This window comes from Pungitius pungitius, chromosome 21 (assembly GCF_949316345.1).
Source record: "Pungitius pungitius chromosome 21, fPunPun2.1, whole genome shotgun sequence".
Taxonomy (NCBI): Eukaryota; Metazoa; Chordata; class Actinopteri; order Perciformes; family Gasterosteidae; genus Pungitius; species Pungitius pungitius.
The window spans coordinates 7032659-7176837 of NC_084920.1; the positions used below are offsets into that span (position 1 = coordinate 7032659).

The 144179-nt window shown below is 42.9% G+C and overlaps 6 protein-coding genes across 12 annotated transcripts; 1 reads left to right on the forward strand and 5 right to left on the reverse strand.

The window, feature by feature from the left end:
• The first annotated feature begins 840 nt into the window (after positions 1-840).
• On the forward strand, positions 841-18826 carry glud1b (glutamate dehydrogenase 1b). The gene is made up of 13 exons (XM_037463497.2): positions 841-1385; positions 3891-3971; positions 4217-4272; positions 4682-4745; positions 5440-5534; positions 6677-6856; positions 8910-9047; positions 9178-9315; positions 9408-9488; positions 10844-10967; positions 15293-15384; positions 16213-16275; positions 17981-18826. The coding sequence occupies exons 1-13, from the start codon at positions 989-991 to the stop codon at positions 18098-18100; spliced, it is 1629 nt and encodes a 542-aa protein (XP_037319394.1). The 5' UTR covers positions 841-988; the 3' UTR covers positions 18101-18826.
• Positions 18827-53764: 34938 nt separating this feature from the next.
• On the reverse strand, positions 53765-62334 carry sncgb (synuclein, gamma b (breast cancer-specific protein 1)). 2 transcript variants are annotated; one of them, XM_037463895.2, is made up of 6 exons: positions 61833-62334; positions 58228-58269; positions 57633-57760; positions 57096-57113; positions 56240-56281; positions 53765-55819 (listed from the first exon to the last, which is right to left on the reverse strand). In XM_037463895.2, exons 1-6 carry the CDS (start codon positions 62284-62286, stop codon positions 55811-55813), a joined length of 693 nt encoding a protein of 230 aa, XP_037319792.2. In that variant the 5' UTR covers positions 62287-62334; the 3' UTR covers positions 53765-55810. The 2 variants fall into 2 exon arrangements, with proteins under 2 accessions (XP_037319792.2, XP_037319793.2); XM_037463896.2 differs by lacking the exon at positions 57096-57113 and having other exon boundaries at positions 61833-62328.
• Positions 62335-64227: 1893 nt separating this feature from the next.
• Positions 64228-74965, reverse strand: ldb3b (LIM domain binding 3b). The gene is made up of 9 exons (XM_037464434.2): positions 74635-74965; positions 72128-72279; positions 71790-71862; positions 69028-69050; positions 67374-67571; positions 66388-66411; positions 65140-65306; positions 64944-64980; positions 64228-64839 (listed from the first exon to the last, which is right to left on the reverse strand). The coding sequence occupies exons 1-9, from the start codon at positions 74728-74730 to the stop codon at positions 64743-64745; spliced, it is 867 nt and encodes a 288-aa protein (XP_037320331.2). The 5' UTR covers positions 74731-74965; the 3' UTR covers positions 64228-64742.
• Positions 74966-81446: 6481 nt separating this feature from the next.
• LOC119212440 (uncharacterized) lies at positions 81447-87730 on the reverse strand. 3 transcript variants are annotated; one of them, XM_062560257.1, is made up of 10 exons: positions 87439-87616; positions 87194-87318; positions 86775-87081; positions 86615-86694; positions 86296-86348; positions 85295-85331; positions 85152-85219; positions 84935-85024; positions 83310-84832; positions 81456-83219 (listed from the first exon to the last, which is right to left on the reverse strand). In XM_062560257.1, the coding sequence occupies exons 1-9, from the start codon at positions 87587-87589 to the stop codon at positions 84562-84564; spliced, it is 1182 nt and encodes a 393-aa protein (XP_062416241.1). In that variant the 5' UTR covers positions 87590-87616; the 3' UTR covers positions 81456-83219; positions 83310-84561. The 3 variants fall into 3 exon arrangements, with proteins under 3 accessions (XP_062416242.1, XP_037318715.1, XP_062416241.1); XM_037462818.2 differs by lacking the exon at positions 86615-86694 and having other exon boundaries at positions 81451-83219; positions 86998-87081; positions 87439-87717; XM_062560258.1 differs by lacking the exons at positions 86615-86694; positions 86775-87081 and having other exon boundaries at positions 81447-83219; positions 87439-87730.
• A 5097-nt stretch (positions 87731-92827) lies between these two features.
• LOC119213193 (melanopsin-A-like) lies at positions 92828-118052 on the reverse strand. 3 transcript variants are annotated; one of them, XM_037464324.2, is made up of 11 exons: positions 114765-118052; positions 110435-110571; positions 110178-110311; positions 106421-106624; positions 104517-104688; positions 103989-104150; positions 103464-103571; positions 102990-103137; positions 101749-101853; positions 93740-93811; positions 92828-93093 (listed from the first exon to the last, which is right to left on the reverse strand). In XM_037464324.2, exons 1-11 carry the CDS (start codon positions 115017-115019, stop codon positions 92959-92961), a joined length of 1632 nt encoding a protein of 543 aa, XP_037320221.2. In that variant the 5' UTR covers positions 115020-118052; the 3' UTR covers positions 92828-92958. The 3 variants fall into 3 exon arrangements, with proteins under 3 accessions (XP_037320221.2, XP_037320224.2, XP_037320222.2); XM_037464327.2 differs by having other exon boundaries at positions 113144-118051; XM_037464325.2 differs by lacking the exon at positions 93740-93811.
• Positions 118053-131504: 13452 nt separating this feature from the next.
• Positions 131505-143989, reverse strand: LOC119220968 (uncharacterized). 2 transcript variants are annotated; one of them, XM_062560233.1, is made up of 7 exons: positions 134704-143989; positions 133988-134335; positions 133718-133916; positions 133227-133450; positions 132804-132951; positions 132592-132701; positions 131505-132262 (listed from the first exon to the last, which is right to left on the reverse strand). In XM_062560233.1, exons 2-7 carry the CDS (start codon positions 134243-134245, stop codon positions 131954-131956), a joined length of 1248 nt encoding a protein of 415 aa, XP_062416217.1. In that variant the 5' UTR covers positions 134246-134335; positions 134704-143989; the 3' UTR covers positions 131505-131953. The 2 variants fall into 2 exon arrangements, with proteins under 2 accessions (XP_062416217.1, XP_062416218.1); XM_062560234.1 differs by having other exon boundaries at positions 133988-134760.
• Positions 143990-144179: the final 190 nt, after the last annotated feature.

Consider the following 144179-nt stretch of genomic DNA (forward strand, 5'->3'; position numbering starts at 1 on the left):
ATGAATTGCTATGAAACTATTAAATATTCATGTCCCGCTTAAAGATAAATTGTAATAACTTTGATGAATTAATTTTATCCAGGTCCACCATGTGGTCGAAATTTCAGTTTGTCCAATACTTTCGATTCTTACCAAACATGCCAAAAGAAACCCATCAACTTCAGCTGTACTTTGTGTATAAATAGTATTAGTAAATGTTTGCACATCGAAAATATATAAACATATATTTGTACGTCGGCAGGTTGATATTATGGTGGCTTTCAGGTGGTTGTTTGGTCTGAAATGAACACTACCGTATTGTCTCTCAAATTACTAGAATAAAACGTATTGTTTGTTCAAAGGGTAGAAAGAAAATCAATGCTTTTGGAAATTAACAATACTGTAACTGAACAGTTCATGTTCATTGTAAATACATTGTGTATTAGGATTTTTCTTAATTATTAATTTTTGTGAACAAATATATTTGCTTTCTTGGTGTTAAATACCACTTTTACGTCTGTATGCTAAATTCATGTACAACCAAGTTTGACATCGAAAATATAAAACATCATTAATCAACACATTTATATTTCATTCAACTGTTTTAATTTAACTGTGAACTATGTTTCCATGAAAACCATCCAGCACAACCATCCACAACCCATCCTTTAGTACATTAAATTATATGTAAAAAGAAAAAAAACCTTCCTGATTTCAAACTCGGGAACGCGCGCTGTCAATTAACTCCCGGGGACGCGCGCCACTGTTGGTCCTCCTCTTCCGCCCGCGGGAAGCCCCCCCCCCGTCCTCCCCTTCCCCCTCACCCTCCTCCGTGGCTCCTGCTGCCTTTTAAGTGAAACACAGTTTGCCATTCCCCACTCGGCCAGAGGACGGAACACGGTGAGGACTGTGTCGCTCATTATACCGTCGCCGTCACCACCAGTGCCCTTGTGGTTTAGTTTGCCTCTTCATTAGTTCATTTGGAGGGTTATCTACGTTAGTTTCAGTCATGTATCGGTATTTTGGGGAGCTGCTGAGCCGCTCCGCGGGCAGTGCCCTGGCCTCGAATTGCGTTGACTCCGCTCTCCCGGTGTCCTCGTCCCTGATGCGGGTCCGTCGCTACGCAGACGCAGCGGAGAAGCCGGACGATCCCAACTTCTTCCGGATGGTCGAGGGCTTCTTCGACCGCGGCGCCAGCATCGTTGAGGACAAGCTGATTGAGGACCTGCGGACCAGGGAGACCCCCGAGCAGAAGAGGAGCCGTGTGCGTGGCATCCTTCGCATCATCAAGCCCTGCAATCACGTGCTGAGCGTGTCTTTCCCCATCAAGAGGGACAACGGAGAGTGGGAGGTGGTGGAGGGGTACCGCGCCCAGCACAGCCAGCACAGAACACCCTGCAAAGGCGGTAAGAATTTAGCCCAAACGCCCCCCCCCCGGGTTAGCTAGCGTTAGCTTTAGCCAGCTACTTAGCCGTTAGCCCTTCAACTACAAGGAAGCCGCTGTCATCAGCAGCTATTGATCCCGATAACCGTATACACACTGCTTTACTGCTTTATCCGTGGCTCACTATGCACTCAGCCACACCCGTGTTTCTTAAACGACCACAAGTTAATAGTTGTAAACCTTCTGTTTACTGTAGTCCGCCTGTTGCGCACTTCTCATACTTTTTGTGCAGTTTACACCTTCCACCTACTTACACCGTGTGTGTGTGTGTGTTGGCATGACCGAAACACACCCACTATGTTCCTCACTCATTCAATGACACATTCTAAAGCTCATTGTTAAGTGTGTGTCTTAACCTTGGGCAGAGGAGGGTATGCAGCATGACTGTTGCATCATGGTTCAAAGCTGAGGCATTATGGGTTACTGCTGCTGTGCACTCTGGGAGTTTTGAGGGATATGAGATGTATAGGAGGTCAGAAGGCCTGAGGACTTGGCAGGGGGCAGTTTTGTTTCCAGGCGCTCCTATTTGTTAGCTGTGTGCCAGGGAGGAGGAGGCCCTCTCTGGAGAGACCAGTTACAGACATGCTTGAATGGTGTGCTGCCGATATTACCTTGGTATTCACCCCCTGTGACGCCCTTCCATTGTACCTGCTCATATTTCTGTTGAAGACCGAGCATGTAAACTTCTTAAGAGTGTCTATTATGGAACATCTAAGATGCTTTTAACTTTTAGATTCTTCCATCAAACCACTTAGCTGGCTGTACAGGCTGCAGATTTAAACCATTATCAAAGAACGACAAAATGGTGTTCCTCTAGTATTTGTATATACCTTTCTCTGTTTCATCTAATCCAGATCGAAGTCACAGGGTCTCATAACACACCAATGTTAATTCTTTATCCATTTTTTTAAAACTGTGGACTGTTACCATTATTTGTTGTATTGGCCCAGCAAACAAGTCTGATTGGCCAACCTTCTAGATTACACTGCTCAACTGGGAGTAAGATCAGTTATTTTTAATTTTTTTCTATGAGTTTAATCATTAATGTAGCGCATAGACCCCTGCCTGTGTTCAAATCAAAGTGCAAAGGCTGATACGTGTGTGTTTGTGTGCACGCGCTTGTGCAACTCCCTTTCGGAGCGACAGCTGCATTTGACCGAACCCTGTCTACAGAATGAACGTCATAACTCTGGGATATCATGCAGCGCTGGGAGAGACATATACATATTGTCATATTTGATTGAAGTTTGTTTTTTTTCTGCTAAGTTGTCACTCCTTTCTGCTCTCCGTGCAGAAGTTGGTGTCACTTAGTGTCAATCTTTTGTACAGTGTACACTTAAAGTGACAAAAATAGTAGATGAAATGCCTCTAGCTAAGCTAATGGTATGAATAATATTCTGCAAGAGGTTAATACTTTTGCAAGGAAACATCAGGCAAAAAGTGCTAACGACTTTAAATAGTAAAAGCACACGCCCCAAATGTTTTAAAAGGTTCTATATACATGGCTGGTTATTTTAGGCCCAAGAGCCTCTGAAGCAGTTTGCTCTGTGTCCCTTCAGGCCTGTCCGTTGAAGTTTAACTACCCAGCCTGCTGCAGGAACTTCAGAATTTCAGTGGAGGTTTCTGTCTATTTCCAAAAAATCTGTCCGCCATTACAGAGGAATGTGTTTACCGACATGTTTAGTTGCTCTGCTGAGCAGTTGGCTGGGTGGATACATGAATGGTTGGATGGGGGATGGGTATATATGTAGTTTAGACTTTTCTTTCTTATAATTTGATCGGAGCGGTCCACAGTCTTGTATTGGGCCCGAGGTAGCTCAGCTGATCCTCAGATGAAAGGGAAGGGGGGGCTACAGCAGCCCTATTAAAGATTTGTTATTGATTCTTTTGCCCCCCCCCTCTCAGAACTCTTTGTTACCCCTCAGCTTTGTACGGTTTGCCCTTGGCTTTCTCTGCAGAAGCAAACTGGATGAGCTATATTGGGTACTGCAGGACAAACTTGCACACACGCACTATGCCAATAAGATGAAGTAGTGGTACTTGGGCGCCCTGGCTGTATGGTCTCATGTAACGCCGCAGAGAGGCTGGCCCACACTTGTTGCCACGACTACAGTAGTAAACACCTCACAACAGGAGGAGTCACAAAGGGGAGCTGGGATTGGTTCTTGAGGTTTCCACCCGCTCAATGCTGCTACCATGACTGCCAGGCACAATCTGTGATCTCTGACCCGGTCATGTGATCTTGCGTTTGTAGAAAACACGCTGCAATTACTGGTCCAGAATAGTAGTCTCTGCTATTTATTTACCATTTCGGTTGTTGAGCTGCATTTGTGATGATGCCCACATGTTGCAATCGAAACACTGTATACAAGGCACTGTAAAATACCTTTTTTTTTAAATGCATCCATATCACATATAGTGTATTTAGCTGTGACAGTGTTAACTTCCCTCTGTGTGATTCCTTTAGGTATCCGTTACAGTATGGATGTGTCCGTGGACGAGGTCAAAGCCTTGGCCTCTCTGATGACCTACAAGTGTGCTGTTGTTGGTAAGTACTGGTCTTCCACAAAGGCTCCTGCTGGTTTTCCCCAGGTCTTCATAAACATACTTTTTGTCTGGCTATTTACCAAACTTTCAAATGTAATGTTTCAAAGCTTAAACTTTGACAATGTTCTTTCATTGTGAATCAAAACATAAATCAAAAATATTGTATTCAAACATTTACAAATTAAAGCGTGTGTGTGTGTGTGTGTGTGTGTGCGCTCTTTTTTTAAAGTGCTTATTATCTTCCAGATGTGCCATTTGGGGGAGCTAAAGCTGGAGTCAAGATCAACACCAAGAATTACTCTGTAAGCTTTATGTCAATCCCAATCCCCCACCTCACAAGTAGAGATAGTCACACGTTTCACTGTGTGGTATAGGAAAAGCAACAAAGCATGGGTGATGATTTAATCACACTGGAATGTATTGATCAAATATTTTCATTTTCAACTTTTCTATAATTGAAGATAAATACTTAGGTTGAGATTGGAGAGAGAACAGAACATGAAATGTCTGTTTATTGTTTCTTTGTATTTAATTTGACTTTCAAGGCTGCAGAAACTATTGCCAGTTTTTTAAAATATCTAATGGAAACTAGTGGTTTATGTGGACGAGACCCTGTTTGGATTGCTGTTAGTAATTTTTCTTTTCTTTGTTCTCTTCCCTGAATGTCTCAAACTGTAACTAATGTTTTCTTTACTTAACCGTATGTTGCAGGATAATGAGCTGGAAAAGATTACCAGGAGATTCACCATCGAGCTGGCCAAGAAGGGGTTTATTGGTAAGTTACCTTGTTTGTTTAAATGGATAACTTAAGTTATTCCAAATGTACATCTGTAGTACTGTAAGTATACGTTTTGACTCCGCTTGACATTCTGTTCGGGGTGGAGTTGGTTATTTGACTCTGTTGGCAGCGGCTTCGGGGGGGGGGGGATGTTTCCACCCAGAGAAGAAAACATTTCCTGTCATCCAGCGCTGTTTATTCAGGAAGGGGTAGCTTAGGGTGCGCTTGTGTAAACTGGAAAGGTAGTCAATAATTATGGTAAAAAGAAGTTCAACTTGAACCTGCTATTTACAAATGGGGAGATGGCAATAATAAGCATAATGCAATATGATATATTCTGATGGTCTTAAGTTATTCAGCCATAACCTGCTTAACCAGTGTATGTTTAACGGTGCCTTCATGAATGTTAATCTTTATTCTGTTCAGTCACACTAAGAGGAATAACCACATCTGTTTCATGCTTTGCACACATCACTGGCCTGCTATGTCAGAATGAGTGCAACATGGTCGAACTGCCTCAATTGAGAAAGCCCTCCTTCTCTCAGTAATCTCATCTCTCTGCATGCTTCAAAATGTTTAATACGTACATTAGGTCTGCGTATGTATACAATGTGCATTTTTTTTTGTTCTTGCTTTGTGACTGCCGTGCTTGGTAAACACTCCCTCTCCCCCCCCCGTTTGCCTTCACCAGGACCTGGCATCGACGTCCCAGCTCCAGACATGAGCACAGGAGAAAGGGAAATGTCCTGGATCGCAGACACGTACGCCAACACCATTGCGCACACTGTGAGTTCTTAGGCCTACACAACAAATCTGTAGGACTTGCCTAATTTTGAAATGGGCCAAAGCAAAGAGTGAGTCACAGAGTGAGTCACATGGAAAGCACGAGCAGTGGTTTCCTGCCTCTCCCTTTCCAGAAGACCACTAAGACGGTCTTCCTCTTTTAAGAAAAGCTTTGCAAACTAAGGTCTCTGTTAATCAGTCAATAGCTCTCCTATCAAAACCTGTCAAACAGGAAAAAGTAGAGAAAAGCCAGCTAGTGTTTAAGGTAGATTTGATCAATAGATTAAATGAAAATGACTAATTATTACATGTAGCATCCATTTTGTTTTTGTCACAAAACTAAATGGCAGTCGTAACCTCCCAGAGCCGAAGGAGACGTCTACGAATGTCTTGTATCGTTCCTGTGTCGAGTGTTCTTCTGCAATTTTGGTGAATCACAATCAAAAACTGGGATCGCCACAAACACTCCGCACACTCTATATACCTGCATTATTTAAAATGTAAACTACTGCAAACCTTGTAATCCGTCCTAGTCAATACCCAACCCAAAGCTTCCTACCACAAACACACCTGAACTGCATTTTGTGTCTACTAGTCCTTTCTAAAGAACTACTAGACACCATGACACAAGTCATGTGCCCTCTGTTCGACACATCTGGAATGGCTTTGTAGTGGGAGACATTTCTGCTCTAGGTGTCTGAGGGCAGAGAATTATGGGTAGAGAGTAGTGGTGACTTGGTCTGCAAGACAATGTGGCACTTCACCACTTAGGATGCTAGTCTCTTAACATTTTGTTTCCACAATTTTGCTGTAAAAAAAGCCACAATTATGCTGGCTTAGCTTTTTTTTACACTCGCGTGTAACACAACTGTGCATGTGTGTGGCCTCAACAACAGTCCCTTTTTTCTGTTTGGTTAGAGTAGAAAGACTTGTGTTGAGAAAAAAAAATCTCCTGTTAACCTGTGATTTAGCTGACGCTTTTATCCAAAGCGACTTGCAATAAGTGCATTTCAACCATTGGGATACAAACCCAGAAGAACAAGAAATGCAATTTCATCAAATAAACCAATCTACAACTTGCTATAGATAAGAGCCATTATCCTCCTCGTCAACAACGTGGTCTGATGTTCTGTGTGCGTTGGCAGGACATCAACGCCCACGCATGTGTGACAGGAAAGCCCATCAGCCAGGGAGGAATCCACGGACGAATCTCAGCCACCGGACGGGGAGTTTTCCACGGCATCGAGAACTTCATCAACGAGGCGTCCTACATGAGCATGTTGGGCCTGACCCCCGGCTTCCAGGACAAGACCTTTGTCATCCAGGTACGTGCACACGTGCACGTTTGATTTGAAGAAGACACCTTTTCACGACTGGAGAGCAGAGAACCTAAATGTGCTGCAGATTTTGCAGCACAGATACTCAAAGGATTTAAGTTTTCATTTGAAATGGTGACTAAGGGTTAGAGCTTCAATCAGATTCATGCCATCTGCTTTAGCCCGGCCCTGATCTTCTGTTACCGAACGGACGGGCGGCAGTGAACTAAAGATTAGGTTCATGCCTTGAGATAAAACCAGATGCAGAAAATGTGTTGTCGCATGCCAAAATTGAGTGCGGTGCCAATGAACTGCACAGGAAATGCTGGGATATACACTCACCGGCCACTTTATTAGTTACCCCATGCTAGTAACGGGTTGGACCCCCTTTTGCCTTCAGAACTGCCTCAATTCTTCGTGGCATAGATTCAACAAGGTGCTGGAAGCATTCCTCAGGGAGTTTGGTCCATATTGACATGATGGCATCACACAGTTGCCGCAGATTTGTCGGCTGCACATCCATGATGCGAATCTCCCGTTCCACCACATCCCAAAGATGCTCTATTGGATTGAGATCTGGTGATTGTGGAGGCCATTTGAGTACAGCGAACTCATTGTCATGTTCAAGAAACCAGTCTGAGATGATTCCAGCTTTATGACATGGCGCTTTATCCTGCTGAAAGTAGCCATCAGAAGTTGGGTACATTGTGGTCATAAAGGGATGGACATGGTCAGCAACAATACTCAGGTAGGCTGTGGCGTTGCAACGATGCTCAATTGGTACCAAGGGGCCCAAAGAGTGCCAAGAAAATATTCCCCACACCATGACACCACCACCACCAGCCTGAACCGTTGATACAAGGCAGGATGGATCCATGCTTTCATGTTGTAGACGCCAAATTCTGACCCTACCATCCGAATGTCGCAGCAGAAATCGAGACTCATCAGACCAGGCAACGTTTTTCCAATCTTCTATTGTCCAATTTCGATGAGCTTGTGCAAATTGTAGCCTCAGTTTCCTGTTCTTAGCTGAAAGGAGTGGCACCCGGTGTGGTCTTCTGCTGCTGTAGCCCATCTGCCTCAAAGTTCGACGTACTGTGCGTTCAGAGATGCTCTTATGCCCACCTTGGTTGTAACGGGTGGTTATTTGAGTCACTGTTGCCCTTCTATCAGCTCGAACCAGTCTGGCCATTCTCCTCTGACCTCTGGCATCAACAAGGCATTTCCGCCCACAGAACTGCCGCTCACTGGATGTTTTTTCTTTTTTGGACCATTCTCTGTAAACCCTAGAGATGGTTGTGCGTGAAAATCCCAGTAGATTAGCAGTTTCTGAAATACTCAGACCAGCCCTTCTGGCACCAACAATCATGCCACGTTCAAAGTCACTCAAATCACCTTTCTTCCCCATACTGATGCTCGGTTTGAACTGCAGGAGATTGTCTTGACAATGTCTACATGCCTAAATGCACTGAGTTGCAGCCATGTGATTGGCTGCTTAGAAATTAAGTGTTAACGAGCAGTTGGACAGGTGTACCTAATAAAGTGGCCGGTGAGTGTATATATATATACTAAATTAACAAATATGTATGAATACAGGACTTGGCATACTGGACATTCAACTACCTGCATTGCATCTTTTCAGATTATGTGAGGCAGACTGTTAAAATGGTTAGCGATTGTACAAAAAATAAAAAATGCGGTACTGCTAAGAATAGGCTTTTGAGCTCACATATTATGTTATATATATATATAAAATCCTTAATCCTACAGGGAAATGTTAAATTTAGTGGTGGAAGTAACTGTGATTAATGGTTTTTATTAATGATACGTCATAGGTTGTATACAGGCAACAGAATAACTAGTTCCAGGCGGCATACCTTCTCTTCATCAGGGCCCATTTCCTGTTAATCAAGCTGTAGAGGTTATAACCTAACCGACCACATGGTGGCCCCAGTGTTAGGAATTGAATCATAGTTAATCATGTTTACTGCTGATAATGGCTTTTTTCTTTTTTTTAAGTTGTGAAAATGTTATTATTTCATTATTTTTTGTAACTTCACAGGGCTTTGGTAATGTGGGTCTCCATTCCATGAGGTACCTGCACAGGTTTGGGGCAAAGTGTGTAGGGATCGGTGAGATTGATGGAGCCATTTACAACGCAGAGGGCATCGACCCCAAACAGCTGGAGGACTACAAACTGGTAGGAGTTTGTAGTCTTTTTCTTTTTTTTAAATCCCAAACTGTTCTTTTAAAAAAAAAAAAAACAGAATTCGCTGTAACCTTTTTTTTTTTTCTTTCTTCAAACGTATGTGTTTCTTCCCTTTCTGTAGCAACACGGCACCATTGTGGGCTTCCCAGGAGCCAAACCCTACGAAGGGAACATCCTGGAGGCAGACTGCCACATCCTCATCCCCGCTGCCGGAGAAAAGCAGCTCACGCGTGTCAACGCCCCCAGGATCAAGGCCAAGGTAAAAACTCACTTTGATTTAAACCCAGGTGCTTTAAGTTGTTACTTTACTCCACATGAAGTGTGACGCATGTTATTATCTATTTTTTTCAGATCATTGCTGAAGGTGCCAATGGACCCACCACTCCAGATGCTGACAAGATCTTCTTGGAGAACAACGTCATGGTTATTCCTGTGAGCGCAAGCAAAGCATGCACACAGGAACGCAAACTACAACATTAGAAACACATTCTAATATAGATAGAACGAGCAATAAACTCGTTTCTGAAATGTCAAAACAAACTAGAGATTTGAATTTAAAAAATCTTTAGAACATTTTTACGAAACTGCACTCGGCTTTAAAGTAACGACTTCATCCAATTCTGAGTGGAAATTTCTACATGACTACTATCGACATTCAATTCAATTCAATTCATTTTATTTTGTATAGCCCAAAATCGCAAATTACAAATTTGCCTCAGAGGGCTTTACAGTCTGTACACATGCAACATCCTCTGTCCCGAAACCCTCACATCGGCACAGGAAAAACTCCCCAAAATATGAAAAAACCCTTCAATGGGGAAAAAAAGGGAAGAAACCTTAGGGAGAACGTCAGAGGAGGGATCCCTCTCCCGGGATGGACAGACTGCAATGGATGTCATGTGTACAGAATCAACAATGTAAAAGATGTACAATACATTCAATTTCTCTAACAGAAATGATACAAGTAATTGCAAGTAGCAGAACAGGTGTACGGCAGGAACACTGCAGGGACAACCACCATCAGAAAGAACCACCATCCACAGAGGCTTCTGTGGGGGGGGGGAGCAGAAATATGTTGGTTAATGATGACAGTAATATGAATCATATTTAAAGTAATGATGATGGCAGCAGCAGGTGTCAGCAGAGCCATGCCAGGAGTCAGAACCGGGGTCGGCACGAAACTATGATCCACGAAGACCTGCTAGGCGAGAAAGCACAAAAAACTCCCGGAAAGAAGCTTAATTAGTGATGTACATTAATAAAACATGGATGATTGTGGAAGGAGAGAGTGAGAGACAGAGGCTCGGTGTGTCCTAAGAAGTCCCCCGGCAGTCTAAGCCTAGAGCAGCTTAACTAAGGGCTGGTCCAGGCTAACCTGAGCCAGCCCTAACTATAAGCAATATCAAAGAGGAACGTTTTAAGCTTTATCTTAAATGAACTGACCGAGTCTGCCCCCCGGACTGAAAGTGGAAGCTGGTTCCACAAAAGAGGAGCTTGATAACTGAAGGCTCTGGCCCCCATCCTACTTTTTAAAACTCTAGGACATCAATTGATTATTCTGAATACAAAGTAATGTCCACTGTTATCCTGCCTTTATTATGTAAGCAACATATTTATTATGTTTTATAATACAGAATATATATTTGTATTTGATTACTGATCAAACCTTTGTTTATTTATCATTTTTCAAATGAAATCTTAAAACAAACAATACAAGAGAAATTGTAAGAAAATATTTCAACACAGGAGTGAAGATCATTGGATGACTTTGATGTTTCGTCCTGCAGGACATGTACCTGAACGCCGGCGGTGTGACAGTGTCTTATTTTGAGTGGCTGAAGAATCTCAACCATGTCAGCTACGGACGACTGACATTCAAATATGAGAGGGACTCAAACTACCACCTTCTCAGTGAGTACAATACAACTTCCTCTAACAATCACACTCTCTTGTCATTCTAGAGACACAATTCCAAATATATAAACACCAGAAAGAGGAAATTACAAACGTATTACAAATATGTAATTGAACACCCCAGTTACCTATTCATGAAGTTAAATTGTATTCAAATGGTTAAACTACCACCTGCTCAGTGAGTACAATACAACTTCCTCTAACAATCACACTCCCATGAACGTGTTTTTCTGGTGCTTTTCGGGACCAATATACCAGAAAGAGAAAATTGCATATTACAAATATGTAATTAATTTAACATCCCAGTTACCTATTCATGGAACTAAATGATAGGATAAAGCATTAATTGTAAGTTGGTGGTAATCATCCATTTTTAGAATTTGTATGTGTCCTCTGGCTGAGTGTCCTCTTACTCCGTATCCTCTGGCTGATCAGGACAGAGCTCTCCATTAATTTGTAATGCTGCAATCCCTTCGACTGCGTGTAAGCACTCGCACTTCTGAGCGCATTCTTCTGAAGTCTTCTTCAAACCTGACTATGAGGTCTCCGCCAGATACCAGAAAGATGAATGTTTTGTTTTCATCCGCCTTTCTAGTGTCTCACTGTACTGTAAATTTCCGTGCAGAGTTCTTGAGTCTGTTCCTTTTCAGTTCTGAATACTTTGCCTTTTACTTTCAGCCATTTGGCGCCATTGTCGCTGCAGAAAACCAAGCTTGTTCTTGCATGTTTTCTAGTTTCATGATAATAGAGCCGCTCTTTATTGCCATACAATTCAGTTTTTCTAAACCTCTTTTGGGGTTTAGTGTTTTAACGTTGGCACGATATTCAAATCTATGAGCAGGCATCTATATTTGAGAGAAAAATGGAAACTTTATTAGGGCTTGAGCCTCCTTCTTCTTCTTCTTCTTCGGGGGATGAAAAAAGTGCTCTCTAGCGCCCCCCATAAGCGATTCCTATGGGGACATTTTTTCCCACTTTAACCGTTCGACTTGATCCTTTGCACACAGGTGCTCTTGGATGTGCTCTACAAAAAAGTCAATTATGATATGCAAATGCGCCTGGCGTTTTTTTCCACCATTTTGAACTCCTCCCAGACGCTTGGTCCGATTCTTACAAAATCTTCGGCAAAATGATCATTGGCTCAATGCCATCAAAAGTTATGGACCAATGAAGTTTGTAAGTTGATCCTGACAACCGTGGGGTCAAAATTTATTAAAATCAAGAGTTTTCATAAAACTACCTGAGCGTGATCTTGCGTCCAGTTTGGACAATATTTGACGAAATGTGAAATGTTATAACTCCAAGGAACATTGATATTTCTGGCTAGAAATGTTTATTCATGATGCTTGTGTAGGCCTACAAGTATTGCCATGCAGTGATTTACAAAAAAGTATAGCGCCACCTATTGGCTTAGGTCAATGCAATTTTTCTACAGAAAGATGTCCATCTCCTAGCCCTTTAATCTGATCCACTTCAAATCTGTGAATATAAGCCTTAAAACTGTGACAGGTCACAGTGAATATTGGGAGTTTTTGACAAACTATGTTGCCGTGACGACACCATATTCGCATAAAAGTTCAAGCACATCTTCTGAGCCTTGGCAAACTCAAACTCTTGAAAAGCTCTGAGGGTCCTGGGTGATGACCTTTACAGAGCTGATGTGGATTTTTGGATCAAATGTGAACAATTGCCTCCATAGCGCCCCCTGGAAGTTTTTGATGAAGCAGCGCCGGCACCCTGTTTGACCTACAAGTATGGTGATTTTTTAACAAATGTATTACAGGGAGACTTAAAGTCTCTCAGGATTATGCTCTAAAACAAACAGGAAGTCAGTTATAATTTTTTTAGTGTGAATATTCCCTGTATTTTTGCAAGAGAGCGACCAATCCTATTTGAGTGACGTTTTGATTTCAACATCTTATCTAAACAGATGGCTCTTCTCTTCTGCTAAGCTGTTGCCCTCTCACGACGGAGACACAGGTTCAATTCCTGGCACAGAGATACTATTTATTTTTTTCTTCTCTTTTTTTACGCGTGTCTGGCTGATATAACAGAGGGATTCAGTTTACTCTCCTTGGTGAGGTTATTGACTTTAATGTTTACACTTTACAGCAGGGGTGTCAAAATCATTTCAGGAATGAATGAATAATGCTAATAGCTGCAAAAAATAGTCCCCACAGATCGCATTCTCTGACGGAATGGAGACATTTCATTTACTTTTTGCAGGTCTTTTGCGCTCGTCAATAGCCTAGTGTTGGTGGATTCAGTTTATGAAACCACAGACTCAGGTTTGAATACCAGCCCCAAGAGTGATTTATTTAGTCTCTTTTTGAATGCGTGTCCGGCTGACCGCTGCCCCCCTGACAAGCAAGGAGAGGCGAAGGCCCGTTCATCGCTGCTTGCAGCTTTAATTAAAATTAAAATAGTACTGCTAAATGCCACAACGTGTTAGACTTGATTTGATGTCATACATTCTGTTTCTTTTGCATTGCGATGCTCTGGATTTCTCAGTGGGATGAGGGAAACTCTGGCTCTGCAGCTGCTTCTTAGAGGGACAAGTTGAAAACTTTTAATTCTTCTTTCTCTGCAGCACATGTGGTTACTGAAAGGAGTGTTTTATACTAACTAAACCTAAATTCTTTTTTTCAATCCTTTCCTGGTTGGATGTTTTTCTCCATTGTTTAGACACATTTTCTTAAAGCATGCCTCATACTCCCAAAACTCTACACACAAATAAAAAAAAACACACACACACACAATGGGCAAAACCCCTCAATACTGCAAAATTAAACTTTACATTCAAAATAATGTAATTTCTTCTCAAAATGGTATTTTGTTTTCAAATGACAAACACAAACCATCAAATGAATAGACTTTTATAAGAACCAGTTCAACACTGATGTGCTCAATGTAAAACACTGATGAATGGAAAACAATTCTCCATTCATCATAATGACTTTGACCTTTTTTTTGTTCAGTGTTACACTTACAACACATGTATGTACTGTCTGTAGTAAAATATTTTAGAATATTGTTTTTGTACTCTGAACACACAAATACATGATAACAAATATATTTTATTTTCCCCACGAAAACAATGCACACAGCGTACTTCCCAACCAACACAACGTTGCACATACAGTGGTCTACATACAAAACAGAAGAATTTACTGTATACAGTTACAGTAAAAATCTATGCTGCATCCTGTCTTCTGTTCCACAGAACCTCATCCACATCACAAGCAATGTTTTCCCTGGCCAAGCAGAGGGGGAAATATCGCTCAGCATGTCGAATCCAGCCATGAAAAGCATCAACTGCTTTATCTCCACATGCATCTTCCATAGCTTGGAGAAGGGTTATATGCGTTTGTGGATTTCGGTCAAACACTTTCCATCTCCAGGCAGAAAAGAATTCCTCCATAGCTTTGGTCAACCAAAGTGGCTCAGATCTCATCAGAGTTTACGGTCCTTGGCCATCCTTGTCCTCCTCCTCTTACTCTCACTCCTCTGGCTCTGTTTCTAATGTTGTCGTCCATTGCTCCAAAACAGAAGAGCTCACCTGTTGCCCTTTTATGCAAAAGCTCTGATTCCTAATTGTAACACTGTGTGACAGGTGTTTTCCCATGTGACGAGTCAGTGTGCATAGTAGGGCAATTGACTTTAGAATTTTGAATGACAGTGTTTTTCTTGTGAAAACAACATTTTCTTCATAAAAATTGTGCAGAGAATTGTGTGTAGTGTTTTGAAAAAAGTGTGTTTTAGAACTGCAATTTGAGTGTAAAGCAAGAATTGTGCTTGTAGTATAGCAGAATTGGTTCAGGGAGTTGGTGCATGAGTTACATGAGTTGTTGTGGTCATTGTGTGTCAAGTACCAGTATTTGTGTGTAAACAATCGAGAAAAAATTGCTGACAGAATGCTCATGTCTTGTTAGATGAAAGATTTTATTTTTTATTTACAATATTTCAAGATAAGACAAACTCAAAAGGATGATTTCTTACTGGATCTGCGGCGTCAGTGATGTTCAGTGTAAATTCAGGCTGTGGGTTGATGTGAAGTCTCTGTCCAAGAAAGATCTTGTCGGCAACTTCTTTCCATCTTTATTTATACTCTCTTTGTTCACATAGCGCCAATCAGACAGCAGAATATTTTGTGTTTGTGTGGGGAAAAATCCGATGGGTGTGTCCTCACCAGAGCTTAATGTTCCGATGTTTTTGTTACTTCTCTCAAGAATGCAGATGCAAATATCTTTACATTTTGTTTACATGCCTTGTCCCTACAATTCAGAAGTAGAAACTTAATATCTTCTTTTTTCTTTTTCTAGTGTCTGTGCAGGAAAGTTTAGAGAGGAAGTTTGGTAAGCAGGGTGGGCCCATACCTGTCGTACCAACCGCTGACTTCCAGGCCAGAGTTGCTGTAAGTAACATTAGCTATCGCACTAAAATTAAATTATGATTCTTCTTGCTGAATAGTTTGGCAGTTTGACTTGAAAGATATTATGCTTGCGCTCTGAAACTGAGGAAAAGTTCTCATCCACTCCGGTCAGAGAGAGAGAGAGAGATATATATATATATATATATATATATATATATATATAAATTCCTGAAGGGAATAACTAACTCTCTGTATCGACACCGTAAGTTTATTCAAACCCATCTTGCTTTCACATTTAATCAGCTTTATGTAGCGTACTGCTTAATATTTTGTGGAAATAAAAACTTTACGCCTTTAGCTCCACTTGATACCTCCGTATTATGTCACCATGCGCTGCTTTTTTTTTTTTTTTTTTACCCTTAAAGCTACGTTACACTGGAAATGCTGAACACGTTTAGAGATCTGTCTGGATGAACGGAGACCATAGAACACTTTTATCCAGCATGAGAGGACATTCCTACACTCAAAGGCTGTAGGAGTGTCTCAAACATTCTTTCATGATCACCACTGATGCAGTGGCTCCTGCCCACCTGGAATACACACGCCTAACATAAGAATGATGCAACAAAGGGCTTGCACAACTTTTGTACATACACTGAATAATATTTCCGTCAGATGCCAATGCGCCATCAAAAACAATCACAAATACCCTCAGCTACTTTCATTACCAGAGGCACGTTGTGTAAACTATTTATTTAATCAACTCAGAGAATTGAATTTACAAAACACAAAGTTCTTAATGTTAAATGCAACTCTGCCAATATTTGCTATTCATCATTATGTTATTAATTATATAAACATTGTTTGCAGGGTGCCTCTGAGAAGGATATTGTTCACTCTGGTTTGGCCTACACCATGGAGAGGTCTGCCCGGGTAAGTGATCGTACATGTTGGTAGTGAGCAACAACCATATTATCTAATACAACACACTCCGAAGAAACACAGCTTACACTTGTGTTCGCATGTTGCAATAGGTCTGACTTTTGATTTGAAATGATTTTTTACTTTTCTAAAATTTGGGGTATATAAAAAAAAAAAAAACTGACAAATGTCATTTAAATGCCAAAAAAGGAATGTAGATCATTCACACAAAGGCAACAGCCATCCCTGCCGGAACTAAACGTGGGCCAGCGCTAGTCGGCAACTGCTGCTGCAGTCCTATTGCTTTAAACTCTACTTGGGGGTATTGCACAAAAGTAGAATAAAGAAATCTGGGCTAAGTGATAAAGCGCCGCTTGACTTAGTGTGGCCATCGCGGCTTAATCGGTTGCACGTTTGCAGAGTCGCGCTGAGAAGGAGGAGCTAAGTCGATCCAGGAGCACATATCTCTGATAAGTGCATGTCTACGGCTTTCTTAAGTAGACCACGGTATCGATCACAGATTTACTGATGCAGAAATGGAGAATACGCCGCGCGCAGCATATTTCTCACCCGCTGAGCAGCAACTTAAATGGTTAACCCTAACCCACTAATGAAATGTATGAGGAAGTGAAGCATATCATACGCAAAAATAATATGGCAGCTGTAACTAAACAAAGAGAAAAAACAATCGCGGACCGACTGAATGCGGAAGGATTTAGAAATATCTCCTTACTAGGACTCTGTTTTAATTGCTTTAATATGGTTGTTTCAAAACTGAGCAGAGGGAATTAAACCTCCTCGGGAAATGTATCCAAAAAACAAAGCCTAATTTTAAACCCTCATCCACAATGCGAGGATAGGTTTTACAATCATATACACAAATCTCTATGCTGTGTCTAATTCTAAATATTCTTTCTACAATTAATGTTCATACAGAACAAACATGACTGGACAGCAAAGATCCTGGCAACAAGTCACTATAAAATAGAAAACCATTTTGCAGGCTGGTAAGTGCCTTAACAGAGGATGTTGCATGTGTACGGACGGTGGAAATCCTTTGGTGTAACACATTCTTCTTTAGCCAGGGAAGGTAATGAAGATGTGTGCCAAGGACTTCAGGGCCAAGCACACACTTCGGACGGTACGGCAAATAGTTTCGGCATCTTCCACGGCATATAAAACATGCCGCTTGCAACAAAGCGCAGTGCCACACAGACCATCTGTGGGATAGTGAGAGCTGGCTTCAGACCCAGCAGTCTGCACAAATAACTGATTCCATCTCCAGAAACTCTATACCTCTCATGAAGGTACTCGTCGGGACCTAAAGAGTCTGATCTATCCCGGAACACCCTATCGCATCTTAAAGCGCGTCTTAATATGAGCGCTTCTTCATCCAACACGTCGTTCAGAAGTGGACATCATGGTGCAGGAAGAAACACCGGTGAATGGGACTTTATAAATCGCCCTCATCACAATTTAGTCAGTTTACAAATGTTCACTGCGCAGTTTCGCCCACCAGCCCCCCCCCGCCCCGTCAGTCGGTCAGCCTGGATCGAAATTGAAATGGAAATTCCTCCAGGATAACCTGGATAGCCCAACTTAATCCCATATTCAGGTTTTGTGCAATAGCCCTCTTGTGCTGCTCCCTCCAATGTGTAGACTGGCGTTATTAGAATTGTTCTTTGCGAACATTAAATAAGGTGTTTTCTTTTTCTAGCAAATCATGCGCACCGCAACTAAGTACAACCTGGGCTTGGACCTTCGGACGGCCGCTTACGTCAACGCAATCGAAAAGGTCTTCAAGGTCTACAACGAGGCGGGGCTTACCTTCACATAAATGGCAATGGTGACCCACGGTTCGTCTCCCTCCTGCTATTGATCACTCTTTTCTGCCTCTAAACAACCTTCAGAACATATCACTATTTACCACTGCCCTTTTGGCTTGCTCACACACTGCAAAACATCACCTAGTATTTCTCCTGTGATGCTTCTGTTAAACCAAATCTGCATTTCTGTTTAAAATGTTGCCCTGTTTTACCTGAGGTTATATGGAGAGTAACATCAAATCTCTCCCGCAGCCCATAATCGTTCATGATATTGTTGTATGGCAGCCATGTTCAGAGCGCCCATTTTGTGATCGCTGAACACAGGTGCAACCCTGCTGCTGCGATTTCTTTCAGTTCAATAGCACTAAAGGTGCCTTATTTCAAATTTAACATAGATTAAAAGGGATTTAGGTTTGATTTCTTGTGAATAAAAGGTAAAGTTCTCATTGAGTTAATCATCCAACTCTTCAGTAGCAGTGTGTAGTAATGATGTTGCCACGGTTAAAGAGGATCATACTTTTCCTGCTTTCCCCTTTGCTCAAAATACTAAAAGCTGCTTCTCCCCAAACTCTTCCGCTGGCCATGAAGGAGGAGCAGGGAGTTGTCATGTGCGCCCGTCCTGTGGTAGACCTGTTCTCCGTCTCGTTCGTCCAGTTTTTCAACATTGAAATTATTTTGGAGGAAATTACTTTGTTCATTTTTTTTGAAAAACCAATAAAATGTTCAGAAAACCTGCAGTGGTGCGTCATTTGTTGTGTATAGAATCACTTTTTGTGAAATTTTTCATTTAGTTTGACTTTTCCCACATTTTCTATGTGCTGTTTATTTTGCCATTTTGCCACACTATTACCACTTTTCTCAACATACAGTTGTGTTATGAGCTATGTACTACACCATTAGACTTTTTTGCCGTTTTATGACTTCTTCCCCTTTTTCGACAAGATTTTCCCATGCAAACGCAAATCAGTTGTAAAGTCTCTTGTGACTCAAAGTTGCATTTTCCGTTTATTTCTTGCAAGGAAAAAGGTCTGCAACAGCTATACATCGACAGGCAGTAGCAAGGTTCTTCTTAGTGTTTGAGAGCAACACAGCTATATTTATACATCAACAGGGTTAACACCTTGGTTTTGTTATGCTAAATAGTTTGAGACAGGCAAGGAAGGAAACTCAAGGTGCTTACAACAGATGTTTGATTAGATTTAGGACTATGGCCGATGAAATTCACACCACCTTCCTCTGTGCAGCGGTGTTATGCAAAGACGAATGGGATCAAAGAAGAGGGGTGCTCTGAAATTCTTCTGCTCAGATGGTTCCCACATAACTCGTTTCTTGGAACTTCTGCAGAATTAAAGTTATGATTGGCTTTAGACATTAATCTAATAAAACATTATGGCATCATATTTTGCCATTACAATGCTCTATGACATTTAAAAAGTCGTTTGACAATGTAGCTAACTTAAAGAAATGCAATACTATGAATTAAATACTTTACTGACCTTTTTTACTTTTTTTGGCACACAATACCCCAGGAATCGGGAATAAAAAGATATTGCTATAGGTTACTAAATAAGGGTTTTGGTTAGCTTAAAAATAAGGAATCGTTTAAAAGTAAAAAAATAAAGTGCACCAGCAAACAGAACGTGACAAGTGCATGTGAAGGGAATGACTGGGATGTCAGTCGGTCAGTGAGGAACCCGCCCTCTGTTGATGAGCCCGACTACAGACGGGAAGAAACTTAGTGTGGTGGGAGGTCTTGGTCCTAATGGACCTCAGCCGGATGGAAGGGGCCTAAACAGAACTGCAGGGGGTCCAGGAGTGGGTCTGTGAGGGTTTTCAAGTGGGACAGGACTAACCGTCCAAAGAAATTCATGACTGCAGAGATCGGGACGACAGGCCTGTTTTTATTAAGTCCTGTGATACTAGGACATTGTGGAACATTTTAAAACCCTTTTTCTAAATTCAATTATTTAACTTTTTAAGACTGATTTTCAAACAATTTCAGGCCAAAGTCCCCCAAACTGATGGCGAGATGGAGCAGGGACCCCTACTATATAAATTGTATAAAAATGTGTTTATATTATACTGGGCCTAGTGCCGTGTATAGCTACCCTGTTATCGTGCATTCAATACTAAGCTATTCAAATAATACAGGTTCATATATCCAGATCATATATCCAACATTTTATAGGGTGGCTGCGCTGCTGCCATTTATAAACATGCATTTTGCATACAACACAAAGCTAATAACAGCTTATTAAAATAATTCACAGATTTAGGTTTTTATTTTAACATACATATACAGTAGAAGTTGTCAAAACTGCTGTCATAACTGAACCACACATTCAAAATGGAATAGATTTCAGCCTTGTGCCTTTCAAACACTGCTGATTGCAATTTCAGCTGAAAGTCTAAAGAGGTCTTGTTTTAGACTTGTTAGTGAACACACACACACACACACACACACACACACACATATATATATATATATATATATATAGGTAGAGCTCAGAAAGACTAATTTTGGAAATGGAACAAGGAAGACAGGTTCGTGGAGGGAGAAGGTCACAAGTCCAGAGGACTGCCAGGGATGGATAAGGCACTCCAGGAGGTTCTTCCCCAGGTGCATGGCAAGAGAGAACATTAGATGTGATGTTGATGAAAACCTGTGGCCTGATGCTAGAGAGAGGCAGGATTAGCCCTTCAATTATGTGTTTCTAATTACAGTATGTACTTTTAGTTTCTACCTTTTTTTCTCATTACTTTAATTCCGTAAATTACCATTACCATTGAAGCAAACTGTTTATTTTCATTTTTTTATTTACCTTAAAGAATTGTTATGTTCTAAAAATATGTGAAAGAATGTCACTCTTTTCTTTGAAGAAAATATTACTTTGAAGTCACTGAAACTGTAAAGATGAAAAGTTTATATTTTCTGTATTGGTGTTTGATGCTAATGTTTTTACTCTCAGTGTTTTTCTGAGTGACAGTGTGTGTTATCTGAGTGAGGGTTGTGCATAGTGTTTGGCTGCACTGAGCCTGTTTTGAGCCATGTATTAAGAGTTGTGTTGCTTGGAATGAGTTTTGCAGGTGATGTGAACTGTTTAACTGAGGTGACTGTTGGTAGTGCACATGTGACTCCAGTTGTGCCCACTGTCGTTTAGCATGAGAAAAAAACTAATGAGTGTATGTCTGTAGAATGCCTAAATAATATTATAACAGAAAGCATTAGGGCAGCTTCTGTAGAGTCTATCCCAAAAAGTAAAGAAAAATCAAAAAAATGGTGCCATGGTGGAGCAGTATGTGTAAAGAGGTGGTTAGAAATAGAAACGGGATTTAGCTTAATGAAAAGAACGCATAACTATCAACATATGATACAGTATAAAAAGGCGCAGGCAGTAGTGAAAAAGACAATAAGGCAGGCAAAAATGACATACTGGAGGAAGTTTTGTGATACAGTTGGAAAGACAACCCCAGTAGAAGTGTGGGGGATGATTAGAAAGATGGGAGGGAACAGAAGAGAGTGGAGTTATCCTGTGCTAAAAGCTGGAGAAGAGGTTGCGGTGACTGATATACAGAAAGCCGAGACTTTGGCAAATACATTTGTAAAGATACACAGCAAAAACAATCTGTCTCAGGAAGAAAAACGAACTAGAAAGGAAACGAGAAGTAAAAATAGGGAGGCATTGAGGAAGAAGGAGAATATAGAGGATGAGGTCAATGTACCGTTTTCAATGGGGGAGTTAAAAAGAGCAGTTGCCAAAGCTGGAATGTCTGCCCCGGGTAATGATGAAATATGGAATATTATGGTAAAGCAATTAAGTGGAGAGGGCCTAAATAAGTTACTAACATTATACAATAAGGTGTGGGAGAAAGGTAGTATACCAACAAGGTGGAAGGAGGCTGTGATTGTCCCATTTAGGAAGCCAGGGAAAAACGCAAGTGACCCAGCAAATTATAGACAAGTTTGAAAGATACAAACGCACGTCAAATTGTCTCGCTGTGTACTCCGTTGAACTGTACGCAATTGTAATTGCATTAGAGTGGGTTGCACAACACAAACCTGGCAAAGTTCTTGTTTGCAGTGACTGCCCTTGCTAGTCTGAAGTTGGGTATGTCCAATACTCAACAAGATATGTTGCTTAAAATAATGGACATGTATTCAAAAGCAGTAGGGCGAGGATCTGAAATTACCGGCCCATATAGCTGTCCGAGGAAACAAAAAGGTGGATTAACTAACCAAAAAAGCACTAAAGGAAAACCAAGTACAAATAGATATTAAACTGTCTAAAGCAGAAGGAAAGGGTATCGTCAGAAAAAATATCAGCAGAGTATGGCAACAACAATGGGACCAAGAGACGAGGGGGAGACACTTGCAATTGCATGCAATTCAGAACCGATTGAGCGGGGTAATATTCAGGCAACAAGAAGGATGCAAGCCGCCGTTAAACACCACAAAAGAAGAAGAAGAAGCTGATGGCGGCGATACACACGTCGACAGGGTCGGTTGGTGTGCCTGGGAGTGGAGGCGTGGACCGGGAGATGGCAGAGGGAGGTGACGGAGTAGGAAGCGAGTCGGGCGAGATGGAATTAGGTGGCGGGAAAGATAGGCCATGGCCCTTTCTCAATATGCGTTCTTGTGTGGACTTTTGTTCTCGTGGACTCGTGAAACGTCATCAGTCGCAGCCCGAGTACTGTTCCAATTCTAAAGTCCGCATCTGGCCGAGAACGGTCATAATACCCGGATGTGACTCGCCCCGCCCATTTTACCGGGCATGCATCGGAGCAGGCTCGTCTGTTCTTGTGAGAGCCAAATATCCCAGAATGCATTTCACCTCAGCAACAGGCAACAACGACAGGGGAAAATAAACACAACTTTATAAACAAGTTTATAAATACTACTTTATTTAAGTAACGTAATGTAATTTTATGACTGAAGTTAGTTGTTGAAGCAACTTTTCTGCGGTCGGTTTGTCAACATTCAGCCTTCGTAACAGTTTGCTCCGTGGATGGAGATGTGAGGTGTAGTTCACGGACCGTCAGACCCTCCAGCACCGGGCAGTCAGCTCATCTCTGCCCGCAGAGAGCAGCCTGTTTTCGGCGAGTCTTCTGTTAAATGCTCCGCCGGTTTTCATGTCTCCGTAGCGGTTATACATGAGATATAACTGTATTGTACTATAATGAGTCATCATAAGTTTTAATGTTGTTCACCGGTAACGTGTTTGAGGACAGAGTTTAGATTCATAACTTCATGGTTAAATGTAACTTTAACGTATTGTCTGTATCCGCAGAGTGCAGCTTGTTTATTGTCCATCATTGTGCATTAAAACTAACGATGTTTTTATTAAAGGATACGAGGAGACCGTCATCGAGACTCTAAACCGGCAGCAGAACTTCAGCTTCAAAGAAACTCTGAAGCTCTGAATTATAATAATAATGAATAAAAAAATTCCACATATGAATTATTGTATAGTTCTCTGTAAGATCTTTGATGTGTGGTCAGCAGCTTGCTGTACGAGGACCACTACACTGATTTTGGTATAATAGTTTATTTTTTGTTACTGTATCCAACCTCCTCCTCCTAAAATAATGAAGCTAATTATTTTATGACTGATTATATATATATATGGTGCTCAATATTATACATACCATTTCTAATTTTAAATGAAAATGAGACAAAAGCTTGTTAATAGTAAAATATTTAAGTCAAAAACTAAATTAAAACGTATTAGCAAGACCAGCTGACGTGGTGACGTCATCAAGTCAGCTGCTGTTCCAATTGCGGAAATGACCGTTCTCCCGAACCTGCGAGTCAGGACTCCCGAGTCTGTCTCCCGAGTCTATTCTCGCGGGAACGCAAGTCCGTTCTCGCCGTCTCGGGTATTGAGAAAGGGCCCCTTTCTCAATATGCGTTCTTGTGTGGACTTTCGTTCTCGTGGACTCGTGAAACGTCATCAATCGCAGCCCGAGTACTGTTCCAATTCTAAAGTCCGCCGCATCTGGCCGCGAACGGTCATAATACCCGGATGTGACTCGCCCCGCCCATTTTACCGGGCATTCATCGGAGCAGGCTCGTCTGTTCTTGTGAGAGCCAAATATCCCAGAATGCATTTCACCTCAGCAACAGGCAACAACGACGGAGGAAAATAAACACAACTTTATGTCGAAGTTTTTAAATACTACTTTATCTAAGTAATGTAATTTTATGACTGAAGTTAGTTGTTAAAGCAACTTTTGTTGTTACAGTCTGCTCCGTGGATGGAGATGTGAGGTGTAGTTAACGGACCGTCAGACCCTCCAGCACCGGGCGGTCAGTTCATCTCAGCCCACAGAAAGCAGCCGGTTTTCGGCGAGTCTTCTGTGAAATGCTCCGCTGGTTTACACGTCTCCGTAGCGGTTATACAGGAGATTTAACTGTACTATAACGAGTCTTCATAAGTTTTAATGTGGTGTCAGAGACTGATGTTTGTTAACATATAGGAGTATATGCCCTCCATTGTGTCAATCTATTGTACTTACTTTTCTATACATCATATGCAATGTTGTGTGTTAGCGGCAGCCAATAGGATGCCCCTGAATGGACATGTGACCTAGGAGAGGTCAAGTGAGCCTGCGTTCAATAAAGACGACTCAGTTCAAGTCAACCAGCCATGATGCGCCACTTTGTGTTATTTGTATATTAATAATATTCGGCCTAGCATTGGGTATGGACGTCGGGACCGTTGAGCGAATCACCTCTGTTAACAATGTTGTTCACCGGTAACGTGTTTGAGGACAGAGTTTAGATTCATAACTTCATGTTTAAATGTAACTTTAACGTTTTGTCTGTATCCGCAGAGTGCAGCTTGTTTATTGTCCATCAATGTGCATTAAAACTAACGATGTTTTAATTAAAGGACATGAGGAGACCGTCATCGAGACTCTAAATCGGCAGCAGAACTTCAGCTTCAAAGAAACTCATATTATTATATAAATTATTATATATATTTTATCAATGTATTCACTTTTCTCATAATGTTACCTTGGTAATCGCTGGCACCGCAGACGGGTTTCTAGCATACAAACATTGCATTGATTCTTACTGTGAAAATCTACGTACTTCCGGTTTAGCTGCTACGCTTCGTATTTTCGTTTTATGGAAAAACACACAAAACGGATAAACGGAGTGAAAAGTTGTCAGTTGGTCTCCTTTTTTGGTTCTAAACGAAAAACGAGAAAACGGCCACCGACTTCCGTCTTACCGTTTTGGATTAGAAACGAAAGACGAGAAACGAGTGTTTTGGTTTTCTGGTTTTTACGGTAAAAGGGACGATCAAAAGGTACACGGACCAAAGTTGTCAGTTGGTCTCCTTTTTTGGTTCTAAACGAAGAACGAGAAAACGACTGCTCACATGCTTCCGTTTTCTTGTTTTGGATTAGAAACGAAAAACGAGGAACGAGTGTTTTGGTTTTCTGTTTTTTACGGTAAAAGGGACGATCAAAAGCTACACGGACCCTGGAACATGCTTCTGCGTCTGGGTCTGCCTCTGTGTCTTGTGTCGACGGCGACTTGCGTTCCCGCGAGAATAGACTCGGGAGATGGACTCGGGAGTCCTGACTCATGGGATAAAAAACTCATTTAATAAACTGGAAGTCTCTTTACAAGATGAATTTGAAAAAAAGGGCAGATCAAACCCTTTCTGGGGTAACTGTCATTTCTGCAAATGGAACAGCAGTTGACTTGATGACGTCACCACGTCAGCTGGTCTTCCTAATACAATATAGTTCTTGACTGTTAAGTTTTTTACTATTACCAAGCTTTTGTTTCATTAGTGCGAAAAATTTAGATATTCTTCGGGTATTAGGGGATAAAAAGTGCTCTCTAGCGCCCCCATAAGTGATCCCTATGGGGACATTTTTTCCCACTTTTACTGATTGATGCTCTTGGATGTGTGTTACAAAAAAGTCAATAATGTTAAGCAAATGCGCCTGTCGTTTTTTTCCGCAATTTTGAATTTTGTGAAGAACACGTTTTTGCGAACTCCCTGACACTTGGTCCGATTCTTACGAAATCTTCGGCAAAATGATCATTGGCTCAATGCCATCAAAAGTTATTGAAAGAATGTTGATATCTAATTTTTTATTTAAGTTATCGACCAATGTAATTTGTAAGGGGTGTGGCCTAGAAAGGAAAGACCTATAACTTCAAAAGTATAAGGCCTGACCTCACCAAATATTTAGGACATGTTCACATTGAGTCCTAGAACATCCCCAAATATTTTCAGAATATTTGAACATTAGGGGGAGCTATAGTGATTCTCTGTATTTTTGCTTGTTTTTTGCACTTTCCTTCAGTTTTTTGCATTTACAAACGAACAAACTCCTCCAAGAGTTTAAATCCGATCGATTTCAAAATAAGGCAACTTGATCCTGACAACCGTGGGGTCAAAAGTTATTATAATCAGGAGTTTTCATAAAACTACCTGGGCGTGATCTTGCGTCAAGTTTGGACAATATTTGATGATTTTTTTCAAAATGTAAAATGTTATAACTCCAAGGAATATTGATATTTCTGGCTAAAATGTTTATTCATGATGCTTGTGTAGGCCTATAAGTATTCCCATCCAGTGATTTTCAAAAAAGTATAGCGCCACCTATTGGCTTAGGTCAATGCAAAATTTCAGCATTTTGATGTGTCACGGATCGGGTGCTGGTGCAGGCGGAAGCAGGCAGGCAGGGAACCCGACAACCCCCGGCCGCCCAGGGGACTCCAAGGGTCGGCGGCACGGGGTCGGGTCCCTCCGGCCGGGATGACCGCCGGACCTCAGGGTCTCGGGGGGCCGACCGCTACGGCGGCCGGGCCTCAGGGTCTCGGGGGCCCTGCCGGGTCGGCGACCGGGCCTCAGGGTCTCGGGGGGCCTGCCGGGTCGGCGACCGGGCCTCAGGGTCTCGGGGGGCTCAGGTTGGATTGTCTCCATTCAGTCAGGGCAGAGAATGCGATCTGTGGAGACTATTTTTTGCAGTCATTTAGCTATTCGTTCTTAAATGTAATTGTTTAATTCTTATCCATTTCTGTATTCTGTATAAACTATATATAAAACACTAAGAGCCTTAGTAAGATATTAGTGAACCTCTAAAGCACATGTGTCAAACTCAAATACGAAGCATAGCTGCTAAACCGAAAGTACTTCGATTTTCACAGTAAGAATGGACGCAACCGTCTGCAATGACAGCGGTTACCAGGGTAACATGAGGAGGACCGTTCATTAACGAATTTAAATAAATTATCTCTCCCTCCAGGAAATACACGAGACCACGAATCGTACTGATGAATTTATTCCACTTGTCACGTTGGCATCCACCGTCAAACTGAAAACACATGTCGACCAGCTTTTAGCCGTATTCTGACCCTGACAGAATGACGCGACCAAAAAAGGACTCAGGACTCAGCAGATTTTCAGCAGATTCTCAGCAGATTCAGCAGAAGGACTCAGCAGATTCTTGGAGCGATCTGGGCCCCGACTACTTGGACGTGAGGAGTCCATTTTAGCAGTGGAAAACAAACTATGTTTTCGGGCCCAGAAGCTACCAAAGGGCGTGCCTCGAGCTACGGGACATCCTCAACCCGAGGAAAAGGAGCCCGGGGGGGAGGAGACCACGAACCCCCCCAGTCCCGGCTCCTGACCCGGCCCCAAGACGCCCGTCCCAGCCCGAGTGGGCCCCAAGAAGCCCGTCCCAGCCCGAGTGGGCCCCAAGACACCAGTCTTCTCCTGTCCCAAGACCCCCGTCTCCAGCCCCCCGACGCCTGTCTCTGCCTGTCCTGTCTCCAGCCACGTCCCCACGACCCCTGATCGTGCCCCCTCCCTCCCGTCCCTTGGTCCTCTCTGGGGGCCGTCTGGAATCCGGCCCTTGAGGGGGGGGTGGGGTCAGAGGTTGGGCCAGCTCCCAACGCCATGCAGCCAGAGCCGCACAGCCCGGCGCCCCCCGCCACGACGCCGCCGCCGCAGACCCCCCGAGACGCTGAGGCCCGGGCGCCGCCCTGGCAGACCCCCCGAGACCCTGAGGCTCGGACTTTCAGTCGGCTCAGGCCCTAATAATTCCTTGAATAACAATAGGTTCCTCTATGAAAAATTAGAGATTAGAGATTGACACCAAGGTGCACTACAGAAAAATGGGGGAACCGCCACCACCGGGATCGCCCAGTCACTCTTGCCAGTGGCACCAGCAGCTCCTGTTCATCAAAACAAAAAGAAAAGCGACCATTAACAATTCAATATCGGCCAGCAGGCCCACACACACTCACTAACACAAACATAAAGGAAAAGAATGATTAAATCACAACACAGAAAAACAGCCCAGAAAGAACAGCAGTCCTGCAATATTTAGAGGCCTGGTTCTCACTGTACATTCTGCTATTTTAGACTAATTTAACTGCTAGTGTGTCCTATATTTGTTTATCAAAAAGCATGTGGTAGATGTTCACTGATTAGGGTGTCAAAGTGCTCGTTGTTTTGCATTTGAATGAGTTTCGGCTGAGGGCAATCAACCTGTTGTTTCCTAACGACGGGGGAGTCGTCAGCCGTAGCCAACTTCCATTAACGACGGAGTATTTAACTGGAGATTTAGTGAAGCGTTAGCAAAGACTCTGATAATCAAAAGCTCTTCCATAGTGCTCAGTTGTCTTGTGTTAGGATATTCCTTATCCACCCGAGTTGGTTGATAGAAGAATCCACTACAGGAAATTAGTTAAAAGGTTTAACATTTATTTAGAAGAGAAAAAGTTGTACATGAGCAATTCTCCGCAGATATATCTGGAGACAATGAAATACGCATCGCAAGCAAATCCCTTCCAAAGTCCGCCTGCCTTCTGACACTGACCTGTTTTAATCCCTCTGGTGCCCTTGAACGTTGGTTCAACTCAGTTCATCCTTCTGTAACAAACGCCTTCCCCGAACAATGAGTGTCTGGTACTCTCTCCTGCAGCCTTCGGCCTTGCCCTGAAAATGGGTTCAAACTGGCTCTCCCTTCGGTCGCAGGTGTGTTATCTCAGATACAATTTTATCTTCATTTTTCCTGTGCTCTCTTTTCCACCATTCACATTGTCTGCCTTATAAGGACCGATCCGGTCACGCCATCTGTCCTACAAGCGGACATCTATTCTACAAGCTAAAAAGTAAATACAAGAAGACACACACAGAGAACCCCACATCCCACAATTTCCCCCTTTTGATCTCTTACAGAGATCACCCTAACTAATGGAGTAAGTCTGCCGGGTCGACCTCCTCCTCTAAGTCCTCTCCGCCCTTCAATACTGATGGAGGAGGGCCTCCCCCCGGACCTTTAAACCTCTTACCTTACGCCACGCCCTGTCTTTTCGTGTCTGACTTTGAGAAGGGACCCCCAAGTGTTGGTTCTGTCGCTTACTGTGGCTCGCTCCCTTTCCACCAGATTTCACAAACAACTCACAGAAAGATATACCCCAAAACAACCCAAGCTATATAGTATCAACACTGTAATAACACTCAAACAAACAAGGTGGAACCTGTGACAGCTAAGTATATAAGAGCTAATGCAATAACAACCGTTACCCCCCCCCCATAGCAATTATGGAAATATTAAGCGTACTCAACATTCTCTATTTCAACTAAACTAACTGCGGAGAATTGAGAAAGATAGAACAGAGGAGAGGAGAGGATAGCATTGTGCATTTCTTCGTCGCTGGTCTTCTTCTTTCGTTGTAGACAGTCAACACAGAACACCATGCACTGGGTGTCTGTCGGTCACTGCCCGCCGAGAGCACGTCCGGGCACTATCCAGTGCCCAGTTCCGTCTCTTTCTGCTGCGTTGTCAGGATGTCCTGAAGAGTGCGACCCGGTTCGTCCGCGGGGGCGCACTGGCTCCAGTGGTACCAGGTGTCCCCTTTCCCTCTCAGCCTCACAGCGTGTGAGGTTCTCTCCTCCACCTGGTATGGTCCTGTCCACCGTGGCTCTGACCACTTCCTCTTAATGACCCTCAGGAGGACCCAGGCTGTTGTGTGCGGATCAGGGGTGTTCTGCCCTCCGGTTCTGTCTCGCACCTGGACCGCAAAATCTGAAACGAGAGCTCGTAGTTCGTTATAATGACTTGCATACTCACCTGTTGGTGTCTCCGGGTCAGGCTGGAGCTTCAAGCCTGCGCTTGGTCCGGGAAACTGTCTTCCAGTGGTCAGCTCGTATGGGGTGAAACCTGTACCCTGATTGACTGAGCTTCTGATGGCCATTAATGCAAGTGGGAGGTCTTGAACCCAGGTTAAATTTGTCTGTGCACAGATTTTAGCCAATTTTTGTTTTAAGTTTTGGTTCATGCATTCTACTTTCCCTTGGGATTGGGGGTGATATACTGTACCAAAAGCATGTTTCAGACCCAACATTCTCTCCACTTCTTGCAGGTCATGATTTTTGAAGTGTGTGCCGTTGTCAGACCTGACTTTCTCAGGGAACCCATGTCTTGGTATGTAATGGTTTATCAAACATTTGATAACGGATTTACTGTCCTCCTTTTTTGTGGGCCACGCCTCTGGCCAGCCGGTCAAGGCGTCCACGCATACCAGGAGATACCTTTTACCTTCGCATCGGGTGATCATGTCAGTGTAGTCGATGACTATTTCCCGTCCCGGCACCAATGTCAACGGAAACACCCCCATCTCCGGCTTCACCGTCGGTTTTGGGTTAAACGTGATGCATATTTTACAGGTCTTAACATATTCACGTGTCATGTCTGCCAAAAACGGATGCCACCAGTGACAAAGATTCCTATTCATCTGTTTGTGTCCCACATGTGCCATCCCGTGTGCCTCCTGCAAACACCTGTTTCTGATTTCAGGTGGTAGCACTGGATGACCGTCCGGGGACCTCCAGAGGCCTCCAGCCTCCGTAGCCCCTCTTTGTTTCCACACCGTTTTCTCCTGTGGAGACGCCCCCTTTTGGGCTTCTGCAATTTGCTCCTCATTAAGTTGTGGCCCCAACTGTCCCTCTTCTTCTGCACTTACCATTTGGAGCCCCATTTGGTAACCTGCAGCCTGTTTTGCAGCTTGATCTGCTGCCTGGTTTCCCTTTGCCACCGTGCTGTTGGACTGCTCGTGTCCTTTACACTTTATAATGGCCACTGTGCTTGGTAGAGCCAAGGCTGCCGCCAAGTCTTTCATTTCTGGTTCGTGTTTAATCGGTTTTCCTCCAGCCGTCAGAAAACCTGCTCTTAACCACTGCCCCAGCTCCACGTGAGCTGCTCCTACCGCATAAGCCGAGTCAGTATATATGTTTACTGCCTTCCCTTCTGCCAGCTGTAGCGCTCTTATCAGCTCTCTCTCTGTGCTGACTGTTGACCCTGAATTCTCCCCGCTTCCAGAACCTCTGTTCCTGCCCCATTACTTCTGACTACCGCGTATCCGGACTGCAACCCATGTTGTGGATGTCTGAAGCAGCTGCCATCAGTGAACAATTGCCAATCAAAGTGTGTCAGTGGTGTGCTTTTTAAGTCGGTTCGTGCTTTTGCTTCCAGCTCCACCTTGTACTCACATTGGTGTGGTTCCCCCTCTCCCATGTGATCAGCCATGTTGATGCCTTCATGTGTGAAGGTGAGGTTTGGAGCTTCTAACAGCTTGCTCAGCCTTCTTTGTCTTAGTGACGTCATCGTGAAAGTTTGTGAGTTTACATAAGCTACTATGCTGTGTGTTGTTAGCACGTGTAGTGGGTGGCCCATGACTATGTGTGCTGTTTTCATTAATAGCTTTGCAAATCCTGCTGCGTGTTGTGTGCATTCATGGTGTCGTTTTTCCATGTTGTCCATCATGGCACTGATATACAGAAGCACCTTCCTTTTACCCTCCCCCTTTTTCTGAAACAAAACCCCATTTACTACCCCTGTTGTTTCAGAAACGTCCAGGTAAAACGGCGCGCTGTAATCTGGAACTGCAAGGTCTGCGGCCTGCGCCAGCTCTGTTTTTAGTGTAATAAATGCCTCCTCCGCCCCTTGGTCCCATTCGAGTTTAGCAGTGAGGTTCATCATCCCCTTCTCGTTTACCTTTGCACGTAGAATCTGAGTGAGATTTGAATAACGCGGAATGAATTGTCTGCTGAACCCCGTGAGTCCTAGGAAGGAAAGCATTTCCTTTACACTCTGTGGACGCGAATGGTGGAGAATACTGGACCTGTGCGCGGCTGAGAGCCCTGAGCCGCTTCCTGACAGCACTCTCCCCAGAAACGAAACCTGCCGCCTGGCGACCTGCAACTTTGACTTACTGACCTTGAAACCGGTCGTGGCCAACCAGCGTAAGATGGTGTCTGTTGCTTCCACACAGGATTCAGCTGAAGTGGATGCGAGGAGGATATCGTCGACGTATTGGATCAGCGTCGTGCCCTCTGGGAGCGGACAACCTGTCAATGCTTGTTTTAACACTTGATTGAAAATACCAGGTGAAAGAGCAAATCCTTGCGGTAGCCGAGTATAACGTAGTTGCTTGTTCCCATATGTGAATGAGAATACATCCCGCAAGTTTTCCTGTAGGGGTACGCAAAAGAACGCGTTTTCCAAATCAATGCACGTGAACCATTGTTGTTGTGGTGTTAGACTAGTCAACGCAGTGTATGGGTTCGGGACGGGTACCGTTGTCGTTACCAGCATGTCGTTTATCTTTCTGAGATCATGTGTCATGCGATATTTACCAGTTGCTGCCTTTTCTACCGGGAGAATGGGCGTGTTCCAGGCGGACTGAGAGGGCTCCAGTACTCCTGACTTAATGAGTCCCTCTATAGTGTCCCTGATCCCCTCTGCCGCGGCTGGCTTGTGAGGGTATTGGGACTGCCAAATGGGGGGTCGCTTTTGAATTTCAAACGTTACTGGTTTACATGTGTTACAAAAACCTACGTCCGTCGGGCCTTCGGACCAGAGGTAGTCTGGAAGTTTCTCAAGAAGGATAGCTGTGTGGGGATGGTCGGTCTTCTCCCTTCCGTGGTCTCTGGACACCTGTTCGTGCGTTAAAATGACAGTGTTAGTCGCTTTCCCTGAGATTCTGTACATCTTAGCGGAAGGAGAAAAACAAACACCAGGCAGTTGAGTGCACACCCAGTCATCTAGCAGCACTGCTCGTTTAGTCATTGGACCCAAGTCTTTAGCCTGATGTTTGGGATGCAGAGCCAGCGATACATGTGGCACCGCCTCTTGGCTCATTAAATACCATTTCAATTGATCAGGAGAGAGGACAACAGCTGCGGCTACCCCTTCTGGGCCCACATAGAGGTTTTGGGACGTCACCTCCCACTCAGTGCTCTCTAAGTGCCCCATAAATTCATCCCAGTAGCAATCATCCCCTTGTCTATCATAGAACAATGTTACATGAGGCGGGTCAGGAGGAGAAACATACGGATCAAGAAGAGTTATCCAAGGCTTCCACTTTTGGTAAAGAGCCATCACCCCTGGGATGTCAGGACACTCAGGCTTTAGGAGGCCCCAGTAAATGTCTGCGCACTGTTGTTGTTGCAGTGGCTGCATCACCCACTGGCCATTAGTCTGTCCATTGTCATTGCAATGCAACACAGTTCCATCCAGCAATGTGACACTCAGTCCGTCCGGGCCGCACAAGATTGAAGCCCCTGTCTTGATGAGAAGATCCCTTCCCATAAGATTCACTGGAACTTGAGGTGAGACAACAAAAGAGAGAGTCAATGTCTGATTTCCCACTTTCACCGGTAGGGGGACTGTTATAGGCAGTTTCTGTGACACCCCGGAGAATCCCATAACGCTGACACTGTCTTTGGACATTGCAGACGAGCCCGCTGCTTGTATGGTGGAGTATGTGGCCCCAGTGTCAACGAGAAACGGAAGTTGTTGTTGCAGTACCGTGAGTGACAGCATGGGGTCTGCCCTGCCCCTGCTGTCGGAGTCTCCCATCGGGGTGTGTCACTGAGAGGCATCCGCCTCATGGCCCCAGTCCTCCAGTGCAGGGTATTGTCCCCTGGGTGGCGCAGCATGTGGATTGGGGGCCCAAGCCCCCCGAGACGGGACACACCTGCCCCTCCCCTGTCTCTTCTTTTTGCTAGGACACTCCATGCGCCAGTGCCCCTCCATACCACAGTTGAAACAAGCGTCTCCCCCTTGGTAGCCGCCTCTTTCTCCTCCCCCACCGTATGATCCTCTCCGACCAGCGCCACCCCTGTAATTACTTCTGTAACCTCCCCGATAACCGCCCCCTCGGTTTGGGCCCCACCCCTGGGCTGTCCCATACGACGTCTCCTCCCATGGTGGGAGTGGATACAAATCTGGGGCGTTACCTTCAGCTGGGGCAGCCTGGACTGTCATCTGTCGCTCGTCTTTCCCTTTCTGCTTCTTTTCGCTCACTTCCTGTTTGACCTTAGTGAGCTGAAGCCTAAGAAGCTGAGCCTGTAATTCTTTTAGCTGCTTCTCTTCCCCTGTCGCTTCCTCAGTCGCGTCCTGTAAATGGTGCAGTAAATGTCTTTCCCACACAGCAGATTCACTTCCTGGCAAGTCTGGATTAGTGATCATTTTAGCTTTTACCCCCTCTGGTACTCCCTCCAGCACCGCCTGTCTGAACCATTCTCTCTGTATGCCCTCCGTTCCCGGATGATGGCTAGTGCTTTTTACCCAGGTCTCTTTACATTCGTCCAAATACGCGCGCGGGGTTTTCTTCGCGTCCCATGGTAATTTCGGTATTTTAGTCGACATTAGAAGTGGCCATTTCTCGCGCATTGCGTCCCCGATCTCCGTCGCGAAATACAAAAATCTGTCGTCATCGGCTTGTCGGGTCACCCCCGCTCTGTTTTCCACGTCCGCTAAATCATGTGCGGTCATGCATCTGGCTGCTACAGCCCTAAAGTCGCCGAGCGCCAGCGTGTGTCCGTTAGTAAGCGTATCGAGTTGTTTTAGCCACTTATCTCCCCCTTCAGATGGTGCAGGCATTTGCGCGACTAGAGCGGACACGTCTCCCAGCGACCACGGCTTGTATTTATTAACACCTCGAGAAGACATGAATAACGGATACATTTTTCCCGGTTCCCCGTGAAACTCTGGGTCGCTGTTATCCCCGCATTCCCCGTTTTGCTCCTCCTGAGCCGAGGCAGAGCCTTTTTTTTCTCTCTCCCCCATGTCTGGTGATTCCCCGTATCTCAATTGTGTTTTCACCCGCTCATCCGCCCCGGCTAAATACTTTCCCTTATCCGCCTTATTTCTCCGCTGCACTTCTGAGCTGTCCCTACTCCCCGGAGTGCGTGAGTCCGTCCATTCTTTCAACCCCTCCCGATTTTGACGCGCTTCGAAAGGCCGGCTTTCCCCCGTTACCTCGTTGCCCCGACAACCCCGCAGTGGTACACTTTCTTCAACTTCCAACTCTCCCCCCTTTATATTTAATACAGGATACAACCCAGCAGGTGCAGAAGCCGAATTCACACCGTTTATTTCAACATCGTATGCCGGTGGTCTTTCCTCATTACATTATTATTATTATCCAGTACGAAAACAATGCGGACCTCATGTCCTCCACATCCTCCATCTCTTTACGAAGTTTTCCTTTTTTCAACACACCCGCCTTCTCGCGTTTCGACTCAAGCTCCTTCTTTTCTTCTCTACAAGCTCTCTCCTTCTCCCACAAAATCTGCGCCAGTGACAGCCTGTCTTCCAAACTAACGCCTTTCTTTTCTAACAACTTTCTCACCGCGCGTTCCGTGCGCTCCACAGCCTCATGCTTCTTTTTCCCGGTGGTTTCTCCACCCACCGCCACCAACAACAGCCTCAGCTGGTCGTTTATTATTTTCCATCGATACCCCGGCGCTGGCCCCCAGCCGCCGTCAACAATTTCCCGATCATATTCATCTTCCATTCCAACAACAGTTCCCAGTTATATCGCTTTAACCCGCTCGGACAGCTGGTCACCTCAGTGTGACACAGTAAATGTTCTCCGCAGCTCCAGCAAGCTTCCCCGTTTGTTCTGAGAACTTATGTTATACTTCCAGAATTCTTTTATTGTAACAAAGGTTTATTTTAACCCTTCGAAATCAATGCATTATAACGGAAGTTTATCTTAACCTTCCGAGAATCAATATATTACACCGTCTATGTTCTCAGTTTCCCCTCTTTTTTTTTTCTTTTTTTTTTTTTTTTCACTCTCCTGCTTGCTTGCACCCACACACACACACACACACACACACACGCACACACAGACACACAAGCTGCACCCTCAGAGACGGCAGCCCAGGATTTAAGGAGCTTTTACTCCTAGGGACTCTAACCCTGGGATTCGGGGGTCCTCAAATCCCCAGGACTCCAACCTAGCTACTTCAGCCCTCGTCAGGGTCTGATGGGGTTGCCAAACCAAAGACCAGTTTTCGGGGGTCCTCAAATCCCCAGGACACTCACCTAGCGACTTCAGCCCTCGTCAGGGTCTGATGGGGTTGCCAAACCAAAGACCAGTTTTCGGGGGTCCTCAAATCCCCAGGACACTCACCTAGCGACTTCAGCCCTCGTCAGGAACTGATGGGGTTGCCAAACCAAAGATTAGGATTCAAAATCCTTTTATTTGTGTCAGATCATTGATCCCTTGGTACTCGCCGGTACCCACCAAACCCAATAGGATCCCTGATCCTTTAATTTGTGTCAGATAGAAGATCCCTTGGTACTCGCCGGTACCTACTAAACCCAATAGGATCCCTGATCCTTTAATTTGTGTCGGATAGAAGATCCCTTGGTACTCGCCGGTACCTACTAAACCCAATAGTACTCGCCGGTACTATTGTTGTGCACTTTTACCGGTTTCCTTAACAATAACTTTAGCGAATTGCTCATGTATCAATTTGGTTCCTTCACCACCAATCCACAGCGTACTCCTTATTTTAGATTAATCAATATGCAGAATTAGATGTAACAGGTCTCTGCTTACCTTGTTTTGAGGCCGGCCTGGGAGTACGCAGTGTTCAGCAGATGAAAGCTCTTGGACCGAATTCCCCCCTGCAGGAAAACTCCTATCCCGGACGAGCCCCCAAAATTGTTAGGATATTCCTTATCCACCCGAGTTGGTTGATAGAAGAATCCACTACAGGAAATTAGTTAAAAGGTTTAACATTTATTTAGAAGAGAAAAAGTTGTACATGAGCAATTCTCCGCAGATATATCTGGAGACAATGAAATACGCATCGCAAGCAAATCCCTTCCAAAGTCCGCCTGCCTTCGGACACTGACCTGTTTTAATCCCTCTGGTGCCCTTGAACGTTGGTTCAACTCAGTTCATCCTTCTGTAACAAACGCCTTCCCCGAACAATGAGTGTCTGGTACTCTCTCCTGCAGCCTTCGGCCTTGCCCTGAAAATGGGTTCAAACTGGCTCTCCCTTCGGTCGCAGGTGTGTTATCTCAGATACAATTTTATCTTCATTTTCCTGTGCTCTCTTTTCCACCATTCACATTGTCTGCCTTATAAGGACCGATCCGGTCACGCCATCTGTCCTACAAGCGGACATCTATTCTACAAGCTAAAAAGTAAATACAAGAAGACACACACAGAGAACCCCACATCCCACACTTGCCCTGGTTGAGGAGTGCAAGGTCAGAGGGCCAAGCAGAAAGTGCCAACCACGTAGACACAGATCTGATAAGGATGGGAGTTAGAGACATACCAGGCACCATACAACACTCATGGTTTGTTTGTTATGTTTACATTAATTTTAGGGGACTTCAATTGGATGTGATTGGATCTTGTATTACGGCGAGAGGACCAGCTCCTCCTCAACGCCAGTTTAAGGCCAATAGAAATCATTTATTTTATATCTAACAAGAATTATAAAACATAATATTCTTTCTGATGTTAGTCAGTTGTTCTTCTGGCCTGCGTGCTGACAGAACTGCTCCTGCCTCGTGGACTGGAAGTTTAGAATATTAAGCGAGGAAATGAGGACACAGGGAAGGATTTTGTTGTTCCCTCTCAGGGAACTCGAGCAGCGTAAAAACGCTGTGGGAACGCCTCTGCGTGACAACGTCATGAAGCACGTGTGAAATCTAACCAATGGCGAGCTGGTACGTCATAGGTGGGCGACGCCGGGACCAGGGCGCTATAAAGGGACCCGAAAGGCACACGGCTGTCATGGCACTAGAGATGAGCCGGATACTCGGCTGAAACGAGTATTCACCTTTATTTTTTTTTACTTCGGTTTGTTGTTCTTAACTAGTAGAGTTCAGGTAAACGTGGGGCTTGTTAAGACGTGGTGCTTAAGAATGCGACTCGCATTGCGTCTCTGCCTGTCTGAGTTTTTTTTTCAGTCGGCTCTAACCAGTAGTGATGTGAGGTTCGGATCTTTTTACTGACTCGGTTCTTTGATTCTCGTTCAGTAAAAAGACCGAATCTTTTTTCGGGTCATTCGTTCATTTCAACGGGGGGGGGTAGGGTAGGGTCAATTCCACGGCCAAATAGCCAATTCACTAGCCTAAATCCGTCCAATGCAAGCACTGCTATTCTCATGTAGGGCATTTCATAAGCTGTTTGTACTTAGGAAGTTCATGGCGGAGGTTTATCTGGGTTGGTCCGCTCCAAATCGGGTCGGCGAGTGTCCGCTGTGCCTCCTGCACGTAGCCCGGCGGCGGCATGTAAACAAACACCGACCAGGATGAAAGAAGCGAAATCACGGGGGAGTAAACGGTTTGCAGTTAATGATAAAACAAATCCTAGTGATAGGTCGTTGCACATGTTTGAGTAGATGCACACTCCGTCTTACCGGCGAGCTCCGTGTCGCGGTCCGCTCCGAGCAGCTGGAAGCCCGCCAGCTGGAGCGCGGAGTCCGGTATCGATCGACGGAGCCACCGTGAAGCACAACACAGGGGATGTAGAAACATTTCTGTGATAATAAATGATCATTTAAATCCTTACAAACCTTCACGTTGTACTGTATTTTTCTTTAAAAAATATGATCTGCCACACATTCAAGTAAGCAATTCAAGTAAAATGGTATTTTAATATATGGAAAATTCAGTTTAAGACACTTGAATTAGGTCTGTGAACTTTGGGTGACATTGTCCGAGTAAGTGCAGTAAGTTCACACCAATTAAAAGAGATCAGGTTACGCATGTAGGCCCTTCTGCACTTCATGTTGGTGCCAAAAAAGGGTGGATCTGGCTTTGTTTACATGCCGCCGCCGGGCTACGTGCAGGAGGCACAGCGGACACTCGCCGACCTGAAAATAACAAAAGCGGTCAGTATGACTTGTGAATGAATGTCTTTCTAAAACAGTGGTCATGTGAAAGGGAATGAAGTAACTGTTTCTACTAAACCAATGCAGGTCGCGTGAAAAATGATCCATAGACTCGCCCACGAAAACCCAGTCGGGAAATGAACGAACCATTTCTGTTTCCTTGACTGAAGTCACGAATGCGCGGCCACGAGGAAATGAACGAATCGCTCTTTGAGCGGATTCGTCCCTTCCGAGTCATTGTATAGATTCGTTCAAAACGAACGAATCGTTCACGAACGACACATCTCTACTAACCAGTTTTGTTTTTACTTCACGCACTGACCTCTCTCTCTCTGTCTGTCTCTCTCTCTCTCTCTCTCTCTCCCTCTCTCTCTCTCTCATCAGTTTTTTTTACCGTCTGCTGGCTCTCTTCACGCACTCAGTGTCTGACGTTGACTAGTTGTGTTGAATAACTAAATATTAATATTACAAATTAAGCCACACACACACTTCCCCTCTCTCTCTCATGATCATCAGTGATAAGAATTAAGAAGGAATGCTGTTTTAACCGCAGAAAGGCTTAACCCGACAATTTACGGGGTAAATCCTTCCTACCTCCGGGTTAGGCCCCCCCCATTTTCGGGTTAGGCCCCGCGAGTACGGATACGGATACAGATAATTCATATGGTTCAACAGATACAGATACAGATACAGATAATGCTGTACTCGCTCATCTCTACATGGCACTCCCGTGCACGCCTCATCGAGCCCTCTTCACCGAGGACGGCTCGATGAGGCGTGCTCCCCGCGGCTCCGGTCCAGCTCGTGCTGAGGCAGAGCGCCGGATGTCTTCATGGGGATCAAAAATGATCCACCCCGGACGAGACGCCGCTCTCACGTTCCTCCAGCTCCGAGGAGCTGGACGTGGTGAGCGTAGAGGTAGCGGAGGCTGACGCCGAGGCGCCTCATTCCCCCGCTGCCGCCATAGAACTGCTGGAGGTCCTCACCCGAGCCGCTGACAGGTTTCAGCTGGCCCGGCGGGTAAACAGCAGCCTACTGCTTCCGGTAAGCTGCAGGAGCGGTTTTTACCTTCCCGCAGAGTTCCTCCGCGTCGGTGCTTGCTGTTCTTCCCAGTCCACACTGAGGTGTCGGCGTCCTGGAGTAGGCCGGTGTCCTCCCGCGTGTACAACCCGTGTACGCCATTGTACTCGTCTTTAGCTGAGGCTAAGCGACATGGCTACGTGAGTATGCCGGCCGCGGAGGGGGCCCTGGCGGGCCATGTTTCCCCCGCGGCCGTGTCGCTGAGGACACCAGTGCTGCCCACCAAGCCTTCGAGGACTACCTTGGCTCTGGTAGGCAAGGCTTACTCAGCGGCGGGGCAGGCGGTTTCCTGCCTGCATACGATGGCGCTTATCCAGGCGTATCAGGCAGAGCTGCTGGCCGATGTGGCCCGAGGGGAAGGAGCTAACTCCGGAGGCAGTTCATGAGCTGAGGCACACGGCTGACCTCGCGTTGAGAGCCACGAAGGAGACGGCGAAGTCCGTCGGCCGCTCCATGGGAGCCCTGGTGGCTACGGAGCGGCACCTTTGGCTCAGCCACTCCAGCCTCAAGGAGAAGGACAAAGCCTTCCTCCTTGATGCCCCTCTTTCCCCGGCAACCCTCTTCGGAGGTGCCATTGGGGCCGTTGCAGATAAACTCCACGCGGAGAGGTGGCAGGCAGAGGCGCTCGATTCCTTCCTTCCCCGACGACGCCACGTCCGCGGGGCTGCTCGAGGGTGGCCCCAGCCGTCGACGATGCTCGGGGCCGGAGCCCCTGAGAAACGTTTTGGGGGAGTGGCAAGCCCTCCCCGATGTACCTCAATGGGTCCTGTGCACAATCGATGTCGGCTACGCCATCCAATTTAGGTGGCGGCCGCCTCAATTTCGGGGGGTGCTACCCACTGTGGTAGACCCCCAGAAGGCTCTGGTGTTGGAGCAAGAAGTACAGACCCTGCTGCGGAAGGAAGCCATAGAACGAGTTCTCCCCCCAGACAGAGAGTCGGGCTATTACAGCCGCTACGTTCCAAAGAAGGATGGGGGTTTGCGTCCGATACTAGATCTCGGCTGTTTGAACCGCGCTGTTGCAAAGTTGAGCTTCAAGATGCTCACTCTCAAACAGATCGCGGCACAGATCAGGTCCGAGGACTGGTTTGTTACGGTGGATCTCCAGGACGCTTACTTCCATATTCCCATCCTCCCACGACACAGGAAGTTCCTGAGGTTCGCTTTTGGGGATAAAGCTTACCAATACAAGGTTCTTCCGTTCAGCTCTCTCACCCCGTACGTTCACCAAATGCGTGGATGCTGTCTGGCGCCATTGCGTCTCCAAGGCATCCGCATTTTGAACTACATAGACTGGTTGATTCTAGCGCCATCCGTGCGGCTGTTGGCCCAACATCGAGGTGTTGTGCTTGCCCACATCAACCGTCTGGGGCTGAGACTCAACACCAGGAAAAGTGTGCTGTCCCCAGCATGTAGGACCACCTTCCTGGGCGTTATTTGGGATTCGACCACGATGCGGGCACATCTGTCTCCCGCTCGAGTAGTTTCGATCCTCTCTGCAGTTCAGCAGGCTAGGCTAGGCCAGACACTCACAATGAAACAGTTTCAGAGACTGCTAGGTCTCCTGGCAGCGGCATCCAATGTGATCCCTTGCGGCCTGTTATACTTGAGACCGTTGCAGTGGTGGCTCAGGGCCAATGGTTTCTCCCCGAGGGGAAACCAGCACCGTCAGATCGAGGTCACTCGGCGCTGCCTGAGGGCCCTGGTCATATGGAGGGACCCTTGGTTCTTATCCCAAGGGCCTGTTTTAGGAGCGATCTCTCGTCGGGTTACTCTCACGACAGACGCTTCCCTCACGGGCTGGAGTGCGATCATGAGTGGTCACTCAGCCTCGGGGCTGTGGCAGCATCATATCCAGTCCTGGCACATAAACCAGCAGGAGATGTTGGCGGTGTTTCAGGCACTGAAACACTTCCGTCCAGCCCTGGCGGACCAGCATGTGCTTGTCCTTTCAGACAACACATCGGTGGTCTCATACATCAACCATCAGGGGGGCCTGCGCTCACGGCCGCTGTACAAGCTAGCCCGCCAGATCCTCCTGTGGTCCTTCGGGAAACTCCGCTCGTTAAGAGCGGTTTATATCCCGGGTGTCTTAAACCAGGGGGCAGACACCCTGTCGAGGCAGGGGCCGAGGCCCGGGGACTGGAGACTCCATCCAGAGGCGGTGGAGTTCCTTTGGAGACACTTTTGCCATGCTGAAGTGGACCTATTTGCCTCCAGAGAGACATCTCATTGTCCTCGGTGGTTCTCCCTCTCGCACCCCGCCCCACTTGGGTTGGATGCTATGGTACAGGCGTGGCCAAGAAGGGTGTGCCTGTACGCTTTTCCCCCTGTTGCTCTGCTCCCAGGGGTTCTGGAGAGGGTCCGTCAGGACGGCGTCAGCCTACTATTAGTAGCCCCGTTCTGGCCGGCCCGAGTATGGTTCGCGGACCTAATGTCGCTCCTCGCAGGTCCCCCGTTGGAGATCCCCATCAGGTCGGACCTGCTGTCTCAGGCATCGGGGTCCAGTATTCACTAGAGATGAGCCGGATACTCGTTTCAGCCGAGTATCCGGTACGGATAAAGCACTTTTGCAGAGTACGAGTATTATACGAGTAATACGAGTCAATATCTGTGCTCGGATTGAATAAAAGTCCTCATTGGGTAGCTGTCTGTGTCTGCGTTCTGTGATTGGCTGGTAGTCACAGCGCCCCTCCACTACACACATACTGTTTGTGTTGCTGTGTCCCGCTCGGCTCACTCACCAGGTTCGCGGGTCTTTCCCGATAAATTTAAACGATTTCTTCGCCTTTATTTTTTTTTACTTCGGTTTGTTGTTCTTAACTAGTAGAGCCCCGTTATTATTGGACATGGCTACAATCCGAAGCCCAAGGTGTTTTGGGTGCTCGCTCCTTTAGCTTGCCGCACGCTCCTGATCTTGAATCTAGAATCAATTGCTCTTCCTTAGTGTCCCGGATGTTGGTGTGTCAAGGTTAAAAAAATTTGGGTTGAATATTGTAACCTCCATTTCTTGGTGTGTCAAGGTTGATATTTTTTTGGTTGAATATTGTAACCTCCATTTCTTGGTGTGTCAAGGTTGAAATTTTTGGGATTGAATATTGTAACCTCCATTTCGTTTGCAGCTGAATATTTTTTTTAGGTTGAATTTTTTTGCGGTGTTTTAATGTTGAAAAACATTCAGGTACATAATTTCAATGCATAAATATTCAGTGATAGAAATTCAATCACCTTTTAATTTCAACCCCCGATGGCACAGATTTACTTCCATACCTTTCTCTTTTGTTCTAAAGCCATGTGTGAACAAATAAAATAACCTGTTAAAATATGATGAAAATGGAGGAAACCATAATGATATGGGAGGGATGTAAAGAGGGCACTCTGGGTTTCACCCTATTTAAGACTTATAAGAGATATATGGATAAAACCCTGGAAAAGATAGGAAATGTGTAACGAAAAGAAATGTGAAGTGGGTAGCACAGATGCAGGAAAGAGGAATGTTTGGAAGGGAGACATATTCTCAACCAACAAGCCTGTCTGTCATGACGAGACAAGAGAAGGACCAAGTACATGCAGTGTTAGCAGCTAAAGGGAGATTTTGTGGACAGAAAAAATAAATTCTTATTAAGTTTTGTGATTATTGATCCCGACAGTTCCAGGGCAAGAAGTGAATTAACAGAGTGGATGTAGCAAAAGAGAAAGATATAAAATATAAATGTATATAAATAGGTCTACAAACAAGACAACAATTGGAGATATTAGAGAATTGTTTACTTATCCTGTTTATTCAGAGTGAAAATTGTTATAATGAAGCATGAATTATGTGAAAGAGTTTCTAGACCTCCAAGCTATTACCCCTATTTTGATTTGATATAAGAGGTCAGCAATACGTTACTAAGAACTGTAACTAAATGTGGAGGATTGAAGGTGATGAGAAATGAGAATTGTTGTATATAGTGTCCGTTTTTTGGTATTAATGTTTGTAGTTTTAGTCTTGTCCTATACTCAGAGCTAGGCTGTAAAATGATGAGTGCTGCTATTGAGTGTATAGTGTCACGTACGGCTGGCTGGTGCAGGTAGGCAGGGAAGACTCAGACGCAGAGTTTCCAGGACAACCAAAAGTGCTCTTTAATAGATGCAAATCAAGGACTGACATGCACCAACAAACAATGACACGACAAGGGACACCAGGGCTTAAATACACAAGGGAGGTGCAGGTTATTGGACACAGGTGGAAACAATCAGACAATAACAGGACAGGGCAGGAAGTGAAGTTACCCCAGGGACACAAGAAACATGAAACTACATAATAAAACAAGACATTAGCCCGTGACAGAACCCCCCCCCCCCTCAAGGACAGAATTCCAGACGGTCCTGAGGGGAGGGCAGAAACAAGACCGAAGTAGACAAGGGTGGGGACCCAACGTCAATGGTCTGCCTCGGACCGCCGGTCAGGGAGCCTCCGGGTGTCGGCGGCCATGTGTCGGGTTCTCCGGGGGTCGGCCAGGACGACGGCCATGCTCCACCTGCGTGACCTGGAACACCGGACACACTACAACAAACGCCATAGGGGTGCCCAGATCCAATGGCTGATAGTAACCTGTTTCCAGAACCCATGGTTACTCTGACAATCATTGGAAGAGATTGCAAATGTATGCTGGTCTCTGGTGGTTCCAGAAATTACACCCGACCGAACCACCGGTGGATCCTCCACATTGCATGATGAACTGTTTGTTGTCTCCTGATAGAAACTATGATATCCTGTGGGATGGACTGAAGTTTGAATGGACATCCAACGGTTAATGTCTGCGAGATCTATGTGGGGAAACAAGGCGGAGCAGATGCGGACATCAGCTCCTCACATCACCTTGCTCATCCAAAGCAGAGGAGAAGATGAGAACATGGGATCAATGTTTAAGATAGGGGTTGATGCCACGGACTGGGTACTGTGGCATCACACAGGGCCAACTAGTGGTTGGGTGCTACTTCCCCTTTAAGGGACAGCCACCCCCTTCAAAATAGCACCCGCAGATAAACGACAGGGACCCAAAGGCACCACCAGATATAGTGGTTAGTGGTTAGTGGAAGTGGTTAGGCCATCCGATGAGGGCCGGATTTAAGGGGAGGATTGGAGAACACTTGGGGAATCAACAAGGACTAGGCACGATGATGTTGGTTAAGCGAGATAATAGCTTATTTTCTCCTTCGGGACGTTTTCAGTTGTTTTGGAAAGTTATATTTGATGGGAATACGAACCCCCGAGTGGGCAGCGCTACGACCGAATAAACTGTTTGCTTGCCTTCATTTGGACCTCAATGGTGTTTCATTTACCTCACGTGCACTGCATCGCCCTAGCCGGCCGTAAGGACTGCCCGTGACCTCACAGAACCCACTAGAAATGTAATTCAATTCAATTAATTTTATTTTGTATAGCCCAAAATCGCAAATTACAAATTTGCCTCAGAGGGCTTTACAGTCTGTACACATGCAACATCCTCTGTCCCGAAACCCTCACATCGGCACAGGAAAAACTCCCCAAAATATGAAAAAACCCTTCAATGGGGAAAAAAAGGGAAGAAACCTTAGGGAGAACGTCAGAGGAGGGATCCCTCTCCCGGGATGGACAGACTGCAATGGATGTCATGTGTACAGAATCAACAATGTAAAAGATGTACAATACATTCAATTTCTCTAACAGAAATGATACAAGTAATTGCAAGTAGCAGAACAGGTGTACGGCAGGAACACTGCAGGGACAACCACCATCAGAAAGAACCACCATCCACAGAGGCTTCTGTGGGGGGGGGGAGCAGAAATATGTTGGTTAATGATGACAGTAATATGAATCATATTTAAAGTAATGATGATGGCAGCAGCAGGTGTCAGCAGAGCCATGCCAGGAGTCAGAACCGGGGTCGGCACGAAACTATGATCCACGAAGACCTGCTAGGCGAGAAAGCACAAAAAACTCCCGGAAAGAAGCTTAATTAGTGATGTACATTAATAAAACATGGATGATTGTGGAAGGAGAGAGTGAGAGACAGAGGCTCGGTGTGTCCTAAGAAGTCCCCCGGCAGTCTAAGCCTAGAGCAGCTTAACTAAGGGCTGGTCCAGGCTAACCTGAGCCAGCCCTAACTATAAGCAATATCAAAGAGGAACGTTTTAAGCTTTATCTTAAATGAACTGACCGAGTCTGCCCCCCGGACTGAAAGTGGAAGCTAGTTCCGCAAAAGAGGAGCTTGATAACTGAAGGCTCTGGCCCCCATCCTACTTTTTAAAACTCTAGGAACCACAAGTAGCCCAGCATCTACGGAGCGCAGATGCCTTGTAGGGCAATACGGTGTAACAAGCTCTTTAAGATAAGACGGTGCCTCACCAGCAAGTGCCTTGTCGGTGAGGAGAATTACCTTAAATTCTATTCTTGATTTAACAGGAAGCCAGTGCAGAGAAGTTAATACAGGAGTTATATGATCCCATTTCTTGTTCTTGTCAATACACGTGCTGCAGCATTCTGAATCAGCTGGAGAGGTTTAAGCGATTTACAAGAGCAGCCTGATAACAAAGAATTATAGTAATCCAGTCTAGAAGTAACAAATGCATGAACTAGTTTTTCTGCATCACTTTGAGACAGGAAAAAAGGCAGTCCTTGAAGTCTTCTTTATTTGAGAGTTGAAGGACATATCCTGGTCGAAAAGAACTTCAAGATTTCTGACGGTGCTGTTGGATTCCATCCATAGAGACTGTATCACGTGACAGCTGACTTCGAAGGCGCTCTGGGCCTATCATGATAACTTCCGTTTTTTCCGAGTTTAACATGAGGAAGTTGCAGGTCATCCAAGTTTTGATGTCTCCAAGAAAATCCTGAAGTCTAACAAGTTGGTTGGTGTCTTCTGGCTTGATCGATAGATACAGTTCAGTATCGTCTGCATAACAATGGAAGTTTATGCAGTGTTTTCTGATAAAGTCGCCCAAAGGAAGCATGTACAGGGTAAATAGGATCGCTCTAAGCACAGAACCTTGTGGGACTCCGTGACCAACATTGGTGGTCCTCGATGATTCACCGTTCACAAACACAAACTGGGATCGATCCGATAAATAAGATTTAAACCAGCTGAGTGCAGTTCCTTTGATGCCAATCAAGTGCTCCAGTCTCTGCAGCAGGATACGGTGATCGATGGTGTCAAATGCAGCACTGAGGTCCAGCAATACAAGAAAAGAGACAAGTCCTTGGTCCGATGCAAGTAGAAGATCATTTGTAATTTTCACCAGTGCCGTTTCTGTGCTATGATGCACTCAAAATCCTGACTGGAAATCCTCGAACAAAGCATTGTTTTGTAGAAAGTCACATAATTGATTCGTGAAAGATTTCTCAAGGATCTTAGCGAGGAAGGGAAGATTAGAGGGGTCTGTAGTTAGCCAACACCTCTGGAGCTAGAGTAGGTTTCTTAAGAAGAGGTTTAATTACAGCTACCTTGAAGGACTGTGGTACATGTCCTGTCAACAAAGACAGATTCATAATATCCAGTAGGGATGTGCAAATTAATGGAAAAACTTCCTTAAGCAGCTTAGTTGGAATCGGATCCAGGAGACAAGTGGAAGAGTTGTATTTCAATATTGTAGAAGTCCGTTGATCAAGGTTGATGGAAGAGAAACCATTCAAGTAGGTATCAGGGCCCACGGCTGCGTCCAAAGTTCCTACATCCGAGGACGGGTCGGCTCCAGTTGGGGGTAGTAGACCATCAATTTTCTCTTTGATAGTCAGAATCTTACCATTAAAGAAGTTCATAAAGTCGTTACTACTGAGGTCCACAGGAATACACGGCTCAACAGCGCTGTGACTCTCTGTCAGTCTGGCTACAGTGCTGAAGAGAAACCTGGAGTTGTTTTTATTTTTCTCGATTAATGATGAGTAATAAGATGCTCTTGCGTTACGGAGAGCCTTCTTATATGTTTTAACGCTGTCTTGCCAAGTTAGCCTAGATCCTTCTGATTTGGTAGAACGCCATAACTGCTCAAGTTTCCGCACAGTTTGCTTAAAGTTCCGGGTTTGAGAGTTATACCAAGGGGCGAACTTCCTTCTTGTTGCCATTCTTCTTTTGAGGGGAGCAATACCGTCCAGTGCCATTCTCAAAGAGCCTGTGGCAGTATCGACAAGATGGTCGATTTGTGACGGACTGAAGTTTTCACAGGAGTCTTCTGATATCTTGAGACAAGACACTGAACTTAGAGCAGAGGGAATGGCTTCTTTAAATGAGGCTACAGCGGTATCCGATAAACATCGACTGTAGAAACCCTTGGCAGGAGGAGGAGATTCTGGCAGTAGAAATTCAAAGGTTATCAGACAATGGTCCGACAGGAGAGGGTTCTGTGGAAAGATTGTTAAGTGTTCTATCACAATACCATGTACAAGAACCAAGTCAAGCGTGTGGTTAAAACAATGAGTTGGTTTATTTACAGTCTGACAGAAACCAATTGATTCCAGCAAAGAGAGAAATGGAGTACCAAGGCTGTCGTTATCGACATCCACATGAATGTTAAAGTCACCCACTATAATTACCTTGCCCGTTTTAAGGACCAAACTCGTTAAGAACTGGGAAAATTCACATAAAAATTCAGAATAAGGACCTGGGGCCCTGTACACTATTACAAAGAGAACCGGCTGGATTATTTTCCAGGTTGGTTGTGAAAGACTGAAAGTCAGACTTTCAAATGAGTTATAATCCAGTTTAGGTTTGAGGTTTATTAAAAGGCAGGAGTCATAAATAGCTGCCACTCCACCCCCTCGGCCTGTGCCTCGGGGGATATGAGTATTAACATGACTTGGAGGAGTCGCTTCGTTTAAACTAAAGTAATCCCCATCCGATAGCCATGTTTCAGTAAGACAGAAAATATCAACATGGTTGTCAGATATTAGTTCATTTACTAAAACAGCTTTAGAGCACAGAGATCTAATATTCAAAAGTCCCCCTTTAATTCTCCTAGTTTGTTGCACTGTTGTATTATTACTAGGGCCAGGACTCAATTAAAAATATTAATCTAATTAATTAGAGGCTTTGTAATTAATTAATCAAAATTAATCACATTTTAATTGCATAAATATTTGACCTGAGAACAGTGAGAAGTAATTTTTTTCACATGGATTTTTATTTTTGTTCAACCAATTCCAGCAGACATGTGTAGAAATAGCATATTTAGAAATATAGTACTTTCAGAAATTCAGGTAGCCTATAGGTAAGTAGACCTTCTTTAAACTATGTTTTTTTAAGTAGTCCAATACTTTCAAGTACATTCAGAACATTGGTTATTTTTTCAGACGTGGACTTAGTTACCGTGGTCCTTAAACCAGTTATCTGGTGCAGTGTGGGTTGGGTGTGGGTCCTTGTACTCGTCGGGCTAACGTCCACGCTAGCTGCTAATTGTTTTGCGTTGAGGTGATACTTGAGGCTCGATGTGAATTCCTTGTTGCATAGTGTGGGATGTGGGGTTCTCTGTGTGTGTCTTCTTGTATTTACTTTTTAGCTTGTAGAATAGATGTCCGCTTGTAGGACAGATGGCGTGACCGGATCGGTCCTTATAAGGCAGACAATGTGAATGGTGGAAAAGAGAGCACAGGAAAAATGAAGATAAAATATTATCTGAGATAACACACCTGCGACCGAAGGGAGAGCCAGTTTGAACCCATTTTCAGGGCAAGGCCGAAGGCTGCAGGAGAGAGTACCAGACACTCATTGTTCGGGGAAGGCGTTTGTTACAGAAGGATGAACTGGGTTGAACCAACGTTCAAGGGCACCAGAGGGATTAAAACAGGTCAGTGCCAGAAGGCAGGCGGACTTTGGAAGGGATTTGCTTGCGAAACGTATTTCATTGTCTCCAGATATATCTGCGGAGAATTGCTCATGTACAACTTTTTCTCTTCTAAATAAATGTTAAACTTTTTAACTAATTTCCTGCAGTGGATTCTTCTATCAACCAACTCGGGTGGATAAGGAATATCCTAACAATAGCTTGCACACAACCATGCTCTTATCGACGCTTCCATCCGTGTGTTTACTATAATAAGATTTCCCATTCACGGGGCCAACTGACACGGTCTCGTCAGCTTCTTCGTTCATGTTCACTGTGGTTTGTTGTTGTCTGAAGTCATGAACGCTAGTTGGTGCTCCAGTATAATCGGTCCTCCGAAACACATCTAGTGAGAAACGTTCCGCGGTGCAAAAAATAAGTGTAAAAATTGTTTAATGTGTTTTTTTTGGTGTAATTAATTAATCTTAATTCACATTGTAATTAATTAATCGTAATTAACGCGCTAAAGTCCCGGCCCTAATTATTACATTTAACTTTGATGTCCGTGGGGCAGAAACAGTTTCTATAGAGTTAATTACGCTGAGTGACTGCTCCGAAGGAAGCGCAGAGAAGTGTGTAAGACTGCGACTCTGCTTCCTGGTCTGAACTCTGGGTCATGGATTAAGTCCATTAAGAAACTGGGTCAGGTTCTTAGAAATGAGTTGTGCTCCATCCAAAGTTGGATGGATGCCGTCCCTCCTAATCAGACCAGGCACTCCCCAAAACGTCTTCCAGGGATCAACGAAGCCCACATTATTTATTGGGCACCACCTCGACAACCAGCGGCGGAATGACGACATGCGGCTATACATGTCGTCACTGATAAAGTTTAGGAGGGGGCCAGAGAAAATGTCTACAATACTTTCCAATCAATGACATGTACCGTATTGCACACACATTTGAAGTAAACCTCATACCAGAGAAACACATGTTGAGCCACAAACATGGTAGAGAAAACACTGACCATGAAAATACACAACTCATGGTAGTTTTCTTGACACATTTTGGACAAGAGGGGGAGCTCATGTGGGATTGATTCCAATGGCACCGGTGGTAATTGAATTTTTCTTTTAACGGAACGGTCCCAATTTACCGTCCTTAGTACCCCTTAAGGGTACAATAAACAGTAGGGAATAGCAAATTGAAGGATTGCTGGATACAGGCATTTTGGAAAGGATGAGGTTCCCCTGGAACACCCTGATTAACCAGGTCCCTAGAACCGGAAAGTCTGACTATCGGACGGTGCATGATTTGAAGCCCATCAACAAAGTTGTAATGCACACACTATAACACCCCAAATCCTTACACCATGTTAAATGCAATAGGCCCTGATAAAAGATGCTTCACCTGCATCGACATGGCAAATGCTTTTTTCTGTGTCCCAGCTGACAAACTGAAACTGTTTTACCTGGATGTTGATGAAAAGAACAGATTTGTGAATTCTGTTCTATTTCATAAAGGAGTGTGTAGCACAGATCCAACATTCTGATGTAATATAGTGGCAAACTAGATAATGTGGAGATATGGCACCCCATGTGTGTAAGGTACATAGCTGCCATTGGAGAAGCATTGACTAAAACAGCCGAGTTAATAATGAAACACCAGACTGTTGTACATACATCTCATGGGATAGTGTTGTTCTTACAGTCAAATATGTTGAGACTCTCTGCGGCAAGGCAAGCACCCAGGAAGTCACACCAGCAGCGGGCAAGACAGCTTTGCACTGTGTCTCTCCTGTGTTTGTCATCTCCTTTGAGCCGGGTCATGACAATACCTGCTTTCCCTTTGCTCATAATACAAAAAGCTGCTTCTCCCCAAACTCCTCTGCTGGCCATGAAGGAGGAGCAGGGAGTTGTCATGTGATCGCCCGTCCCGTGGTAGACTTGTTCTCCGTCTCGTTCGTCCAGTTCTTCAACATTGAAATTATTTTGGAGGAAATTACTTTGTTAATAAAATAAAATAAATTTTCAGAAAACCTGCATTGTTGCGTCATTTGTGTATAGGATCACCTTTTGTGACATACAATCCTTTGTATGTTTATTTCCTGTTTAATTTATTCATAGTAACTTTTTCCCACAATTACTATACTATACTATTACTATGCTCTTTATTTTGCCATGCTACACTATGGCCTTCAACATTTTTCTCAACATACTTTATTTTCCAAATTTTCATTTTTGCAACAAATGTTTAACTTTTTAGTTATGACCTACACTATGACTTTGCACCTATTTTGACACACGTGCAATATTTTTCAGATGTTTTTTAGAGGCGCTATATTGTAATTGAAAATTACATGTAATGTAATGTATTATGTACGACAATTCGAAAACACCGCGCTCAACACTTCCATGTCACTTCCGGTATGTGGTACATTCCTTTTCCGTGAAGAATCTGTCATTTGTAAATTTGTTTCGGGATTGGTAAAAGTGTTTGGTGTCTTGTTAATTTGTTTTCTAAAATGTTAATTTGTTTTCCAAAATGTTAATTTGTTTTCCAAAATGTTAATTTGTCTCGAGCTTTGTAAAAGTGTTTCATTCTTTGTAATGTTGCTTTGCACTTCCCGACCACCATACTTTCTCAATGATTTTGCAATACGACCATTGAGTATTTTAGATGTACTGTGACTTATATCAGGACTTTTCTGACTCTTATGGGACCTATTATTACGGCTTCCGTAAGCAGCCTCTTGTGTTTAATTGTGTGAGATGCAAAGTGGACAAGAGAAGTTCCTCCCAGTTCCTGGAGGAGGAAGCTGATTGGTGCCTCCTGCAGCTCAAATAGCTCGCATGACTGCAGCTGAGGGCGGCTGCCAGACCAGAGTTGTGTGAGACACTGTGAGGGCGTGAGGAAGGAAGTCAAGGCTAAGTTTCCACAACTGATACCTCTTTTGCACGTAACAGATTGTTGTTTAGCCACATTAGTGTTAGCGGTGCTGTGAGTATTGTACTTTTCGTTTACAAAGTTTTAAGTGAGGATTTTTGTTTAACCTTTTGTTTTCTTAGTAGCAGTGGTTCCTTTCAAGGTTCTCTTTTTGTTATATTCTGTTTTTGATTTCCACGGCACCCATTGGCCCTTTTTCCTAATTTTTAAGCTCTATTGTACATTTGCCTGAATCTAAAATAAATATCCTTTTAAATTACCAATTGCATTTGGTTTTATGTTTATGTCTGTCCACTCCTAGCTACTGTATAATTACTATAAAGAAAAAAGACAAATCTGCATCCTGTACTATGACTTTTTACAACATTTTTATAATTTTATTTTATTTCTAAAATGTATTATTTTATTTTCCATCCAGTTTGATAGATGCTGGTAGCTGCCTGTTTGATCTCAGGGCCGAGTGACGCCAGCTGTTTGAATATTGTTGCTTCCAGTTTTATCGGCACGTTCAATACACATGAAACAGCTATTGAACTTATAATTTTAACACTTGGTAACAAATAAATTCAGCATTTATCCACAACTCTTTACTCCTTGAGGCCACTGGCAATCCGACCCCGAGGGAGATCAAAACTCAACACCCACCCCACCGCACCTTGAAATAAATTCTTGACAAAGTTTCTGGATTTCAACAAAACCTTTTTAATTTCACTGGTACTGTTTATAAAATCAGCAAGTCTGCTTTGATGCCAACTTAAACATTGTATGTGATTTGTGAATTTGTGATTGCATGTTATTTAGAGTGTACTGTGTGTGTGTTGGTAGGTGTTGTGCACTGTATAGTCTTCGTGTGAGCCTGACTATGTATGTGAATGTCAGATTGCTTGATAAGGCAACATGCAGTCATCATTTTCCATTGGCCTCAAAGTAAAAACACACAAACCTGCTCCAGAACAAACACACACACACTTTGCTGGCTGAACCATCTCTATGACAACACAACACATCAACACACATACAGCGCATACAGACAGACACATGCCGGGCAGATGTGCAGTGAGAAAAAAGGAATCCTCTGATTGGCTGAGACAGTTGATGGGCGGGATACTCACAGCAGCCATGGTTCAGACTAGTTAGTGTGAAATATGAAATAACTACCCTTAAAACAAGTACACATCCCAGAATTCAAGCTATACACAGAACTACACAAAAAGGTAATACTGGATAAAAAAGCCCAACCTTCATTCTCTCAGTATACTCATTCCCCAACTGAATCAATGCTATTTATCACAGAAATTATAATATTGAAGAGACTAATTTCCACACTGCGTTGTATCTCCTGATGTCATGCAAACCAGCGCACAAAGACTAAAAAGCAACTACACAACAACAAGAGGTGATCAGTATCAGCTGCTCCAAAGTCACTGAAAACCTTTTCCAGGTTTCTCTTTTAATTTAAACTGCTTAAGTAGCTGAATATTTAAAAAGAATGGTAATATGTTCTGTATCATGTTTGAACTCTTGATCTGATGTATTGAAACCCAAGACTTTCAGGTAATATCACCAGATATTCAGCCAGTGTTTGGAATGGAAATAATCAGCTGATGGGGTCCAGACCACATTGTTTTCTGCCAAAGTTGGATCAACACTGGTTGGGGGGAATCCCTGACATCTCCTCCTACTCTAATCCGAATTTCAGAATCAAAATCTGGTATAATATTAGTATAATATTGTCTCCCTTTAATTCAGCCACAAACATCTTAGATGATCGATTCCATCCTCGAACATTTGAAAACTTGACTTGTGTAACAACTGATCTTGAATTGTCATGCAACACAAACAGCTGAGGAGAAATGAGCACTGAGTATTTCTTCCTGGTTAATGACCCTGTTTCTAAATGTTGAGGCCAAACAAGCCATACAAAGCTACACAGAACAACTGCTAGTCTACAGTTACAACACACGACAAGTCATCCTACACATCTGTTCATGCGGTCTACTGCAGCTAACTAACTACTGCACACAAAACAGACACATATCTGTCCTCAATGCACGATCCCTTGCACAAGCCTTTGGAGACACATGCACACACCACACACACATATATATATAAGCATAACACACACGCACACAAAAAGCAGATCACACAACCTCTCATACCCTGCCTCAGTCACTTGTCATTGTCATGGACTGCAGAGGAAAACCTGTATTTATGCAACCAAAATATTCTACAGTTAACATGTTTGCCCCTGGGTGTGTATCTGTGCATTTGCGGTATGTACTGTATGCGTGTTCCATGCATGTGTTGAATAAAGGTGTCACTTTATTCTTTATTTTGTACATGTGTGTTTGCGTGCAAGGTTTCCCCATCGGTTGGTGGCCGTAGGGCTATAACAACACCAGGCTTCATATCAGGTGGCCACTAACACACAGGTGAGGCGAGAGTAAGACTGACAGTGGAGGAAAAGCTACAAGCTGCAGGAAATTAACGGGGGAGGAGACGGCGTGAGGACAGGTGGCAGAGAGCTGCTGAGGGAGAGGCATCACGGAGATCACACAGGGGGAGACATTGGGGCATAGGTGCCGTATCCGGTAGTGTCCCTTTTAGTTGATTTTCCTTCTGTAAAGTCACAAAAAAATAAGTAGAACATCTGAAGTCTGGTACAGCGAGGCGAGGGGAGCGAAGGGACACCGAAGAGCACGGGAGGGAAGGTCCTGGAGACGACTAGTAGCCCTAAAAGAGACGAAAGAAGGAAGGGAGGAGGATGATGATGTCAATGGTAGAAGATCTATTTAGATCTTTTAATCAAGTAATTCCTCACTGTAAAAAATGACATTACAGGGGATCTTTTGATTTATTTTGTTAATGTGGTTAGTGGTTTGAGATAAACTAATATGCATTGAAAACTATTTGGGATATTCCTTCTGCACTTTACAGCTAAAGGGATGAAATCGATTTAAAAGGAGGATTCTTTCAGGGAAAATACATGCTCTATATAAAAATATAAATTTTAAAAGTTACTATTCTGCCCATTTGAAGTCCTGCATTCCAAACTGAACATCATTTCTCAATTGCAGCCAAAGGTGTCACACGTAAATTGATTTGACTGAACTAATTGATCCAGCCTTCATCCCAGTAGAGCTTTTGTCTTACCTCTCCTCCTTCTCCACCTTGCTCCATTCCCCCATATTCTCCCTGCAAGAGGACACAGGATGAGTGAAAAAAACACAGGTGGAGCTGGTTTTCTAGCTGTCGTTTCCCCGCAGTTATGATATAATAAAGCGGTTAAGAGAGCAAAGCCCATGCTGTAGGGTTCACCCAACTTGAATTAGCATGCGTCAGACTTATCGGGGTTCATTCAGTTAATCAAAACTTTACAGCATATCAGGGCCTGAGCAGTGCATAAAGCTTTTTTTCTGCATGCCATGAAAATACATCCGCTGGCTTGGCTTGTCTGGCGTGCTGGAGATGTGGCTTCACGCTACATAGAGAAGCTACAAGGTTAATAAATGCAGTATTAGTATCATGGTTGCCTAAACCACATGACCAAATGAGCGTCTGAAAGGTCAGAGGAAAATATCTTTACGAAATTCCCTACTTCCTTTTCAGGAGGATCCTGATTCCTTTTCTGAAAATTGCAACAACATCTTGTGCTTTTTTAATATATTTAAAATAAGATTGTATTCAAAGACAGATACAGATATGCTGCAGGGATTTGTCCATTCTTATTTGGGAAGGATCACAGCAGTTTCTACTTTTCTCTCATGACGCTCACAGTCTCAGGTGATAGGATTTGTTATTTTATATACACCAAATTATCAGATTTTCCCCCTATTGCCAGTTAATGTAATCCAGAAAAAAACTCTCCTGAAGTAAATTCAACTGTAAAACATTCTGATGAAAAAGATTGCAGGTTTGTTGGATTAGATTGTACAGCGTACATAATAAACTGTCAACTTGGTGCATGAACCATGACCTATAACCCCACACTGCTCTGTCCAATAAGCACCTCGTATACAGGCTCCTCCTATCAGGGGAACACAGGTGAGACACAACATAAACAAAAGGTAAGAACAACAGCGATGCAGACACACAGGACAGAAGCATTGCTCTAGTACGACACAAAAACACCAAAAAACTGAAAATAAAGATCGTACAAATAGGTTTGACACAAACCATTGATGGCCACACGTGAAGTAAATATTTTTCAAAAAACTGTTTGAAAATTCTTAAACAACGTTGTGCAGCTCATTTCAGCTTTAATGGACAAGGTGTATTTTGCTTGCTCATTTAGCTGATGCTTTTATCCAAAGTGACTTACAATAAGTGCATTTGAAACATAAGGATACAAACTCAGATATAAGCATATTTAGATATTGGTAAGGATGCAAGTAGAAATAAAGTTGACAGAAATGCCAAACATAAAAGGAGCTGTAGCAACATTTTTGAATAAAGAAGTCTGTAACAGTTTCATCCTTTTCTCACGGTCTTTCTGAAGCAATGTTCATGTAGAACCGCTGGTGTAACCTATGCCAATGTAACTGACCTGGTTCACCATCCCGGTCGACGCGGCGACATTCTCGACCCCCTCCACGGCCGCCTGGGACACTTCATTAGCACCGGCAACCGCTGTGTCTCCCACGATGTTGGCCTGGTCCACGGTCCTGTTGGCCACTGGGAGGCAAAGCGGAGCAGGGTGAGTGAAAAGGAAACAGACTCAAATCCAACCAAAGTCATGTAAGGAGTATCTATTTTTTCTCTCTCCATCGCTCACCAAAACATGTCATATGTTATGCTGTAAAAGGCCGGCCCTCAATGTTTGTGTGACTCCTTGCACCAAAATAACGTGCATAATCTAATACTAACCTATGCGTAATATGTCTAGCAGATATGTCGCTGATGAACCAAGGAAGTTACCCAGATTGTTTGTATGTGAATTTGTAGACAACAATAGACAGCTGTGTAAAAAAAATAATATATATATTTAATATGATAGTTAAAGCACAGATCCCAAATTTCTGTTCTGGTTGGTTCGGTTTGTAGAGTGCGGCCTCGCAGCCTCAAAAGGCTTGTGGCACCTTGTTGAAGTGTTTTTTAATTAACTTATGCTAACTTTTACAAGATGAGGTCACGTTTCTTACCTGTGTTTACTGAGGACACAACTCCCTCCTTTGTCTTGCTGCCTGAGAAAAAAACAGAGATTACAATCAAATTCAATAACAAAAGCAGTAACGTTGCAGGTTTTTGAATAGTTTAGTTTAATTAGATGTATGTATATTCATGAATAAATCAATCCATAAAATGTAATTAACCAAATAAGTACTAAGAAAGTTATTAGTAGCCATAATTACATCATTAAACCAAATGGCATATCCCCTTAGAAGTGGCAAATCCTAACATCAATGTGATGTTTCTTCATTTAAGTTATTTTACTTCAATAAAAACATTCTTTCATATTTATTTTTAAAAACATTTTATTTGCCTGAAGGCAAAGAGACAACATTGAAGCCGTTCATATTTATTTGTGCCTTTTAGAGACATTTTCTTGCTGCTGTTGCCCTCCAAGACATGAGTTGTGGATTAGCAGTGTCTATCTTTCTAAAAATACATTTCAACGACTCTGTGTGCTTTTATAATGACTGATGCATCCCCCTGGTTTTGTCTACTTGAAATATTGAATTTTCTTTTATGTTATCCTTTTAACCTTTAGAACTAGTATTTAAAAGAGCTATGGGAATATAGGAACCAGGAAACAATCTATAAAGAGAAGGCCCTCTCTGCATTTTCCTCTGCTTACCAGCACTCGTTATAGTATTATCCCGAACAGATTAAATTCTGGTTATATAATCTGGCAGAGTGAGGGATACACAGAGGGAAATATCTGCTCGAAGAGATGGATGAGAAAATGGTAGGAAGGTTGAAACTAAGGGAGAATAAATGAGGAATAAATGCAGAATTTCGCAGAATGTGTTGATGTCGTGCACAGAGCCCATTCCCTCTTTTACACGGATGCTGCCATTTAAAGGATCCTGCATCCCTCCATCTCTCTGCATGCTCCCTGTGCTGCATGAGCCACGTGCCGGAGTACTGAGCAGTACTGCAGTACAGTCACACACACGCACACTGCAATGACACAGCTTATTTCTCCCAGACAACAGAGGGAGCCACCTCCTGAAGTGTCACTGATAATATTGGTCTGCCCACAGCTCACGAACAGACTGCATTCACCAAATGGATAATGTGCAATTCTCCAGGCGATGTACAGGTCACCGCAAAAAATAGCAACTGAAAGTAAACAGCAATCCTGATTGACAGCTTCTCTCTACAAATGAAAATTGCACAGTTTAGAGCATTTCCTGTTATTAAATAATGTGCAACTGTACGGCATAAGTGTCTTTTTCTCCAGGTGAGGATTTGTCATTTAGCAGGCTGAGATGAGATGAATGCTCAAACAAGTCTCAGATCTAATGACAAATGACAAATGCTTACAATAATGATATATTGTAAATTGAATAATGTATTTGTAGCACATGTAAAAGTTAAAAAGCTATGCAAGCTATGCAAGGTAAGGTAAGTAGGTAAGGTGTACAAAGACAAAACTATTACATTCATTATAACTTTTAGAAGTAATACAATTATAGGACCAAATTATCATAAAATGTCAGTGCAAGTGCAGAAAATCAGTACTATTTTGTCTTCAGTATTATTGACAAGTCCTGAAAAGACAAGCAAGTTTTGAGTTATAATTAATAAGAAACTGGAAATGAACAGGGCTCCTAACAACTAACCATGATCATAGATTATAAACGCCCATGAATATAACACTAACCATTCATGTAACGAATGTGTAAAACTAGGATGAATAATGTAAAGAAAATGAACTTTTCGGTTTTTTTTTTAATGATACTATAATTGCAATATGATAAAAAATACGAAAAGGGATTATAATGTTTACATCAGTATTGTCATTTTCATTGAAAAACATATCAAAATTATTATGGTGTAATTTTTGCAGGGACCTGAACTACAACAAGCCTGTAGAATAAGATATGTAGGCGAAGGATGTCCCAGGAGCACACCAACGTTTAACTTAAAATGCTGTTTGACACTCATTAAGGCATTAAATAAAAAGCTCTGGCCTGTTTGTGAAAGCGGATGTGCACACTTTGATACTCTGTATACTCTGATGTATTCACTCTGCAGCGGGCAGTTAGGGAGGTTTATTGGTACCATCGACCCTCTTCACTTCAGTGATCACATCCCCTCCCCCTGGGATCTGCATGTCATTTTCCGCAATGTTACTTTTCGTTGATACCGTCACCAACCTGTACTGTCTGACACGTCCAGGTTTTCATTTCAAGTGACTTTAGTCCCTCCATCTCCATCCTCCCTCCATCCCTGTGTGTCAACGGTCTCTCTCTTTTAGCCAAACCACCATCTGTTCATACAGGAGCCACGAGACTAGAAGCTCAGAGCTTTTTCTGACATAACACCCCTCCCTCCTCTCTCCCTTTTTTTTTCTTTCGTCCAGCATCCCTCCATCTTTCCCCGGGACGGGTTGGTTGTGGGGGGAGGTGGGTGATTAGTCATCAAAGGCAGCCCACACTGGCAAGCAAATCCTGCTGCTGCAACGCCACAAACGCACACGAGCCTGGGCTGAGGTCGGAGGGGGTGATGGGAGAGTAAATTGCTGCAGTGCTCAAGTGATCCTTGCCCTCTCTTCTTCACCTTCCTCCCGACTCTTCCAGCTCAGGACATTGACTCTTGCATTCATGCCATCGTATTTTCTTCCTTCATCATTCATCATCATGATTCTTTGAAGCCGCTGTGTGACGAAAGCATCAGACTGCAGACGACGACAAAATACCACTCTGATAACTCCTCGACCATCCTCCTACTATACAAAGGCCCCTCCCCTCCCTGGCGGCCTAAAAGCCTTGCACTCGAGGTAACCTTGAGATGTGACGCATTTGCTGCTCGAGCTAACATGGAAGAACAGGAAGACATGGCTTGACCAGAAAGCAACTTGAGGCTTTTCCACATATTTAATCTCTGTCCGTTTCCATATACTTGCATTGTTAAATGCGACTTTACACATGTATTTTTAGATATCCACGACTATATTAAAAATATGCATGGCAGCATATGCATTTTACAGCCTTTACAGGATAGTTGCCCTGCATGTGAATCGCCGTGGGCTCGGGACATCGAGTAAATCACCGGATGTTCTTCTGCATATGGCTTCACAAACCATTCAATGTGGAGGAAATTGGGCGAATAACAAAAGCTTGAGGTGTTATGATCCAGAGTTCCTCCAAAATGCATCTTTCCTCTCCTCTCCTATTTTTTTATTTTTATTTTTCCAAAACACTAAGACCAATACTCCTGCAGCTACTGTACAGCTACGTGATTACAACTTCAATCTCCATCCAACTACCCCTCCTGACTTCATCCTTCAATCTTTCAGACCCCCACCCTCTGCCCTGCACCAGTCTTGCAGCAGTATCTTGCCAGTGCTCTCAGTCCCCTCCTTCTTCCCTTCCTCTTCACCTCCTCCCCCCTCTGTTCTTGTCGCTCCTCACAAGTGTCCCCGACATGGACACCTATGGGACCCCACCACTAACAGTGCAAAAACTCATGATGCTACCATACACACACACACACCAAAAAATTGCTCCCAAACTTACCCACTTTCCTTTTTTTAATACAACCCTGTGCATCGCTACAGACACAATGTGTTACGTACCTACATACATCACCCCTTCCTTGGTCTTAGCTGCTGCCTCCTCCATGCCGGCTTTGGTCTTCTCTGCAGCGGCCACCACACCCTCCTTGGCCATGGAGAACCCCTTCATGAATACATCCATCTTGGGAAACGAGACGGCTGGGCTCCCTTTCTCCAAACGGGCCTGTCTGGTGATTACAGCGAGCGTGCAGAGGAGATGATGGGAGTGAGCGTGTGTGTCTGTGGGAGTATGCGTGTGTGTGTGTGTGTGTGTGTGTGTGTGTGTGTGCTGGTGGCTCCTCCTCCTTTTGGTGCTACAACAGAGGTCTGAGAGGACTGCACGGCAGGACGAGAGCACGCAGACTGGGAGGAAGAAGGGGAAGGAAACAGCCGGTATGCACAAGATGGAGAGAAGAGGAAGAGGAGCAGTAGAGGGAGGAAGAGGGGGAGGAGGGACGGTCGGATGCTGCAGCATTTTCAAGTCATCCTGCAAACCCGCGGCTCAGCCACACCTCCACCTGTCATCCATCTCTCTCCGGAGGATTCTTAGTCATGCTCAGTGCAGCCTCCGGCTTGCCGTTCGTGTATTTTGATTGGCAGATTTCCCCGAACACACCTTTTCTAGATGATGAGGTTGGATGCTGTTACATAACCAGCAAAGCGCCACCACTGAAAGCAAAAAGGATTTTTCAATTCATATGCCTTGTGAGATTTTTGTCATGTAATCTGCAATCACGCAGCTAGACCCCAAATAGGATTACTTCCTATTTACATATACACACACACACACACACACACACACATATATATATATATATATATATATATATATATATATATATATATATATATATATATATATATATATATATATATATATATACACACATACATGAGTTTTTCTTTTGACAGGATTTTTGTATATATATACTGTATATGTACTGTATATTGTTTTTGTATAGCCCTTTTTTGTGTAGGGAGAAGAGAAAATCCTTTGTCATCTACACCTGAATGAGTCACAACTGTCCCACTCGCCCACATCATATGTATATATGCCCACTCAGCAGAACAGAACTTTAGCACATAAACAAGAATAGCTAAATTTTTGTTTTGTCATACAGATATACAATTATATTTTAGAGCACAATATTTGGGAAAACAAACAAAAATAAGCTGCCACAACTCTCAATTTCTTCTTGAATATGGTCCATTCTGATATCTGATGAAATGAAGTAGAGAGTAAATGGATATATATAGAACGGTGACGTTGGTAGAAAGGAGGATGTCTTCCGGTTTGAGTATTGCTGAACATAATCTCACTGCCCTCTGGTGGGCTACACACTCATAGTGTCATCATAACACAGCTGTACAGCTGATCCAGGGCTCGGACTGTTTAAATTCACCTTCCATTTAGTTAAAATCCACTTCTAATACTAATACTAATACACTTGAATACAAGAAAAGGGAAATAATCATATTTAAATTTATGTATACAGTTTCGATGGCCAGATTATGGGCATTAAGTCTTTATCTGCTAGAAGCTTGTCTTGTGACGGGATATTTCCTTTTGGGTTAAATATTGGCCTATTTGGAATGCACTGCAATGATCAGAAGATTACAACATTCTAAGATATTTGTTGATTGGAAATCTGGTTCCTAGTACTTGAAATTTAACATGCAATGAGAATGACTTTCCCTTTAACATTTGCATGTGATTTCATGGTTTGCTCCATGCAGGCTGTGCACCTTCTCCTTTGGCTCCCAGCAGCGGAATAAGTTTCATATTGCTCAGTAATTGATTTATAGTCTCTGAATCAAGGTTTAATTAAAAATCTGGTCTAATGCAGGTCGGAAAGCAGAAGATTGATTACATTTTTTAATCTAAATGTGAATCAGCTGAGCTAAATAGATGCAAATATGTCAGTATTAATATTCAACCATTGAATCAGGGCCTGATCCAGCTGTCAAAGTGTATGCAACCCCAGCCCACAAGCTTATGTGTACATTGTAAAGATAAATGTATAATAGCGAGGACTGAATCACGTATGTTGCCCCGTCACTGTCTATCTTAGTTTAGTCCTGAGTAGCAGAAAAAGTGCTTGGAGTAAAAAGGTTTTTTTCTTTGAATATATTAACACACAAAGACAAATTGTTCTCTAGTTTTCTCTAAATTAGCAACACATTTTCCCTCAGATGATGTCCAATCACTGAAGGTCTCTGTTTTATGTAATCTAATCATTGAACAAACACAAACTGAAAATGCAGTAGCAGTAATATTCAGCTCTCAGGCTTTGTTAACCCTTCTACTACAATTGTGTCATTGTCCATGTTAGCATCAGCTATATAATTCTGTCAAAAGCTGTTAGATACAAACCCACTTGCGCCACACCAACGGCTCCACAAATGACAGGAAATATTTCGATCAATCACGACTCCACATCATGCTTTTTATTCCCAAAAAGGAGAGTGACAAGTTCATTTAATTTGTGAGTTTACATCAGTTCACTCAGCTGTGTGGTTTTAAGAAAACATTTATTCACATTTACATTTTTCGAGTGCCTTTCTTTTTTACATACTGTGTTGTTTGTTAACGTCTATGTGTGCATTAGTCCTTTTACTTGATTATTTTTTGTACAATTTGCCTTTCAATTAAGAGAGACAGAAAACCCCCCAAAAAACGGAAACAAACAAAAGAAAGAAAATCCCAAACGCGGGATCAGGTCTCAGCAGCGGACAGATGCATTTGACAGGTAATATCAACGTTACGAACACACAACATTCTCACACTATCTAAACAACAACACTATCTCACATTCTTGAGGAGTTTCCTCCTCCTACTGTTGCTTTTCTATCCCTTCATAATTCACCCTCTTCTTATTTACTCGCTTTTGTCCATGTTTCCCTCTGCATGTCCTCCTCCTCTGTCTTTCTCTATTCCTGGACGTTGAGGATCTGTGAGGACAGTCCTTGGTGCCAGTTCTTCAGCTTGGCGAAGCGGGGCCCTTTCACCTCCGACTCAAACTTATCTCTGGTGGCATGGAAGAAGACACGTGGTATTTATACTTTTAAGCATGATTTAACTTTTTAGTAGTTCACTGGGTTTCTGTAGGTTGTTTTACGTGTTGTTGTTACCTCGACTTCTGCAGAGCTTCCTCATCTGGGTCTTGCACTGCATAAGTGGAAATAAATAACAGGAATTTGGTTCAGGACAGAAACCTAAGATAATATTCTGAAAAGAAGTGAGTACTAGCAGAGAAGGGTATCCAGAAGATCAAGACAGCAGGTGTGAAAGAACAAAAAGGAGGAGAGCAGGGCTCCGTGTACTGACGGTATTCAGTGCCAGTGAGGTGGGCCAGCATCCTGAAGCTCTTGGACTGAAGGGTGTCAGCACGGCGAGCCCAGTCAGACATGTCCTGGTTCTCTCCTGGCCGGATCACCGCCTGGTAAACCGGAGACGCGCAGTCCACCACGGGGTCCTTGACAGGCAGAGCTCCACTGCAGGGCACAGAGTAGCCAATTGTTAGAGCCGGGAGTGGCCTCAAATCATGATGTAATAAATTCCCATGATGTCGTACCATCTACAGCTATATTATTAATGTGTGTTTGATGTTGTGCATCAATTTAGATTATTTATTGTGTGTGCGTAAATGTTGAAGCAGTCAAAATAGACCATTAGTCTTATTGTTTGTTCTGGCAGAACCTGTACGGGATTTTTTTTAAAGAAATCGCCTCCTGCTTGTTCAAATTATTTTATTTCTAATGACTATAGAAGAGGGTAGTCACCTCAAAAGTGTTCCCCAGTTTCAAAATTTTAAAATGAATAAAGTTTCAATGGCCAGTCACCTAATATAAAAATACAGAGTAAAATCAGTAAAAAATTCTCCAGGCTTTAATGTCACATGTTGGATGTAGAGTTAATGTCACATGACAACCTACTGCACTACACTATATTAAATGTAAAAGATGAAGTTTTCTTATTCATAATGTTCAAAGCTTCACTGATTGTTGTTGCTTTTCATACGTTGTTCATTGTTCACATACTTATGGTTTTCTGTATTTATGTTCTCCTTTAGCTCCAAGTTAGTACCGTAGTTAAAAAAAAGGGGTGAGTTTGCACAGCAACATAACTAAGTAGAGTTTTTTTTTATTTTAGCATTCTTTAATGTGTTAGAATAGTGAGTCGACACTGATCAGTAGATATTGATTGGATACTCAGAACATTCCTATGCCTTCAAATCCCATCAGATTCCTGAAACTGTGATGAAATTGGACGACTTAAACTTAAAAAAAACACTTCTTACACTCACACTTTGACCAAAGTACCTCGATGCACTTTCAGATACAGTACACATAACAATGACCTCTTTGTTAGTTGTAGTGAGTTTGACCTTTTTACAGCACCAAAGGAATATTATTTATTATAGTATTCATTCTAATCATGAATATTATAATAGTGGAGGGATATTAGTTTATGATACACATGGAGCAATGCTCAAGCTGTTAATGATTAAATCATGAGACCAAGGAGAGGCGTGTGAGGAGAGGCAGGGTAGAAAAGGTGCACTGGTGTACTTACGCCAAGGGTGAGCCCGCCTCCTCACTGAGGTCAGGAGGGAAGGATGAGAGGAGGACAGCACAAGTATGGTGGGTTTTTATTTGGATGGAATGAGGAGAGGAAAGTGGGTGAAAAACACAGAGGAGTATGTGGCATCGATATAGACAACATTGAAATGCCCGGGCGTCAGTAAAGTGAAAATCTACGCTGTAGCATGTCGGCTTGTAGGTTCAAAAGCTGCTGTGTCTTGGCTTTTCAGAATAAATGTCCTAAAACTTGATTTACCCAAAAAGGATGAGTGCCTTGTCCATTCCTAGAAAACAAACGTAATCATTTAATTCAGTGAGTGGCAAAAAACTAAATTCCTTTCATCTCCATTGTCTTGTGTAGAAAACTGGCGGTAAATGCTGGCAAAAAATCCCACAGAAGTTTCTGCATGGCTGGACTCATGGTTCAGACTATACTGACTAAAACACTAACAAATTGTATCACTTAAATTGTACTTATAATTGTACTTATCTACAACATGTTGTGAAATGGCTTATTTTACGAATATTGCACTTTCTTGTTTCTTGTTCTTCTGAGTTTGTATCTCTACGGTTGAAATGCACTTAATGCAAGTCACTTTGGATAGAAGCGTCAGCTAAATGACATGTAATGTAATGACTTGTAATGAGTAGGAAAGTATCTTTTTTGTCATTTGGGCTAACAGTTCATTTAATGTTCGGCGATGGTGGCGCATGGAGTAGTGCAGTGTGCTGTGGGCCGCAAGGTTGGTGGTTCGAATCCCGGCTGCCCCATGTGCTGTCGAAGTGTCCCTGAGCAAGACACCTAACCCCTAATTGCTCCCCAGGCAAAAATGTAATCCACGGGTTATAATGCAATGTAAGTCGCTTTGGATAAAGGCGTCAGCTAAATAACATGTAATGTTGAAGTCTTGATCCATGTAATGTGATGTAAATTGCAGAAAGACTGGACTGGGGATTAGTGTGGCTGTGTGACCTCACCTCTCGTGTCCTTTGGCCTGCGACTGCCCTGCAATGGCGTCCATGATGGCGTCCTGTGAGTACATGCTGATTGGCGTGTTGTACTGAGCGTGAACAATGGTGGCCTTCCCCCCTGGACCTCTCACCTCAATGGGTTTGTGAGTGGATAGGGCTGAATCTTTCAGAGCAGTGGGGTTGAAGCTGGGAGAGTACTCCACACTGTTGGGTGGCGGTTAGATGGTCAGAGTTTGGTAGATAGATGGTAGGTAGTTTTAAGGTGAGGGGAGGAGAGGACAAGAGGTTAACAGACCGGGGAGGAGAGAGGGGAAGAAATGACAGAGAAGGCACCAAAGTGAAGGCAACTGGATCGGCTGTAATGCAGCCGACAAACTTTGGCTGGTGTACAAAATTGTTTTGTCGAGTAAAAAGTCCATGGTGCAGACCGAATGGAAATAAACTCAGCTACACGGACCAATACACACGTTCTTTTAGCAGAGTTCCAGTTTCTCAATGCATATGAATTTAAAACATTTTTTAAAGATTTTCACATTATATTTCACCAATATTTTTTTATTAAAAAATGTTTTTTTTCCTTGCAATGAATTGCCCAGACATTGTTGTACTATCTAATAAAAAACACGAACAATTTGGCTATAGACTGGTATAGTTGCTTGATATTTGAGTTGTTGATGGACGCTGTTGTCCCACAGTGCTTTAACAGAATGCAGTAACAAATTATGGATATTCATCAGACGTTTTGCCTGAGAGCATATCATAAGTACAGAATAATAAATCACTAAAACATTACAATATATACATTTTACTACATGCAGTGTCCAGTTGGGAATATGGCTCCATCAAAGTTTATGCCCCTAATGACTACTAGAATTCAACAAAGCTGACACACCAGTCCAGAGAAAGCCGCTTATGTATCAAACGGATGAATACCTGCATATTCATGATGACACATGCAAAATAACCACACACACTGCAGAAGATGTTTCACCGATACACAGCACACGCAAACCTGGATGTAAGACGGACACACAAAACGCCCACGTGCATGCATTTTACTGAACAATATACTATACACACATTTTATATGAAGACTAAGCAGAGGTGAAAAACATAACTATGTTATTTGATATCAATGTTGAGTATAGGTTCAACCTTAAAATGAGGTAAAATTACAATAAACTAAATAAACTTTATTTTTAATAATGGGTCATGTCGAAATTAACTAATAGTTTCACAACGTCTTAATTGATATATTTGCTGAATTATTGTGCATTAGGCACGAGTTATTCTCTGAACTAACTAGTTTAATATTTGTTTAAAAAAATGTAGTGAACTATTAAGGCGGAAGGAAATTAACGCAAAGGTAGAAAGCCTCAAAATGAATCTAAGAGAAGTAGTATTACCTTAAAACTGAATTGAAGTACAGCACTAGAGTAAATGCATTTATTTACTTGATTTCTTCTGGGGACCGGATGCTGTTAAATAAGGAATCAAATGATCATAACAAATATTCTCGAGCATATGAACTCTCGAGCATTAGTGCAACTTCACGCACACTGAGGCAAGGGGGCACACAACTTCACAAATCCACAAATCTCCCTCTCCTGCCATCTGACGTACACTTCATGCACACTTCAAACACCGGGACAATACTGACTTTCCAGCTGTGTTTGCGATAACCTGAAACAAACCAGGGAGGCACGGAAAGACAGACAGACAGAGAGAGAGAGAGAGAAGGAAAGAATGCGATGAATCACCAGGGGGTATTTTGGTGATAACAATGGCACAGAGTGTCCCTGTAGGAAACTATCCAACTGCAGCACAATGCTGTAATCCCACGTGCACACAGAATGGAAGCCGCTTTATTATCCCCGGGATTTTTGCCAGCTTCCACTGCATCATCAGGAGTGATTGACAAGAGCAGAAGAGTCTCCATCACATGACACAAAGACACATTTAGCACAGAACAGCTACAAATATACACAACTACACAAACACAACACATAGCACCTCTCCATATGTGCGGACTGCAGCCGTTACTTATAGATGAATCCAAGTGGACGGGTCGCCAGAGCGGCCCCCCAGGTCCTCCCCTTTCTTTCATGTTGAAAATGTATTTTTATGGAATTTGGTGGCCGTAATAAAAATAGAATAGGACATTTTAAACAAGCCTCTGCTCCATGAAATCAAGATTACATTAACAAAACAAAGCTTGCGACCCTCTATTTTCGATAAGACACACCTGGTTGGAACCGCTGATAAATTATTAGCTTCGGACCAACTACGTTTTCACGCCGAAATCTCTCAACAGCAACATCTTTTAATTAAATAAGGGTTTTACTATGGTTCGATGTTGTGATTCGTCCGTACATTACACGGATGTGTTCAGGGTAAAGGTGGGGGGTCTCCCTGCAGAGAGGGGGAACTATCTCAGGTTTTGGCAGAGGAACATCCAGGTTCAGGATGATGGTGTGTAACCGGAGATGAACATTCCCTGACCAACAGCTGCCCTCTCTCCTGTGTGTGTGTGTGTGTGCGTGTGGTGTCAGACGTCTCTATGAGCTCAATGATGTAGGGTCGCTGGCATGATACTAGCGTCATCATGGCTGCAGTCGGTCTGCAGCACCCTGCCTGACATTTGACTAACCAGCCTTTCTGTAAAGCTGCTCAGCCCCAGCGGGGAAACACATTAGTGGAGACTGAAATCTGGGTGTGATATGTCACACAGCAGATTGTGTCTTCAATTAACATTTAAAAGTATATCATGATCAGCCAAAACTCCAGCCAGCCCAGCATGATCAAAATTGCCAAAAGTACTGTTAGGGCAACAAAGGCCTGGTGTCACTTATTCCTCCACTGTTAAACTAATTCACATGTTCCTTCCTTAGAATAAATGATCTCAAATGGACCTCTGTAAATTCTCAGTAGAACAATTAATCAGAAAAACAGACAAAATGCCTAATAAACTAAGTTATGGATGAATTTGACTGGTATTATTATTAATAATTTACGGAAATTACAAAGATACTATTCGGTTATACATTAAAAATCCAAAAGAATATGGATAAGAATCATAACAATGATATACAATGATATTTTAGCATTCATATTTCTAAACTTTCTATAAACGTCATTATAGTGTCCTTATCGCAAATCCTTTTTAGTATATTTCAGATAGTACTCTGGGAGTTAGTTGATGGATGTCGAGTGATGCGATGCTCTGTATTGTGTGTTGTTATTTTTTTGCCAGATATTAACAGGACAAGCCATCCAGGCATAAACGGGTTTACACCTCAGCCTCAGAGGACAGACGGAAATGCATTCACTTGAAGATAAAAAAGCCGCAGAAAAGGAAATCAGGGAGCTGAAACAGCAAAAAGCTTTCTTTAAAAATAATTTTTGCAACACCATATCCTCGGGTTCATTCCTGTAGTCGGATCCGCCGCTGCTCTGTTACATGGAGGCCGGCCAGATATCTTTGTGTGTACGCTCCCGAAATAGTGGCATGTGTGAGAGGAAGGACGGCTGGTGCAGCAATGGAAAGTTCTGAGTATATAAATTCTCTTTACGGTTTGGTTAATGTAAAGTTCAGTGGGGGGCGGGATGGGCACTTTAGCTTCATTCTCTCAGAGTGAAAGGAAGCACTTTGTTAAGTTTTGTTGCAACAGCTAAAGAGTCAAATCTTCTTCTCTCAGTATTACGTAAATGGAGATTATTTATCCGTGAGGTAACCTACCCCAGTGATGAAACTCCCCGGGAAGCTGCCGACCCCTGTCCTAACCTGCCCTGCATCACCGTCATTCCTCTGAGCGTTTCGGGGGAGTAAAGGCCCACTGAGGAATTGTACTGCATCCTCTGGCCTGGTGAAGCCACTGCAGATGGTGTGGAGGAGGCGGAGGCTTTGACCGGGGTCGAGAGCAGCTCTGGATCTTTTTTAGGAACTTGGAAGAGATTTCTTTCAGAGGACTTTTTTTGCCGGGAAATGTCATCAGACACCATCTGCACCATTTGAATTTCCTCTCCGAAATGTTTAGGCCCGGCCACCTCTTTTGCTTTTTCTAACTCCTTGAAAAGGGGAGAAGAGGTAAAGATGGATGGATAGAAACGAAGGCTTTGAAGTGAAACCAGAGTAAAGGGATAAGCTTATTTCGTCTCAATTTTCGTGGATTTTGGTTCCTTTCTTTCTAGTTGGCCAATTTCCTTTCATTTTGCACTGTGAATATGTTTGACTCTAGAGGGCAGCAGGCAGCTGTCTCGTGGCACCATTGAAGAATAGTGAAAATGACGTTCTCACAAACAAGACAAGATTACAAAGCACGAATGACAGACATAGGAAGAAAACAAACTAGTATGCATATATAAAGTATTGGTGTTTTATGTGTTGATTAGTGAATTTGGTCATTGTTGTGGTGTTTGTACCTTCTGGTGGGGGATGACTGGCATGGGTGAGTCCATTCTCGGAGTTGTGGAAAATGCTGCGGCACGTTTTGATCTAAAGATGAAACAACAAAATGTCCTTTTGAAACATTCCGTTGCTTAATGTTTGATCCTTTTGTTTTTCACAGTGTAAAGATACCTTACAACAAAAGAAAAACAAAACAGCCAACAACAAATCATGACAACACAGTTGGGTTTTTAACACAATTATTTCTCAATTTTCTGCCCTTTCAGCCAAGTAATATCCACTACCTTATAATTAGCTTATTGAGAGATGGTGGTTTTGGTGTGTGTTGTTTTGTGTGTTGTTGTTTTTTTACTTTTGCATGGTGAGTGCCAGCTTGCTGGAGGCAGACTTGATCTTGTTTTGCGCCTCCATGTGCGTCATCCCCTCAGTGCTGAGCCCATCGATGGCTGAGATGATGTCACCCTGAGCCAGGCTGCCGCCCACTGCCTTGCTGCCGGGAGTTATCTACGGAGGGGCCAAGAGGGCATGTCGCACACACATTCCAAAGGAAAGGAAAGGTATGCAGTTACACAAATATATAGAAATATTACTGACTGCGGGGATGTGTCTGAATTCACTGGTTGTGTGACTGTAAAATAAGAAACGTAATTCCTCTAAGATGTACCACCTCAAACAAAGCCACTACAAAGATATCTCAATAAATAAATGATACATCCGCCCCACAGAATAAAACGCTTTATTCTTCTTTCAATTTCTGCATTAAATCAGCCACGAAAGTTGCAAACAAGACTTTTCCTTAAATAGGAATTGAATTCGTTAATACATTCCCTATTTCCGATTGACCACCAAGTGAAACTTTGTGCTCCCTGCTCTGCAAAGAGCTAGACTTTAGCCCTTAAACTACACAGAGAGGAGGCTCAAGTTGCCCCAGAGGCATGGGTCATACAGTATTGGGTCTAAGCTTACAGTCAACTCGTTAAAGAGTTAAAAATAAGCAACGCTGTTGATGCCTCCAGCTTCACTGTGATTGACCCAAACACAGACACACACACACACACACACACCTGCTACTGACATTCATGTAAGAATTCCTTGAATCTCTGTTTTTCAAATTACTGGAGTCCTCTATAATGTACATCATTTTACCACATAACATAAATCTCCCTGACGACTGTCACGCTTTTCCTTGATTCTCCTTTTTTTTATCTCTTTGCCCGCATAATTATTAAGGGGTGTGAAGAAAGGTGTGTGCGTGTGGAAAGCACATACAATAGGTGGTTTGCAGTGGGATCAAATACACACATAGACACGTCATGCTGCCTGATCCCTCTGCCATCCAACAGGAAGTAAAATAATTAAATGTGTTACTCAATAAAATCACATGCTTAATCCATTTATTGATGGTGTCCAGGGGGCTGTTTTGTATATTCAGTATAAAGTCATGGAATATAACATATTGTTTCATCATCAAACCTACTGAAAGTCATAGAAGATAATAGGACAGCATGGAAACAGTATATTTAATGGACAGTCATTGTCTTTATTCCTCTTTTCTGTGCAAAGGTCTACTGACATCCAAACCGTAGTGGTATTACTTGAAACTGTAATGGCACCCCAAGGTGTCTTTTCAAGTCTCATTCTTTTATATCAACCTGTCAGAGCCCAACACGCCCACAAGATGCTCAGCTCCAGACTCTGTCTGGAGCTGAGCATCAATCCCGACGGATCAAAGAGAGATCCACAATGTTTTTATCGAGTAAGCGCCACCTTCTCCTCCTCCTCCTTCACATTCCCTCCTTACTCCGGTCCTCCATCCATCCATTCTGTCACAATGTCCCCTCACAAGCAGAGCCAAAAAGTCAAAACTGAACTAGCGAGAATTAAAGCTTACTAAAAGTAACACATGCCGCCTTCTGTCCTGCCCCATTCCAACCCCTCTCCATCAATCCACCTCTCCTCCAGTGCTATTTAAAGGAAATGCTGTAAATACACCAGCAGTCCGGCCAGAGACGGAGAGAGACATGTTGTCTCTTTGCTGCAGAGGTTAAAGCTCTTTCATTTATTAGAGGGACACGTCACTTCCCCACTTTATTGTCGATTCCAATAAATATAGACTACTAATCATCATCTTTGAAGAGGGTTGAGAAAGTATATCTTTAAATATAGTATTTATCTTATTGTTACAACAGAATGTCTGCATTGTCTTCTGTCATTTGCAACAGTCTAACTTTACCTTGTTGTAGTCAAATATTAGAATTTTCAAGAAAAGTCAAAGCAGCAAAAGTGACCTAATGCTACTGCACCTCTACTCCAGTAAAACTATTCCAGTCTTTCCACTGAGACTCTATTCTGGAAATCTCTCAGGACATCACATCTGAGCCTCCCCTTCCCCATCATACTGTAAAGCAATATTACATAACCGCTGCTCAGCCACTGCTCGCACAGTAATCACACCTTTGAACATACATACAAGACGTCATTGTCAAACCTGGCAAAAGAATTAAAAACTGGGTTACACTTGTTAGTTTTAAAAAAATAATCTGTGTTACATGTATCCACGGTGAAGGGAGTCCTTGAAAAAATTTAATGGAAAACAACACATAGAGGAACAAAAACACCTGCACACATCTTCAAGTTGCACAAAATTATGCTTACGACTACGTCCTATTCAACCAGGATGATATATTTGTGTTCACATGATTACTTTTTTAAAAATCATATCAGCCTCCCTTTTTGAAGAGCTTACATTTTTCCTTGAAATTGTTTGTGAAATATATTTTTCGCCGGTGCCTTTTTTTTCGGCTGTCAGTGAGATAACTTTTCTTCCTCACTGTTTATATGTAAGCCGTCTGTCCTTACCCTGGAGATGGTGAGTGGCATGTTGAAGTCCTTTCCCCCCTGTAGTCTGAAGCCCCATGGTGCGGGGCCACTCAGAGTCACCGTATACGTAGTCATCTTTGGTTAAGCGTCAACGCTGCTCCTGCTAACGACTCGAGGTGGTTTCTACTCCTGCGTTGCTGTGTACGTGCTCTCCGTCCTTCCCTTGCTATCCTTTTGTCCCAGGCCGTCTCGGTGGACGCTTTTCCTCTGTTACTTGACAACTGTTCGTCTGTGTCTGCTTCGGGGCTCTCAGGACAAACACCCTGAGGTAGTGCTGGTACTGGTGGGTGGGTCAGGTGTTGTGGAACCTCTGTGACACACACACACACACACACGTGTTCATGCACAAAGATACACGTATGTGTAGATATACATACAGAGGAAGTACAAAGTTGGGCCACTTAACGACAACATTGAACAGTAAACTGTGAACTAGAAACTCATGAAACAAACCCTAAACATTTCAATTTGCAAGCTCAAAAAAGTCAACTTGAAACGTCTTAAGAGAGAAGAGTTTCTTGCCTGCAGAGCTGCGGAGGACGAGGAGCCGACAGCCTAATAATAGCTGAGGTGAGCATAGACACAGGAGCCCTGGCCTTTATAAGGCCTGTAACACGAAGCCCCAGGATGCTTCACTGCCAAATCACATAGCCAATATAGACCCCTCTTACTGCAACACATTCTCCCTCTCTCCTTCTCCCTCTCTTAGTGCCATCGCTCCATGCTGCTAACACCCTATTATCAGTAATCAGCCCCTCTGCGCTGATGCCATTTCCTTTTCAGTTTCACAGCCTCGCATTCTGCTCGTGAAAAGGAGGGAACCCATGGGCCAGCAGCGTTTCCCCAAGAAACACGTCCGCCCGGATTTGTACATTTGTACCAAACATCCACAGAATTATCCTGATAAATCTGAAATGTCTATTTCACAATCGGAACTAATAGTGTGAATTTAGAGTAAACTTCGTCCAGCGGCTGCCCATAGAAACCTGTTGGTCCCTTCAGGATTGAATCAGTTACAGATTGACAGTTTTGTTTACATTTGTAAACTATATTCTATCACACAATTCATCTCACACTACTGACTCACCATAGTGGGTCTTTACACATTAATTGGAAACATCTCAGTTTCTAAACGATATTGTCACGGTTTGGTCTCTCTTCCTGTTTTAGTTTGAAGTTTCATGTTCCTTGTGGTCCTGGGTTAACTTCACTTCCTGCCTTGTCCCGTGATTGTCTGAGTGTTCCCACCTGTTTCCAATCACCTGCACCTTCCTTGTGTATTTAAGCCCTGTGTGCCTGTGGTCCCCTGTTGCGTCATTGATCCCTGTCAGACTTACATTGGAGCACGCGTCTGTTTGTGAGTACTATTAAAGAACACTTATTTGTAAGAACCCTGCGCCTGAGTCCTTAAACCCTGTCGGCCTGCACCAGTGCCATGCCCCGTGACAGATATGTACAGGTACAGGTATTTCCTGGTCCGGTCACGCCCCTCCAGTCGCTGATGAGAAATGCTGCGGTGCATCAGGCGATCAGCAAACTCTATATTACCTTCTCCTCCCTGTTTTCTGTTTGGCTGTGTCCTCAGGCAGCTGTGAGACACGTTGAGAAAGTTTTGTAGGGGTTCTCATTCCAAGTCTCCTTGTGTTTCCTATTTTGTGATCCGACTGAAAGTCGGGCGATGCCCTATTGAGTTTCGAAGAATTATTAGGGTCCGTGCCGACTGAAAGTCGGGCGAATTATTATTATTAGGGCCTGAGTCGACTGAAAGTCGGGCGAAGCCCTATTGAGTTTTGAAGAATTATTGTTAGGGCCTGAGCCGACTGAAAGTCGGGCGAAGCCCTACTGTGTTTTCGAAGAATTATTATTATTTCACCACTTTAATCGCACTTTATCATATTCAAAATCTCTTTTGTTTATTGTTTTTTGCATGCGCTTCAGAAGTGCGAAAAAGGGTCGCGCAATTAGGGGATGAAAAGAAGTGCTCTCTAGCGTCCCCGTCAGTGCTCTCCCTGGAGAAATTTTTGCGCACTTTTACCGATTTACTTGAACCTTCGCACACAGGTGCTCTTGAATGTGTGATACAAAAAAAGTCAATCACGGTATGCAAATGCGCCTACCGATTTTTTCCGCCATTTTGAACATTTTTCCAAACTCCTCCCAGACACTATGTCCAATTCTTACGAAATCTTCAACAAAATGATTCTTGGCTCAATGCGATCAAAAGTTATTGAAAGAATGTTGAAATCTCATTTTTCATTAAAGTTATGGACCAATGAAGTTTGTAAGGGGTGTGGCCTGGAAAGGAAAGACCTATAACTTCAAAAGTATAAGGCCTGTCCTCACCAAATGGAGGGCGCTATAGTGATTCTCTGTATTTTTGCTTGTCTTTTGCAATTTCCACCGTTTTTTGCATTTACAAACAAACAAACTCCTCCAAGAGTTTACATCCGATCGATTTCAAAATCAGGCAAGTTGATCCTGACACCAGTGGGGTCAAAAGTTATTAAAATCTTTTCATAAAACTATCTGGGCGTGATCTTGCATCCAGTATGGACAATTTTTGACAATTTTCTTCAAAATGTAAAATGTTATAAGTCCAAGGAACATTAATATTTCTGGCTAGAAATGTTCATTCATGATGCTCGTTTAGGCCTATAAATATTCTCATCCAGTGATTTTCGAAAAAGTATTGCGCCACCTAATGGCTAAGGTCAATCTGATCAACTTCAGATCTCTGAATATAAGCCTTAAGACTGTGATGATAGGTTACTGTGAATATTGGGAGTATTTGACAAACTTTGTTGCTGTGACGACACCATCTTTGCATGAAAGTTCAAGCACATCTTCTGAGCCTTGGCAATGACCTTTACAGACCTGATGTTGAGTTGTGGATCAAAAGTGAAAAATTGCCTCCATAGCGCCCCCTGGATTTTTTCGACGAAGCAGCGCCGGCACCCTGTTTGACCTACGGTGATTTTTGAACAAATGTATTACAGGGAGACTTGAATAAGTCCCTGGGGACGATTCTGATTCCTTTTTTCGATTCCAGTTCCCAGCGATTCTCGATTCCGATTCTTTTAAGAGGCAGGGTCAAAAAAGTTTAAGATAATTTAATTGAGCTAGCTAACCAATGGTCTTTCTGAAGGAAATAGTCTGACCTTCTCCATCAATGTTAATTCTATGAACTTTTTATTAACTTTACTATGAATTTCTAACAGGGCTGTTTTCAACTACAATATAAATATCAAAATATGAACTTGAATATTGTATAAACATTATAAATTATGAATGTATTTTAACAGGGGTACACTTTAGAGGAAGAGGCAGCGAAGGACGGTCGGCGCAGCGCGTCAAAGACGGGGCACACATTTACTTCCACTCCATGACCTCGGAGGTGCTTAATCATATTTGACGTGCACCCTCTTATGCATGAAACAATTTTGCTGGAAATGTTACATTTTGCCGAGTTTTCGGTTTGTTTCGAAAAGTGTAACCAAACTTTGGACCGCCGACACACGCTATCCATGTTCGATCGCTCTGTTATGCCAACACTCGCGGTGGACGCTTCTTCATTGGTGTTCAGCGGTTTCTTTTTCCGGTCGGCGCCCAAGGACTGAGAAAATCGAAACTAGGAATCTAATTTTAAACTTTTTAATGATTCCAGGTAAATCGCAAAGCTAGTCCCGATTCCAATCGATCCTTGATACTCGATACCCAAGCCTACTGGGGATCATGCAGTAAAACAAACAGGCAGTCAGTTCTAAATTTTTTTGGTGTGAATATTCCCTCTATTTTTACTAATTAATCAGGAATCAGGAAATGTTTATTGCCATTATATGTTAGACATACATGGAAATTGACTCGGCGGTTGGTGCCAGTCAATTTCCAACAGAAGACAGTACAATGATGACAACAGTCATTATAGTGCAGCAATAAGATAAAAATAAAGTAAAAGTATAATAAAATATATGCTATGGGTTAGTACGCTAAAGCTATGGGTTAGTAAGTAAGAAGAAGTAATGATGAAATTAAAAATAAAGATAAAGTGCACCACCTAAACAGAAAGTGACAAGTGAAAGTGACAAAGTGAATGTACATGGGAGTGAGAGTCAGTTAGGGGGGGCCCCGGGCTCTGTTGATGAGCCCAGTGTTGGGAAAGTTCACTTTCTACATGAACTAGTTCAAAGTTCAGTTCACAAATTTTAAATGAACTAGTTCAGTTCATAGTTCAAACTTCAAAATATTTGAACTCAGTTCACAATTCCAACTAGTTCAGTTCTTTTTTTCCATATATTGCTGCAAGCTCTTATTTTTTTTAAATAATTGCCACAGCCCATATAGAACCACAGACAGCAATTATTTTATCAGTTTTAACACTGAAGCTATGCATCAGATTTAATCTTCATATCCAATTTTGAATCCGTATCCAACCAGGGTTTACATTAGCCATTGAGGGAACAGCATTTCACCGATGTTGCTTTAATGTTGCTGTCCATTCACTCCACACTAGCAGCAGCTGCAGCGTTCACCCCTACAGTACATTCTCAAACACATGCTGCTTGAATGGTCTTTTTTTAAATAAGGAATAAAAACACGTTACATTTGCGGTGCAAATGTTTGCAAAAAAAGGTCAGATTCCTCCCATCCTCACCGAGCCTAGTCAGTAACTTCATAAAACTCATTTAAATTATTATACGCCGCCTCTTTGCTACACGCAGCTGTCGCCTCCATGCATGTTTTTTTGATGACGCATGAGCTGTGCGACACTGGTGGCTGGTGTTGCCAGATTGGGGCCCTTTCTCAATATGCGTTCTTGTGTGGACTTTTGTTCTCGTGGACTCGTGAAACGTCATCAGTCTCAGCCCGAGTACTGTTCCAATTCTCAAGTCCGCATCTGGCCGAGAACGGTCATAATACCCGGATGTGACTCACCCCGCCCATTTTACCGGGCATGCATCGGAGCAGGCTCGTCTGTTCTTGTGAGAGCCAAATATCCCAGAATGCATTTCACCTCAGCAACAGGCAACAACGACAGAGGAAAATAAACACAACTTTATGTCGAAGTTTATAAATACTACTTTTTTAAAGTAACGTAATGTAATTTTCTGACTGAATAGTAAAATATTTAAGTCAAAAACTAAAAAAACGTATTAGCAAGACCAGCTGACGTGGTGACGTCATCAAGTCAGCTGCTGTTCCAATTGCGGAAATGACCGTTCTCCGTTCTCCCGAAACTGCGAGTCAGGACTCCCGAGTCTGTCTCCCGAGTCTATTCTCGCGGGAACGCGAGTCCGTTCTCGCCGTCTTAGGTATTGAGGCCGTTTCTCAATATGCGTTCTTGTGTGGACTTTTCTTCTCGTGGACTCGTGAAACGTCATCAGTCGCAGCCCGAGTACTGTTCCAATTCTCAAGTCCGCATCTGGCCGAGAACGGTCATAATACCCGGATGTGGCTCGCCCCGCCCATTTTACCGGGCATGCATCGGAGCAGGCTCGTCTGTTCTTGTGAGAGACATATATCCCAGAATGCATTTCACCTCAGCAACAGGCAACAACGACAGAGGAAAATAAACACAACTTTATGTCGAAGTTTATAAATACTACTTTTTTAAAGTAACGTAATGTAATTTTCTGACTGAATAGTAAAATATTTAAGTCAAAAACTAAAAAAACGTATTAGCAAGACCAGCTGACGTGGTGACGTCATCAAGTCAGCTGCTGTTCCAATTGCGGAAATGACCGTTCTCCGTTCTCCCGAAACTGCGAGTCAGGACTCCCGAGTCTGTCTCCCGAGTCTATTCTCGCGGGAACGCGAGTCCGTTCTCGCCGTCTTAGGTATTGAGGCCGTTTCTCAATATGCGTTCTTGTGTGGACTTTTCTTCTCGTGGACTCGTGAAACGTCATCAGTCGCAGCCCGAGTACTGTTCCAATTCTCAAGTCCGCATCTGGCCGAGAACGGTCATAATACCCGGATGTGGCTCGCCCCGCCCATTTTACCGGGCATGCATCGGAGCAGGCTCGTCTGTTCTTGTGAGAGACATATATCCCAGAATGCATTTCACCTCAGCAACAGGCAACAACGACAGAGGAAAATAAACACAACTTTATGTCGAAGTTTATAAATACAACTTTTTTTAAGTAACGTAATGTAATTTTCTGACTGAATAGTAAAATGTTTAAGTCAAAAACTAAAATAAAAACGTATTAGCAAGACCAGCTGACGTGGTGACGTCATCAAGTCAGCTGCTGTTCCAACTGCGGAAATGACCGTTCTCCCGAACCTGCGAGTCAGGACTCCCGAGTCTGTCTCCCGAGTCTATTCTCGCGGGAACGCGAGTCCGTTCTCGCCGTCTTAGGTATTGAGAAACGGCCTGAGAAACGGCCTGGGTGTTTTTTCCGCTACTTATTAAGGCGCGTTTACTGTGTTTTCTACGGTGGCCCTGAAGTGTCAAGCAACATTACAAAGCTCGAGACAAATTAACATTTTGGAAAACAAATTAACATCTTAGAAAACAAATTTACATTTTCGAAAACAAATTTACATTTTCGAAAACAAATTTACATTTTCGAAAACAAATTAACAAGACGCTAAACACTTTTACCAATCCCGAAACAAATTAACAAAGGACAGATTCCTTACGGAAAGGGAATGTACCAAATACCGGAAGTGACGGAAGTATTGAGCGCGGTGTTTTCATTGGTTCTTGAGTTTATGTTGACAAAGAAGTTAATGGCGACCGTGCGAACGTGGACTGCGGCCAAGGGATGTCTTGCCCGTTTTGTGGCAAACAAATGAACACCTTAACGCGGTTTTGCCATACGTGTGGTCGGTGTTTGGAGTTTGGGACGCGGACCAGACAGAAACACCGGACATACTGCATCATTGCGTTCAGTATTTTAACAAGGGCCACTCGTACGCTGTAACCGTGGACATGATGTCAAGTCTACACGGTGTAAACGTCAGCTTGAGGACTCTTAAAAGTAAACTGAACGAAGCCGGGTTGTACCGCAGAAAGGGTTATTCCTCGCCAAACGCCGTCAGTAACGCCATCAGATCTGAACTCCGTGGACCTGGACAACTATTTGGTTACCGCACGATGTGGCAGGTACTTAAACAAAAGTACAATCTTCGAGTGAAGAGATGATGCGATGAATTTTCTCCGGGAGCTTAATCCTCGGGGGTGTGAGAGCAGAGCACGCAGAAGGTTTACAAGAAGAACCTACCACTCAATGGGACCAAACTATATGTGGCTCGCAGATGGTTATGACAAACTTAAGCCATTCGGTTTGGCCATTTCGGGATGCATAGATGGATTTTCACGTAAAGTATTGTGGCTTGAATGTGGACCAACAAATAATAACCCAACAGTGATTGCTCACTATTTCATGTCATGTGTGCAAAACCTCGGTGTCATCCCCATGAGACTGCGGACTGATTGTGGCACTGAGAACGGCATAATGGCTGCAATTCAGTGTACCCTACGCCACCATCACAGTGACTACTACTCTGGAGCGTCCAGCCACATGTACGGCTCATCTATAAATAACCAGCGTATTGAATCCTAGTGGTCTATATTTAGAAAGGGAAGGTGAGTTGTCTTCATAAAGGGTCATTGCATCTTTTGGTCATTCGATTTTCTTCTCAGGAACGAGTAATGAAAAAACGAGCAAAATAATGAGCAATAAAAATTTGTATGTAGCTATGAAATGATCAAAAAGGGAGGGGGTTTTGTAGTGGTGGAACACTGCTGTCTGAACACAATATTTATGAATAGACACACAATTCCGATGGAATCATAATTTTTGTAACGATTCCAAGTAGGAATCGGTTCTCGATGCCCAACCCTGAGAAGACTTGGATGCCCAGGGTTGGGCATCGAGAACAGATTCCTACTTGGAGAAATTATGAAACATTTGGAGGATTTGGTTTCAAATCTGATCATGGGTTTCAAATTTGACATGCTCAAGTTTTGGTTTCCGTAGGGACCAGGTGCTTGTGTTGCAGTAAGTTGTGCTCTAGTGTGGCTTTATTTTACGTTGAAAAAGCCTCATCAAACTGCAACCCACCTTTTGAATAAAAATAAAACTTTACTCTTATTTGTGAAATAATAATTTTAACTCCACCACTCAAAGAATCATAATCGAGAATCAATACAAACCTGAATCAAAAGGAAGAATCGGAATTGGAATCAGAATCGTTAAAATCTAAATGATGTCCAACCCTAACCTTTAACAACAACAACAACTTTTTCAGAGTCTTAACTCGAGAGGTCATCGATCATATACAGTACAGAGAAGGTGCGTCCAAACTTTTGGCCTGTACTCTAGCTTACAAACAGCCGAATCCTGGACTATTTGGTATTCCAAAGTCCATTTGTGACTTAAACAAAGTGTATGAGTCTAGGAGTGGTAATCTCAAGGAGTTTGAACATGTATTTGCCATTGGGAACGCAGAGTCATCCAGGAACTCTATTTTTGGCAGTGGTTCCAAGCCAGATGGGGGAAGTGAAGACAGCCCAGTAGCAAACATCAAAACATCTTCCACAGACACAGCAGCCTGGCCTTCTGCAAAGAAAAACAATTCAGATACATCACTGCCATGTGTTTTCTTAACTAGTATTAAAAAAAATAATATTTAAAAAAAACCTAACAAACCTTCACAGTCAAGGAGATAGTCTGCCCAGTAGGCCATGGTTTGACTTTCTTTAAGTCTTCGATTACTCCCCAAAGGACTGAGGTCAGGTTTGAAGAGTCTCTCAAGTTCAAAAGCAGTGAGTCGCCTTTCAGAGTGGCACAGGACAGGGGCCAGCAAAGTAGGGTGTTGCTGTAGTGCAGTCAAAAACTCCAGGGTTGAAAGACCATCTCTGAATCTACAGTGTGAACACAAACATTGTTCCAATGCTTTGTAGTGCTAATTGAAATTTAAATTATCTAAAGAAAACTATTGAATATTCTCTTCTCTACAATTACTATCCACCTTAATAAACATAGTTGAAAATTGATTTTAAAAACCCTATTTTTGCATTTTCACAAGAAACGTTAATTGTTACAAGTATAACCCATAAAAACAAGACTGGAATGACACAGACTGCTGGGTGGCTTGAGCACTACAATGCCTTCAGAAAGTCTACACACCTATTGCACTTTTTCACAACTGTTTCATTATAGATTCAATTTAAAATGGTAATATTCATCTTTTTCCTCATCAGCCTACACACAATACATAATGACAAAGCAAAAACTAGTTTTTAGAAATTGTAATTTAATAAAAATTAAAAACTGGAATATCACATTCGCACAAGTTAATTAACCATTTTCTCAGTAAACTGTTTAAGCACCTTTGGAAGTAAGTCCAGCCTGGATTCCTCATGTATGAAGCTACAGGCTTTACACACAACATCACCACACTCTTTATATCTGACTTTCAGGGACATTTACAAGAGATACTATAACCTCTCTGCATATCAGGATCTCTATGAGAACTGAGGGCAGAAATATATCCAGATGTAAATGACACTGCTACAGTATGGAGCAGGTGGTTGGATGAACAGCAGCAAGTCATCAAGGGTTTGATGGATCAAGTGAGCCTCAAACCATCACTCTGCTGCCAGATGTGTAGCAGAGGTGGATGGATCACTTTAATTAAGGGGTAACTGGACTGATTTTCCTCTATGGAAGAGTCAGGAGGAGAAACCTGAGATCTAATTTCTGTTTTTGCTTTGTCATTATGATGTATTGAGTGTAGATTGATGACGAAAAGGATTTATATATATTTTATCTTAATCTATAAGGTGTGCAGACCTAATGAAGGCACAGATACAGAATGAAGTGACATCACATATCCGTTGAAATACACAAAGGTACAAATCTTGCATTGTAGACCAAGAACCAATGTCCTTCTGGTCCATCAAAAATGGGCCGGTCTTTTAGGTGTTTCATTAGTAGAGTTAAACTCTCGTCTTGGCCCACCAGTGTCAATTCCCTCTTCCAGAACACCAGTATCGTCAGTAAATTTCACCAGCATGTCACAGGTTTCAGAGTATGTTGTATGCTTGAAACCTCTGACGGCCCCATCCCAAACATTAGCCCTTGAAATGTTAAACCTGCTGACTTTTTTATGATCAATAGGGAGCGACAGGTTTGCTACGATGTCAGGTAAAGCAATGTCCGTCTCCTCCCTGTAATAACAAAAAGAGAATTAATTTGTAGATAATCCATATATACCAGAACTATTGTACAGTAAGTAACTGGAGTGCTATATTCAAAAGCTGTCAAATTACGTTGCTGTGTGTTGGAAATTCTTCACATTGACAGCAACCGGCTGTTCGTCCTCTTGCTCAACATTTGGTGAATACAGGTCTGTGTATTTACTGTTGGGAAATTGCCATTTCTATGTTAAAACATCTTACAAACAAAAATGTCTTCCCCATGTAATCAATTCAATTTAAATTATGTTTATTATTATATTATCTTTTCTTTATTTTTATTTTTACTTACCTGTAGCAAGATGTTTTTTCTGGATTTGTTTCAGGTGGATCCAGATCCTCAGGATCAGATATTACTATCTGAAAAACAGATTAAAATGTCTGAAACAACAACACTGGAAGCAAGAAATGTCATGCTGGCATAGTCTGCCTTACCTGTCCTGGCTGAATTGTTGATTGTCCTGGTGCATCTCTGAAACATGATAAATCATATTAAAATGATTACAGAAAACAGAAAGATATATAAAAATATATATATTTGGAGCGCTTCCTCGACTCAAATCTGCGTTTGTTCGAGTTTTTTTTAATGGAAAAAGGTATAAAATAACACAAAGCTCAAACTAATATATTAAAATGCTTGTATTGCAAGTGGCCAAGACATACAGAACCAATTTAAAAGAACTCTAATGTGTTTTGGCATCCAGCCTTTGTCAGCAAGTCGAACGATTGAAATGAGAGACAATGGGACTTTTCTAGTGTCCAAGGTGTTCTGGGCTAGAGTGGGTGTTGTAGACATCTTAAAACCAGTAGGTGTCCTTCAGGCCTACATTAGTCAAATCATGTAAACATGTATACAGCCACGTTTCCTATTTGTTGATTACCACTAGAAAAAGGCCAGTGTCTCTCATTACATCTATTTGACTCCCCGACAAAGGCTAGATGCCGGAAGATTCGATTAGTTGGTTTTGGATGACCGTGCCACTTCAGTAAAGGCCTATAGTACCTGTAGGATCGACAATGATGTGGGACATATGAATGGACAGTGTATACCCCCCACTTACTTCTCACATGTTTTTTTTAATGTTCATTCAACGGCAAGAGCAACTGTATTTCAGTAGCTTTATTCTGTAAAGCTCTGCTCACACAAGCAGCTGTGGGTCCTTTAGGTACAGAGCGAGGGGGCACCTCAGTCAGTTACAGAAACAGCCGATAGCATGTAGCAACGTTGAGTTTATGTGCAGCAAAATAAATATATGTATAGTGTGTATGTGAATAAGTAGTGAAACATCTGCTAGTAGTTTAATCAGTTTTGTGAGTTAAATAAAAAGAATGTGAAATTGCACTTCACCTGGTAGAGAAAGCACTGTATCCCAACAAAATATGAATTATTATTACACGCGGGAAAGTTACTTTGTGTCCAAGTGTGCAACACCTACCTTTCATCTTCCAGCTTGTGTTTGGGAGTACTTAGATTTTGTGGTTCAAAAATCTGAGAGGAAACGGATAAAATGATCAAAAAATTTCAACAGGTTCCATTACCACATTCAGTATATATCAATGCTGAATGGTTGTCTGTGTTACTGTATAATAGTAACTGCAAAATAATCAAAACAAGCCTTTTTCAAGCCACTTTTTACAAGTCACTAAAATATTGACCAGGACATTGATTTCATGCTAAAATCCAATGTACATCTAATTAATAATGATATGAAAATGAATAGATAAACATAAATATGAAGAAAAAAAACAAAGTACCAAAGTTTCAGCACGATTGAATTCAGCTCTGCTCCTTGTTGTGATGACAATTTCAGAATCAGAGTCTGAGGTATCATCCACTGAAAAAAATCAACAACCATTATCTATCCTATCAGAGTATCTGAATATGTAAAAATATTGAATCATGAGATCCACTAACCTCTTTTATAGTGTTTTTCTAGGCAAATGAAAAAAGTGATCCTGGAAAATGCCTTTCCTATTTCCTTTTTATATTCTGCCAATTTGAATGGCCTTTCTGACCCAGGCACATGGACCACCTCTGAGCAGTCTGGATACAAAAGGACATATGGTCCTTCCTGCATGTCCTTGTTAAATGTTCTCATTTTCTGGACAGCTTTTTTCAGGAGATCAGGTGCTGCTACCTCTGGGTCTGTAAATAACGGTAGTGTTTTCCCTCTTAGAGGTTTTAAATCAGTTCCATTTGGCACCATCAATCCTACGTTTATCTGGTAAAATAACAAAGATATAATTAATGTATACATAGGTAAAATAAATATACAAACACACAAATACATATAGAGCATTGCAAAATTGTATAGGACGGTCAGTACAACTTACCTGGACGTGTTTTCTTTCTTTAGACATACGTCTTCCTTTTGGCCCAAAGTTAAAAGACTGTCGTTCTTTTGACTTCAAGCTTCTGTACTCCATGAACTGTTTGAATGATGTGCATGGTTGTTCTGCTGAAATGGACAGAGTTCCGCTTCAAAACAGAAAGTTAGAAGCCGCTCAAAAAATCACTAGCGTTACTGACTTTTATTCACATGTCCTTAGATAGTTAGCGTTGGTTTTGCTAAACTTACTTTGCATAGCAGTGTCCGGCTGTCGAGACGTCCCCTGTGTTGCCAATGTTTCCGTCTGTTCCGCGTCTTTTGAAAATTCCAAACACCGACCACACGTATGGCAAAACCGTGTTAAGGTGTTCATTTGTTTGCCACAAAACGGGCAAGACATCCCTTGGCCGCAGTCCACGTTCGCACGGTCGCCATTAACTTCTTTGTCAACATAAACTCAAGAACCAATGAAAACACCGCGCTCAACACTTCCGTCACTTCCGGTATTTGGTACATTCCCTTTCCGTAAGGAATCTGTCCTTTGTTAATTTGTTTCGGGATTGGTAAAAGTGTTTAGCGTCTTGTTAATTTGTTTTCGAAAATGTAAATTTGTTTTCGAAAATGTAAATGTGGTTTCTAAGATGTAAATTTGTTTTATAAAATGTAAATTTGTTTTCCAAAATGTAAATTTGTTTTCCAAAATGTTAATTTGTCTCGAGCTTTGTAAAAGTGTTTCATTCTTTGTAATGTTGCTTGACACTTCAGGGCCACCGTAGTTTTCTCTAGAAATCTGGCACCCTATTGAACGATGTTAACCTGAAAGAACGTGCCGTTCATAGACACCAGAATAAACAAGTTCACAGTAACGTTCATCGGGCATTAATACAGTACGTTCAGTTCACGTTCGCCAAAAATAAGAACGCGTTTATGAACTATTGTTCAATGAACGCGTTCAGGCACAACACTGGATGAGCCCGACTGCCGATAGGAAGAAACTGTTAGTGTGGCGGGAGGTCTTAGTCCTGATTGACCTCAGCCTCCTGCCGGATGGAAGGGGCACAAACAGTTCATGTCTGGGGTGAGAGGGGTCATCTCCACTGTCTTCAGGACGTTGAGCTCCAGGTTGTTCTGGCTGCACCACGTCACCAGGTGGTCAGACTCCCACCTGTAGGCGGACTCGTCCCCACCAGAGATCAGTCCAATGAGGGTGGTGTCATCAGCAAACTTCAGGAGCTTGACGGACTGGTGACTGGAGGTGCAGTTGTTTGTGTACAAGGAGAAGAGCAGAGGGGAAAGAAAGCAGCCATGGGGGTAACTGGTGCTGATGGACCGAGAGGAAAAGATGTGTCAAGTTATCTCCAGCTCAAAACCCAAAGGACACGAGGACAACTCAAAGTTCACTCACTTTTATTTGTTTTTTTTTGCCTTTGTCCATTGATTTGCCAGTTCAGAGTTAGGTTGTAAACCTTTAAAGACAAAGAACATAAGTTACCTTTCAAAATTAAACATTCACATTTAAACATTCTTAAATTAAGTTTTTAACTGGGTTTGTATCTAAATAAACATCTTTGTACTTTCAAATTTAATTAAATATTCTAGCAAATCCTGAGAATTCACCTGATGCTGCAATGATTCACCCTACTCAGTTACCCATGCTTTAAACATAAATCAGCATTTTAAACAAAAGTAAATAAAATCTCACCAACCATTGGCGTCTTTGGACCGAACCGTAGAGTAAGTTGGTCTCTACTCCACTGTGGCTGTTTAAAAAGAGAATGAGGACTTCTACACAGGTGCTCCACAATTACAGGGATAAGCTGGTGCACTCTGGGAAATGTAGTCCAGATTCAGCTCAACAAGATGTGTTTTCCCAGCTTCACGTGCTGCTTCCGGACGGACAGGAAGTCAGTGATCCACTTGCAGGTGGAATCGGGCACGTGCAGCTGAGAGAGTTTGTCCTGCAGCAGAGACGGGATGATGGTGTTGAAGGCAGAGCTGAAGTCCACAAACAGGATCCTGGCGTAGGTTGCTGGAGAGTCCAGATGCTGGAGGATGAAGTGGAGGGCCATGTTGACAGCATCGTCTACAGACTTGTTGGCTCTGTAGGCGAACTGCAGGGGGTCCAGGAGGGGGTCGGTGAGGGACTTTAGGTGGGACAGGACTAGCCGTTCAAAGGACTTCATGACTACAGAGTCAGGGCGACGGGTCTGTAGTCATTCAGTCCTATGATCCTGGGCTTCTTGGGAACAGGGATGATGGTGGAGGCCTTGAAGCAGTCTGCGATGTGGCATGTCACCAAGGAGGTGTTGAAGATGGCGGTGAACACAGGAGACAGCTGGTCAGCACAATGCTTCAGGGTGTGGGACGAGACTGAGTCCGGACCGGCTGCTTTCCGGGGGTTTTGTCTTTTGAAGAGCCGATTGACGTCACTGTCCAGGACAGAGAGGGGCGGTGGGGGACGGGAGGGTAATCCAAAGGTGTGAGCACCTGATGGGTCTGGGGAGGTGGTGGAGTTGTGGGGGATGGAGTCAGGACATTGTCTTTCAAATCTGCAGTAGAACTCATTCAGCTCATCTGCCAGGCGGAGGTCATTCATGGAGTGGGGGGGGGGTTTTGCTTGTAGTTTGTGAGGTGTTTAAAGCCTCTCCAAACCGAAGCAGAGTCATTAGCTGAGAACTGATGATGGAGTCTCTCAGAGTACAGTCGTTAAGCGTCTCTCACCGCCTTGCTAAAGAAGGATTCCAGAGCAGGAGAACCGTGTTGTTGGATCACTGTTACGTCGTTGCACCAGCTGTTGTTGAAGTAGAAACAGCCACCCTTGTCTTGCCGGAGAGCTCCGTGTTGCAGTGCGCTCTGAGCAGCTGGAAACCAGCCAGCTGGAGCGCGGAGTCCGCTATCGATCCGCAGAGCCACGTCTCCGTGAAGCACAAAACGGAAGATGAAGAAAAGTCTCTGTCTCTTCTCACCAGCAGCTGAAGTTCGTCCAGTGAGCGCACGTTGGAGAGAAAGATGCCTGGCAGCGGTGTGCGAGAACCACGCTTGCGGAGTCGCGCTAACGAGCCGGCACGTTTTCCTCTCCTCCGCCGTCTCACCGCGTGAGTAAAGGTAAGCACACCTTTGACTAGAATGTCCAGTAATTCCACAGATGAGAGAAGAAAAGTTGGAAATAAGTCCGCTGGAGTTGTTCCACGGATGTTCAAGAGCTCATCTCTGGTGAAAGAGCTCCAGGATTCGTAACAGGAAACACAATTTACGACGAAAACAACAAAAAACAAAGAGCACTGAAACACCGAGGCAGCCATCTGCGGCGCCATCTTGGATGATCATTGATCCAAGATCAAAATTGACTATGACAACTCATAGTCTTAATATTATATCAACCTAAATAATTAAACAATAACATTTAAGAAAACTAGCTCAATAACTGCAAATAAATACATTTTTGAAAAGTGATGGCAGATTAATAAAGAATGTAAACCATCGTTCATTGCAGCCCCAAGCAAATGGACGGCTAGTTCAAGGCATAGAGACATGGGCACCAAAGGACTGAATTTCACAACATTTTTATTTAGAAAAATAAATAACAAGACAAAACATTCTTTGCAAATAAAAAAAATCAGCAAGTCTTAAACCATCATTTAATTAATGATGTACGATTTCATTATGAGTCTGAAATTGCCAAGCAGCTTGGTGACAAAAGGTCCACTGTTGGAGCAATCATTAGAAAATGGAAGAAGCTAAACATGACTGTCAATCTCCCTCGGACTGGGGCTCCATGCAAGATCTCACCTCGTGGGGTCCCAATGATCCTAAGAAAGGTGAGAAATCAGCCCAGAACTACACGGGAGGAGCTGGTCAATGACCTCAAAAGAGCTGGGAACACCGTTTCCAAGGTTACTGTTGGTAATACACTAAGACGTCATGGTTTGAAATCATGCATGGCACGGAAGGTTCCCCTGCTTAAACCAGCACATGTCAAGGCCCGTCTTAAGTTTGCCAATGCAGAGACTGACTGATCTAGAGAAGATCTGTGAAGAGGAGTGGGCCAAAATCCCTCCTGCAGTGTGTGCAAACCTGTTGAAAAACTACTAGGAAACGTTTGACATCTGTAATTGCAAACAAAGGCTACTGTACCAAATATTAACATTGAGTTGCTCAGGTGTTCAAATACTTATTTGCAGCTGTATCATACAAATAAATCATACATTGTGATTTCTGGATTTTTTTTAGATTATGTGTCTCACAGTGGACATGCACCTACGATGACAATTTCAGACCCCTCCATGATTTCTAAGTGGGAGAACTTGCAAAATAGCAGGGTGTTCAAATACTTATTTTCCTCACTGTAAGTGTGGACTCTCTCACATACTTAAACAGCATTGGGTGATGACACATCTGTTACCTGGTCTGAGGTACTGCATTGCAGCAGAAATGGAAAAGAAATGACAAAGAGAAAGAGGGGGAAAGAATCTGATGGTATCCATTCCTGTCCTATTGCATGCGTGCAGGTAGGTTTTTTTTAAACTAGGCAGCAGGAGCAGACAATATTGGTACATTTTAGTATCTGTTTCCCAGAGATTCATTTGAATTTACATTCGATGCTGCAGTTTAATTTACTATGCACTCTGCAGCTCTGCATTTGGGATTTTTCTTTTTTCACCACCCTAGACAACTTTTAATCCGAAATAATTTCTGAAAAATAAATACAAAACTTCACAGAAAATATATATTTCATATTTTCATGTTCACATCTCAAAAGATTAGATGTTTTTTTACAAAGAGAGGTGTTAGCAAACAACCTACATACACATTAAGAAGAAACAGGACAACATAAGCTTCCAAATGAAATTGCTTTTCAAATGTACTTTCTCCACCTGCTCCACCAATTTTGTTGTTAAATGTGTATGTTTCTTTACCACCTACTTGTTTACTTTGACCCTCTTCATTTTATATAGGTAAAGTTAGACTGGACTCGCTCCAAAGCCAGGAGCTGCTCCCACATTGATGATAAGCAGCATGGTTTAAGTTCTCCTCAGCAAACCACAACAAAAAGTTCAAAGTGGCCTAAACAAGCATATAGTTGCATAGTAGGGTGCTGATTCTCAGTAGGTCTGGGGTACATCCCAATGGCTGGCTTTTGAGAATTGGTTCAGTTAGAAATAATTTCGAACAGAAAATTTATTTTGACCATCTGCGTTTTGTTTTCTCTGTAGGTTGTCTGTGCATTAAAAAAATGAACTTTCAGAATGGCTGATACACCCATCTCTCTTTAGACAATTGTGGTTCTATTGCAGAATAAGCGAATGGTGATGTAATATTACAAAAACGCAATATAACAAAAATTTGTTAAAATGGAAAATAAAGGACTTCAACCGTGTATCCAAATACAATCAAAAAACAAACACACATCTTGATTTATCTTACTAAAATATAACAAGATATGACAAGAATCTACTAACTAAGAATAATAAAAGAATTTATTCATTACCCATCCCCAGAGATTAAACTTTTCAGTTTGTGTTTTTAAGGCTTTTATGCCTCCAGCCCTGAGGTAAACCACCTACAACCCCCCTGATATGTGAGTATATGTGCAAATACCAACACAATTTACCTGGCATTCACGCTCACATGCTCACACTCTGTATGCAAACAATAATTAAGTTACCAGCACAAGCACACATGTACATAAAAATCCCCATGAAAGGAAATATTAAACCATACACACATTCCTCCACCTGTTTAGTGCTGTGGTCTGCAGGGCTCTCTATGTCAACATTCTCCTTGGTTGCCAGGGAAACCCGAGGGGCTCTGCAATACAGACGGGCTGGACATGGAGGTGACAATGACAGGTTCCGTTGTCTTACATGAAGTCCTTGGCCGAGACTCTTCCATCCCGGTGTCCAACTGTGAGGGTGGGGGAGGAGAGGGAAGTTTATTGATGTTATTGTGACTGAGGCTCCACGTGTCAAACGCGAGCAGGAAGCTGGCAGCATGTGTGAAAGAAAACTACAGAGGGACCGGTGTAAAATAAATGAGTTTAATCAACTGTTCATCAACAACGATCGTCCACTGCCAGATTAAGACGTGACACTGTGATGGCAGGTCAAATGCATTGATTGGTGGGATTGATGAGAGGCTTTGCAGCGGTGCCCTTGATTTCACAGACTATGTACTAAGCTAAGCTATGTGGCTGCTGGCTTTAGCTTACAAATACGGCCTCAGCGGGAAAGATAGCACGCACAGTCTCACACGTTCCGTTGTGGTGTGTTGTGGAATTTAAATGGGGTGGAATCATTGAGCAGTGGAAAGGTTCATTTTGTCCTTTATACACAAATGACCATATCTCTGGACAGGATGGACAGAAAAGGTTGAGGTTTGAAGGAATGGATCTTACTGACAGATGAGTTCTACGTGAGAGCTAAACAGACAATAGTTGTTATGCTAAATTATTGCTCATTACATTTTTGGAATTGCTTGATTTTCTTGACACAAACAACAGACGCCACATCTTTTGCAGAGAGCAAGAGGTTAATGATCGCTGGACTCTTACAGTAGCAGGAAGATGAGTGGTTGGCTTCAGGCTGATGTCCGACATGGAGATGTCTTCAGGTTCATTCACAGTCTGAACATTACGCACATAGACACAGCTATTTAGTGTTAGATCAACAAATCTACTGTACTATTTGAGCCCGTAAGCCACATTCTTACTACACATAGAGGGACTCCAGATCAGGGATTCTCCATAAAAGAAGAGCTCTCTTTAAAAGTGTGTCAGGTTGTTTCCTTTTGTGACATACAAAAACAAAATCCCATTTGCAAGAAGCAACTTTATTTAAGAATTAGCACTGAAAATGGGGGCACCAACAACGTCCTCTTTAAAACGCCGGTGTTTGTACAGTAGTACAAATAAATCAGATCTTAAAGAAATAGTCTGACATATTGTGAAATCCATCCTCTCAACTCTGAAGATAGCGATAGAGTTTTGGTATCACTGTTAGCTATATAACACATAATTAAAGAGCTTTAAGGGTGCTGGCGGACTGAACTGTGACCTTTGAACGGAGTCTAACAGTTTAAGGCAGGGGTGTCAAACTCATCTCAGATTTGGGTCAGATACTGCCCACTTCGATCGAACACGGGACAGACCATTAAAATCTAGGGAGGGGTCCACACTCCGGCGGTGGGCCAGGAGTTTGACATATGTGGTTTAAGGTATTAAATGTACTTATGTGGAAAATAAATATGGTTTGGTTATACTTTTTAGGTAAGATTATAGACAAAAGTTAAATGTCCTCTACAGCTTGAGGTCAGACTTCTCAACGATCGGCCGTCTTTGTAGTAGCACATTGAAATACGCAGCAGCGTAATGGAAGTTGTGGATTAAGCCTGAAACTCCCAGATTATTGGATTAGTTTTTAGACCCTGTGTAATGGAGTCCTGCATAGCAGCATGTCCATACAGTTGACGTGTTCGCATGCTGCATGTGATTTCTCTGTGAACTAAGATGATTATGGAAAGACGGAAACGCTCCATGTATCGGATGCCCCACATAGAGTGACCTGTGACTGTCCATCGGCCTGACAGCTTGATGCTCAAAACGCCGCATCAGCTAATCATCAGCTGGAAAACTACGTTGACCAATCAACAACGGCGCTGAGACATCGACGAGTAAAACGGGTATGTGATAAGACTGCTGTAAAGGAAAACGGCCGAACGAGTGGAGTTCAAAAGTCTGTACTCACAGCGATCCAAAAATGTTTGAAGTTTCAGAAGCCACGATACGGCGCACATAAGTATTGCGCAACGGCGCGCATCGGCCACGGCGACTTTCATTGATTAAAACCTGACATGTGCGTTTGTTTGATGAAATGGACTTGACTGTAAAATAACCACGTTTTGATGCTTTTCTTGCACTCTGCCTGCATGCTAAACAAGAACAAACATTCAAGATGTCTGACGTACGAACGGCAAACGACGTTGAGACGATGGCAGCAAAAAGAGAAAGTAAATTAACTCCTAAAGGCTTGGCCTTCCACATGGAAATGTATCAGCGGAAAAGGAGTAAAAGATGTAAACAAGCCAAGGAGTGTATGGGCAATTTGCGTGTATTAATGGCATCAAGTGAAAATCTTAAATCAGTGAATGCTGAGCTTACTAAGTTCATTAAGTGTTGCCAAGAAGCAAACGACATGCATGGCTCTTTTGTAAACTTACCTTTACCCGAAGATGAGGTCAAAAGACAAAGTCCGTACTTCAAAGAAAAAATGACACTGTTTAATGATTTTACTGAAAAGGTGAAGGACTGGCTGTCTGAAATGGGTCAACCATATTTGCAGCCAAATAAAGACACTCATGACAGCGAAAGTGTCGTAGATGAAATAGAGCCAGAGGATAGCGCTTCTAATGTGTCAATTAAAAAGGCGAACTCTCAACTATCACAGAGTTCATCAACCTTGTCTGCACGCATTAAAGCTAAAGTTGACAAGGCGGCTTTGGTAGAGCGTGTTTCTGCTCTGAAAAGGAAACATCTCATAGAAACACAGGAGGAAAAGTTGAGGAAAGAAAAGGAACAATTGGAACTTGAGGCAGAATTGGCAGTGGCAAATGCAAAGCTGCATATTTTGGAAGTCAGTTCATCTCAGTATGGCTCAAAGTGTTCAGACGGAATGAACTCTTATTTTGAAAGGCAAAAAAAGCAAAACAGCCAGTTGAACCCTCATGCTGACACCTTCGATCCAGTTAAAAGGGATGAAAGATATGTTATTGATGACCAAGATTTCATAACTCAACCACCAGTTGTTAGGCCTAAGCAGAGGGCAACAACACATAATTATGAGATGCTATTAAAGACTGAGGCTCCAGTTCAAGTAACACAAAATGTAAGTGAGAATCAGGCAGGATTAGTGCAACCTCAAAGACAAGCTCTGACTGAGAGCTATCAGAGTGACATAGTAAATGTTATGCAGAGACAAAATGAAATCACTGCTCTGCTGGCCCAACAAAATCTATGCTCTGTCCTTCCTGTCAGACATATTCCTGTGTTCGATGGAGACCCTCTTCAATACAAGTCTTTCATCAGAGCTTTTGAAAATGGAGTGGAGGCAAAGACGACTAATTGGAGTGACTGTTTACACTTTCTCGAACAATACACCTGTGGGCAGCCAAGAGACCTGGTGTGCAGTTGTCAACATCTACCTTCAGATCAGGGATACCACAGAGCCAAAAATCTTCTAGCAGAGCACTTTGGAAACGAATACAAAATTGCATCTGCGTATATGGAAAAGATTTTAAGCTGGACACCTGTTAAAGGTGAAGATCTTAAAGGATTACAGTCATTCTCCATGTTTCTTCGAGGATGCTCAAATCTTACCGAGCAAATTATGCATATGAAAGAACTAGACCTACCATCTATCATGAGGAGCATCATTTTGAAACTTCCATATAAACTAAGGGAAGGATGGAGAAATGTTGCTTGTAATCTGCAAGAGACAACTGGCCGGAGAGCCATGTTTAAGGATCTTGTTGCCTTCATTGAAAAGCAAGTCAGGATTGCCTCTGATCCACTGTTTGGCAACATCCAGGACCTACAATCCATCAACTCGAAGGTCGGAAATGTTAGTCACTTGAGGCAAAAAAAACGGGGAAGCAGCTTTGCCACAAATGTTACTGAAGTAGGAGGCATCACTCAATATACACAAAACAAGACCAAGTCATCCGGTATTCAAAAATGTATGTTTTGTTTACAAAGTTGGCATTCTTTGGATATATGCTCACAATTTAAGGTGAAAGATCATCGAGATAAAATTAACTTTATCAAGGAACAGGGTTTGTGTTTTGGGTGCCTGAAAGTGGGTCATATGAGCAAAGACTGCAGGAGTCGCTTGGATTGCAACGTGTGTCACAAAAGGCACCCAGGAGTCCTTCATCTAGAGCGGCCAGAAAAGGGAGCAACCTCGCAACAAAGCCAGGCACCTGTGAGCGCTCCAAGTGTTTCAAATGCAATGTCTCAGACTTCTTGCCATATTGGGGCAGGTTGCGAAGATAATTCCACCTTTTCCATTGTTGCAGTTAAAGTCAAGAGCAAAAGGGATAGTAAATTGGTGCAGACATATGCCTTTCTGGATCCAGGAAGTTCCGGCACATTCTGTACAGAGAGCTTGGCAAGAAAATTGAACCTGAGGGGTAAAAAGACAAGTATTCTGTTGAGAACAATGAATCAGAAGAAGATTGTTAAAGCACATATTCTGTCAGGTCTTGAAGTGTCTGGTATGGGTACAGAGGACTTCATTGAGTTACCTGATGTGTTAACTCAAAAGACCATGCCTGTGTCTACACTCAATGTTCCGCGACAGGAGGATCTTGTACATTGGTCTTATCTGAAGGATGTTAAGCTACACGATATTGATGAAAGTGTTGAGCTACTAATTGGTACAGATGCTCCAAAGGTGATGGAGCCTTGGCAGCTGATTAACAGTCAGGACGAAGGACCTTATGCTGTAAGAACCAGAGTTGGTTGGGTCATTAATGGTCCACTTCGAGGCAGAAGCCGGTGTAAGACTGGCCGCAGTGCTGTAACAGCCAACCGAATCACTGTGGAACATCTGCAAGGAATGTTGGTTGAACAATATAACCATGACTTTAACGAGAGATCATCAGAGGAACAGATGGAAATGTCTAGAGAAGACCTACAGTTCATGAAAATTATGAACAACACAACAGTGTTAACTGGAAACCACTACTGCATGGACTTACCATTCAAAAGGGAAAAGGAAATAGTGGAATTGGAGCTAGATATGGACAAACTTCCAATGGAGCGAGTCCTAGGACTGCAGTGGTGCATTGAAACAGACAAGTTCAAGTTCAGGACAACATTACGAGAGCAACCAAGAACCAGAAGAGGCATTTTGTCGGTGGTCAGCTCACTTTACGACCCGTTGGGATTTCTGGCCCCATTCAGTATGCCAGCCAAGCTGCTGCTGCAGGAACTTTGTAGGAGAAACTTTGGGTGGGATGATGCTATTCCCCACTTCTTCTCTAAGCAATGGTCTAATTGGCTTGAGGACCTACAAAGGGTGTCTAAGTTCCAGGCTGATCGATGTATTAAACCCAGAGACTTTGGAGAACCTGTTACAGCACAACTTCACCACTTCTCCGATGCCAGTCAGGTTGGATATGGATCTGTGTCTTATGTGAGATTGGAAAAGGATCATAAAGTACACGTTGCATTTCTAGTGGGAAAGGCCAGAGTTGCTCCACTAAAATAGACTACAATCCCTCGACTGGAGCTCACAGCTGCCGTTCTTGCTGTTCGTGTTGATAAGATGTTGCGGAAGGAGTTGCAACTTAAACTTGAAAAGTCAATCTTCTGGACAGACAGTACAACAGTCCTTAAATATATCTCCAGTGAAACCAGGCGATTCCATACTTTTGTGGCAAACAGAACCTCTTTCATCAGAGATACAGTAGATGTGGAACAATGGAGATATGTGAGTTCCAAGGAGAATCCGGCAGATGAAGCATCAAGAGGCATGGGAGCTGAGGATTTCCTGAAAGGCAGGAGATGGATAAATGGACCTCAGTTTCTACACATGCCAAAGGAGAAGTGGCCTAAACTGGTCGATAACCTTAACGTTATTGCTGCAGATGACCCAGAGGTCAAAAGGGACTTGATAGTGAATACTATTGTTAATGATTTGCAAAATGCCACTAGCCACCTGATCAATTACTTTTCATCTTGGATCAAACTGAATACATCTGTGGCTTGGATTTTGAAGGTCAAGGAAATTCTCAAGTCATTGGGACAGAAGAGAAAGGAATTTTGGGCTTCTACAATACTCCGGAAGGATCATTTGGAGATACAGAAGCAAGAAGTGGAAAGGAGAGTTCAGAACTTTAAAGCCACACTCAAAGGACAAAGCCTAACACCTGAAGATCTTGCCAAGGCGGAAGAGTCAATTATTCAATTTGTACAAAGCCAGCGGTTCAAAGAGGAAATTGCCTCCCTGAAGGGGCACGTAAACGTCCCCAAAGAAAGTTTACTGTACAAACTGGACCCAATAATGGACGCTGAAATCCTCAGAGTTGGTGGTCGGTTGAGTAAAGCAGCACTGACAGCAGAGTCAAAGCATCCAATAATATTGTCCAAAGACCTGCACGTATCCACACTGATTTTACGCCATATCCATCATCAGTTGGGACAGGCAGGAAGAAATCACATGTTGTCTAGGTTACAGCAAAAGTACTGGATCATAAATGCAAACTCAGCTGCCCGGAAAGTCATTTCCGATTGTGTTGTTTGTAGACGCAACAGAGGAAAACTTGGTGAGCAGAAGATGGCAGATTTGCCGGAAGAGAGAGTGTTGCCTGACAAAGCTCCTTTTACAAATATTGGAGTTGACTATTTTGGGCCCATCAATGTTAAAAGGGGAAGAAGTCTTCTTAAAAGATATGGAGTGCTTTTCACCTGTCTTACCAGCCGTGCCGTGCACTTGGAAGTAGCCCATACACTGGATACAGACTCCTGTATAAATGCAATAAGGAGATTCATTTGTAGACGAGGTCCAGTCTCCACCATCAAATCTGACAACGGCACAAACTTTGTTGGCACCAACCGAGAGTTAAAGCAAAGTCTTGCTGCACTGAATCATGGTAAAATTCAAAACGCTTTGGTCCAGGATGGCATTAAGTGGAACTTTAATACTCCAGCAGCTTCCCATCAAGGCGGAATCTGGGAGCGCCTGATTCGCTCAGTGAAAAGTGTTCTCACCTCAGTTCTTCGACAGCAAATTCTGGATGATGAAGGTCTCCAGACCATTTTTTGTGAAGTAGAAGCAATTCTTAATGACAGACCCATTACAAGGGTCTCTGATGACCCCGATGACCTCGAAGCTCTGACACCAAACCACCTTCTAATATTAAAGGGCAAACCAGTCATGCCACCAGGACTATTTGATAAAGCAGATCTCTATGTCAGGAAAAGATGGAAGCAAATACAGTACATGGCTGAACTCTTCTGGAAACGGTGGATCTTGGAGTACCTACCCATGTTGCAGGAGAGACAAAAATGGACAAGACCAAGAAGAAGTCTCATTCCGGGAGACATTGTCCTTGTTGCGGATGCCACAGCTCCAAGAGGATCTTGGATGATGGGGAAAGTTTTGGATACGAGACCAGATGCAAAGGGTCTGGTGCGCTCTGTGCGGCTACAAACAAAGACCAGCATTCTGGAGAGGCCAGTGACCAAGCTTTGTCTGCTATTGGAAGCAGCCGTTAGCACTATGGACTGACTCTTTCTCTATCTTTCTCTACCTTCTCTATCTCTATCTATTCTCCTTATAGGTGCAACAAGATTCATCTAGGTTAATGCATGGAAAGATTAATTGTGGATGTCATTATTTGTTTATGGAAATAGCTCCGTTTGAGTATATGGATAAATTGTGATAATATTCCCAATTAGGGGCTGGAATGTAGGAGCTATAATTTAGTTATATATTCTTTAAATATATTTTTCTTGATTGTTTGGGTAGCGGGAGCACTAATTGAGTAATTGGATCACTAATTGGGTAATGCGGTGGGCACCTGGAGGTTACTTAAGGGCATAGCCAGGTGGGACCAGCATGCACCAGGGTGACAAATAAGTTTTTACCAGTTACCAGTTAAACAGTTACCAGTTACCATTTACAGGTACAGCAGTGAAACAGGTGAAACAGTTAACAGTTAGGCAGTGCATAGGAAAGCAGCTCACTTTATGTTATGTTTTTTGGTGATATTTTGGTTAAAAATAAACAACAAGCAACAAGAAAACACCGCCTGGACAACACTCTTTTTTCTGAGTTAAAGACGTCAAACTAGATGCATCAGTGGCCTTTGATCAAGGATACGTAGGACAAATGGCCACTACAATATACATTTTAGTTTTTTTATTATTACCAATGGCTAATCCACAACATGCTTCATTGCTGAAATATTGATATATTGGCACAACCAGGTCCCATATTAAAGACAAAGCAATCGTTCAAGTCGTCTGGTCAATAAGCCAGGGATTGCGAGGGACGCTTCAAAGACCTGCCGCCTCTCAGCTGATGATACTGAGACTTCATCGCTAGGCAAATGAGCCGCAGAGAGCAAAATATTTTTTTCCCAGGCTCTACATTTGTTTTACATCTGCTGTAAAGTTTGGCAAGTAAATATTGATGTCAGATGGGAATGAAACGCCTTTAAAGACATACACAGACATTTGCACTTTGTGATGGCTTAAAGAAAGAGACGCAATACCTCCAATGGAAAAACTGTATGGGACTAAAGTGAGAAGAAATACAATGATACACAAATTACACTCTTCCTCAGTCTGATGACTAGTATAAATGGCCTATAACTTGCTTGATTTGCTTAAACCTCCAGAGGAATATATACTGATGGCCATTATAGTACGTAACCAACAGTATGTTGTTTCAAACCGGCCCCAGTACTCTCTGAGATCTGTGAGAGGGGACGTGGGGCCGGGCCAGTGGGGTTGTGGGGGGCGGTTCTCGCCAACTCCTCCGTGTTGTTAATTCTCACCTTTGTCCTCTGGCTGCAATGGCGGATCTGCTTAACATTGCCGGACATCTGACGACCGCCAGGCGTCCGGGAGGGGCATTCCTCCTCCGTGTCCGAGAAGTGGGCCTTTGAGGCGACACAGAGACAAGATCACGCTCACCCAAGAACAAAAGCAGCAACAGAAATTATAGTCATTTTCACTAGCTAAGACCATGCCATCCACTGAAGGTGTTTAACGTGAGAGAACGTGTTGATGATTGATTTAGTCTGGTCGATCAGATGGGTTGTGGGGAGCCACGTCGGAGGATCTGTTGTGCGCCCGGGCATGGCAAACCCCCAAAAGACTCCCATTTTGTTGTGTGGAGGTGTGATTGATAGCATGAAGATCTTGATATGGATAGTGATGATACCAGTGCACAGGAGGTCAAAAGTGAGAGGGTGGCGACGAGGGCTCTTTCTTTGATGAGACCGCTAGCACCCCCACCTGTTGACCGCTAGAATACAGCGGCATCTCGGTGCCGTGAACCGCTGCTAAACCTGGTGCTGGTAGCTCCGAAAGGCATGGGTGTCCACGGATGGTGTGCGTGGAAGGCGTGAGCGTCTGGCATCCCGGTGCCAGAGGGCATGCCAACCTGTTGTGGAGGCTGGGAGAGGGTGGTGGGGACGCTGGCATCCCGGTGCCGTGAGCCCTGGCTGAAGCTAGCTGTTGCTGTAGTTGAAAATTTTTCGAGAAGGGGCCTAGCATCCCGGGGTTAGGTCCTCCTATTAAAGGCTGGATTTCGGGGGATCGGCCGTAGCAGTGATGCAGCTTCCGGTTAACGTTACGTGTCGTGAGCCCGAGGCAAGTTGGTTTACAACTACTCGGTTGCTTCTCCGGTGAGGAAAGCGGCGTCTGGATCACAGAGGCGCCGTGGAAATTTTCAGATCTTTTGGAATCTTGGAGACTTCAGGGTGAGTCGTGCTGGTCGTTCCTGGGGAGAATGTTGTCGTCTGGAGCAGAAAGTTCAATGGCATCTCGGTGCCGGAGGTTTGATGACGTAACGTAGGTAGGGCGTTCGTAGGTTTTGTTCGATCGTGTGTTACCTGACCTCGGTCATGTTTCAGAATGCATACTTGAGAACATGAAGAGTGGGTTGAGCTGTATATATAGAAATACCGGAAGAGGAGTGTTGGAGGCGTGGTCTTGCTCCCGAAATTATGCTACTTAGCTCCACTTAAGTGTAAAAGGTAGCCATGACACATGAGATACGAGGTACACTCACTGATTCGCTCTCAGACTGGAAGGAGTTGCGGGGCTTGCTTTTGCTTTCTGATTGGCGCGTTGAACGGAAACTGCTGCTGCTGAAACGGCCTCTGCCAGTAACGCACAACAATACCCCAAGGTAGGGGATGTACCTGCCCAGGGCTGACCTGAGGGAGGGAGAGGAATATATATTAAAATTTAACAGATGTTATTATATGACAGTCAACGACCCCTTGACATTCATGGATGCCGAGCATTTTTTTATTGCAATAAAAGCACTTAAATAATCTCTGGCAAGAAGTGAATGAAAGAATATGAATATAGTTACAATGGGGACTAATGTTGTTGTACCTGCCCCTGCGTTGTCTGGTGAGAAGGGTTCATTTTTGATGACAATTTTAACGCCTTCACAGTGTGTTTTGGTGAGTAAATGAGTGAATTCATCATGTTGTGACGTTCCTTCCAGCTGCTGCTAATGAAGTGGGCTACCTACCTGTATTTAGGATGTGTTAAGGCGTATATGATGGGGTTGTGGATCGCCGATGCTTTGGCTATCACAGCAGGAACAGAGTTCATGTAGGGAGTAAAAAAATCGGCATAGCTGTGAGACACAGGAGAGATGTTGGCAAATGAGAGAAGGGAATGAGACATTTTCAGTGAATACAGCAGAGTCACATCTGATCTGCTGAAAGTGAAACAGAACAGTAAAGTTGTGAGTTGGCCGATGAAACTCATGATGAAACTGCAAAGCAAAGGGGATCTATCTCTCACATGTTCCAATAGTTGTCCTATTGTCCTTTGATACATTCATATTATGATAGTGTTTTACAGCAGCTTTAACTAAGTTCTGCATCAATAATAACATATTAAAGTTTTATTATTGAGAAACATAGAGCATCGGTGCTTTTCAGTTTTATCCAGATTATTTGACATTACTGCACTCTGAAAAATGTCTATCCTCAGCGGTCATTGAAAGGGAAACACCCACACACATGCGCACACGCACGTGTACACCTACCCAGCGAATGCTGTGAGGGCCGCACAGGAGTAAGGAGCCCAAGAGATGACGAATAGCAGGATGACGATGAGCGCAATCTTGGCCATCTTCCATTCAGTCTTCATCTTATGGAACCTCTTTGCTGAGTCTCTTTTTCCCTGGCAGTTAATCTTTGTTATTGCTCTGTCAACACAGAAACACTCGACATGGTCATCATGAAACCTTTTTTTTTATTTAGCTTTTTGTCTGTTTCCAAGCTTAATTGTAATTCTAGATCAAAATCTCTGTACTTATTTACTTTTGAAAAAGCTTACTTTGAAACCTGTATTGATTGAAGCATGTGTAGAGCTTGGATGTACACAAACAATTTGTGTCAGACGCACAAGCAGCATGAGTTCAAGTTGAGTGAAAAACACAACTAATCGACAAATCGTCAGTGTCAACACAACAAAACCCATGTCTTCATTGATGTGTGTGTCAATAGAGTGAACGCAACCGCAGCATGAAGAAACAAGGACAGTGTGTGTCTGTGTGCATTTGTGCATGTACCGCGTTGTGTGCCGGATGGCTCTGAAAATGCAGCAGTAGCTGAAGATGATGATGAAGAGGGGGATGAAGAAGACAAAGGTGAAGAGCAGCATGGTGTAGGAGCGGACGGACGGGGTGAACGTCATGTAGTCCCAGGAGCAAGAGGTCATCAGGCCCTCTGGAACATAAGCGCCTGAGGGAGGGGACACACAAACATTTCAGTCGTTTCGGTCAGACAATCCTCAACCCGTTGAACAGTTGAACCTCTGTTGTCGGTCCAGTTATCGAGATTCATCACATCGGTAGATTGCTTGTTTGACTGTTTAAATTATTTACTATTCTTATCATCTTTCTCCTGGTTTGATTTTGATTTTAATACTTTTCTGAACTATTGAAGGGGGCGATAAAAACTTTGGAACATATCCGTATTTGGTTTCTCTCCAATTAAATCCTATTTGCACAAGATATATGCTAATATGACCTGGAGACCTCTAGTCATTTGTAATGCACAAGCTGTTGTCTGTGATCTTTATTCCATGCAAATCTGTACCTTCCATATACAGCGAAACACAGAAGACAATCTCAGTAATTTAAAGCAGTGGTTCTCAACTGGCATTTTTAGTGGGAAAATAAAAATGAAAAAAAAAAAAAATTCATGTGATTTTATTTTGAAGGGACTTTTTGTAATGCAGCGGAGTGTCGGTTTTTTTGCCGGCTCGTCTGTCCATGTTTTCAGTTGGCGCCGACAAGACAACCGCTAGCACCCTGAGGGCTGATGACTAACCGCTAGCACCCCCCCCGGCGACACCGCTAGCACCCCCCCGTTGACCGATCGATTTGGGTCGCGGCTTGTCATTAAGGGGTGATGGTGGGTCCCGGAGCCAGAGCAGTTGAGAACCACTGATTTAAAGTGTGTAACTTCATCTGACAAGTTAATGCTTTAATGCTTTAATATAAGACTAAGAACTTTCCAACTGTCCCATCTCCACTTAATCATCACAGAGCACAGATAACCATACACATACTTATTAAACCATTTATAAAAATTTCACAGCATCAGTATTTTTGTGCTTATCTCCAAACATGGAAGGAAGCCGTAAGTCACTTTTATTGTCACAACCGGACTATGGTCCTTAACCCAAATGCACGACTCGCACGACGAAGTTTATTAACAAAAGGGGGCATGAGCCGATGAAATGAAAATCGCTCATGAAAGAGGAAAAAACCTACACTAAATCAAAGAACAAAAACAAAGCCATAATACAAACACTGGCTGAGGCGAGGAGTCCATGGCTCCATGGCTCCATTGCTTGGGACAAAGGGAGACTCAGACAATATATATACACACACAGGGTAGGAGCACAGGTGGAAACAATCAGGGGCAGGGCAGACAATCAGACAGACACAGGAGGAAGGGGCAAGTTGCCGGACACAAGAGGAAGGTTCATTTAAAAAAAAAAAACAGGAACTCACAAGACAGACACGAGACAACTTGACTAACATATTTTCCTGGACATGAGATTTATTGCATGCTGCATTCAGTTTTTTGGGAGTTCGGGCTCCAAAAAGCCCACATTTTTCTGTTTAGTTATGGGCAACTCTTAATAAATAATTTTAAGAAGGAAGCGCTGTTTCCCTTTTATTTCGTTTGAACAGTTCAGTAAGGTGCAACGGCACCATATTTACTGCTACAATTACTGTACCATGTTGAATGTGACCGGGACTGGAATATTTTGTTAGACATTTACACATCATTTGCATCATGGGTTATTGTTTGAATTTTGTAATGTTAGCTACAGGTAAGCATACGGAAAAGCCCTCTAAACTGATTTTATATTAACTGTATTTGGCATGTTGATAGTTTTGCCCCCTTTCCGCAGGGATTTTTGACACTGACGCAAATAGAAACCATCCGTTGAACTCACTCCAGCCGAAGAAGGGAGGAAGGCTCCACCCTGCGGAGTAGACCCAGGCAGCGGCCAGGATTCCCAGGGCTTTCCTGCGAGACATCAAGCCGAGGGAGGCCAGAGGCCTGGTGATCACCACGTAGCGGTCCACCGCAATAACCATCAGTGTCATCATACTGCAGATACCAAACAGCGCTCCGCAGAAGGCATAAATCTCACACCCTGGAGGAGGGGAAGTGAAAGAAGTGGTAAGGAAAGTACCAATACTGCATTTCTTCACCAACAGCTGGAAATACTGAGACGGCTTGTCTTTCAAAACCTGCAGTACTCTGTTTTATGGACAGTTTTGGATCATTTTCAGGCAGTTTTGTCCATCTCACTGCCGTAAAATTTATTTTATTTATATTAAGCAGATTGCATTAGTATTCACATGCAGCAGTGTTGAAGAAGCACACTAAAAAAATACACTCACTCATAACTCTGAGTGGCTGAAACGCAAAAGCGTGTGTCACACGGGGAAACGTCTCTCGGTTACGTATGTAACCTTCGTTCCCTGAAGGGAACCAGACGCTGCGTACAAACGCTGTGGGAACACCTCTGCGTGACCGCGTCATGAAGCACTTGTGAAATTTAACCAATGGCGAGCTGGTACGTCATAGGCGGGGGACACTGGGACCGGGGCGCTATAAAGGGACCCAAAGGGCAGGACCATTCATCTCTGAAAGGCCGAATTGAGTGCAACGGGCAGGCCGAGAGTATGGCAGAACGTTTACGCAGCGTCTCGTTCCCTTCAGGGAACGAAGGTTACATACGTAACCGAGAGACGTTCTCTCTCAGGGAACTCGAGCTGCGTAAAAACGCTGTGGGAACCCAATACCCACTCACCATATGAGCAAGTGACCGTGGTGTGAAGTTTTTAAGGCGCACACTCAGACGAGCACCTGTGCACCAGGTGTAGCGTTAAGGCCAAGGTGGTAAAACCTCACGAACGTGTGGGGAGAGGACCAGGGGCTTTAGAAACAGCCATACCCCTAGTAGAATGGGCCCGGACAGCCAAGGTGCGGGCTGGCCGGCCAAAGTGTGAATGTGAAGTGTGATGGCCTCAACCACCCACTTGCTCATCCTCTGCTTAGTTACCGGGCCGCCCGAAACACACAAACAGATGTTCGGAGAGCCTACACAGGGAGGTCCTGCGGACGTACAGGTCTAGGGCTCTGAATGGGCAGAGGAGGTTAAGCTTCACCTGGTCCGACGCTTTTTCTTCTCAGGGACGGGGGAGGACAGAAAGTCTGCAGCACCATAGGCCCGACCGTAGCGGACGGAGCTGAGAGAGAACTGTAGTTGTGTTAGCTAGTTGACAACAACTTTCCTAACAGTCCAACATCAGCAAATGCAACACAAGACTTAAGTATTTCCCGATCTCACTTCTGGCATTTTTTCTTTCAACAAGCCGAGGACGGTCGACAACAGCTCCCCTGAGATGACTCTGTGAGTGACGGCCAGGGCTGGACTGGGACAAAAAAAGGGTCCTGCCATTTTTGTTCAGACCGGCCCACCACAATCGGTCGGACACAACCACCAACCAGTACACTATCCTTGCGGTCCCTGTAGATATGCAGTAGATATCTACTGTTCCGTTCCCAAAAACCCATGTAAAGCTGAGAACTACTGTAAGTGCCATGGACCAGTTTACAATTGCAAGTATAGGTTACTTTGTTTTAAAGGGATAGTTCACCCAAAAATGAAAATTGTGCACAAACCCCTCTTTAATATGACACCAAACAACATTTACCTCTAATTGTTGAGATACTTCCCATAAAAAACCTATACAAAACCTATACATGATATTGGAACTTCAAAAGAAACATTAGAAAATATCTAGTTAGTTGAATATACAGCTAAATGCAAAGCGGGTTTTTAACCCCCAAATAACATACGTTAGCAACCTCTTCTAACTCGTTGTGGGACAGTAATAAATAAAATAATCAAATATCATCATTTAAGTTTTTATCTAGAGAAGAAGGGCAGTTATGAGTTTTAAATGGTTACATTAGAATATCCCAAGGTGCAATTGAATAAGTGAACTCTCTAGCTTATGCTGTGTTATTTGACTTTAGATAAAAGTTACTGGAATGGCCAATCAGTTAAGTGACAATTTGACAAATGACAACCTGACACTCAGACTTTATAATAGCAACAACCGACAACGATTATGTTTGTTGGCCTATTATAATATTCATTAATTGAGGTAACTGTTAAATCGTCATCATCGTCTTCGTCGTGGCCCAGCCAGGCCCACACACACTATCCTCATGCACCTGCCCTGATTAACACTCCCTCCCTGTTCATGTAGCTACCTGCTTGCTTACCGTTTCAATGACACTCTCCTGCTCACTCTGTCCCTCCTTGACTTCACTGTCAGACCCTGCCAGTTGCATGTGAGCTGGAAGCCCCGCCACCCTTATGGAATGCCGTTTTAGTCAAAATTAAATAAATGAACAAATACACGGTAATGCATAATGACACTGCATTTCATAATAAATAAATGAATAAAAACACGGTAATGCATAATGACACTGCATTTCATAATAAATAAATGAATAAAAACACAGTAATGCATAATGGCACCGTAATGCATAATGACCCAGTATTTCATTTCACGTTCTTATATGCAAATCAGGGGGCGTGGCTATCTATCACATTCAGAACAGACGACAGAGCCGTGTGCCGTCGACACCGCTAGCGAACGCGGAACCACCCCCCCCCCGATCGAATTGGGTCGCCGCTTGTCATTAAGGGGTAAAGGTGGGTCCCGGAGCCAGACAAGTTGAGAACTACTGGGCTAAGGGACGTGAGAGTGTTGACATAATGGAAGACATCGGTGGGCTCCGAGATAGCATGCTAGCATTAGCGGATCAAATCGATCAACATGGGTTATCTGCAGATACTATTTTGACACATATTGAGGGTTTTCTGGAAGTACTAGGGCTTGCGGTTCCGACTTCGGCAGCTCTAGACAAACGGCCCACCAGTTGAGAAACACTGCCTTAGCCAGCCCTTTTTGCACACGTCTCCGTTGTCTGGTCTGAATGTGATAGATAGCCACGCCCCCTGATTTGCATATAAGAACGTGAAATGAAATACTGGGTCATTATGCATTACGGTGCCATTATGCATTACCGTGTTTTTATTCATTTATTTATTATGAAATGCAGTGTCATTATGCATTACCGTGTTTTTATTCATTTATTTATTATGAAATGCAGTGTCATTATGCATTACCGTGTATTTGTTCATTTATTTAATTTTGACTAAAACGGCATTCCATACACCCCAGCCAATGCGCGCAGGCAGTCGGACAGGTTGAACTGGCGAACACTGAGTGCGCTCCAAGTGCGCTTTTTTAATAAAGTACCGGAACTAAAAATACTCAGAACCGTACCGTTTTAAACGTAAGGGTACCTTACTAGTACCGGTACACCGCCCAACCCTAAATGGATGCTGCACAAAAGTGGGATAGATGATAGGTTATCAGGTTAGTGTGTGTAGAGCATTCACTTAATTTTAGGTCACATTTAAAAAGGGTAAGGCACTAATACAAGTCCTTGTGGAATTTTGAGTTTTGTCGAACATATATGTATGTATGTGTGTGTGTGCATGCAGCTACCAGTCCATAACCTGATTAGACTGCGCTTAGCATGTTGCTTTTATATCAGGTAGGTTTGTAGGTACAAATGTAAAATAATATTTAACTCAGTTGTTATGCACGCGTCACCTTTTTTTCCAAAGATCCATCGCTTGTGCATGCTGTTGATAAAGAAGACAGGTGCTTGAGTAAGACACATGAGGAAGTCTGTGACTGCAAGGTTGATAATGAAAATGTTTGATGGCGTCCGCAAGCTCCGGCTCCTGCATGTTCAAACAAACACACACACAATATTCGTTATTGATTCTGGACCATTCATAAGCTCAAGTCACAGAAATATGTGTCAAAGACGTCTATTGAAGAAACCACAGCACGGAAAATAGTACCTGCAGAAAGCATATATAACTAGGAAGTTTCCCAGCATGCCTGTGATGCCCACGACCAGGATGACAACACCGATGGTGTAGTGAGCGTGATCTGGAACGTCTACTGTTGGAAATATGTAGGCCGGAGCAACGGAAACCTGGAATACAGGAACACAGGGAGGAACGGGTTCATATTTGGTCTGTTTATTTCAAGCAGATTTGTGAACACACACACGACAGGACGACTCCTTCAAAGCCGAATCTTCCTTTGTTCCTTTATGAGCACACACATCTCATGTGATGAATCCTGGCACACACACATGTAAGAGGGCAGGCTTGTATAACATCTGTTTCAGCAGTCCTGCTTTTCTGCGCAGTCACTAAAAAGGTGAAAAGTCATGGAGTGACCATGCAAGCAAATGAGTGAAAAAGGTTGAGTGGGGGTGCTCCTGAGAGATATTAGACATGTGATGTGGTGTGTGTGTGTGAGTAATTTAAACATATTTTATGCCCTACATCTGTGATGTTGTGGATCACCTGTAAAGCCTCCTCTCATGCACTGCTTCATTCTTTTCATACCCCTTCACCTTCCTTGCTGGATCTCTTTCTCATCTCTGCTAAAGCCTATGATTCATGACCCCTGTCACCTCCCTCTTTCACTTCCTTTCTTTCCTGAATTACCCATTTCCTTTCCTCTTGCTTTTTCTCATTTCCTCTCCTGTGGCGCAGCACCAGATTAAAGCAGATTACACAGAAGGGAGGAAGGAGAGGCAAGGTGAGCAGCACGGAAGTCTCCTTAAGCATGGTAAATTAAGAGTGTGCTGATTTCTCTCCACACTGCTTCTGCAAGCACGTGTTTTGACGCCAAGGTACCAGCATATCTACATTTTCCTTTGAGTGGATGTGGACGAAGATTAGAACATCCAATGCAGAAATGATTCAGAATTCAACAACAGACATACACAAACATGTACATACTAGCATGAACAGCTTGAGGCTTTAAATACACTTTGATTGACTTCATATGCAACATATAGCACCAATCAAACAACCAGAATATAACTTTACACCATTAACCACACACCATTGACAAAAGGTAGTTATTTTCTTTTCTAACGATGTTCATTTGCTGTGTCCGTGCATTAGTAATGGATTGTATGTCTGAATGTATTAATGCCAAGACATTAGCTGCACTGTAAAATAATATCCTATTTTCAATGGAAATACCTTTAAATGTTTACAGTAATTTTTGTTTTTTTTAATTATGTGCAAAACTGTAAAAATAAAGCTGTTATCCGTAAATAAACAGTCCAACTATACATTTAAGTATTATGCTAATAATGACAAATTAAACGTTTTTCTAATTTTTTTACAGAATAGAGGCTATATATATATATATTAGGGCTGTCAAAAATAGCGCGTTAACGGCGTTAATTAGCTGTTTGTTGTTAATTACGTCAATTTTTTTGACGCATTTCACGCATGCGCAATGTGACAAATTATTCAGGTCAGTAAAGTCCCTCTTCCTCTAGGGAATGCACTTCATCCTATACAACACATTACTGCCACCTGCAGGCATATGTCACGCCGTCAGGTTCAGCAAGTCGTTTGCGCCAGAGACCCGCACCCCCCCCCCCCCCCTCGTTCTCGCGCAGCAGAACAGAGAAAAACAAAAGCTCCGCCCAGCAGAGCTTTGCTAAGAAAAAAAAAAGAGCAGCGCTGAGGTAAAGGAAAGACCATCGGAGAGACCGTAATACTGTTCTGAAACATGCGGAGGAAGAGAAGCCAATGCGATGTAAATCCTCCCGGGTATGGGGATATTTCACACTGAAATGGGGGGTGCTGGCGGATTTCTTTGCAGCGCCAGTCGGCGGGTGGTGCAGCAATATTGTTGTTCGGGTGGAAATCGGGAAAAAGGTCGGTCCGGGAGATTTTCGGGAGGGGCTTTGAAACATCGGGAGGGTTGACATGTCTGGTCATGTCTGGTCATCGCAGCCCTCAGGAGCAGAAACTCACAGCAGAGTGGGATAAACTGCAGAGGCTCAAGACCCTTCTAGAGCCATGCAGTCTGTAACTGATCATAATAACATTGCTTTGATTATTTTCTGAAATGAATTAAAAAATCAAATATCAATAACATGTATTTATGTAAAAAATAATAATAATGATAATAATGATAATTATGTATCTGTGTCCTGTTATTTATCTTTAGTATGCATTTCAGAAAGAAAAAATGGTTAGGATTCAGGTGTGATTAATCATGATTAATCCACTGAAAATTCTAATTAATTTGATTAAAATTTTTAATCATTTGACAGCCCTAATATATATATATATATATATATATATATTGTGTCTATATATGAACATACGTACGTACATACATACATACGTACATACATACATAGATACATACATACATACATACATGATGGTGGTGTGGTGGTTAGCACTGTCACCTCACAGTAAGTTAGGACTGGGTATGACTCCACCACAGTTCATGTTCTCCCCAAGTAAGTTAATCTTTGTATGGTGTTTGGGTCTGTGGGACCGGTTTTCATTTTTCAACAAAAATAATATAAAGAATTATTTTTTTAAACTCAGACTTATTGGCCTGGGCTCATTTTCTCCGAAGAACATATATCAGACAAAATGTTCATCTACCGCACACCGTAACCCCCCCCCCTACACATTTATATTAAAAGTGTGGAAATTATAGGTCCTGTGTACCTTGAGTCTGTCCTCCTCATGTCTGGGCCTGCTCTAAGTGTGGGTCAAGGGATGAGAGTTGTCCTGGACATGGCTCAGAGACTCAGTCGACATAAAATCACATGGGATAAAAAAATTTACATCGTACAAGCTGGAACAGAAGCTCCTAAAGAGGAAGCTGACCATGGTGGGAACGATGAAAAGAAAAACGGTCTGAGCTCCCTCCTAAATTGCTGCCTACAAAGAACAGGCCCATCAACTTGTCTAAGTTTGTCTACACGACTGACACGTCCCTGCACAGGGATGGAAGAATCTGTGGCCTGCAGCATCAGAAACCAGAAATAATCATGGACTACAAAGCCACAAAAGGAGGTTTGTGGCTCTGTAGTGATATCACTTTATTGATCGTAATAATACAGAGAAAATCTTTAAAATAAATTTGTTTCTCTGTAAAGTTGTTAAGGAAAATTCCTGTAAATTTATGGGTTTTCGCACTTAATTTGAGTTAAGTTATTTGACCTTAATTTTACGGTTTTTGTTTGGCAGCCGCTGCTGCCAGTCATTTGACTTTTTAACGTTTTTTTTTACAGTGTGCATAATTGATCACCTGCTACACATTACGAGCAAGTTGGCCGGTAAGTGTTTGCGATTACCAGCTAACAATTGAATCAACTGCTGAGCAAACAAAGGACGGATCACAGAGAAACACCTCACAGTGCAAGCCGAACCATTCACACTTGTTGAAGATTTACCATGAGTTGCACCATTGTGTCTTGCAAAGAGCTGTTTCTCTCTGAAACAATGGGACCCTCTGGGAATAGTTCATTCACTACTCTCTTTTCAATATGTTGTACATACAGTACAGAGGGGAATAAATCACCTATTCTCGCAGAGATGGAGGCTATGAAATTATTCTCAACACAAATCCTTCTAAGGTGAGTGGGGGAGATTGAATGGGGGTGTCAGTGATGTCACAGTTTGCATGGTTACAAAGCTTTAGATTAAGCAATATTGGGACTAACCAACAATTCAAAACAGCATCCAACCCAGGTAAATGTCTTTGTGCTTTTTTCTACCATTTTCTGCAACTTGCGGTAAATTAGGATTAGGACATGTTTACGTTTAAGATTGTTGGAGCATACGCTGTGATTAAATTCATCTACATAACCGCTATTTTGTGCGAAAAATTCTCAATTCGTAACGCACGAATCTCATTTGAGACGTGTGCACAGACGTTGTTGCAAAATATACGATGTGCACTTTCACCACATAGATGAAGTATATAAATACATAAATACACATTTTTACAAGCAGTGGAAACCCCAGAGATGACGGGTGACGCTTTTTACGCCCGCCCGCCCGCATCCAGTTCCGGTAGTGAACGAATGGAGCGCGTGGGATTCCTTCATTCATCATCAAGCACAACCACACCTACCACATACGGTATTGCTCAAATGATGTAACAAAGGAATGAACATGGCAAAATAACGCACACCTGACAAGTTCGTTTTTAGGTGGATCGGATGTTTTTGCCGTTACGCATGTTGCGACGCGTAGACGCTCTCACGAGGGGTATTCATTTCAAACAGACCAAAACAAAACCAACAAATGAACAACAAAAATCAAGTCGGCTGATACTTACAGCTGTTGAGACGGGAGACACTTCCATGAGCCGGTGCGGACTGATGGAGCTGATGTTCCAGGGTGTAGGCACCACTGGTCCAAACGGGCGCCCGGAATCCATTCCAGGTCGGGTGGTTGATGAAAAGTGAGCGGTGGGAAAAAAGTGAGGGTGGTAAAGAAGTGGTTTCTTTCTCTCGTCCAATCTCTGCTCGTCCAATCTCTGCTCCGGGGATGCCTTTCGGTGTGTCATGTGTGCACAGACAGAACTGGACATTTTTTCTTTGTTTGTTTGTTTAACTTCAAGGAATCAATGGAGCACTTTTCCCTCTCATACTGCCTTTGTATTTGTTTTTAATGCTCTCTCCACACACAGGGAAAAATGCAAAACATCAGTTGAAGTGATCAATACAGGTGGGGTGAAGGTTTTAAACCAACCAGAAGCTCTTTCTCAAACTCCTCCTCCTTCTCTCTTCTACACATACTCCTGTTTGTCATGTATTCCTCTGAAGGCTGTTGGGCTGAAACGTTAGGAATGCGCTGATTGCATCCTCATGTTTTCTTGCTGCCTTTTAATTTTTAGTTTTTTTTTTGCTTTTATGGTTTTTATATCTTTAAAGAAAATTAAATATTTTACCTACAAACATCTGAGCATTGCTTTGATTGCTTACATTTCTTTAAATATATTTCTTTAATTTATATAAATATATTTTTTATATTAGGTCAAACCAAGACCTAACCCTCATCCCAACTCCCACCCTAGTCCTGACTCCATTCCCAACTCCCCCCTTTCCCCAAGCCGACAGGAACAACGTCAGTGTTGAGGTCCAATAAGATGAAAAGGTCAAAGTTCAAATGGATCGAACACAAACCCTATGCCACCACAAAGGCCAACGGCTCATGAAAACAACAAAAGTAATGCTTCATAATCACCGTTGTGAACCAAACAAACTTTGGGGACAGTCTGTCTTCAGATTTTTTAAATATTAAACACCTTAAGGTTGTTTTAAAAAGGCTCTCTCCAATCTTATTAAAACATCCCCCCCCCTCCTCCTCTTGTGTCACTGCCCCTCGTGGCCCTCTACGGGAGGGGGGGGGGCTGCACTTTCCTACACCTAAACCTAAAACCTTCTGCAAAATGCTAACATTTAAAGTGAATGTTAACCTCCTGGGTGTTCTAATTATGGGGAGCGGGTCGCCAGAAAAACAAATCCACCTGATATTGCTAAATGAGGACCAGAGCTGCTTGAAGCCGAGCTCACACCAAACGCAGAAGTGCCACGACTCTGCCCTCTGCGCCTGCTAGTGGCCTGAAACGATGCATGAACGTGCCCGTCATTATTAATCCCCATTGATGGCCCTGCAACGTCCTGTCGTCTACTGAAAACACAGTGTACCATGAGCAACCATGACTCAACATCACAACCATTCATTAAAGAAAAGACGGTGCTGGATGGTGACACTCTCAAGAGGCTGGTAAGCAGAGTGTAGTTCGACGTTTAAACCCTTTGGGCGCAAGCTAAGACATGCCGCATTGGCCTTCAACAAAGAATTACCATCAACAGCCCGGTGACCGCCTTTGCTCCGCTTCATTAGCAGAGAAGTTTGTCTACCAGCTACCTCGGACGCAGCAACCAATCCATTGTCACCAAAAATAAATTTGATCAGTTCTGTCTGATGAGGTTTGATAACAACAGGGGGTCGTATTCTTTGGGGAGTTGATCCTGGGTGTGAATACCCTGCAGCCTAAATGCTAAAAGTGTTACTTCACAATTCGCCGCAAACATCTCTCCAAAACTCTCGGGACGGCAGAAGGTAGAGGAACTATCAAAGCCTGAAAGTTTGTTCAGTGATTGCACAAAACGTTCCATTATGAAAATAGGTGTAAAATAAAAAAATCAGAATGATTGAAATCAATAGAACACAATAGCAATAAAAAAAAGTAAATAACCTTAGCCTGCTAGGCTACATTCCATAGCAACTGTATCCATAACAACTGCCTCAGTATGTGCAGCGAGACAGCCCAGGAGGGCTTATATGTACTTAAAAAATGTACTATAAAAAACTATTAAAATTGGAATGTGTCAATAACTTTCATACATCTGGTGTGATCTACAATAGAGCATCATGCAAAGGACTATCCAGTTCTGTCACAGGACAGACGTCATTACACACTAACGTCTCATGATCTCTGGGGAAAGTACAACTGGAGGGCAGAGCTGCTCCAGAAAGAGAACTGGGCTGTTGAGCACGTTTTGCTTGTGATTCTAACTGCTCGTGGGTGAACAATTAAGCAATCCCTTACCCTCTGCACAAGATGACATTTAGCCGAGTGTGCTGTACCCTGTGGGCGGTGAAGAATGGTTGAGATGTTGCAGGATTTAAGTGTGACGATCTCCCAGTTTTGTTCATTCTGGAGGGAAGAGCGATGTCTTGTGATGCCCCGCTTTTATGCTTCCAAACCCTCCTTTCGTTCTCCTTGCTGCACACCTCTGCTTTCCTTTGGGCTTTCTTTTAGGTTTTTGGTTATTACGACACACTAACCCAAGCCCCTGTAACCCAACTCACCACTTATATAACGGATTATTCCGTAGTCAACAATAATATTTTGCTAATGCTCTCTAATGCTGTTTAATGCTCCATACAGCCTTACGGCCTTAAACTTGATCACGTTATCCCACCTTTGGTGTGGTAAATGTTCAAATAAGGAAACTCTTAGAGATGGCAGATCAAATTTAATTCTGAGATTTACAATTTTTTGCCCTATAGAAAGATGTGATTGGTTACTGGAAAGTGTATCGCCTTCTTCAGGCTGGACCACTGTGCATTCAGGGTAAAATGCTCTCTGCATATTTGCCTCCTTAATAGCAATTAATAATTTACTTTGGACAATTCCTCACATCACACACACACACACAGACTTGTGAGTTTAGGTTTTCACCATGTCGAACCATTTAAAATTCTTCCATTCTCACTGAGCTCTCTAACAAACACATTATGCAAAGTGTGTGTCCATAACAGCGCAGCCCTCAGAGCTGCAAGAACCACAAAATGACTGGTCCCACGGCAGATTGTTCCCGCCCATATTAAGAGGATCACCATCTTGGTTTGGGCTTACGTAACAGTAACATTATACAAACAAAGCAACCAATACAAAGGACGAAACAATACAACTCTGTGTGGCACGAATCCCCCCCCCCCTTCCTCTCTGTCTTATTCCTGTTCAGGCCAGGGTGGGTCATGTCATGCTAATTGACTTCAATGACCCAGTTTAAGGTTTTTTGTAGTTGAAACTTGTATCTACATTCAGAGGAAATAAATAAGAAGTAAATCCTACATAAACATATTTTGGAGAATCTTGTCAAAATAAATGCACAAATATCAATACATTAAAGACTGTTTAGCATAGCTTCACATAGCAGGTGCACAGGGGAAAACAGGTTCTCTAAGCATAATTCAGCTTCTAGACTTGTTGTTGGAGCTGCTGTTTCAAGGGTGAATGTGTGCCTTTGAGGAAAAGTCGACAGCTTTCAAAAACTTTTAATAGCAGAGCAGTCTCTCCCTTTTTTATGTTGACAATACATTCCACCTTTAACTGTACTTCCTGACTAACTCATCCTTGAATTAGCTCTGGGCAGGTCCAAGGCTTGCTCATGTGATTTTCCTTGATTTCCACAAAGTGAAAATGAATAGAGTCCTTTCTCCTTGTTCTTCTTAATCTTCTAAATCACTCCATTGAGCAACAAGGTCTTCCATTGAAGAGGACAGAATGCTACCCTATCAGGGATCATGGATCAGTGAGATGGAGACAATAGTGGGATAGTTTAAATTTCAAACTCACAACCAACACACATTGACTGCAGTCAACGGTGTTGCAAATTTCTAATGTGACAGGTTATGTTCCGACAAGTTGCCTAAAACTGACATTTAGAAAATCCCTCTGGCTGGGGGACGTTATATTGTGCAACTTATTGAAAAGTCTACAGCCACACCTGCAGCTCTTAGACTTGGATGTTTGAGATATAGGTGAAGACGCGTGAGGGCCTCCAGCAGAGACAATGCGTGTCACGCGGATCAGTGGTCGGATCCCCCGGCTTGTTTTATTTTTCTCTACTAATTCAAACAAATGCACCTGTGGCAGCTGTGAAAAGGGATGAACAAAGCTGAGAATTATTATTTTTTAATTTGCGCAAATTATGTTAACATGAAGGCCCACATTCACACGCACAACATATATATTTCGGAGTAATTCTGTGTTGACCTATTCCATCAGCTGCGTAGCTACAGCGGATTGTTCCTCTTTCATAATGTGGAGATTTTGTAACTTAAGAACATATTGATTCATATTTTTAAATAAGAAATTTTCAAATGTCATTCAAATACCTCGTGATGACATTTAATGTGGCATTTTCTCACATCAACGGCAATAGCTGTGTGTAGTAAAGCGATCTCATTGAAGTATTATACAAATTCAGCTTTTTCTAATCCAGCCGCATTACAGAGAACTATCAGCGAGTGACTGTGGTTTGTTAATGCCTAGTATGAAGGATCGAAGATTGTTTATGTCACGGTTCGGTCTCCCTTCCTGTTTTAGTTTGAAGTTTCATGTTCCTTGTGGTCCTGGGTTAACTTCACTTCCTGCCTTGTCTTGTGATTGCTTGAGTCTTTCCACCTGTGTCCAATCACCTGCACCTCCCTTGTGTATTTAAGCCCTGTGTGCCAGTTGTTCTTTGTCTCGTCATTGTCCGTGTTACTCTCCGTTGGTGCACGTTGTCCTGGTTTTCGAATAAAGAGCACAGTTTTCTGGAAGAACCTGCCTTTGAGTCCTGCTTCCGCCTGCACCAGCACCCGCCGTGACAGTTTATTGACATATACATTAACAATATGGCTGTCTAAATTGAAGGACGCAAACTGTGTCCACTCATAAGAAAGTGACAACCAACTGTGTGTGTATGTGGTTATGTAAGAGGGTTGGCAGGGGCTGTGGGTAGAAGCTGGGACTGGTAAGCTGCTCTGGGACCTGGAATCGCTCCAGAACCACCAGTTTAACAACTGTACCACAGGGGTTTGTTAAAGTTTCTAGGATGCAACAGATCGACAGACTTATTGTAGAATTATCGCTTCTTCTGGCGCCCACATGCTAAGTCCATATCAAACCTAATTGGAAAATGCTTTTACTGAAGAAAATATTTGTGAATGCTGACAGCATGATTACATAAGGATTTAAGCCAACCGCACTGCTTATACTCTTAAATGAATGACTGGAAGAATTGATTGCTGAACTGTGTGAACTGAATGAATTACCTAGAAGTTAAGAGCAGAATACACTGCCGGGAAAACCTTGAAGCTAAACTGTAGTACTAGCAGAAGGCGGAAATTGAAATGAATTAACTGAAAAAGATGAAAGAAGGAACGCTTTGTACTATAGAAGTCATGATAGAAAAACGCTGAATTCAAGATCTTTTCAGGGCTAAACAAGGAAATACTTTGTACCAACACTGTTGACTGCCTTCATAGGAAATTATATAAAAAGAATAAGACAAAGAATAATTTCTCGCTCTACACGTTTCCTCCTTTTGCCTGCCAGGGAAGCTGATGCTCTATCCCACGTGGGTCTGGCTCGATTCTATTGGCTCTGACGATTCTATAGAGAGGCGGGACTTAGAATTTCGCCGGGAAACAGCTGAGATATGAAAACTGCATGTCAAGTGGTCATGAGGCCTCCACTAAAGCCTCTCTGTATTTGTTCTGCTTTACTCAAACAAAGTAAAACCTTTACATATGTACTGTTCACACACTAGGCTAACATAAAAGAGACTTCCAGGCTTCGTCCTTTAAGTTTTATGGGGGTAAAGCCCCTGTAAGTAGTTTTTTTCCCAAGCGAAACTAAGTTTATCTTTTTTTTGTGTGCCATACAAATATAAAAGCATATATACTGATTTTCACATCGAAACACACTTACCCATGTTCCCTTGTATCATGACAACAAGAATTTTCAAGATAAACCTTTTGCTTTCATAAATATGCTTTCATAAAAATGCAATTTCGAGCATGAGGCCTAAATAACGCCTATGGAACTAAAAGGGTTAAACCAGATCCAAGCTGGCTAACACTCTATTGATACTTGATCCTAGTTCAGGTTGACCTCCCATAACCATGTACATTTCCATCAAATATTTCTGTGTACCTTTTGAGATAATTCAAGGCGAAGTCAGCAAAATGCCATTATATTCGTGATTTCCCTTTCCTCCATGCCCATGTATATTTCCATAAACCTTTACTGTACAGTTTGAATTAAGAGAAAGTCAGCTCAGTTTGTCCTTTGTCCCCTTCAGGGCAGACCACGGGGTGTACGGTCCGGGGGCCCCTATCGGGCCACTTGTTAGATGGTTCGATTAGTCTATCACCACACTTCGGTCTGACGACCAATTTGCACATCATGCTCATACCGGCATGGCTTCGCCCTGCCCAGGGATAGTTCACCATCTTCCGGGGTCCTATAGCCAATGGTGGGCCCGATCCCGAAGAGCCAGGATCGCACCTCACGCGTCGGCCTTCACTTTTATTGCACTACAGGGTTTGTTGCACCCGGGTTGCTGACTTCACCGACTAAAATGTATGCCCCCACCCTCTAACTTGAATTAGTTCTGTTGCCTCAGGGCAAATTGTAAATATAATAAGTCAAATAAGTCAAGCAAGCCATGTAGGCATTAAGAAAGTAGTCCATTATTGATTGACTCTTCTTTTAGCTATTACGCTTCTTTTTGTGAGACTGGGTTGAGCAGAGAATGATCAGAGCACTGCAGCGATGTTCTAAAGCTGAGTCTCTGCAGCATTGCTGTTTGTTGAAACCTTCATTACTTTCTTCATGCATGAGATCAATTAGTGTTTAAATTCTGATGAGACCTGCCTGCAACACACATACTCTGACACTTGATACATAGTAGAAAATACTATTGGACAACCCCTAAAATACTGTAGTAAACAATTAATCCAGAGCTACTCGGGTGTAGGATGTTTATCCAACCCGCTTCACTAAATTTAAAGCAGGCAAACAACAAACCCAACACCTCTCTGACTGAAAAATCTGCACGCACAAGGATTACTCTAATGCACGTTACCATAGTTACCAAATGATTTGCATGAAAGTCTAAAGGCTACAGATCTTAAGACTGCGTGTTTGACAACTCCCAGCCAGTAGACATATTTTTATCAACTTTAAATTTCAGATATGAGATTACATCTGTTTTTCTATCATAGGACAAACTAATGAACTCACATTAACACCACGCACAAGCAAACGTTTAAAACAAACTAAAAATGTTTGCTTAGAAAGTCCCCTTCACAATTAAGAACGCATCAGAATAGCTGCAAGTGAAAGATTTCCTCTTTCCTCTCCACGACATGCACGGTTGCAGAACCTCAGATCAGCACTGTGAAGATATGATTTAAATATTTCTATTCAATAAAATGTAGAATTAAGAAGAAATAATATAATAATGAATTAATTAAAGACAAAATCATCATATTCTATGGGGTGGCCATCGTCCATTAGACACATTACTTTGAAGAATCATTACATAACAAAATGAACCGATTAGGATGAGAAAAGAGGGAGTTGGGTAACAAAAACAAAATGAAAGACGGTTTGAGACATGCAGAAATAAGGGGAGGAGCATCAGATGAAAATGATGAGTTGGAAATGTCTTCTTAAATCCTGCTGAGACACCCGAGCTCATTGGTAAGACCCCACAAGGATTTATGGAGGTCCAGAGATTACCAAGCAAATGGCAAGGCAGTATATCACAATAAACGCTGATCCAGATGCAAAACCTCAGCATCTCTGAATAAACAGTGAGACAAATAGATATAAAACACACACAGCAGCAGGGATGTGTAAGATAATGTTACGTCCCCCAGCTCTGGTGCTCGTTGCTACATGCTGTTGTGTGTGCATGTGTTAATTTGAAGATGAGCCACACCTGAGCGGAGCCTGTGACAGGGCTACAAAAGGCTTCCTGGACCATTTGTACAGGAGATCCTCGAGAGTCGCAGCTTGACCGTGCTTAAGATTGCCGTTCAGCCGCCAACCCGGCGGTGGAGAACCATCCGCTCCTGTTGATTTGTTTTGGGATATCAGTAAATTACCAAAAATATGTTATATATTTAAATAAAATACCCCTAGATGAGTTTGATGCGAGCTGGTTGTGTGCGTCTCTGCGTCATTTTAAGGGTGGTGTCCGAACGCCCGTAACATAGTGGGGGCTCGTCCGGGATCTATATTTTGATTAAATCGGACTATAAGGTTAGAAAGCTACAAATTGTTGGTGAGTATTCTGGTGGGCAATTATGGCTGTCTGTTTAGTCGATGTTTATTTTATTTTGGTGGATATCTCAGGAGGGGGCCCCCGAATGCCTCGAGCTGAGTAAGCCACTGAAGATGCATAGGCATTTAGAATTTTGTTTCGGTTTTCTGTATAGTTAATTAGGGTAGTTGGACAACATTTTGCCTATCAGAATACAGTTAAGTGTCGCTGTATAGCTTGTGATATAGGCATATTGCCTAATTAGTGAGCGCCGGTATTCTGGTAATATGAGCGTATTGGTTACAAGGCGTGGTCGTTTGTAGCCTATATTTGGGCTTTTGTTTGACCACTTTAGATATTCGCCGCCTTGTAGTTTTGTTGCGGTTAAACTGCTCGGTGAGTGTTTTTTGTTTTTTCCTTTCATTTTTATTAACTTGTTTTCCTGACTTCTCGCGGTTTAATTGTTTTGTACTTGACATGCAGCTTCTACTTAATCCCTGGCCGTTTCTCGATACCTAAAACTGCGACAACGGACTTGCGTTCCCGCGAGAATCGACTCAGGAGACAGACTCGGGAGTCCTGACTCACGGGTTCTGGAGAACGGAGAACGGACATTTCCGCAATTGGAACAGCCGCTGACTTGATGACGTCACCACGTCAGCTGGTCTTGCTAATACGTTTTAATTTAGTTTTTGACTTAATTATTATTATTATAATTCAGAGCTTCTTTGAAGCTTAAGTTCTGCTGCCAGTTCAGAGTCTCGATGACTGTCTCCTCATGTCCTTTAATCAAAACATTGTTAGTTTTAATGCACAATGGTAGACAATAACAAGCTGCACTCTGTGGATACAGACAATACGTTAAAGTTACATTTAAAAATGAAGTTATGAATCTAAACTCTGTCCTCAAACACGTTACTGGTGAACAACATCAGTCACCACATTAAAAGTTATGAAGACTCATTATAGTACAGTAATATCTAATGTATAACAGCTACGGAGACGTGAAAACCGGCAGAGCATTTCACAGAAGACTCGCCGAAAACAGGCTGCTCTCTGTGGGCTGAGATGAGCTGACCACCCGGTGCTGGACGGTCTGACTGTCCGTTAACTACACCTCAAATCTCCATCCACGGAGCAGATTGTAACAATAAAAGTTGCTTTAACTTTTTTTTTTAGCTTTTAACTAACTTCAGTCATAAAATTACGTTACTAAAATATAGTAGTATTTATAAACTTCGACATAAAATTGTGTTTATTTTCCTCTGTCGTTGTTGCCTGTTGCTGAGTTGAAAGGCATTCTGAGATATTTGTCTCTCACAAGAACAGACGAGCCTGGGCGGGCGAGTCACATCCGGGTATTATGACCGTTCTTGTCCAGATGCGGACTTTCGAATTGGAACAGTACTCGGGCTACGACTGATGACGTTTCACGATACCACGAGAACAAAAGACCACACAAGAACGCATATTGAAAAAGGGCCCCTCTGTTACGTCCCCTGACGTGACTCCACCTTTTCCTATGAAGAGGGTGGGGTAATTAACCCTCAGGTTGATGACCTGAAGCAGCGTCTTCTCCTTGTGGTCTCTTCCTGAGAACAAGCATACTGTATATGGTGTCTGAGTGCAGACAACCTTTCTTTTCGGAAGCACGTAAGGGTTCTCTGCCATTTTTGTCCTGTTTTGTGGATAGACAGGGAGGTCAATATTGTTTTTCATTTTCATACAGTAGGCCAGAAATAATTTGCTTTCTAGCTTGTGGGTTTTTTGTTTATTTTTTGGCCTGGGAGACACTGATGTTTTTTGCTTCCGTTTCAGTTGTCTATTTTTGTTGAGTCTCTGACAATAAATTATCGTCAATATCGTACAAACCTTGCTCACACCTTCTTTATCTCTGTTGTTCCACCTTTGCTAAGGCTACCTTTTATTTATTTGTGTGTTACACCTGTACACCCCTAGACGCGATAGGCAGGCCGTAACATAAGTGGGGGCTCGTCCAGGATATGGCTCTGTTTAATGTGGAACATTTTGTGAGCAACCCTACTGTAGCGGCTAAACCTAACTTAAAGCCACTGAGGGGCTCCATTTCCGTTTTCCAGCAGACCTTACAGTACCTTGGTATTAAGCATGTGGTCTCAAGTCCATACCATCCCCAGTCACAAGGTGCACTGGCACCAGACCCTCAAGGCAATGATGCATAAATACTGCCTCGAGACTGGGAAGGATTGGGATGATGGTGTGCCCTTTTTACTCTTTGGTGCCCAAGAAGTCAAGCAGGAGTCTCTTGGTTTCAGCCCAGCAGAACTAGTTTTTGGCCATAGCGTACGGGGCCCATTGAAAGTGCTGCAGGAACATTTTGGGAATGGCGATGCGTCCCCATCGACCAATGTGCTAGATTTTGTTTCCCGTTTCCGTGAGCTACACCGTGCCTGTTTGGTAGCCAAAACGTTTCTGTCATTCAAGCAGGATGGTATGAAATGGCACTATGACCAGAAAGCTGTGGAACGTACATTTCACCCTTGGGGATGAGAACACCTACACTTTGTCCTGCCCTATCTGCACGGTTTGCTGCCCCATATGTAGTTAGAAGGAAAGTGACACTGACTACATCATCCATACTCCTGACCGGAGACGTAAAACCTGTCTATGCCATGTCAAAATACGGAAGCTGTTTCACCCCAGGGGAGGTGCCCAGGATCCAAACAGGAAGCAGCCTGAACCCATGCCCATCCAGCTCTTTGATGTCCACTGTGGCAGATGATACTGATCGGTTGAGGTTGCGTGCTGACCTCCAGCAGTGCGGCAGACTGTCTAACTCCAACATACTGGCTGATCTTGATACTCCCCTCTCCTATCTTTCCCAAAAGAAGGATGTGCAGGGGCTAATTCAGTCTCACCTGACTGTGTTCGGAGATGTGCCCTCACGTACCACGATGTTGAAGTTTAACGCCTCTCCAATTAAACAACATGCTTATTGTTGTTCCATGCCAAAGAGGGAGCTTATGAAGCAGGAGATGAAGTATCTGCTGGAACATGGCTTGGCTAAGCCCAGTCGGAGCTCGTGGAGCTCTCCCTGCCTGTTGACCCCCAAGTCGGATGGTTCTTCGCTTTTCTGCACAGATTTCCGTAAGGTCAACGCAGTCACTGTGGCAGACTCATTTCCGTTGCCTCTTATGGAGGACTGTGTAGACAGCATAGGTGCAGCTACCTGCATCACTAAGCTAGACTTGTTGAAGGGATACTGGCAGGTCCCTCTTACGCCCAGAGCTTCTGACATCTCTGCTTTTGTCACACCTGATGAGTTCCTCCATGTCAGGTGTGGGCGCTGGAGCAGGTTGCAGGCGGAAGGAGGCAGGACTCAAACGCAGGAGTTACCAGATATCCAAAAGGTGCTCTTTATTCACCAATCTCAAAAACAAAGGACGTGCACCATCGACATAAGACAATGACGCGACAAGGGACAACAGGCACACGGGGCTTAAATACACAAGGGAGGTGCAGGTGATTGGACACAGGTGGAAACACTCAGGCAATCACAGGACAAGGCAGGAAATGAAGTTAACCCAAGACCACAAGGAACATGAAACTTCAAACTAAAACAGGAAGAGAGACCAAACCGTGACAGAACCCCCCCCTCAAGGACCGAATTCCAGACGGTCCTAAAGGGGAGCAGAACCGGAGAAAATCAGACAAGGGGAGGGAGGGTGGGGACCCTGGACCGCGCGGTCCAGGTGGAAGCAATCAGGCAATCACATGACAGGACAGGAAGTGAAGCTCACCCAGAGACACGAGACACAAGAAAACTACAAAATAAGACAGGAAGAAGACCCAAACCGTGACACTCCAGTACACAGTAATGCTTTTTCGGATGTGCAATGCCCCAGCCACCTTTCAGAGACTCATGAATCTGGTACTGGGTGACATTCCAAAGTGTAATGTGTACTTGGATGTAGTAGTGTACTCCTTCTCCTGGACTGAGCACATAAATACCCTAACAACTGATTACCCGGCTCGCTCAATCATCGCTGACTTTGAACCTGGCAGAATGTGAGTTTGGAAAGGCTGTGGTGACCAATCTGGGATAGCAAGTTGGCCGTGGGCAAGTGCGCCCTGTGACAGAAAAAGTGGATGCTATCCTGTCCTACCCAGCATCCTCCGGCGGTTCCTGTGACTGGTTGGGGAATACCGGTGCTTCTGCTGAAATTATTCTGTGGTAGTAGCACCTCTCACTCGTTTGGGTAGTCCAAAGCAAACTTTTGCATGGACTAACGACTGTCAACATGCCTTTGATTGTGCCAAATCTCCCCTCTGTAGTGCTCCTGTACTGGCGGCCCCTGACTTCACCAAACCCTTCAAGCCTGAGGTGGACTCAAGTGCTACTGGAGCTGGAGCGGTGCTGCTTCAAGATGGAGCAGACGACATCAGCTGCGGACTCGGTCAAGTTCAAGAGTCCGCAGCTGAATTAGTCCACCATAGAGAAGGAAACCCTAGCAATGCTTCTGGCCTTGCAACACTTCGAAAGTGTATGTGGGTTCCAGTGCAACAGCTGTTATGGTATACACCGACCACAACCCCCTGGTATTCCTTAGCCGGATGTACACTCACCTAAAGGATTATTAGGAACACCTGTTCAATTTCTCATTAATGCAATTATCTAATCAAGTATGCGGCAGTCCTGTGGGCGAAAATGCCTTGTTGATGCTAGAGGTCAGAGGCGAATGGGCCGACTGATTCAAGCTGATAGAAGAGCAACTTTGACTGAAATAACCACTCGTTACAACCAGGGTATGCAGCAAAGCCTTTGTGAAGCCACAACATGCAAAACCTTGAGGCAGATGGGCTACAACAGCAGAAGACCCCACCGGGTACCACTCATCTCCACTACAAATAGGAAAAAAAGGCTACAATTAACAAGAGCTCACCAAAATTGGACAGTTAAAAACTTGACAAATGTTGCCTGGTCTGATGAGTCTCGATTTCTGTTGACATTCAGATTGTAGAGTCAGAATTTGGCGTAAACCGAATGAGAACATGGATCCATCATGCCTTGTTACCACTGTGCAGGCTGGTGGTGGTGTAATGGTGTGGGGGATGTTTTCTTGGCACACTTTAGGCCCCTTAGTGCCAATTGGGCATCGTTTAAATGCCACGGCCTACCTGAGCATTGTTTCTGACCATGTCCCCATCCTCTGATGGCTACTTCCAGCAGGATAATGCACCATGTCACAAAGCTCGAACCATTTCAAATTGGTTTCTTGAACATGACAATGAGTTCACTATACTAAAATGGCCCCCACAGTCTCCAGATCCCAACCCAATAGAGCATCTTTGGAATGTGGTGGAATGGGAGCTTCGTGCCCTGGATGTGCATCCCACAAATCTCCATCAACTGCAAGATGGTATCCTATCAATATGGGCCAACATTTCTTAAGAATGCTTTCAGCACCTTGTTGAATCAATGCCACATAGAATTAAGGCAGTTCTGAAGGCGAAAGGGGGTCAAACACAGTATTAGTATGGTGTTCCTAATAATCCTTTAGGTGAGTGTATAACTAGAACTAAAGACTAATGCACTGGGCGTTAATGGTCCAAGAATATATTCTTTATTGTGGCTGATGCATTTTCCAAGAAGCTAAGTCCTTGTTTTATCGGCCGATTCATGATTACCAAGCAAGTCAATGTGGTATCGGTTACAGTTGACATGTTGACGACTCCTTGTTGGTACCTTTACCCATCTACCTTCTCCTGGATGTTGACCTCCTGCCTGTTTACTGGATATGTCTAGCCAGGGGTGAAAGTATTTCTTGGTGGTACTATGATACGTCACGTGTGACGTCAGTGACATCATTTAGCCTCTTCTGGGTCCAAGCGCTCCGCTCGTCCAGATCTAATAACAATGGTGGAACCTGTTAATTTATTTACGATCACGTCCTACTTTAGTGATTCACCCTTGGCGGTCAAAAAGGGTTTAAGCTTAGTTTAGTCAATTTAGTAGTATGATCTGACACAGCCCCGGGCTAGCAACAGTACAGAAGTATTGTTATGATAAACAGCGCTGGCAGCAATGTGTTTTAGAAGTGTTTAGGGTGAGGGTTAAATTGTTTTCAATACAGGTGCACGTTGATGGCAGTCAGGTACAGCACATGCGAGTGCCATCATATGGCAGCTTTGTTGATTTGGGCAGAAAAAAATGTGTCCCGCTCCCGCTAGAATGACAGTTGAATGTCACTTGTTTTTTTAAACACTTTTTTAAACGATCTATTCAAACAACACGGGACACAGCACTGCGACAAGTTAAAACTAAGTTTCTGTCTAACGGACTAACATAAACATATTTTTGCTAGCCTACCTGCTGAAAAATTACACCAAGACAAGTAGAGCTATTTTATCCAGTGTAATTCATCACTTACCACTATGTTTATTTTTTATTATCCTCCTGTTCCTTTCTCCTCTTCCTTTTCTGGCTTCCTGAAGCATAATTCCGCTTCATGATGACTGCCGACCAACGAGGTTTTGTATTTTGCCAGCAGCACAGATCATGAGAGGGGCCTCTTGAGGGAGATCCCGATAACAGTGTCATTGCACTTTACTGCATTGACTATCAAAGGGGCGCTCACACAGTTTGTCGTTGCATTTTATTCTTAACCAGTCGTTGTCTAAGTAACTGCTTGTTTTGCTTGCCTTGTCGCGACGGGCCTGTGCGTGTGTCGTAATTTTTTTCCGGTACGGCGCACCGGAAAGAAAACCGGCCAGTACTGGCTTACTTTCACCACTGCGTCTAGCCTACTCCCTTTGTACCTTTGCTGAATAAATCTGCGCTTGGGTCTACTCCTGCCTCCTGTGGTGTGTTACACCTACTGTTTCTTACGCCCACACTTAAAAAATGTGGGTTTAAAAAAAGAGGTGTGAGGATATTAAACAAAGGAGGCAAATTCAGACTTTGTTCAGTCTTCTGAGGCATCTCCATGAGTGACACAAAGAATTGATACAAAGAGTATGGTACTTCTTCCGTAAAATATCTCAGATGACAAAGTAATTTTCTTGTGAAAACGGGCTTATCTATTCAAGACAGTTTTCACAAGAGGTTTCATCTCTTTACCCAAATATGGTAACCTTCGCTTATTTGTTGCAAAATAAAACTCTTTCGTCTGCTCCTCGCTGCGATGTGTTCAGGGAGCGCAGGTGGTTGCGTGGTTTCTCTCACATCATAGCAACCAACACTACTCCCATCTTTAAACACTAGTAATAATTGTAGTCCAACACCCAATATGATAATAAATTAGACCGACGATTGGTTCCTCTGCTCTCTCCTCACCTTCTCATCCTCACATGTGAATGAAAGCCAAACTTTATCGGCCCCTTTCTGAGAGCCATCTGGGAGAAGATACAATGAAAGCTGTTCTACTTTCCCAAAGCTGTTCTGGAAATTAGGATTGGCTGAAGTTTCCTTTCTCCTTGGCAACATTCATAGAGATGCTCTGCAAGTGTGTGATTCCACTGTTGCAAAAACTAGCTATGAACACAACACTGACAGATTATCAACTTTTCAGTTCCTGTGGTTACTTGTGAGCGAATAAATGCTTATTTACCCGGATACAAAGTAAAATCACAAATGCCTTTGGTCATGGCTGTATCCGCGTGGTAAAATGTTCCTTTTAGCTCTGTATTTGGTCTCCACAACTCCTGAGGGAAATATCTATCTCATCAGTTGCGAAGGCTGGCAAAACAATAATCATTAAATAAAAGTGTGTCCACCCCCGCATTCCTCTACAGCAGGGGTGTCAAACTCATTTCAGGTTCGGGCCAGATACTGCCCATTTCGACCGAACGTGAGCCACTGACAATTGGTACGGCTGACTGGTGTCAGGGTCCCACCTTCACTGACACTCACTCCACCCACTCATTCACATTCCCCATCACCCAACCCTCTCTGCCAATCACTATCGCCACAGTACTGATTACACGCACCTGCACATCATTACGCCATGTCACCAGTTCACCACCTTTATAAACAGCACAGGCACATTCCCTCCTTGTCTAGTCTTGTTTGATGCACGACGTTGAGACTCGCTCGTTCCTTTCGAAGAAACCTTGGACCATTCATCGTAATACCTTCTCATCAATTGAAGTTCTGCTTTGCTGCACTGCAAAAAAGGCCACTCTAGAAATAAGCCAAATATTCCTAAATCTAGTCAAAGGATCTTGTATTGAGCAAAAAAATCTGCCAATGGGGTTAGACAATTTGACTATGTTAGAATTCTTAAAACTAGAAAAAAAGTCTAGCCACTGAAAAATCTTAATGTGTCTAGAATTTAAGCACTCAGCTTAATACAAGCAATTTATTTGAGACAGAGTAACTCAAAATGAGGAATTTAGGCTCTAAATTAGCTGACCATTAGAATGTATATCTTCAAATAAGTAGCAAAAATCTTAAAATAAGCCTTTTGTTAATTTATTTTAGCTGACTTTAAGAAATAATACCTTGAAGTAAGGTTAATAACTTGCCAAAAAAAAGTTTATGACAATATATTAAAACAGCACAATGAAACCAAGTTCGATAGTCTCAAATTAAGTCAACAGAAGCATCTTGTTTTAGCATTTACTTCTTTAATGCAGTTCTTTCTCACTCAACAACATGTGTTGCATCCATCAATCCCCTCACTGAGTCCAGGACCATCACACCAATACCAAGTACTTTGTTCTGAGGCTGGAATACCTGCATATTTTCAGTTAGAATAAAAATAAAACGTTTCAGCTGGAATACTGACAGCAACATATTTTTCCTCGAACAGAAACAATTTTCTCAGAGTAATGCACTTACTCATTAAAGGACGTCCAATGACATCAACAAACGCGGCTAACGAGTCTGACTCTCAAACTGAAAAGAAATGTTGGAGATAGTCAATCACTCAATGAAGGCCCTCCACTCGGCAATGGCTTTTTTGTAGGAAGCAGTTGAATCTTGGTCATGCAGGGAGTCCTGGAGAACCTCAGTTTGCAATACTGAGAGCATGGTGGAAATGAACTTTGGATAAGTGAGGTGCAGACAATAATAATACCCCAAAAGGTAAAGGAGGCCTTCATCAAACTTCTTCCTGTCAAAGGTGGTCACTGGTGTGTTTCCAATTGCAATCATGCAGTTATCCCCACAGACGAGCATAACTGGACAAGCCACGGGCCGCTTGCTCAAGTACGTGTCTGGGTTCTCTGAAGCCTAGATGACAAGAGCAGAAGTTTAGGAAATCACAAGTAACACAAACCTGCTCCTGGACTAAACAGATAAGTGCATATCGCTCAAAACCAACATGAAAACACATAGTAATGTTCCTTTTTGTATTTTTGTTGTTGTTAGTAAAATGAGCAAGGACATTAAAGGCGAATTATGGTTGTCCAACTTGTAGCTGTTTGTCAAAACGGATATTTTCTATGTTGAATAATTGTGATTTCAATAATGACCAAAATAATCATGTTTTTTTTTTCCATAATCAAGCAGCCCTAACATGGTGTGCATGAGTAACTGAAATTATATACTTCAAGTCTCACCGTAAGGACATGGAAAACCGCGTCGCTGCATGCGCCTAGCTTCTTCGGTGGCAAAGTGCTGGATGGAAAGAGCAGTGGCAGGGCTCTGAAAACAGCAGTGGCATGTTCCACTTTTTTGACAGAAAGCACAACACAAGGCAGTGTGAATAACCACTCATCATGAGATCTCAGAAATATATACGTGGACAAATCAAGGTATACAGTGATCTCACCTCCATCCAATGTTTTAGGGGGCTTCATCACTTTTTTCATCACCCCATAAAATTGGACCTTTGAAAAAAAGTCGTTCCATCTATTCCTCATTTCTGAGACGTAGTGGGCATTGTTTGGCTGTATTATCCTTTGCAACTCATCTAAGACCTGAAAGACATTAACAAAACAAAACCCAATGGTTATAACATAATGCCCTTTATTGTGACTATACAAATGTACAATAAGAAATAAAATCAACTGCTTTTCCAGTGCACAGTTGAGACACTACATATGAAAAAATAAGAATGGTTTTATATACATTGTAATTTGCTGTGTGGTGGTGAACATAAGAAATTGTTATTTTAAAAGGCCCCTTATGGCCCCAAATCTGTATCGAAAGCTATACAAAAAGGTAGAAACTTGATACGACGGGATTTACTTACATGATCCAAGTCTTTGAAACAAGAATAGGCCTCCAGAATCTTGCTGGGTCGGTCTTGCTCCTTTAGAGTGTCAGAGGTTATGAAGAGTCTTCTTGACTCAAACTCCAAGTTCAGCAAATGGGTTACTGAAGCTTTGTTTGGCTTGTTGGACCGGCACATCTGTTGCAGTGTCGTGTAGTGCCTTGCCTGGGTTTTCTGGCTGTCTAGGACGTCGCCCGAACCACCTGAAAGAATAAAAATAGAGGGTGGGGTTAGAGGGAAAAAGCAACATTAGATTTCTTAATTAAGTAGGAAGACGATAGCAGGTAACAGGACTCAGTCCTGGGATGACAAAAGTCAAAAGATTGACTAATACTTTTGCAAGGCAATTGCATTTCCCATGGACTATATTTTCTTTTGTTGGTAGATTTAGCATAGCAATCTCTCCCACACATCTCAAAATTAAAATGCATCACAACAAGTGTATTAAGTTAAAGATATAGACTCATAACTGTTATTCAGGTGTTGAACTGGGGTGCTGGCTCTGACTGGGGACTGCTGAAGAATGACCGTAGAAGCACTCGAATCCCCGTCGTAGTCACTCGTTGTCATTTCCTCGATTTCCTGCCGTTGTTTCTTTGCAGGAGGAACAGCCTTCTTTGGGCTTTTTACATTTGAAAGCCTCTTCATGAGCTTTTTGGCAACATACTCCTGCCAGGTAAAAACAGTAAACATTCAGACAATGTTTTCACAATCAAAAGGGGAGATAAAAAAATACATACCCAGTGTTGTACCATCGGATAATACTCCACCAACCGCTTTGCCATGGCATTGACCTCTGGTTTGGTGGGATATCTGGCATCTTCTGTAGCTCTTGCAATTGCGATCATATTACACATGGTGTTTCTTATGAGCCGGCAGAAGAGCTCCTTAGATAACTCCACAATGTTCTCAGTCCCCATCCGTTTCTGCTCAAAGTAGGCACGTCGCACCTGTTCAAGTTCACTGTCTGTGTAAACTATGAATTCCGGGCTGGACATAACCACAAACTTAGAAATTTTGGGCTCTTCTTGTGAAAGACTACTGCCTCCAGTCACTGATGGCAGTGGTAGTTCCGCAGCAGTCTCCACCTAAAATACATTTACATTTAGATATTTCATAGGATAACTTTCTGTCATAATATATTACCACACAATTAGTTTTGCTCTTTGGCCCATCCAAAATGTAAAGCCCAACGACACCCTTGTGCAATAGCACTAAACTGTTATATAACAGCAAATCTATGTACTTATTTCTGCAAAAGCCCTGAAAAAACAAAGATCAAGCTGAAGGACTTACACTATTGTTAAACTGACTAAACGTTTTGGCTAATACATTTTAAAATGAAAAGATTCATAAATTGATGGTGTCACATAGATGTATGGACGCACTTGGATGCACTGTAGGCCATACTACATTTGATCATAGCTTAAATTAATGTGCATAACATAGAACTGACCTTTTTATCTTTATTTACAGCAAGCCATATTGCCCGCCGCCTGTGAAAGTTTTCAGGACCAGGAAACAGATCGTTGATTTCATCTCGAGAGAGGGAAGGCAGTAAGTCTTCACCAATCCTGGCAGCTATAGAAAAATATACAGTTAGTGCCAAGATACTGAATACTGAGCTTTTCAATTATGGGCAAATTTGATTTGATTTTGCTCCAGTCAACATTTTCCCAGTGCTAACACAAAAATGTTTTTATATATGGTATATTTATTAAAGCTATATTAATATCAGAGTTGCTATTCGGTCCGGTAGATAACGACCGTTAAGACACCTGTACCGTATCTACACGATTCACGTACATTACCTATTTTGAGTTGAAATGCGGCGGTTTGGGCTCAATCGCCGTTTTGAAAACAAAATAGGTGACCTACATGAATCGTGTAGATTCGATGAGAAAATGTTTTTAGGGGGGGGGGTTACGTGTGAACAGGTGCTTAAGCGCATCCTGGACGAGCGCCGGACGATGTGAAAGATTTTAAATAATCAGGCCGGCCCGGACCCTCCGCACGCCGGGTGCAGCCGTTTCCTGCCGTGTCCCAGGTGGCTCTTCCCCCTCGCCGGTGCACCGCGTCGCTCCACCGAAAGTTGGTTCGAGCGGATTTAAATGAGCGGGCGCCCCTCGCTCCAGATAACGCATCTTATTGTAAAAAAATGCATCTCGAAATTAATCAGATTGATAGTTTAAAACACATGTGTCAAACTCACAGCCAAATCCGGCCCGCCAAGTCATTTTATGTGGCCCGCAAGTGCTTTTCACATACGTGAAACTCGCGGCCCGCCGGGTGACAGCCAGCGCGCACTATGTTACCGAAAGTATCGGTACCGGCAAGTACACAAATGTAAATACACATACTCGTATCGGTTTGGAAAAAAAATGGTATCGGGCCATCCCTAATAAGAATATCTTCAGCCATGCTAGCTAGCTAACATGGGTTTTAGCACACAGGCCAACATAGCAAGGTAGGTTCAAAAATAAAAACGAGTTTTAGGAAAAGATGATTTAATATATCTTACCTCTTAGTGTAGCAAGTGCAACCTCGTCCAGTTGATCCATTAGCTCAACCGCAATTCCTAAAACTCCTGCAGCAAACAAAATGTAGCTGCATTGGAAATCCAAAGACTGCCGTTAAACGCTGCGCGCCCAATTCTCTACACAATGGCGCGACCACATTTGGAATATACCATTTTCAGGGTAGGGCCAGGGGTGCGGTCGGCCGAAACAGCTTAAGTTTGCCCCGTTTTCCTAATAAAAATTATTTTTACTAAAATATAATCAATATTAAGCCCAATGTATGAGATCATTGATTAATGACTGGTTGCTGCTCTTATGAGACACATATTTATAGACACTTTCCCTTGATGAGTATATGTGATAAATCAAACAGGTCGCCCCAAGGGGACGCTACGCTTTGGCGTTACCCAGACCTGTGCGTGTTTGGGAAGTGGGAACAGGGTTGTTTATCTGCGTCAACAAGCCAGCTAGCTTAGCTAGCTAAACTAGAAAATCATGATTTGGCGTTGCGTTATCTGCTTTGTTTTTGTGGGTCTAACCCTCAAATCTTTATTGAGTCATATCAATTCGGCTCATAGTCGTAGTCCAGATTTCCGTGTCGTTTGTGGAATCGATGGTTGTAGCAAAGAATATCGTGTCTACAACTCACTTTGGTATCATATTCGAAGAAAACTCAAGGGGAGGAAGAAGGATGGACACCTCGAGACTGGACCGCACATCAGCGATGGATTTAAACACTAACAACGTGTGGGCATATAGGTAAATCACTATGCGTTACTTAAGTGAGCGGTTTTCAATTGGTGAGGCGCGCATTGCTCAATAATATGTAATTTTAATTTAATAATGATTCAATGCCGCCCCAAAGGCGTGCCAGTATACGGGGAATGCTTTACAAGTTTGACTCGTGGATGTTTTAACGTTAAGTGCTATAATATATTGCACTTAACACTGAAAAAGAGCAAGGTTATTTCCGGTGTTCTGTCGATCTATGCTACCTATCGGTTCTGCGCATGCACAATTGTGGTCTGATTCCCCGCCCATAAATCTATGCAACCTAGCAGGTCGGACATGCGGTAAAAACACTGAAATATTCAATAAATATACATTAATAGAATATCAAAATATGCTCCTTATCTCCTGACAGTGCACATGGAGTGAGTAGTGGTGCAATATATAATGATTGTGTTGGGGGAGCATTATTTGATAGGGTATATTTGTCTATCAGAATACGCCACCACTGAAATATTCAATAAAGTATCAAAATATTGTCAAATAAGCATATGATGTCAATACTGTTAGAGTTATGCCTCTATGGGATTCAGCCTGCCTGCACAATTCGAAATGGGAACACATAATAATTCATTATTTTGATAGGGAAGCGCGACTCGATAGACCCTACCATCGATTTGCGCTACGGTAGCATTTTTCGACAAGGCAGCATAGATCGACAGAACACCGGAACTAATGATTTACCAATGTTTTTGAAATACTGCCTTAAATGCATGATGTCAAAGTTGCAGTAGGCTATGGGCATATATGATGTGAGTTGTTGTAATGTTTGATCCAACCCTTTCCTCAGTTATTTTTAAAACCGATACCTTTCATTATTCTAATGTAGCAAAAGTATTTTGATGCACAAAGACTTTTATAAGTTTGGGCCCCTGCTCTTCTAATATTTTCATGTCCACAAATACAGGCCAACTAATGCAATGGTGGAAAACCGAGAGAGTCCAGCAGAAAATGTGGTGGATAACGTAGAGCGACCAACGGAGGATGCAATGGTGGAGAACAGAGAGCAACCCTGTCCTGATCCTGTCATCGGCGAGCATTTTGGGGCTTTTGACAATTCAGTGTCATTGTACTCTGGCTTTGACAACAGCAAACTCACCTCTCCACGGCACCCTACTATGTCCCAGACATGTGACTGTACTATACAAACAGCTTTGAACATACCAGATTTGCCAAGTGAGCCTGCAGATGGCCCCTCTAAATCACACCAATCTGAGGTATGCATGTAAATATTTTTCTTTAGCACACAATAACAATCTTTTCTAATGCTCCATGTATCTTCTTGTCATTTGATTTTTCTGGGTATATTGTTGTTGGTCATGGTCAGTAGTTCATATTTGATCTTGAACTGTAGTTGGCCCTAGCAGCCCCCTGCTCCCATACAATCTGCCAATACTGCGATTATAGCAGGTTCATTTCCTCACACATTTGACCAAAAGATGCTTGAACATATTAGACGCATCTGATTTGACTGTTCTTTTTTAAGGATGCCTCCTGCCAGGACATTCTGACCAGACAAGCTACTGCTATTGTGTTGAGTGCAAGAGAAAGACACCATCTTTCGCAGGTCTGTCCGCATGCAACATTAACATAATTTAGTCTTTGGTGATCCTCTGCAATCTCAAATCTGATCATTAAATAATATTTACATTTGTCTATCAACTGTCAAAGCCTGGAGTGCTCTTGCTATAAAGCTTACCTCTCAAAATTAATTATAGCCTCTCTCAAGGGTAGTTCATCTGCATTGATAATTTTTTCAGTTTTGCTGTGCATTTAGTCTGTTCCCTTTGCAGCTTCTTTTTACTGTAATACAACGGACATCTCTGTAATGTTTTATTTTTTAAACATGTGCATTTTCTTTTGCCCAACACAAATTAGATTTTGCATATTAAATTAGACATGTATTTGGCATTATGTTTAATTGCCCCATCATTCAATTGATGAGTGAATTGTTTCCCCTTTTTAAAAAATAAATATTGTAGTTTACGTTCCTCTAAAATTGCTCATTGAAAGGGTGGTGCAATATCTGGCCCTAAAGGCTAGTACAAAATGAAAATGTTTTACATTGGACTATTCTGATGTAATGTAATTTGCATCTGTCCTTTTGGCCCTGTTTTTCAGACTGGTGTGAATGATGTTGTGGCAGCAATGCAACAGTACCAAGCTTTGTTGGTGACCAATCTGAGGAGTCGGCTACAAAGAGTATTCCATCAACATCAGGGAAGTGAACTTGAAAAGGAGGCTCTGGCAGTATTTGACCAGTTGGAAGATCCGTTTGCCTCTGTTTCAACAACGTACAGGCAGGACTGTGTGATTAAGGATCATTTCCATTTTGTAGAGTCAGAGGAAGTTATTGTTGGGTATACTGCTTGCTTTCTTAAAAAAGGAGCAAAAAGAGTCCTCTCTACCAGACCCAAATGTTTTCACTATGTTCCTCTGATCAAAAGTCTGGAACAATTATTGTCCCATCCAAAAGTCCTGTCAATGATAGATGAGCCACAGAAATACAGAAGTGGCTATTTGTATGACATTACAGATGGTGAATTCGTGAAATCACACCCCTTATTTTCTGCCCGGCCCTCTGCCTTACAAATAATCCTTTACTCTGATGACATTGAACTTTGCAATCCGCTTGGGTCTCATGCTTCCAAGAATAAGTTGGTAATGTTTTACTATACACTTGGAAACATTAATCCAAAATATCGATCAAAACTGGCTTCGATTCGCCTACTCGCCATTGCAAGGAAGAGCCAACTGTCTGAATGTGGAGTTGATGCAATTTTGGGACGGCTTCAAGAGGACCTGGTAAGGCTTTATGAAGGTGTTAGAATTCAAATTGGGAATGGTGAACGTGAAATATATGGAGCATTATTTTCGATTTGTGGGGACACTTTAGCTCAGCATGAGCTTTGTGGTTTTAAAGAAGGTGTTGGTTTTGCTTTCAAGAAATGTAGGCAATGTGAATGTACATTTGAGGACATGCAATTGTATTTTGATGAGGATTACTTTGAAGAAAGAACAATAGAGAGACATATGCGGCAGTGTAGTGATATTGAGAAGGCCAATACGGAGTGTCTTAGAAACAGTTTAAAAACTACATTTGGGATCAACAGAAGGAGTAAACTAGTAGAATTCCCGGCTTTTAACTTGATCCAACAAACACCACAAGACATCATGCACGTAATACTGGAAGGCATTGCCCCATTAGAAATAAAGTGTGTGATGAAACACTTAGTACTTTTAGGGCAACTTGACTTGGATATTTTCAATGGTGCATTACTTGCATTTCCCTATTCTCCACATGATGTCAGAGATAAACCAAGCCCTATAAGCTACAGCACATTAGCATCCAATGACAATAAATTAAAGCAGTCCTCGGGCCAAATGCTTGTTCTTCTTAAAATTCTGCCATTTTTAATTGATGCAGTAAAAGGTAGTGAGTACCACACAGTCATTCTTGAGCTGATAGAGATAGTTCATATTTTGTTTGCTCCTGTTATTAGTGTACAGACTATCAACACATTAAAATCACTTATTGAACAGCACCTAAAACACATGAAGAACCTTTTCCCAGATAACAACATCACTCCAAAGCAACATTATTTGATTCATGTGCCATCTCAGATTAAGCAACTGGGACCAATGGTTCGTCATATGTGCATGAGATTTGAATCAAAGCATTGCTTTTTTAAACAGTGGGCTTCAAAACTAAACTTTAAAAATGTTTGCAAATCCTTAATAAGGCATAATCAAATGTATGAATGTTGTCAGAATGTAAGTAGTTCTGAACACCCCATTTTTTCAAATGATTGCACATTGGGACCAAAATCAGAAATAACAAACATGTCATACTTAAAAGAAAAAACAAGAGCCTTCCTTGGAAATGATGAGGTTAACCATGCTGTGTCTGTAAAATGGATTAATCTAAATGGCAACAAATACATACGGGAAAAGTCATTATTTGTGTGTGATGTTAATTCTGATCTGCCCGAATTTGGACTTTTAAGAAATATCTATGTGATCAATTCATCATTGTACTGTTTTGAGTTCATGCCGTACAACACCATTTGTTATGATAGAGATTATATGGCATATCAAATCGAGATCCCAAACTTAGCGCAAGCAACGGAGCTTGTATCTGTTGATAACCTTGTAGATTTCACTCCATATTACAGCTTTACTCACAAGGATATAGTCTATGTCCCAATGAAATATTACCTCAGGGATGTGATTGAGCTGCACAAAGCCTCATCTGATGCATTGTAAAAGGCACTGTTATTCTGTCATTACAACAGCTGTTGCTCAGATATACTTGAAAAGTTAGACATTTTATGTTTTTGGCTGTATTTGGCTGTTGAATACAATTGTTCTTAATCAAACTGCATACTTTCATGTTTGAAATAAATTGCTGTCATTTCCTAAGATTCTTAAATTGAGAAGTTGTGGAAGTGGTCTCAATCTTAAAATAAGGACGATAATCGTATTGCTGGAATATTTAGCAAAATATGTCCACACCTAGTTAAATTTAACTTGATATTAGTTGGTAAATCTTATTAAGAAAAATTAAGATATATTTCATCAAAATAAGACAATTTTTCTGATGTGAAAAATGCTTGGCAAGATTCTTATTCTTTTTAGACTAATAATAAGAAAGAAAATCTAGATGCAAGGCTTTTTTACTTTCTTAAAAATCAGTTTTTGCAGTGTGGATCCTCTTGTGCAATAAACTAATTTCAACTAACTCCCGTCAGTCTCCTGGTCATTCCATGACAACTGGGGGGAGTGTGCGCTGACGTTCCGACCGGCAAATGGTACGGCCGACGGTTCGCGGACTGACGTGACTGCTTTCACCCGGCGTACACACTCCGGCGGGCCACACTGGACGCCCCGCCAGGCTGTATGTGGCCCGCGGGCTGCGAATTTGACATATGTGCTCTACAGCAACAGCAGACCCATTTGTTGCTCTTAAACAAGACTTGCTTTTGTCACAATTCCTAAAAATATCAGTTGGTGGCAAAATCCTAATAAAATGTCCTGTGTTTGATAGAACTGTTATGATGCTGTTCCACCATTATACTTTCTACCCACAATGCCACAGCTGTGTTGCCTGTCCCAAAAAACGCTTCACTTGAGGGGTCATTCACACAGCCTATTTTTGCCTAAATCTGTGCACTATTTGACACGTTATAGTTTTCATTATTAAAGTTGCTTAAAGTCACTTCTTACAGGAATGTTTTCACTTTCACACTTAAAATCCCTTCTACTCTAAAACCTGATGATAAGTGTCTTCCTCTACCTCATGCATTCTCACCGAATCTCTTCCTTTTCGACATGTCCAAATGGCAGTTTGTTCAATTTGACATCTTGTCTGCCAGCTGAATGAAATCTCTTCACCCTCTGTGGCGTTATAATCTCCTGTATGTAATTTAATAATAATCGTATCTGATCGCTTTCATGCGAAAAGTAGAGAGAGAGGTTCTACATTTAGGCGCTGATTTTTGTGGTAACTCCATCAGGAGATTGCTGCACTACCGTAAATTCCATTTCCTATTCATAAGATGCATCTTAAAATAACTGATTGCCTCCTGCACATCTGTGGCACACATATGAATTAAACATTCCCCAGACAGACAAATTGACATCACTACCACAACATTTCACTGTTACCAAACAAAGAACCGTGACTAGTCTTAAATGAAAGGAGAACACTTCTGCCCTGCGACAAAACACACACAATGTCTTCAGCAACATTCTACTGCTGCTGACCTTGTTGAGACTAAATGTGTCTTAGTCCTGCGTGTGTATTTGAAAAAGATAGAAGATGACAAGAATCAAACAACATCTCATCACACTCATAGAACATTACACATTTTCTTTTCTTTTCTAACCACCCACTCAATCTCTCCCTATAACCTTCACCGTGTGCATCTAATTACCTGTTGGCACCAAACTACGAAATGGCGAATCGGTTCGCAACCCACATCCGTCGGATTATGTATCAATTGATTGTTTCAGTATATCATTAAAAATGTGTCCTCCGACTGAAGCTGCTACACAAGCGACAGGGGACAGTTAATCCACCTGATCTGGAGGGATGTAAGTGAGGATATCAGGGACTTTTGAGGAGGGAGACGACTAAAAGGGAACAGAAACGTGCACACAGGGGGAGGACTAAAAATTCAGGGAAAATTCTGGGCGGATAAGAGAAACGGTAACTAAAGAGGTGAAGTGAGAATAAGGTCAACAAAGAGGAGAAACGGAACCGTGCTCAGAGAGAGTGGATGGCGTCGGCATCAAGCTTTACTGCGATGAATTAAAAGTTAATGTTCACACACGGTCTCCCTCTCACACACACAGGACCATGTTGCAGTGCTGCAGAGTGCTGAAATGTGTTTGAGTGACTATGATAAAAATAATTGCAGTCATTACAGCGTTTGCATTTCTCCCAGCCATTACTCAGGTGTTTTTTTTCTTTCACAGATTGACTGCTGAAGGAAATGTCATTCAAATACCTCCAACGGCGGTTCTTGGTTTTATTCAAAAGAAAAAATATTGTCAAGTTGTTGTCCGGCGGTTCTTGGTTTTATTCAAAAGAAAAAATATTGTCAAGTTGTTGTCCAGGTTGTTCCAGAGAATGAAAAATAATAAGAAAATTGAAACGGAAATTCTCTGCAATAAAACACCTTTGTATTGAGATTTCTCTGATTTTGCTCAGACTCAAATCACTAAATGGATTTTGGCACTAATGTAGTGGATTCCATCAGCTTCTGTTCTTCCGCAGTGTCCTCACAAGTCCCCCGAAAACATCAATGCGCAAGGGAGATAAAAAAGATAGGAAGAACACAAAAGAAAACAGATTGCGTCAATGAGTGAACGACTCGATTAAAAAGCTGATGGATGGTGGAGGGGAATGAATGACCCAGTCTACCACATAAACTCCTGGTTGCCATGGTAACGGTGATGTCTGTCTCTCGCCGATGTTCATGCCGAAGTTCCAAATTTTGTTCCTTGCAAATGTTCCATCTGCAGTGATTTGTCGCCAAAAAGCTGAACTTGTGCAGCAGCAGTCGGGATGTGGCCCCGTTAATGAGGGGAGAAACATGGCAGCTTTTACTTCATGACCATGAGTCACAGTCAACTGAACAAGAACAAAATATGCCAAAAAGACAGACCGAAACAGAAGAATATGAAACAGGAAGGAACTCACGGTGGGATACAGCGGAGGGACCAATGGGGTAAAAATAACCCCAGAAATGTCTATTTGAGTTGTCTTCTCCGGCTCATCTCCCTTCCTCCTGCGCTTTATTTTTAGCCCACGGTGATTCTTCCACATGAGCTTGTGTCTGCCACCACACAACACGTGTGTCCCCTGCACGTGCACTGCTCTCCACGAGAGGAAGCTTGACCAACACCGCCAGTGCCGACCGCAGTGGAAGGAGATTAAAGGAGGGAGAGACGATGTGGAGGATACATAATAATCAGGATAGGTGACAACATGATATGGTCTCGCCAGCTTTGGTGCAGCAGGAATATACTCTCTGACAACCTCCCAAATGTTTGCGAGTCGCATTTCATTGGTTTAAAAATAGGCATGTGAGGGACACCATCATCATCTGCACATGTT

Coding starts and splice junctions, on each gene's coding strand:
- sncgb (XM_037463895.2), bottom strand. CDS start 62,286: ATGCTGCAGCATCCGACCGTCCCTCCTCCCCCTCTTCCTCCCTCTACT. Junction 58,270..61,832: donor GGAAGGGGTGATGTATGTAG/GTACGTAACACA, acceptor TTTTTTTCTCAG/GCAGCAAGACAAAGGAGGGA. Junction 57,761..58,227: donor TGTGTCCTCAGTAAACACAG/GTAAGAAACGTG, acceptor TTTGCCTCCCAG/TGGCCAACAGGACCGTGGAC.
- LOC119212440 (XM_062560257.1), bottom strand. CDS start 87,589: ATGTCTTGCCCGTTTTGTGGCAAACAAATGAACACCTTAACACGGTTT. Junction 86,349..86,614: donor TCAATCGTGCTGAAACTTTG/GTACTTTGTTTT, acceptor GTTTCCTCTCAG/ATTTTTGAACCACAAAATCT. Junction 84,833..84,934: donor AATTTCCAACACACAGCAAC/GTAATTTGACAG, acceptor TTGTTATTACAG/GGAGGAGACGGACATTGCTT.
- LOC119220968 (XM_062560233.1), bottom strand. CDS start 134,245: ATGTCCAGCCCGGAATTCATAGTTTACACAGACAGTGAACTTGAACAG. Junction 132,702..132,803: donor CCCTAAAACATTGGATGGAG/GTGAGATCACTG, acceptor CTGTCAAAAAAG/TGGAACATGCCACTGCTGTT. Junction 132,263..132,591: donor CGGTTTTCCATGTCCTTACG/GTGAGACTTGAA, acceptor CTTGTCATCTAG/GCTTCAGAGAACCCAGACAC.
- glud1b (XM_037463497.2), top strand. CDS start 989: ATGTATCGGTATTTTGGGGAGCTGCTGAGCCGCTCCGCGGGCAGTGCC. Junction 4,273..4,681: donor TCAACACCAAGAATTACTCT/GTAAGCTTTATG, acceptor CGTATGTTGCAG/GATAATGAGCTGGAAAAGAT. Junction 10,968..15,292: donor CTCAAACTACCACCTTCTCA/GTGAGTACAATA, acceptor TTCTTTTTCTAG/TGTCTGTGCAGGAAAGTTTA.
- ldb3b (XM_037464434.2), bottom strand. CDS start 74,730: ATGACTACGTATACGGTGACTCTGAGTGGCCCCGCACCATGGGGCTTC. Junction 67,572..69,027: donor ATCGCAAACACAGCTGGAAA/GTCAGTATTGTC, acceptor GCCACCCAACAG/TGTGGAGTACTCTCCCAGCT. Junction 64,981..65,139: donor CCTCACTGGCACTGAATACC/GTCAGTACACGG, acceptor CCACTTATGCAG/TGCAAGACCCAGATGAGGAA.
- LOC119213193 (XM_037464324.2), bottom strand. CDS start 115,019: ATGTCCAGTTCTGTCTGTGCACACATGACACACCGAAAGGCATCCCCG. Junction 106,625..110,177: donor ATGGATCTTTGGAAAAAAAG/GTGACGCGTGCA, acceptor CCCCTCCTCCAG/GGTGTGAGATTTATGCCTTC. Junction 104,151..104,516: donor GCCATCCGGCACACAACGCG/GTACATGCACAA, acceptor CTGTGTTGACAG/AGCAATAACAAAGATTAACT.